The 127,012-nt window shown below is 41.0% G+C and overlaps 11 protein-coding genes across 17 annotated transcripts; 5 read left to right on the top strand and 6 right to left on the bottom strand.

Annotated features, from left to right (window-relative positions):
• Positions 1 to 1,884: 1,884 nt before the first annotated feature.
• LOC105935904 (interleukin-12 subunit alpha-like) lies at positions 1,885 to 5,023 on the top strand. 2 transcript variants are annotated; one of them, XM_012876510.3, is made up of 7 exons: positions 1,885 to 3,361; positions 3,456 to 3,607; positions 3,684 to 3,770; positions 3,914 to 3,955; positions 4,047 to 4,169; positions 4,406 to 4,450; positions 4,577 to 5,023. In XM_012876510.3, the coding sequence occupies exons 1-7, from the start codon at positions 3,343 to 3,345 to the stop codon at positions 4,706 to 4,708; spliced, it is 600 nt and encodes a 199-aa protein (XP_012731964.2). In that variant the 5' UTR covers positions 1,885 to 3,342; the 3' UTR covers positions 4,709 to 5,023. The 2 variants fall into 2 exon arrangements, with proteins under 2 accessions (XP_012731964.2, XP_035993641.1); XM_036137748.1 differs by having other exon boundaries at positions 1,885 to 3,607.
• Positions 5,024 to 10,978: 5,955 nt separating this feature from the next.
• Positions 10,979 to 14,738, top strand: LOC105935934 (zona pellucida sperm-binding protein 3). The gene is made up of 8 exons (XM_012876558.3): positions 10,979 to 11,428; positions 11,850 to 11,965; positions 12,076 to 12,179; positions 12,270 to 12,447; positions 12,547 to 12,664; positions 13,867 to 13,952; positions 14,140 to 14,369; positions 14,502 to 14,738. Exons 1-8 carry the CDS (start codon positions 11,012 to 11,014, stop codon positions 14,594 to 14,596), a joined length of 1,344 nt encoding a protein of 447 aa, XP_012732012.2. The 5' UTR covers positions 10,979 to 11,011; the 3' UTR covers positions 14,597 to 14,738.
• A 4,987-nt stretch (positions 14,739 to 19,725) lies between these two features.
• On the bottom strand, positions 19,726 to 23,416 carry arl14 (ADP-ribosylation factor-like 14). Its single transcript, XM_012876504.3, has one exon. The coding sequence runs from the start codon at positions 21,036 to 21,038 to the stop codon at positions 20,433 to 20,435; it is 606 nt and encodes a 201-aa protein (XP_012731958.2). The 5' UTR covers positions 21,039 to 23,416; the 3' UTR covers positions 19,726 to 20,432.
• Positions 23,417 to 25,489: 2,073 nt separating this feature from the next.
• LOC105935930 (protein phosphatase 1L) lies at positions 25,490 to 35,918 on the bottom strand. The gene is made up of 4 exons (XM_012876555.3): positions 35,043 to 35,918; positions 31,095 to 31,269; positions 29,057 to 29,218; positions 25,490 to 28,539 (listed from the first exon to the last, which is right to left on the bottom strand). The coding sequence occupies exons 1-4, from the start codon at positions 35,439 to 35,441 to the stop codon at positions 28,184 to 28,186; spliced, it is 1,092 nt and encodes a 363-aa protein (XP_012732009.1). The 5' UTR covers positions 35,442 to 35,918; the 3' UTR covers positions 25,490 to 28,183.
• Positions 35,919 to 36,082: 164 nt separating this feature from the next.
• On the top strand, positions 36,083 to 46,042 carry otol1a (otolin 1a). Its single transcript, XM_036138135.1, has 6 exons — positions 36,083 to 38,796; positions 39,099 to 39,203; positions 40,374 to 40,828; positions 40,908 to 40,997; positions 41,125 to 41,196; positions 44,393 to 46,042. The coding sequence occupies exons 3-6, from the start codon at positions 40,375 to 40,377 to the stop codon at positions 45,259 to 45,261; spliced, it is 1,485 nt and encodes a 494-aa protein (XP_035994028.1). The 5' UTR covers positions 36,083 to 38,796; positions 39,099 to 39,203; position 40,374; the 3' UTR covers positions 45,262 to 46,042.
• A 3,632-nt stretch (positions 46,043 to 49,674) lies between these two features.
• On the bottom strand, positions 49,675 to 55,867 carry tal1 (T-cell acute lymphocytic leukemia 1). Of its 2 annotated transcripts, none has more exons than XM_012876521.3 (4): positions 55,729 to 55,867; positions 53,879 to 54,484; positions 53,450 to 53,568; positions 49,675 to 51,633 (listed from the first exon to the last, which is right to left on the bottom strand). In XM_012876521.3, exons 1-4 carry the CDS (start codon positions 55,785 to 55,787, stop codon positions 51,104 to 51,106), a joined length of 1,314 nt encoding a protein of 437 aa, XP_012731975.2. In that variant the 5' UTR covers positions 55,788 to 55,867; the 3' UTR covers positions 49,675 to 51,103. The 2 variants fall into 2 exon arrangements, with proteins under 2 accessions (XP_012731975.2, XP_012731976.2); XM_012876522.3 differs by having other exon boundaries at positions 53,480 to 53,568; positions 55,729 to 55,865.
• Positions 55,868 to 58,059: 2,192 nt separating this feature from the next.
• On the bottom strand, positions 58,060 to 78,679 carry si:ch211-13f8.1. 2 transcript variants are annotated; one of them, XM_012876514.3, is made up of 11 exons: positions 78,501 to 78,577; positions 74,176 to 74,247; positions 72,150 to 73,365; positions 69,825 to 69,897; positions 66,947 to 67,096; positions 64,105 to 65,273; positions 63,651 to 63,798; positions 61,601 to 61,820; positions 61,143 to 61,255; positions 60,858 to 61,048; positions 58,060 to 60,556 (listed from the first exon to the last, which is right to left on the bottom strand). In XM_012876514.3, exons 3-11 carry the CDS (start codon positions 73,321 to 73,323, stop codon positions 60,375 to 60,377), a joined length of 3,420 nt encoding a protein of 1,139 aa, XP_012731968.2. In that variant the 5' UTR covers positions 73,324 to 73,365; positions 74,176 to 74,247; positions 78,501 to 78,577; the 3' UTR covers positions 58,060 to 60,374. The 2 variants fall into 2 exon arrangements, with proteins under 2 accessions (XP_012731968.2, XP_035994025.1); XM_036138132.1 differs by lacking the exon at positions 74,176 to 74,247 and having other exon boundaries at positions 78,501 to 78,679.
• Positions 78,680 to 79,564: 885 nt separating this feature from the next.
• rc3h1b (ring finger and CCCH-type domains 1b) lies at positions 79,565 to 97,367 on the top strand. Of its 3 annotated transcripts, XM_021323572.2 has the most exons (20): positions 79,565 to 79,725; positions 81,659 to 82,086; positions 85,665 to 85,785; positions 86,618 to 86,857; positions 86,945 to 87,120; positions 87,297 to 87,497; positions 87,609 to 87,741; positions 88,255 to 88,373; positions 89,473 to 89,585; positions 89,663 to 89,905; positions 90,030 to 90,238; positions 90,625 to 91,034; positions 91,138 to 91,296; positions 91,395 to 91,556; positions 91,727 to 91,949; positions 92,682 to 92,772; positions 92,904 to 93,000; positions 93,274 to 93,492; positions 93,608 to 93,711; positions 94,026 to 97,367. In XM_021323572.2, exons 2-20 carry the CDS (start codon positions 81,856 to 81,858, stop codon positions 94,180 to 94,182), a joined length of 3,408 nt encoding a protein of 1,135 aa, XP_021179247.2. In that variant the 5' UTR covers positions 79,565 to 79,725; positions 81,659 to 81,855; the 3' UTR covers positions 94,183 to 97,367. The 3 variants fall into 3 exon arrangements, with proteins under 3 accessions (XP_021179247.2, XP_021179248.2, XP_035994026.1); XM_021323573.2 differs by lacking the exon at positions 79,565 to 79,725 and having other exon boundaries at positions 81,856 to 82,086; positions 91,138 to 91,224; XM_036138133.1 differs by lacking the exon at positions 79,565 to 79,725 and having other exon boundaries at positions 81,856 to 82,086; positions 93,608 to 93,715; positions 94,026 to 94,150.
• Positions 97,368 to 97,835: 468 nt separating this feature from the next.
• On the bottom strand, positions 97,836 to 101,344 carry zgc:110366 (aldo/keto reductase). 2 transcript variants are annotated; one of them, XM_036138137.1, is made up of 8 exons: positions 101,309 to 101,344; positions 101,066 to 101,170; positions 100,262 to 100,510; positions 99,979 to 100,101; positions 99,278 to 99,369; positions 98,662 to 98,844; positions 98,514 to 98,573; positions 97,836 to 98,167 (listed from the first exon to the last, which is right to left on the bottom strand). In XM_036138137.1, the coding sequence occupies exons 2-8, from the start codon at positions 101,139 to 101,141 to the stop codon at positions 98,072 to 98,074; spliced, it is 879 nt and encodes a 292-aa protein (XP_035994030.1). In that variant the 5' UTR covers positions 101,142 to 101,170; positions 101,309 to 101,344; the 3' UTR covers positions 97,836 to 98,071. The 2 variants fall into 2 exon arrangements, with proteins under 2 accessions (XP_035994030.1, XP_035994031.1); XM_036138138.1 differs by having other exon boundaries at positions 100,000 to 100,101.
• Positions 101,345 to 101,417: 73 nt separating this feature from the next.
• extl2 (exostosin-like glycosyltransferase 2) lies at positions 101,418 to 104,487 on the top strand. The gene is made up of 5 exons (XM_012876523.3): positions 101,418 to 101,542; positions 102,305 to 102,753; positions 103,334 to 103,404; positions 103,522 to 103,637; positions 103,714 to 104,487. Exons 1-5 carry the CDS (start codon positions 101,538 to 101,540, stop codon positions 104,114 to 104,116), a joined length of 1,044 nt encoding a protein of 347 aa, XP_012731977.2. The 5' UTR covers positions 101,418 to 101,537; the 3' UTR covers positions 104,117 to 104,487.
• Positions 104,488 to 106,209: 1,722 nt separating this feature from the next.
• parla (presenilin associated, rhomboid-like a) lies at positions 106,210 to 113,810 on the bottom strand. The gene is made up of 10 exons (XM_036138136.1): positions 113,680 to 113,810; positions 111,961 to 112,147; positions 111,634 to 111,738; positions 111,397 to 111,529; positions 111,204 to 111,299; positions 110,912 to 111,061; positions 107,385 to 107,455; positions 107,190 to 107,291; positions 106,828 to 106,925; positions 106,210 to 106,685 (listed from the first exon to the last, which is right to left on the bottom strand). The coding sequence occupies exons 1-10, from the start codon at positions 113,757 to 113,759 to the stop codon at positions 106,556 to 106,558; spliced, it is 1,152 nt and encodes a 383-aa protein (XP_035994029.1). The 5' UTR covers positions 113,760 to 113,810; the 3' UTR covers positions 106,210 to 106,555.
• Positions 113,811 to 127,012: the final 13,202 nt, after the last annotated feature.

Below are 127,012 nucleotides of genomic sequence, written 5' to 3'. Positions count from 1 at the left end.
AAAATAATAATAATAATAATGATTTAAAAAAGTTATTTTACAATTAATATAACTGACAATTTTGCCCTCATGCCAGCAGGGGGCCCCCAAGAATACTTGACCTCTCACAAAGAATATCCAGCTTGCCTCTTCACAAAAGGCCTCTTACACGTGAGAACATCAGCAGATCTCTTCATCGGTTCCTCCATGTTCCAAAGACTGGTGGGGAAAAATATTTAATGCAGCCGCTGCTTTTATACTTGATGTAGTAATCAGTGTTAGAGCAGGCCTGCAGGGAATAAAGTGGATGGATCTAAAACGTTTATATTAGGAAAAGTCTAAGAATACAATTTACCTTGAAGGTTTAAAACTTATTTATTTAGGATTTCAAAGAACTGCCAAATGCAGTTGCAGTAATCACACAGGAGAGAGTATTCACAGTTGGATAGCTATGCTAACAGTGATGCCAATACAAATTTCTGGTCAAGGTGAAATCTGACTCAAAACGTGCTATCCAGTCAGTGTACTTTATCTGGTAAAATAAGTGTAAACTATTATTGTGAGTCCCATATATGGAGATCTATGCTTTAGGCGTAAGGCAAGGCAGGTTTATCTATATAGTACGTTTCAGTAACAAGATGATTCAAAGTGCTGTAACACATGTATTTTGAAGTAATTATTGAATTGTGTTGACAGTCGTCTAATGAAGGCGGCTGATAGCACTTGGGTTCATAGCCGTCAAATACAGTCCTCGTCACCTTTAAGTCCGCTGCGGCAGCATTTCGAAAGGATGTTAGGAGAAAGAAAGTGTGACAGAGAGATAAACGTACAATCATGTTCAGTCAATTACAATGCACCCCCACAGTGTGATGCTGCCACCACCATGACACACAATGGAGATGATGTGTTTAGGGTGAAGTGTTCCAATCATGGGAATCCTTAACAGCCTCCCTAAATGAGCACCGTGACCTGTAAATGTTTGGTTTCTTTGTGGCTGCCCAGGCTGAGAAAGACCTATGATGTTATAACCTCAGAGAAGGCGGCAGACACTGCACTCCTGTAGAGAGATATCTGACCATGTTCATGAATGAAACTGAGGCAGCCTCTCTGTTTAGAAACCATTTAAACACAGCACAGAAACTCAGAGGTTTCTAATTTGTTAAAGTCTGCTTGGGTTTTTATTATTTGTGAAGCTGTGAGAAGAAATCAGCTTAAAAATTAATACATTAATTGATACAAAAGCATGTTTTTCACTAGTAGACTGCTGGACACAGGCAGCAGACTCCAACCCCCTGCATCTTGGACAGGATGAAATGGTTCTAACTTTATTTTTTTTCTATTAATTGTTTCTATTTAAAGCTTCACCGATCAGTCATTAGTGAAGCTGTTTTTGAAGGCTACATAGATAGAAAGATAGATAGTTAGATAGATATATTCATGTGCATATAGAATCATGTGTGCGTGTGAATGTTGCTCTATATGCCAGAACTGAAAACACTACTTTGTTTTTAACACACCAATATTTATTTTAAATTAATTTATAATGCAACTTCGCCTTCTAAGTTGTAATTTTTAAACTATTTCTTGTGGAAGTATTATATAATTATACTTATATTAATATGATTATAGTAATTATAATTTCAATTTTTGATTGGTTGGTTTATTGAACGGGGACTACATATAAGTGCATTAATCTCAAAGGGAAATTTCCTAGAAGATTAAAGCTCTCAGAGCCGATGTCCATATGCATTCACTGACACACAAACAGCATGCAGTTTATTACACAAAGGACAGTACAGAAAGAAAGAATTAATATACAGCAAATATCAGCTTTTTAAATGTAATAAAGGTTTTCCTATACCTCAGGATATATGCTTAATGTCACACAATGTAACTTAACTGTTTTCCTAATCAAAGGGATCCCTTTTAAATGATCAGAGTAGTGCTAGTGTTGTCGAATGAGGCTTGTTTGTCCGATTAAAAGTGCCATTTGAAAATAACTTTCAAGCAGGTATTAAACATACTTTTCATCAACCCCCCATTTCTGTGTTAACTTTGGTTGTTTTCCCTTTTGTAATGAATTTAAGTGCTTTCTTTAACCGTGAGCTTAAAATAAGCTGTATTTAATCAGAATGATAGTAAACAAGAGCTTGATAACAGTCTGTGTGTAATTTATTTACATCATGCATTTCACTTAGTTAATGAAGTTACTGAGATTGCTTTTTTTTTTTTGATATATTTTTATGTATTGACTACAGCTATAATACAACCAATGCATAGGCACTATGTGCGAAAATGTGGTGACAGGCAAACAATTAACCACTGAAGATGCTAAATTTGGCATCTGCTTTGTAGCTTCTTATTGGGTCCATTTCACAATTTTATTGGCTCTGGTTCAAAATCTAAAAGATTTTTGACATTTTAATTCTGTTAACACACAAAGAGGGAGCATTATTTTTCTCACATGAAAATTAGAGGAGCATAAAAACTGCAATTTATGGACCGATTCCCCTTGGGCTGGAATATTCTACATTGACTAGAATATTGTGTGTATAACCAAAATGTACAACAGTAATAAATAAACAGGTGGTAGTTGGCTCTTCCTTAAAACTCATGTGAGTCAGCACAAAAGTATTGTAATCAGGACATTATTGCCTTATCAAATAAGTCAGATATCTTCAAAGTTTATTTTATTGCTTTTTTATTGACTAAAATGACCATGAAATTGGGTCCTAAATTACATTTCGATTGGATCCTCATATTAATTTTTGGGAAGGTCTGCTCAGATGACTTCATTGAAAATACAAATGACCCCCCATCCTACAACAAATGTTCTCTTGTAAACAAGTAAAATAGAAATACTGAAAATGTATTTGAATGTAAAAAAAAAAAAAAAAAAAAAAAAATACAAAAGGAGTTTCACACATCTTTGTACTCTTTTTTTCAGAACTTTATTTTTCATTCTTAAAGAAAATAAAGTACATTCATTTTTTTCTCTTAAGAATATTGGAAGGAGTCGGTATTTGACAAGCAACATGACGCTGCAAGGTGAAAATAGCGTAGAAAATAATACTTTCACTCTACCTTGCATAGAAATGTCAGCAATTAATAGTCATTACCACAAAGTAACCACAACACAGGCGTTTTGTTCACTGCCAGTGTTATTTCCAGTTTCATTCAATAAAACGGGCTAGAGGAAATTACGCAGCCTTCATACAGACCACATCCAGTTTACAGGATGTCAACAAATGAGAAGCAAAAAAAAAAAAAAAAAAAAAAACCCCTTCATCACTTAGAGTATAAAACACTTGAGGATGCCTGAGTTGAGACAGATCCACTCAGAGAACTTGACTCAACTACAGAATGACACTCGTGAAGCTCTGTGAGTATCCTGTAACTTCACTGCGCATCTTAGCAAGAAAAATAGAAGATGAGAGTTTTTAAACATTGTTCTGCTTTACTCCTTTCATTGCCAGACTTCACTCCTGCACTGCTGCTCCTGGCCCTCAGCTGTCCCTTCTGGGAGGTCAGCCACTCAAAGCCGGTTACCAGCAAAGGACGGATGGACGACTCCTGTGTTTTCTATGCGCGGGCGCTTCTAGAAAACATCACAGATGCTCTTACGCAGGTAGGCGACCCGGTGAAGGTGGGGTTCTGCGTTGTCGCCGCTGTGTTTGGGTGTTAAATGTCTCTCCTCTCCACAGGCGAGGTTGTTCAGTGGGATCAACTGCACAAGGCAGAACATGGAGCTGAACTTGGAGAGCAGAACGCCGACTGTGTGTTCGCCTCAGGTACAGGCAAAAAATATTCCCGTTTCATCGCAGTATTTTGAAATTCAAAGTTTTTATTCAAAGTGAGGGGAAAAACTTTTTTAATACATACAATAGTGGTATTATTGTTATTTAAAAAAAAACAATCAAACTTTGTTCCACAGGGCTCAACATGTTCTGGGATAACTACATCAGCTTTTGATCAGGTAGGCAGCTTTATGTTATCTACACGACAAAGACTGTCTCTCGTCACTTATCCTGTGCCTGATGATTATGCTCACGGTTTTTCCTGTGCAGGACTCATGTCTTACGGACATCGGAAAGGACCTGAGCCACTACTACAAGTTTCTCTCCGCTCAGCCGGATCCGGACAACTTAATTGGTTCTTCCGTTCTCTACAGCCTCAGAGAGCTCATGGAGGTCAGTCTTTCTCAGCGGGTGCCTGCTGCTTTGACTGTGTCACGCAATAAAAAGTGGAACCTAAAATTGTTTTTTTTTTTTTGTATTGTTTACTACACACAAAAAATAAAGGGAACACTTAAACAACACAATGTAACTCCAACTGTTCCCTTTGTTTTTCTTTTGAGCAGTATAAATTATATAAAATGTTACCAAAAGACTAAAGTGATGTATTTATTTGTTTTGGTGATCAACAGAACTGCTTTAGGTCGTCTCTGCCAGCAGATTTCATCTCAAAAGAGGTAAGATGCCTTGGCTTTTCCCTCAAAAAAAATAATAAGGAAATATATCTCTGATAAATCCAAGCACAAATTTACCAGATGGGCTGTTTCCATAAAACCTTGACGATGCCTCTGTGTTTCTTCAAGGCTCTGGTGGAGCGTTCGGTTACCTTCAACGAAAGACTGAGCCTTTGCAAAGTCATGAAAGGCTTCCACGTCCGCACCGTCACAATAAACCGAGCCATCGGCTACATGAACCTCGGTGAACACGCTAGCTAAATCCTCGCCGACCTCCAAGAAACAGCCAACGAGGAACCAGTCTCAAACAAAAATAGTGCACCATGTACATTTAAAACGAGTCGAGCTCTAAGAGAAACACTCAGTTCTATGTTTCATGATGGAACATATTTATTATCTTTGTAAGACTGTGATGCTTTTATTTAACATCCAGATTACATGTGAACATGTACTTTTATAAAGTATACATATTTATGGAACGTGATATTTATGGAACGTGATATTTACACGACGTTTGTTTATTCTGGACTATTTATTTTTAACTATTTATGGCGATGTGTTCTACTTGGTGCTAAAACTGACAAAAATAAAAAAAAAATCCTGCATGATACCTGCTGTTTTGTCTTTCTTTCTATCATTCATTCTCACCTTTTTCTACTTAAGGTTAAAAAGACAGGATGATTTAAATAGGTAGCAAGACTGGCAGTCACAGTTAAACCCTAGTGATTGATTTAAGTTACTGGATTTTAGAAACTCTGTGGCACCTTGCAAAAGTGTTCATAACCCTTGAAGGTTTTCACATTTTGTTATATTTGGTCCCATTCCAAGCACAAGCCTAAATGCAGAGCGGAGTTGTGATGTGAAAGGTAATTGCCACATGATTTTCAGGCATTTTTTTAACAAATAAAAATCTGAATAGTTTGTAATTACTGCTGCAAGATTTTGCACACGGACTAAAATGTGTACCTATTGTTCTTTGCTAAGTAGCGCAAGCTCAGTAGGATTGAATGGAAAGCACATGTAAACAGAATTTTTTTTTTTTTTTAAGTCTTTGCCAGAAATCTTAAATAGTATATAGGTCTGGACTTTAACTGGGCCATTCCAACACATCAACACTTTCTGATCTGGGCAATTCCACCACGGTTCTGGTCGTTAAGTTTTAGGGTCGTTGTCCTGCTGGAAGGAGAACCTCCGCTCCCGTGTCAAGCCTTTCACAGCCTCCAACAGGTTCTCTTCCAGGATTGTCCTGGATTTAGCTCCATGCATCGTCCCCCTCTTCCCTGTCCCTGCTGAAGAAAAGCACCCCCACTGTGTGATGCTGCCACCACCACGACGCACAATGGAGATGATGTGTTTAGGGTGAAGTGTTTTGGATGGAGGTACACACCAGGTATCAGTTTCTCAGAACAGAGCGACATCCTCCCACAAGCCCAATCATGGGAATCCTTAACAGCCTCCCTAAATGAACACCGTGACCTGTCAGCCACGGCTGTAGCTTAGTTGAGTGGAACATGTTACGAAAGAGCAGGTAAGCCATTGCCTGTTGCTGAAAAAAAAGGTACCGAAAGTAAATGTTTGGCTTCTTTGTGGCTACCCAGGCTGAGAAAGACCTATGATGTTATAACATCAGAGAAGGCGGCAGACACTGCACTCCTGTAGAGAGATATCTGACCATGTTCATGAATGAAACTGAGGCAGGCTCTCTGTTTAGAAACCATTTAAACACACTACACAAACTTAAAGGTTTCTAATTTGTTAAAGCCTGCTTGGGTTTTTATTATTTGTGACTCAACAGGCTGTGAAACTGTGAGAAGAAATCAGCTTAAAAATTCTATTGGATTAAATAACATTAATACAAAAGCATATTTTTCACTAGTAGACTGCTGGACACAGGCAGCAGACTCCAACCCCCTGCATCTTGGACAGGATGAAATGGTTCTCACTTTTTTTTTCTATTAATTGTTCCTATTTAAAGCTTCACCGATCAATCATTGGTGAAACTTCTTATAACAATTGTCACAAATGATAGCCTACCCAAGGTGAGAATAATTAATACAAAAATACTCTTACGGGTCTGATGTTTCAAGGAATACATATATGTATATATATATATATATATATATATATATATATATATATATATATATATATATATATATATATATATAGACAGAGAGAGAGATAGATAGATAGATAGATAGATAGATAGATAGATAGATAGATAGAGAGAGAGAGAGAGAGAGAGAGAGAGAGAGAGATTTATGTGTGTATAGAATCATGTGTGTGTGTGAATGTTGCTCTATGCGTCAGAAATGAAAACACTACTTTGTTTTTAACACATCAATATTTATTTTAAATTAATTTATAATATAATTTGGCCTTCTAAATTGTAATTTTTAAACTATTTCTTGTGGAAGTATTATATATTTATACTTATATTAATATGATTATAGTAATTGTAATTTAAATTTTTGATTGGTTGGTTTGTTGAACAGGGACTACATGTAAGTGCATTAATCTCAAAGGGAAATTTACTAGCAGATTAAAGCTCTCAGAGCCGATGTCCATATGCATTCACTCACACACAAACAGCATGCAGTTTATTACACAAAGGACAGTACAGAAAGAAAGAATTAATATACAGCAAATATCAGCTCTTTAAATGTAGTAAAGGTTTTCCTATACCTCAGGATATATGCTTAATGTCACACAACACAATGTAACTTAACTGTTTTCCTGATCAAAGGGATCCCTTCTAAATGATCAGAGTAGTGCTAGTGTTGTCTAGAAATAAGAAGTTAAAGCAATCACAACTTCTTCAAGTTAACGTAATGTTTTAACATTTAAAACGTTACATTTGATTGTATTTTATTGTCTTGCATTTTTTGTTACCAATAAAAGATGTTTTGTAAAGATTTTGGTTTTACAAAACATTTACATCAGTATTTCTCTTGCAAAAATTATGTTTGTTACTGAGATTCCTTGTGGAAGGTTTGTTTTTGTGTCAAAAAATATGACTCTAAATACTGTAGTTACCGATACTGTTTCTTGAATAAATGTAACCAAAGTTGTCTCTTAAAGTCTCTTAAAGCTCAACATCAGAAAACTGCTAATATTATTTCTTTAATGTCCTTTAAACATTTTCTAATACTATCAGTGGCCTGTAAATTAATTTCCTTCTTAAAGAATTAGGTCATCATGTTTTATTATTATTTAATGATTACTTTTAGATTTAGGGCTAAAATAAAAAGACTAATCTGCCAATTATGAAATGGTCTCTTTTTATTAACTTTACAAGAGGATACATTTTATATTCCATACCCAAATGATCTTTAGAAATCTACTTTTACATTAAATGTAAATGTATACAATTCCCACAAAGTTAATTTTCTGAGAAGTATTTAGATGTTAGTCATCTGAATCTAAAGCTAACATTTTTCCTGCATGTTACATTTTTTTTTCTTTTATCCCACTCATCGTATTAAATAAGATGATTAAACTATCAATAAAAACAGGCAGTTACAACAACAATTTACCAGTTCATTTCGGATTTTAAAATTGCTTTTCACAAACACGGCCCAGGTACTACCAGAAGACCTTTATTTGTTTGAGATGCTGGTCAGTTCCAACTCAGTTGCAGATTTGGTTGCCAGAAAAAGACAAGATTGCAGATTAGTAAAAGTATTTTCCTGATTGTTTAAGTCAAACTTGTGCTTTTGTACGTCACTTTTGGAAAGTCCAGTGTCTTACAGACAGATAGACCTAACCATAACTGAACAAGGCGTTGCGGTTTTAATAGCACTACTATAATAAAACAAACAAACAAAAAAAAAAACTCTTTTGGTTCCTCTTATCCTGTATTCTTACTTTATATTGCTAGTCTCCATTGTATACCAGCTGGCAACTTTCTTCTTTACTGGAAATTAATAAGTGTGGCACCATGACGTTCCAAAATCCCATTCATGTGAATCTTTCACACGCATCCCATGATGTTCAAGCCCTGGAAGTGACTAAGATTAGTTATGTAAGGTGATGTTTCAAATGTGCAGGTAATCTGCAACCTGTTAGTCAATAAAAGGGTAGTGAAAGTAAATAGTTGGTTTTGAACTAAGTTTCAGTTTGTATTGTTTCCTTGTCGGGTACTGATATTTGTGGTTTCTGAGGTTGAGAGAGACCTATGATGTAATCTCAAAGAACACGACAAAAGGAAAAATACAAACCAAGAGCAGAAAAACAAAAAGAATTTATTATTATTAATGTGAATGAACTCATCCCATTACATATTATAAAGTACTTATTTAGGATATTTCTAGGGCAGAACCCAAAAATATTTAAGCTAAATAAAGTTATATCTGAATGATATAGACAAATTATAATAACAATAGAAAAACTTTTTTTTATCTGTTCCTCTAATAAAATATGTTAAACCATTAATATATAAATGTGGGGAATATATTTTAATTCTCTTGTAATTTAATTGTTAAACAGGAATGTGTTTTTTTTAACCTACTCAAGTGTTTGCCATTTTCACTTGCTATAATGAAACATATAAAGATGGTATTTTATAAATCTGTATCAGCATGACATTATGTTTTTCTAAAATATGCAACATATTTGTAATAAATTGCCTACACTTTAATTTTGTTGAGGTAAAAAGGACATTTCTACAATCTGCTTATTGAAGAGTATTTTTTCCATCTCACTGTCATAATGTGATGAAACATCTTTTATAAAACCACCAAAAGAAAGAGGGAAAGGAAATGGTTTACCTTAATAATTCCAATATTAAATGACAAAGAAATATTGTAATATTGCAATTAACAATAATACTTTCCTTCACTGAAGTTACTAGTTTACAAAATTATTTTAAACTTTTTATGGGCAAAATGAAAACATTTATTTATCAGGGTCTGTATCAGTTCTGTTTTGCTTGAGAAATTAACAAAACTAACAAAGAAGTGACTCTTTGACAAAGGTGGATTTTTCACTTTTCAGTCTAAATGTTTGAATCCAAGCTCATACCACAGAGGACCTGCAACTCGACCAGGACTGTAACGCAAATTAATGACAATTCAGACTTGATTCACTTGACAAACAAGAAACAAGAAGTTGGATTTTATCATGTCAATCACAATGCTCCTGTTCTTACACAAATTCCTTCTGGGAATAGAGAAAAAAAAATCTATCAAAGTTTCTCAGATCCAAAGTGGCTTCTTCACTAGATTTGCTTGCCCAACAATTCAAACCTCAGAATGCCAAAAAAATAAATAAAAATAAATTCAATTCATAACGCTACTAAAAATAGAGAATAAATTGATTAATCAGAATCAGAAATACTTTAATAATCCCAGGGGAAATTATTTTCATTACATGCTCCAGATATACAAACAATATATATATACAAACTATATATATATATATATATATATATATATATATATATATATATATATATATATATATAGATAGATAGATATATATATAGATATAGATAGAATAGATAGATAGATAGATATATAGATAGATAGATAGATAGATATATAGATAGATAGATAGATAGATAGATAGATAGATAGATAGATAGATAGATAGATAGATAGATAGATAGATAGATAGATAGATCTAAAAATAGTGATAATGATAATGTGCAAAAGAGTGCAAAATAATGAATAAATGTCAATAATTTTGAGTCAAAATTACAGAGGGGGTGACACTGAGGGAGGCGTTGTAGAGATTAATGACCACAGACAGGAATAATTTCCTGTGGCAGCCAATCTTTGCATTGGTGAGGCTTTTTTGCCCACAGCAGTGCTTTTAAATACAGTATTGTGGCTGTGTCCAGTTCCCCCATGCTCTACTGGGGCCCTGCAGTTTTTATATGTGAATCATTTGTTAAATTACCGCCAGTTCCTGGTTTCTCCATACTTTAACCGTTCAATCTGAATGACGACAACAAACAAGAATCAATAGTCAAATAAGCTGTTAGAGATGGTTTGGTGTCCCTGCACACTCAACTTAAAAAGGGCATTTTCCTTACAAAGGTGGCCCCATGTAGGAGGAAAGCAGACCAGCTTTCCAACAGAAGATTGATTGCAAAGAAACTTTAGCAAACAAAGATCCAATCAACCACGCACGCATTTGCATTACTTTTTCTGCTGAATAAACGTCAAAGTCAGCAGCTAAATAATGTTGGTTACAAACGTTTTTGTTAGCTTCAATGAGTATTTACTGCCATAGTAAAGCTTATTGTAGCAGATCAAGAAATGAAGTTGCGTAGCTTTGTTTCCATCTAGTGGCCGATTAGACACACAGCATTTATGACTAGTAATAAGGGTGCCTACATCCCAACAAAAATAAGAATTACATGCAAAAGAAGCAAAGAAAATAATAAAATAAATATAAAATAAATAAATTATAAAAACAAAATCCACCAAAAACTTTAACTCGGCGCAGAGCGGTGATTAAGGCTCCTCGCCAGGTGTGTCTGAGGAGCCTTAATGACCCGCAGCTGCGGCCATATCTTCAGGGGCTTCGGGCCACAGTCTCTTCCAAACGTGTCTGAGAATGGACCGCAACCTGCGACGAGTCGTGTCCTGGTGGCTCATCGTCTTTTACTGGCTTCCCGCTGCCGCAGAAGGTCGGCTAGACTACGGCCGGGGCCCAGGAGCAACAAGCCCACACGCTTCGGTCAGAAGGTACGGAGGAGCCCAGCCTCAGCTGTCGGCCATGACGCAGCAGCAGCAGCAGCCGCAAAGCGCGGCGCTCAGTGTTCGGCCTCGGCCGGTAGTGGTGAAGTGCCACCCGGGTTCCATGGAGGTTGTGGTGCAGGCAGACATGTTCGACATGGGCGTGAAGGTGGACGGCGCACATCTTCAGCTGGGCCCAAACTCTCCAAGCGAAGGGACCGAATGCGGGGCGGTCCAGTCAGGAGAGGAGTTCACTATTGTGGCCCGGCTGACTGACTGCGGGACCAAACTCTCTGTAAGCACCGCCGTAGCTTTACACTTTACACAGGATTTCCTATTGAAAACGAGGACCTTGAAGCAGTGCTGTTCACTTTATTTTTTCTGTTTTGGGGGGAGAGTGGTAATAAGAAATATTCTAAATGACTTTCAAAAACATCAAAAAAGTGTTCAATGTAAGGCACTTATGTCCAAATTTGATCTATGTATTTTAATGTAAAAAGTAAATGTTTTTGTATAAGTTTTTTTTTATATAAAATTAGTGAATTAAAGATGAAACAAAGCTAACCTTCATTTTTTTTTTCTTTTAAGTGAGAATGATGCCCATTCTCACTTAAAAGAGTGAGAATGGGCGTCATTAATTTTGCACAGAATGTCGCCCATGTCAAAAACCACCACTGCTTCTTGCACCAAATGCTCATTTTATTGTCATTCCTCAGTCTACAGAAGAGAAGATCATCTATTCCAACGTCCTGACCTACTCGCCCACACCTTCAGTAGATGGATTGCTCAGACTGGATGGAGCAGCTGTACCAGTTGAATGTCATTATGGACGGTGAGCCCTGCATATTCAATGTGCTTGGCACATGTGTTTCAGAAACCATAAAGATTGCTTTAAGCCCATTTTATTTGTTTTAGAGCTTTCTTTTTTATTTCTTGTTTCAGGAGATATTCTGTGGATGGCATCTCCATGATTCCCACCTGGGTTCCTTTCGTCTCCATAGATTCTGTAGATGACCAGATACACTTCAACCTGCAGATTATGTCTGGTATTGATTAGATTTTTATATTATGGACTGCTGTTAAACACTTGTAGAGAACATGTTGGCGACGCGATTTGACTTTTACCGTCTTTGCAGATGACTGGCAGATTGAGAGAGGGTCTCACACATTTTTTGTGGGCGATCCCATTCACTTTGAAGTGTCTGTTGTGATGGGTCATCACATGCCTCTTCGAGTTTATGTAGACCACTGTGTTGCCACGGCAACTCCTGACGCGGAAGCAGCTTTGAGATATGACTTCATTGACCATTACGGGTGAGCGGTGGCACAAAATCTGACGCTTCAGCACAAAAAGAGAAAAAAAGTTATATTTTTATTTTTTTTTGTATTTGATTTCCATTTCTGGCTCTACAGATGTCTTGTTGATGCTTACCTGACAAAATCCAACTCACATTTCTTGCCAAGAGTTGAGGAGCATAAGCTGAGGTTCCAGCTGTTGGCCTTCAGGTTCTACCAGGAACCCAGTAACCAGGTTGGTGGTTGCTTGGTTTGCTACACCCACAAATTTGTGATAAATATATGTAAAGATCTGCAAAACTAAAGGTACTTAATCTTATAAATTCATAACTTGTATAAGATGTCTTATGGCCTGCATAATCATAGGGGATGATTGAGTAGTACAGCAGATGCTCATTGACAAACCTCCACAAGGGGGTAAGCAACAAAACGGTCATTGTAAAAGAAGCAGACTGTTCATATTGCTGTCAAAATGCTTTATTGAAAGTTGAGTGGAAGGCAAACATTTGTCAGATATGCCATTGAGCACACCCCATTCAAGAGTTTGAAAAAATGGGAGGAAGTGCTTCATGCACCACCATAGATGTAGCCAGGAAAGAAATTGAACTGTTGCATCACTGGCCTAATTGGTAAGCACTCTTTGGCCAAAGTGGTGTCTAAATAGGACAGTCAGTAAGTAATGAGGTGGGAAAAGGAGCTTGTATGCTTCCCCACACTTTTTTTTTTTTTTTTCTTCCCAGAACTTTCCCCACGTCCCTTTTTAAATAACTGCGCATGCACAAGACCGGCTTACCTTGCTCTTCAGGGGTTTCGTCTTAAATCTCCCAAATCCACTCTGGTCTTCCTTCCTCTTCTCAAAGACATGAAGGCAGTTCACTTCTTGTGACTCTCAGCCATGTTCAAAGTCTACAGTGAGAGCAGCGTAGCTACATTGAATGGCTAACCTAACCGGATAGATGGATATACACACATACACTAGAAGTGTGCAGCCAGCAAGCGAAAACTATGATTGAACGACAGACATTGGCATTACATGAGCGAATCAGAATGGTTGGCATACGGGACAACCAATAGATGGGCCGATACCCCTGGAACCTGAGGGACAGAGGAATGAAAGCAGGAACAAAACTGTCAAATCCCTGCTCTTTGGACCGAGGGGCAGAGATTGGTTGGTTTTTAAAAGCCTGCAGCTCCCACATTTTTTTGTGCCTTTTTGTGTATACATTATGGATTTACTACTTTCAAGATGAAAGGACAATTTTACCCAGTAGTTTCTGAACAGGATTACCAAGTATAGCTTTAACGAAATTCTCTGGAAAGAGCACTTTATACTTTTTTGGAAGGCTGTAGGCTAGCAGAGTTTACCAATTTGCATTATCAGTTTTTAACAGGGTTGATTTCTAATATTTTTGTCATGCTACAACTTCTCTTCCACAGATTTACATAACCTGCTCTGTGAAAGCTGTTCCTGTTGCACTGGCTGTTAACGGTCAAAACCGGGCATGCTCTTTAGTCGGAAACCGGTAATTTAACAGCTTTTCTTTTTCTACAATACACAATTACTGTTAAATGGAAGGGGGGTGCAGTTGATATTTGGAGTCTTTTCTTCCCCTTTAGTAAGAAATACTTGAAGTAAATTACCAGTGTTTAATCTCCATTTCATACATTAGTTGCATTTATAAATACTTCAGAGAAATCTTTGTTCTCCAGATGGAAGTCAGTGGATGGAACTGACCAGGCATGTAGAAGCTGTGATGTGTCTACACGTTTTGAGGAACCTCGAACCACAGTACCGCCCAAAACCAGCACCAAATCAAGACCCACCATGACTTCATCGGAAAGTTTATTCCAGAATAAAGCTGAATATCATCCAGGCAATTTCTTCAGTTTCCGTCCAAAAACGTACAAGAGGCTAACGAGAAATGTGGATTATGAAGGATGTAAGTACAGTAAACATCTGTGACAAAGACAGCCATATGAATATCCTTACTTGGCAAATGTTCATTTACTGCTTTAAATCTATTGGTAATTCCAACAGGAATCACTTTAATAACAACCCTATTTGATTTCAGACAAATCTGCCCATCTGGGACCTCTGTTTGTTCTGCCATCCAGGGAATCATTAGATTCTGAAGAAGTACATCAACAATCTGACAGGAACAGATGAGACTGGTGGTACCTTACTGGAGTGTGAGGAAGTGTGAATGAAATGACTTTTTGAACTAAGATAAATGTACAAATGAGATGTATCGTCCCTTAAATGACTTATAAAATGTAATAAAGTTCTCCTTTTGAGCTTTGTCCATCAACTCTAAACATTTGTTCAACGCGTTCATACTGTTTTGACAATTGACAGAACCACATATCTAAAATGTCATTCTTGGAACCTGACCAAGAACCTGACCAAGAAGGTAAAGACCGCCAAGTTTATTGTACAAAAGGCTTTGGATTTAATCTGCAGAGGCGTGGAAGCAGGACGCAACTTTGGCTCAATCTAAACACCCTTATGGCAACCGTTGCAAGGATTCTTTGGCTAAAGAATCCTTGCTCCATAAGTGATGTCCCAATAGTGTAGTCAGTAGAAAAGGCAGTGTTTCCTGAAATTCATCAGGGTCCCGTTTCAGAAAGAATGGCTGACCTACCCTGAGTAAAAAGCTATTTGTAAGTCTTAAGGGCATTTGGACCTACCTGCACATTAATGCTATAAAACTTCTTATTCACATAATTTCATTTTGGGAAGTAGCAGTGAATGTAATTGCCATCTATTCAGCCAATTATTCCTAGTAAACCCAACATCCATAAATAGAAAACTATTGCTTGGATCGAAAATTTACTGAATAAATTGCTTTCACTGATGTCTGCAATTGTATGTAGTTAATTTATTATTCTGGCTAGGATGCCATAAACTGTACAGTAACTGAATGTAACAGTCCTGACAACGCAACATACAGTTGCTTCTGAAAGACTATCTGCATCACCTAAATTGTATAAAAAGCTGCTGTTGGCATTAAACGAAGTGCAGCATAAATATTAGTTCAGAGTTTAGAGCAACCCTCATTGAGTGATATGCAAGCTGAGAACATAAATTACTGACTGCAGTGGAAAAAATAGTGGTTGAACTATATTAATCTGGAAATAAGATGTGGTGTGATCAGCCTTTAAACAGGGATTTGCACTGCAGCATCTGCAGGCTAGGACATTTCTTTTCCTACACTTGTGCAGATCTCAGCTTAAATACAAGGGAACTTCGAGGGTTAGTCCTAACAACGCTGCTATCGAGCAGGGAGTTTCACGGAGTAATTAGTCCTAATTTTACTTGCTTTCTCAAATGAAGAACCTAGTGCATTCAGGAACTTACCCCAGAACTTACTCTGGATGTCCACTGACCCTGCTTTTTTGGGATGGAGCCCAGGTCATAGACTTTGCAGGAAGTTCAGAGGACTTTTAAAAAGCCAGACCTCAACAACAAAAAGGCAAAGAAGTGGCATAAGCAACATCTCTAAAGATTGTTCTCAAAGAGAAGTTGAAGTTTGTTAGCCTGTGACTGATATTCCTAGGTGTTAACATTGTCATTCTTTTAGACTGTTCTCGAGCCGTCTTAGTTTTTATACAGTCCTTTCAGGAACTGTACAGCTTCCAGCTAGACTGTGTACCCGTCCCTTATCTGGGACCCTACTGTGATCACAATGGGGTAAGTAACCTTTTGTCAGCCATTATGCTGAGATGGGGTCCTATCCTGAAGAGCCATTCCATCTGAACTTCTTGATCTGTGGGACAGACTATCGCCTAATCTCCAAACCCCCTATGCTAGAGAGGAAATGTTTTGACAGCCATCCATCTGCTAGATGCAAGCATGAGACCTGTGAGGTCATAGATGTTTCCATTAACCTATTGTGGGATTAATCTGTTGCTCTCTTCCTCCGGATAAAAATGGCTGTAAAACAGCAAGAATTAATGTACCTTCTTTCCTTTACCCCTTTTTCTTACAGATTGCCATCAAAAGTAAGAATATGTTCTATGGTTTGTAGAATTTCTATAAAATCTTAAATTATCAGTTTTATAGTTATGCTCTGTAAATTAAACAATTTACACTTTGATTCATTAGATATCATCTCTCATTGAAAATAAGTTCCTGAGAAAGAATAGAATCTGGGCATTTTTCAGTGTTCAATGGGAAAGAGAGAAAAAAAAAGTTGAGATTAACAGTAAAAAATGAGACTGGTGTACTAATCAGTTATACTATCATATAATTTAAGAGCACTAATATGTGCTATAACACTGAACAAAATCCAAATATCAGCATATGTAGGTCCAACATTTGTCACTTTTTTGTTTTCTCATCCCCTTGTACAAATCTAGAATGTAACACTAACCTGCTGACAGTTTATGGTCATTTATCTAAATGGTTATAGCAATTTATTTAGCATTAAATTTCATCTTGAGACTGTCAAACCACAGAAGTGGATATCAAAAGAATGCTTTGTTTGCATCTGTAATGCAAACAAACTATACATCCCTCAGACAAGAGCAAAGATTCATCTGCAGTAACACGATACTGGCTCTTGTCAATTTAGGAGACATTCAGGCATGCTTTTAAGGGCCACTTCCTGCCATTACAACCCACAAACTAATCATGCAGTCACTTTATCGATTATCTTTGCTAAGACTATGATGTAACACAAAATGTTGGCTTCAAGTCTGCCAGTAAAACGATCCCTTACAGCTCCAGCTCTTTTTGTGCTCATTGCTGGTCATAATCACAAAAGCAAAAGTACGGTGTTGTTGTTCCCCAGTAGCCTACACAAACTTTCCATTGAGTGTTGACGATTACTCCTTTTTGCTGTTGTTGACACTGTGCTTTGTATCGATGGAGCAGTCTAAATGGACCAACACATTGTGCTGACTCAGCTTGAGTCGTGAGTAAACACGAAGCCGAACTGCAAATGGATCCTCCTTGTGCTCTTGCCAGAGAAGAGTTTTAAGCTGTTTGGAGTTAAGTGCGTCAGCACCTCGGACAGCGCCGACGCTGTCCGCACCCCGTTACTTTTCTTCTGGGAGGGCGTGTTTAAAACCCGCCCCGTGGTCCAGAAACAACCCCACAGCTACACTGGGATTTACTGAATTATCATCTCCACTGTTTTGGATTCGGAGACCACTTCTTTTTCCTACGAGTCAACACGATTTTTTTTTCTTTTTCTTTCTTTTTTTTTTTTTTTGCGCGCCTGCTTACTTCTGTGAGAAATAAGATAGGTTTGCGTACGATCGGGTTTACGGCTTGCTGACGCACTCAAAGGCCAATTAATAAGGCGGACTTTCCAGAATAAGCTAATTACCCTCCACTTGCTGGGAATTTATAATTGCAAACTTGGGAACTAGTCTCTTTTCCACGCTTTTATTCCCCCTCGGGACATATGGTTACTCTGTAATGGCTCTAACCACCCACCCTTGCATACATTTTTGAAGCTTGATTTCTTACTACTTTGCGGTCCCTATCCCAACGGGTATGTTTTCCAGCAGATGCGGAACGCTGATTGTTTTCAGCGTTTGCCTCCTCACTCGCACACTTGTTTCCTCGTTCCGAAGATGTGGCCCCGACTTCTGCAGGGACGACGAGATCTGCTGTGAAAACACCCGGTCCGCCCCCTGTTGCAGCCCCTCTATGGACCAGACTTATTACAACATCGCCATGGTCACCCGGAAACTTTCCGGGGTGCTCATCCTGCTCCTGCTCTTTGCGCTGGGCTACTTTATCCAGAGGATGCTGTGCTCCCGGTCCAGGCAGCACAGCCCGCCGCCAAATGGACCGCCGCGGGTCACCACGTCACAGGAGATGCTCATGGAGAGCTGTTCGCGGGACACCCTGGCCGACCTACCTCCACCTTGTGCTCCTGTTGCCAAACTGCCCACATATGATGAATGCAGAGATCTCCCGACCTATGAGGAGACGATGGCCGATGGAAGCCGAGGGCGAGCGGGTCCCTCCGCCAAGAATGGCGAGACCGTCATTTAAAGAGACTGAAGTTTAAGACGTCAGTATTTAGGGTGTGTATTTCAATCGACGTTTCTATCTCACCGCTGAAGCAAATGTTTTCATTTTTACATTGTTGCATATCTTTCCTTCATGTGGCTTTTGTTGAAAAATTACGTGAAACCCTCATTTGTTGCTCAAGTTTCAGAGACAATCCCGTGGATAAAAAAAATAAAAAATTCACCGGTCTAAACCAGGAGAATAGTATAAAGCAGTGAATTTCAGTATTCTTATGTAGCTATGGCTAACTCTTAACTATGAACTTTACATAAGTTCCACACACTTATAAAACAAGCTGTTGGAAATTCAACAAAACTGGTTAGGTTATATTTGCTTTGGGTGGATTTTACTCTATTTCAATACTGCGTTTGGACAATTAGGAAACTTACTGTAAATTAATTATTAAAAATCTAACTGATTTTCCAACCATTTGCTGTACTAAATTATTCCAGTTTAAACTGTTATCAGGTGGACCACGTGGTCTGCCCTCCATGTTAAAAAGAAGCAAACAAAAATGGGTTTCTCATTACAGTAAAACAATGCTGATCTAGTAATACATGTTGTGTATTCTAATAAGGTGGTAAATAAGTAGCCTATCTGTACTGGCTTGATTTGTAAAACAAAAGTTAGATTTTTAGCATCAGCCCTTTCATTGAACCAATCAAAGCTTTATACAAACTTACATTCTTCCTCCAAAGCAGAGATCTTCTCAACCACAAATCTGGGAGTTTTTAACTAACATACCGGCTTTATTATAGTATAGTACTACATCTACAGGACCAAAGTGCTGTACACACAAGAAATAAAAGAGCAGCCACATTAATGAACCAATAATAAAATGAATATGACCTAAAATTAATACAACAGCCCTATATTAATATAACAAAACAATCATACGTCAGCTCAGAATGAAATAAATTAATATATATATATAAAATATATGATAAAGTTTAAAATGTAATACAAGAAAATTAGAAGTCAATATTTGATTTTGTTAAAAGCCAGGGAGAAGAGATGGGATTTAAAAGCAAACAGGGGAGAGGCCTTTTTGATGTCCAAGGGAAGGTCGTTCCATAATTTAGGAGGTGATGCTGCAAAAGCACTCCTCAGAGCTTATGCTTGGTGTTCAGCACACACAGGGTTGTGCCACTGCTTCACCCCACCCCCTCTTCTTACCCCCAAGCTCCAAAACAGGGAAAGTAAAATACTGTGAACCACCGTTTCAAAATCTATCGATAACCTGAACAACACAGTACCAGAGTCAGTTGCTAAAAACATCTCATTTATTTTATTACAAACAAAAATATCAGCATGACTGTTCTCTGATGGACATACAAATAAGAATAACATTATTTTATCCACGTTTTATCCCATTGAGATCTCGTTTACACACCTGTTAAAGATAGCAGTAGTATATTGTTCAATAAGATCTTACAAAAAAGTAGTACATTTCATGCAGGTTTACCTGGATGCACTTTAGCTTGGACTCTAGAGCTTTTAACTTAATTCAGGGACGAAATGTTTTTGCAGATGCAGTGCAGGTTGAAGGTTCTTCTAGGAATCAGGTGTCGTAAACCCAAACGCTAACTTTGTACTCAAGTTCATACTTTAGGAACAACTGGCTTAAAAAACTGTTTATGAAACAATGATTATTTATTCTCATAATTGTTTTAGGCAACAGAGAACCAATGGTTTCCGCTTCTGTGGAGCTGACAATGACGTTGGTTCACATTATTCTGTTGAATACAATCAAAAAGTTCAGGATAACATTTGTACCCAATCCAAAGTGGTTTATGTAATTAGATTGGACAACTGTACAACATGTAATATGCTTATTTAAATAATGTATTTAACTCTTTTTTTTTCCAGTGTATACCCAATGAAATGCTCTGAACAATGATTTGCAGGCTATTTGACAGCTGAGTTTGCTGTTGGCGCAAATAAGTTAAAAACGACAGCTGGCAGATCACGAAACCTATTGTTTGCTATTAGATCGCAGGTAGTGCACCGTGTCTTTGATATTTTCCTTGACAGCTCCAGGCTCAGAGGGGAGTTTGACCATCTGGACCACTCGACTAAAAGCCTCCGCCACTCCAAACCCCGTCGAGCCGGAGCAGGGCTGAACGAACCAGTCCCGACCCGCGCACACCTTCCTCATGTCGAACTTGTCCTTCATCTCCGTGACGGTCAGCGCGCCGCTCACGTCCTGCTTGTTGGCCAGCAGAATGAGCGGACAGCCCCGCAGGTGCTCGCTCCGCAGCGCCTTCTCCAGCTCGCTGCGCGCCTCCTCTAAGCGCGCCACGTCGGACGCGTCCACCACGAACACGACGGCCGCCGCGCTTTGGTAATACTCCTTCCAGTGATCGCGCATCTTCCCCTGACCGCCGACGTCCCACATGGTCACGGCGATGTTCTTCCTGTTCTTCCTGGCGTCCAGCGTCTCCACGTTGAAGCCGATGGTCGGGACGGTGGACACGCTCACGTTGTGCTTCAGTTTGTAGAGGAGGGTGGATTTGCCGGCGTTGTCCAGACCGAGGAGAAGGACCTGAACTTGTGGTTGTCTGGACATCAGGTGGCCCATGGCGCCGTGGATTCACGCAGACGCTGTATTCGTGTGAGGGATGCAACGTGTTTGCACAGTGTGTTGCCCGGAGTTTAATAGATAAGCCATTATATCCATGCTGACTATGATTCACTGTACACTGATAAGGCGCGATGAGACGGGGGCAAAGTTTCATCTCACCTTTATTCAGAGTCCTACAATGTTTCCACCAACCAGAAAGAAACATCACTCTTGACAATCCTTCCACATGTAATCCTTTATCTCACATACAGCCTACTGATGAAGATATGATTCAATACAATATAAACAGCACATTTTCATGGGAACCTTCCAGGTGGTATTTACCTAACAGGCAGTGACGGGTGTTGAATAAATGGCACTCTGTGTAAGACTCCCTTTTCTTGTTCCTTTGTGATTCCACAGAATAATATTGAACTTCACAAATCGAAAATAATTTTAACAATCAGCAATCATTTCAGGTTTGAGTGTTTTCCAACTTGTCTCTATCCAATGTGGTCCTAATACTAATATAAACAACTGAACACGCTCCTTTTGGGTGTTCATTTTGTACAAAATCGGGTTAAGGTTTCATAAATCTCAAACTATGTTTTAAATCGTGTAGTGGAGAATAATCCACTTATAGTATGATCAATTTAAATATTGCATATGTTTAACAGCTGTTGTTTAAAAACCTAGTCCAAATTCCTTTAAAAATATTAAAACAGTCCTTTAATTTAGCTCCAAAATGAGAACCTGTATATTGGACACCAACTTCAGCAATTCTAACCACTATTGGTGTGCAGTCAGATTAAACAGCCCTATAGTCTTTTTTCCAAGTACATGAGCTGCCCTTTGATGGACAGGCTCCCTGGGCAGTAAGCCATAACTCCCATGTCAGAAAACATGTGACCATGGAGAGATAAGACAACAATAAACTAAAGAAATCCACTCTCAACACTGGTTCAGTCAAATATCCATTTGATGATGACATATTTTCCATGTAGACAGTAGGTCACCATCACAATACAAGAATGCAGATGTTTACGCCTTTCCCTGCTGAAGTAATAAATCAAGTTAGGCAGTTGAAACATTATAAATTAAGTAAGAAACGCTGACTCGTTTTAGTGCAAACAATTGGGGACAAATGTTGGATGTAAACACTGGTGTCTGGCAGTCCACATCTTTTTGCAAAAAATTTGAAATATACACAATGATAACAATTAAATAAAAAAAAAAAACACATGGACTGAGTTTAATAAGTGTGAATCAGTACCAATTCTCACGTTAATACATTCAGACTTAAATATAAAACTGTAATGAATAGAAAATGGTATCAACGTTTTTTTCTTTTCAATGTTCTAGCAAAGAATATCAATAAATAAACAAATAGAGAGGAAAAATAAATAAAGCTCAAGTCAGATTCAAAGTGGATCCAGCACTTTAACTGACTTGATTCAGACTTCTCTAACTGTTTTAAAGTATTTTTTTTAGATATATAAAACATTGAATATTTTAATCAAATTGTTGCATGTAATCCATTGCTAAATCTAGTGGATCACTGCATTACAGATAAACAACACATTGCTGTATCAACACGTGTGGCACAGAGTTTCTAAATTAAAGTCTCTCAATGTCCAGTGTTTGGCTTTCGAGTGACCATCTTCTCCATAACCTGGTATTATAAACGATAAACACACAGGTTTACTTCAAGAACCGCAATGATCGGTGCACAACCTGCTCCCCAGAGTCAAGCAGGCCTTCACGCTCGCCCCAAGCTCCACGCGGTGCTGTGTAGCTGCACATCAGCTTTAGGGAACCCGAATTAAAGGCACCTGAATAGAAAGGTATTATTCAGTCAAAGCTCGACTGATTCTTCCGGTAAAATCCTCTGCATTCCAAAGGGAAGATTTCTCTTCTCATCAGGATCTGGTCCATTTTTCTCTCTGTTTCACCCACACGCCGCCAGTTGGGTTATCCATAACGTACACCAGTCCCTCTGGGTCACGGCGACTCAGGGGCCAGGAGTGGGGTGAGGATTTCTCTGCGGTCCGGGCAGAACGGTGAATACAGGTTGCCGGAGAGGGCACCTTCCTCTGAATGCGCACAACGGAGGACGGAGTCGAGGACGGGGTGGAGAATGGTTGCGCTTTTAGGCTCATGTCCTCTGGACAAGAAGGCTGGAAAATAACGCGGGCTTCAACTGAGGATTTGGAGCCGTGGTGTCCCATGTCGGTTGAAAACTCAAGTGACTTCTTGACTGCACTCAAAATGAAGCAAACGTTAGCTGGCACTATTCCTCTGTGGTCACTATTCTCCTGTTATTTCACTTATATATGCCAAGTACACAGCAGAGTAAACTGTTCCCGTAAGAATGAAGTGTGACGCATTTGGTTTTAGGGTCATTAGGCACCAATGTGGAGGGGAGGGGGGAGGGGGGGCAGGGGGCGTGGACATTGCAATCAGCTCATGTTGGACCTATATTAAGCCTGTCCACCTGCTGCACACCGTCTCTGACCTTGGCTCAGGGGTGCCAGTTTGGCCACAAAGTCTTATACATGTTATATTTTGAATTTAGGAGATTAAAAAAATACTATTTTTAAATATCTTTCACCTACTTTAGTCCACCGCCACTTTATCGTATCCCAACTCCCTAATATTATAATATAATATATGACAGCGGCATAGTACTGTGCAAGCAAACTTTAAAAAAGGGGGAGCCATCCAAAAGCATGCATATCTCTTAACGTTTTTTCAAAGTTTGTCCATTAAAATAAAATACAAATCTGATGCCCTAAATAAAATCCAGCACCTTCGGCAGTCACCCGTCAGCAAACAAAGTCCGCCTGCTTGTAATTTGATCCCAGTATGACTCCAGCTGCTCTGTGAAGCCTCAGAAGTTTGTTATGAGAACATTAGTGAACAAGCCAGATCACGAAGAACACGAAACACACCCGACAACTGAGGGATAAAGTTGTGGAGGTGTTTAAAGTACAGATGGGTTTAAAAATACATCCGAAGCTTTGAATACCTCACAGATATCGTTAAAGAGAAATTACGCTGCATGACCTTAAACCCATGAAGACATGGCCATCTCCAAGGGGAGCATTAATCAGGGCTTCTGGTCAGATGAGACCAGAACTGAACTTTTTGGCTTTCATACTCGATGTTAGGTGCAATTCAACACGGCACCTCAGACTGAACACTCCATCCTCTCGGTGAGTCTTGGTGGTGGTAGTATCATGTTTTTGGGATGATTTACTCGGCCCAAAACTCACAGCGACTTCGAGAAGGGTATACTTGGGGACTTCTGGGTGTGAACTTCTGGCAATGGTTGTAAAAATGGCAGCACCCTGCGACTGCATTGTACAATTTTCTACAAAAGAATCCCATTAATGATAGAAGGTAGTATTCTTTTTTTGTTTAGTTCTTTCTTCATTCTCCATAGCTCTGAACCATTTTCCTCAAGAAAATTGTTTTACTATCTTTTCATGAAAGTTCGAAATTTTACATTGTTCTGAAACCTAAAATTGTTCTTAGCTCTTTAATTAAACTATAAAACATAAACTATTTATACAAAAGCTGTTCATAAAACTCGTCACGCTTGCTTCTTTCAAATGGACAGATTTTTACAGCTCTGTTTACTAAGAAGAATTACAAAGGATTGCAAAGTTTGCTGATCCCTGGTTTAAAAGCATGCTCATGTGTTACGTTTTATCTGCCCCTGTCAAAGTCAAAAAACAAGTGCAGCTGAAAATCTGTGGCAAGACTTGAATATAAAAAATGGGCAGAATTTGCATGTGCTAACTTTAAATTAAAAGAAATCTGCTTATTTGTGGTATATACATACCTGTAACATACTGACGTAATGCATCCCAGAAATTCTGTGACGGCTTTTGTTTTTTGATGCCTCACACAAATGAATTAGCGCTGCCCACCATCTGTTTAAGGAGTTGTGTGCTCTCCTTTCAGGGCGCCACAGCAGGGTGTGTTGCCTTGCAGGCACGGCACGGCACGGACAAGGAGCTATTTCAGGCCTGACAGGAGCATACCGGGCGCAGTCCGACAAGATCGCGTGTTTCCCAATTTTAGCACACAATTAGTGACTCATGGAGTAGCCACAGTAAACTGGCCGATTTACAACAACATGTTTATTTAGACCCAGCGGCCCTGCAATGAGAACACAGCTGATTCAAATTCCAGAACAGGTGACGAAAATGGGACAGCTTTATCTCATAACAACTGCCTATATTTCCATATTTGACGTGCTATTGTGCAAATTATTCAAAACAAATAGGCTCTGGGGAGGGTGTCGAACTTAGCTACGTGCAAGATAAAAAATATAAATATATATATAAGCACATATGATAGAGCTGTTATAAAGGATTTGTCAGGCTTCTGGTATGACACAAATGCTAAAACAATGTGCATTTTATATCAAAGAGTGTGGTTTTAATACTCAGAGTCCCAACTTTTCAGAGTAAAATGTTTTTATTGTAAACTTCTGCTGAAGTACAGAAGGACAGAGATTAAACATACAGTATGCTGATCTGGGCGATCTGTCAGAGACATCCCAAAACTCAATAAATAAGGCATCAGGTAAACTGGTAAATAATCGTTTTTGAAAAAAAAAAAAAAAAACAAGTTCTCATTGTTGCCCCCAGCTGATGACGTGGTCATAGTACACAGTGGTAACAGCTGAACTGAAATCAGTAGTAAATCAAGCGTGCTTTACTGGAACATTCTCCGACGTGTGCCTGCTGCCCATGAAGTATTGCTTCGAGATCATCTCGGACTTATTACCAGCAGCATTCCCTTCTGAGGCAAAGAGTTCACGATGAGTCATCTTCTCATTTGTTTTAAAGTCTCGTGCGCTTATCCGCTCAAAACCAGCGCCCTGTGATAAACATCTAAAGTACAGTACTTTGTTCATTAACAAGCCAAAGCACATGCCCTGCTGCAGATGATGACAAAAAAAGTCCACTTTCATTAGCGCCATAACCTTGAAAAGATGTAAATTTCAGGTACTAAAACAGATTTTACAAACATCAAAACCATTTAATACTATTAAGGATAGTTTTACTATTGACCGATATGTCAGAATTACTGGTTTGATATCATGAGCACTTTGAAATAGCGCTTTGTTTCCCCAGCTTTTGTGTGCATATCTGTTTCGTAAATTAACTTGCCATTTCATCCATAATTTATCTTTGAGTACCACCCACCTTCTGCAGACTTGAAAGATAGCTTTAAGATAAAAAAAAGCTAAAACCAGCCATTTTGTAAAAGCAAATGTTATTTTCATGTAGGGGTCATTGTTGAAAGGAAAATAACAGAGAGAACAATCTACGGTAACCTTTAAAAGCGTGTTCACAGAAAAACCCATTTACAATGATGATCTCAGCTCCGCTTCTAATGCAATTTAGTGGTCGCTTCCAGGAAAATCAGCAACATCAACATTAGCTAGAAGCAACAGCCCAAACGTGCATGTACTGGCACAAAACAACCAACATTTTCATGTTTGAACATTGTGTCAAGACTTAATGTTGGACATTCAGATTAATCTAAAGTTTATGTAATGTTTTTTCCTATTCTGCCGCATACTGTATGTATATGCATCTAAAGATGCATTTTACGTGGCTCTGAACATGTAGTAATTCAGTGTATCTTAGAAAAAAGTCAAGTCTTGTCACATGTATGTAGTATGCATGTTCCTTGATTCACCCTCATTTTGTTAAATGGCACCCTCACTTTTTTTTATGTTTTTCTTGTCCATCTAAGAATAAAAAGCACAATCATGTATAAATGTTCCACAAGTGCCATCAAGTGGTAGAATATGTTTTAGTCGAATGAATTAGATTGCCCTTGAAGGATTCATTCGAGGTGAGCAAATCTTCATCAGCACAGACAGAGCGTCTGCATGTTGTAACTTGAGACGTTATCATCGGGTCATTCCTGCGGCATTTTAGCAGCACTTGCATTGACTCTATAGCATTTCAAGGCTGCGAGGCTAGTACCAGTTTTTTTTTTTTTTTTTTTTTTTTTTACATCTACATAAAACCTGTGGCTGCCTGGTTTAATTGGAGATCAGAATGTATCTTTTCCACTCAGCTGTATAGCACAAGAGGATGCCAGAGGATTATTTCTCTGTCTATGTATGCCTTTGAAACAAATTCGACACACAATAGCAGAACTGTTGTACAAGTTTGGTCAAAGTTTGCATTACATAACAGGAGGAAAGACTTAAGATTATTAAAATAACCAATTACAAATTATCTTTTAAAAAAATACAATGAACCACAATTCTCAACCAAGAGGCTTCAGTTTCCTCAGTTACACTTTTTTTTTTGACTCTACGTTTTGGAAGACAGCTTACAGATGTAGAAACATGTGCTTCTTAAGAGTTCAATAAGTGAAGACGGGCCCACACAGCCAGTGCATTGTGTAGTCCAACACCCTATTAGATGTGTTTATAGCTTACTTATAGAATCCATGCAGTTCAGAATGCATTAATGCTGAATGCATGCTAGGGCTGAGAGTTTCAACACTAAACAGGAACCATTCAAGTATGCAGGGGGCAAGTTAGGTATACTCAAAGGTTAGATCCGTGTAGAGCATTGCTTCAAGTTAATTAAAAATATTGGATCCACTGCAGCCTTGTTGTATGTGACAAAAGACTTCTGTTCAAGGAAAAAAAGAAATACATACAAACAACAATACAGAGCATCATCATATTGTCAGAAGCTAGATGGTGTTGTTTTTTTTTTTTTTTTGCGTTGCATTTTTAGCACCTTCCCATAGTAACACAGATTTTCCTTAAAACTTCCAGTGGAACTGTACCATCCATGTGCAAGTTAAAGTAAACAGGAGTAAAGCAGTCACAATCTGGTATGTGCTGGTTAATACCCCCCCCCCCCAATCTGTAGTAGTTCTGCAATTGTTTTTTTTTTTTTTTTTTTTTTTTTTAAAGAAGTGATCATTCATATACAGGTTAGTTATAGTAAGTTTAAACGTCCTTTTCTGAATCAACTGACACAAAAAAAATAGCTTTATTTTTACATGTGAGGAAATGTGTGATACTCCTCAGCTTTCCTGTTTCTTCCTGCTGCATCCACATAAGGGGGAAAACAGTTCACTCTGTGTGAGCCCTAAACCCCTCCGCCGACCTACTCACCGGCCTTGCTACTCCCCCCAGCTCCGCTTTTAAACTTCACCACCATGACTGTGATGTTGTCGGGGCAGCCGCGATAGAACGACTGGAGGACGATGCTCTTGGCACCGAAGTGAGGCTCGTCCAGGCGCTCGCGGACGAAGCGCACCGCCTCCTCGTTACTAAAGGCGTCCCAGAGACCGTCAGATGCTAGGATCATGAACTCCGGCTGCAGTTTGTCCAGGTCAAAGGTCATTATGTCTGGATCAGGGATGACCACGTTGAGGTTCTTGAGGGGGTAGTCCCCCAGGGAACGAGACATAGCCAGGATTCCCTGAACTCTCCAGGATCCGTTAAAACTGATGAAACCTCCTGCAAGCAAACGTTTATGCAAGGTTATCCAAAGAATCTGTAAATCTGTATTGTGAGATGGCTGTTAAAAGGGATCTGGATCTTGTGATTATGTTTTGAAAAACATTACAATAAAATAACAAGATGATTTGACAAAGTTGAGGGGTAAAAAAAAGTCACCAAAAAGCTTAGGTGCTACAGCACCACTGAAATAGACAACTTAAACTGGGTTAAACTGGAAAAAGGTTATTCAAGAAATATGAGAGATCTTATTTCATACATGAACTGACCATCTAGGAGATATTAGCTCAGAAATATTAGGATCAACCGGAAAAGACTGGAATGCAAGCAACTAAAGTGTTATCACAAAATGACAATACTGTGCTATCACTGTGGGGTTTTTCTTAATGCAGTGTATTTTGACAGCATGCTATTTTGGACTGGGCCTACGGGTGGCAGCAAAGAACCCTAAAATCAGAGGGAAGGTTTGGTGCAGCTGATTATCTTGGATGCATTGCGGTACTGTCTCAGCATGTACCTGCCCTCTTGATCCTCTTGCGCTCTTTAAGTTGATATGGCTTGTGATCGTGCGACAGCGCCACAGCATTCCCATCTTTGTCACACAACACCCCGCGAGAGTCTCCGACGTTGGCCACTGTGAGCTCTCTGTCTGTCAGCAGCGCCATCAGGCATGTTGTACCTGGATGGAAGAGCGGAAAGCAGTCTGTTGAAAAACTTCATCAGTCAAACATCTGTCCTAACCTGTTCACATTTTTCAAATGTACTTATTTTTATCTACCAAAAAGTAGAAGTTTTGGTGTTTGTTTGTTTTTTAATTGCCATGAGTGAAAAGATTATTGTCACTGAGGGTAAATGTTATGTAATGTAAATAGCTTTCACTAATATACCTAAGGTTTAATAATCAGAGTCTTTAGTTGAAATCTTGTTTTTTTCTCTAGACAAATACAGTGCCTTAAAAAAAATCAGTCGTACCCTGTATAACTTTTGTTATATTTTTCATGTATCAACCGCAAACTGGAGTAGACCGACACAACGTAGTGCATATAACTGTGAAGTAGAAGGAAAAGAATGCAAGGTTTTCCCTTTTTTAACAAATCAAAATCTGAATAGTGACCTGAATTTGTTTTTTCTTTGTCTAAACTTGCTCCGTATGGTGTGTTTCAGATGATGTGAGAGCTGGTTTTCCTACACACACAGTGTTTTGCATGTAAGCCACAAAAGATCCATTCTGGTCTCACCTTCTTCCACGTTTGCCGTGACACACACATGGCATGTGGAAAGCTGAGACTTCTTATGGTCTTTCATTTAGAAATTAGTCCACTGTGTCACTCACAGATGTCTACGGATTCTTCCAGCTGCGCTGTGGATCTCTGCAGCTCCTCCAGAGATACAATAAGCCTCCTGACAGTTTCTCCTATTAATGTTCTTCTTGCCCAGCCAGTCAGTTTAATTGGAAGGACATGTCTGCGTAAGTTTTCACTTGTGACGTTCCCTTCCCCGTTTACCAATTCCAAACGGAGCAGTGCTCGGTGTGATGTTGAAAGCTCGGGATATTATTGGATTTCCTAAACCTGCTTTATACGTCTCCACAAACGTATCCCTGACCGTTCATGAAATGTAATATGCTTTAATAAACCTCTGAGGTCTCACAGAGCAGCCCGACGTTTTAAATTACAAAACATTTAGAAATACTTTGCTCCTCCACTTCATACCTATGCATTACTTTGTGTTGCACTATCGCATACAATCCCACTAAAATCCATTGTGGCTTCGAGGAGAAAACTCGGGAAATGGTTTTAAGGACACGAATACTTTGGCAGGGTACCATAAAGCCTCAAACTAACAGATAATATTGGAATTGTAATAGAAAATAATACTTTGATAAGAGCTATAGGGCTTGTAGTGAGTAACCTCGCCCGTTCTGCCATCACTTATACTATTTTAACCTAGTATTTTTGAAGCGGAAGAAGTTAAGGTATATTAACCTGATCTATCTAAACTATTTCTCTGAATCATAAATAAGTGAACGTGCAGCAGCATAATGTTACACAGTAGTGCCATTTGGTGATCTCATGTTTCTCAGTTGGCTTTCAGGCGAACTACATAAAAGCTGCAAATAAGCTCAGTAATTCTTATCTTAAAGTGTGTTTAAGGTAAAAAAAACAAAAACAAAAAAACGAGAAGGTTTAATAAATAAATTAAACTAAAATGAATGAATCTGCCTATTTGAAGGCATTATACAACTGGACGGAAGAAATCTTGTTGCTGGAGCACAACTCCTGCTCCAAGAACACCATGTCATACGTAAGAAAGCAACACAGAAGTGTTTGCATATTTAGGATTTCAGTTAGAGATGAAGAAAGCTTAAATTACCATTAAATAACCTCTGCAAAGCACTTTATGTTACCCCTGACAGTATAAGGCGTGTCCAATAAATAACGTTGGGTGGAATAAGATCTCGATCATTATTAATGCTACATGTTTTCAGTGGGCTCCTTTCTCGCGCCACTGGCCTGATGCGGTTCATGTTCATTTGTTCCTCTGCCCCTCCCGACCTGCTTCATCGTGGTTGGTGGAGAGCTTGTCCAGCATCTCCCGATCCACAGCCAGGATGCGCTGCTCCAGAATGCTGGCGTAAGAGACAGCGCTCTCCCTCTTCTCCCTCTCAAAGGTCTGCAGCTGCTGCCTCAGAGACTCGGGCAGGTGGGCCTTCACATAGTCAGCTGCAGCCTGGGGCAGACAGGAAGCCAGAGGGACAAAAACAGACCCACAGTGGCGATTAGACGGATAAAATAAGGAAGCGGAGTCATACTTTGCATGGATGCTTTCAGTGAGCTCAGGAATGCCACATGTCTGAAATATACACAAAGAGGAACAAGGTTTGCTTAACTTCAACACTGTTTTGTCAGATTTTATTTTAACCATCCTCGTCCTCCACAAACATCTACTTACCTCCTTCTTTCTTCATTTGCTCCGCTAGACTTTCTTTTAGACCATAATTGATACCTATCTGTTTACACAGTAAACATGTTTCTTACACTTCAAAAAATGTATCATTAAAATAAGTTCCCATTATCCACAGTGCTCCTTTCTAGCGTTGTACTTAAGCTAGATCCAGCAAGAATGGCCCACTAAAGAAATGTTTATTTTGTCTTAATTCCCACTTTCAGAGTTAAAGCCTCTCTTGGCAGGGACTTGACTGTGCACAGCACAGCAGCAAAGCAGTCACAATGATGCAGCAAAGTTACAACGTTAAGTTAACCATCAATGCACCCTGTCTGCATTTATTTTATTAGCCAGACAGCATACTTTCCTCCACGCAACGTGTTTATTTCTGAAAATAGATCCCCTTACTGCACAAAAACGGCAATTATACACAAACACTGTTTAGCGTGAAGAATGCGGGGTTTGGATCCACTGCAGCAAAGTTGGTGAACCGTGGGGGGAGGTATTTGCCAAAGATGATAAAAATTGTAGATAAAACTAATCCTACTTAACATGGGAGAAAAGTCATCACTCTGCCGTCCCTCTACTTGCCTCCCTCGCTGCTGGAAGAGAACTTGCGCATTATTTAATTGGATAGAGTGGTGTGCTTTGAGACTGGATGAGGAAAAGAGCTTTGAGTGCAGGTTTCCATTTGCAGCAAACAGCGGAGAAAAAAACAACAAGAAAACGGCAGGATTAATGCAGCTGCGGGCCTCTACAGTAGCCAAAAGATTTTTACTGCAGGGCGTATTTAATTAGCGAATGTAAAATATGGGAGCCGTGGTATTAAAGGTGGGCTGATGTGTGGGCAGGGTTTCTTGCTGACATCACCGTTATACCAAAACGTCTTTGGCCCTCGCTCAGCAGATGGCCATAAATCTGAACTGGATAGAGCAAAGTTGTAAATGGGTGAGTCTGTTTCCACAGCATTGGCCTGCGTAAATCAAGTTCTGAGAGCAGCAGCGGCTTATATATTGCATACGCATATGCATATTTTTAGGACTGGGACAAAACGCACTGGGCTGTTTGTCCATATATGGCTCGGCGGCAGCATCGCTTCATTTATTGCGGTCTCTGTGGATTCACAACTGTAAATCCAGAGCAGAATAATGCGTCCATGTTGAAGAGAAGGTAAGTGGAAAGAATACATGGAACAATAAAGGAACAAACAACTAAAACATATGGGGATAGGCATTAAAAAATGCTACTTAAACAACAGAGAGCAGCAAGACATAAAACAGCTGGGGTGGTGGAATATGGCCATTGGGCAAGGGGTGGCAACGGTGATCGGCCTGATAAGAGCAACAAATATCAATTTTAAAACAGTCCACATGGGTACGCACCAACTACCCTTGGTCTGTTGCCGCATAGTGTGTAGGGCTGGTGCTTCTAATCTGACATTTCAATTTCCTGTAAGCCAAAACAAAAGACTGTGAAAGTCTTGCATTCTAAATATTACTAAAATCGAAGCTCTAATAAAGCTGTTAAAAGTGAGGGAACCATAAATATACGTAACTTTTTTTAAGTTGCACAAAAAGTCTGCAACCTGTGGCTCAGGAGCTGCAGGTGGCTGTCTGGACCCTCCACAGTGGCTCTAATAACTTTGGCTAAAAATGACAAAGGAGTAATACATTTTATATCTATCTATCTATCTATCTATCTATCTATCTATCTATCTATCTATCTATCTATCTATCTATCTATATATATATATATATATATATATATATATATATATATATAATTTATTTTTCCTAATAAAGGCAAGTTTTAGTTGTTTTTCTTCTGTGTTTTCATAGAATAATTGCATTGAATTCAAACAACATAGGACCAGTAATATTTTTTTTTAGATCTATTCTTGTCATTAGCTTGGAAACTATGTGCCTGTTTTACATACTTTTCCACAGATATCAACACACCAAAGAAAAACTTTTATCCATCTTTTTTTTTTTTTTGGGTCGTCTTATTTCAACGGGTCAGGCAACATTTGCACCTCTAAATTAGTTTTATTTAGCTGGACTGAAGGCAAAAATGTCTCTGTGGATTGTAAAGGTTGCAGACCCCTGGTCTAGTGGGAAACTCGACCCAACCTTGCTTTTAAATTGGTTGATGCGTCATATCGACGCAGTAAAAGGTTGTGCTAACCTACAACGCTCTTCAGTGGGGAAGTTGTCGCTGAGAGAAGACTCAACGTGCGCTATTTTCTGTATCAGGTGTTTAAAGGTGAAACCAGAAGAAGTATAAACGCTCTAGGAAGCCATAAGTAGTACAGAGGAACACACACAGGAGAATGTGTAACACTAACTATGCTAATTGCTAATATAAATCAGCTAGTAATCATTTTGCCTTTGTTTTAAAGTAGCTCCTCTTCTCCTGTTATGAATATTGGTCAAAAAACAGCATAAAATCAAGAAAAAATACAATTTGAATGGCAATTATTAAAAGACTTTAAAAAAATGCTGAAGCGTTTAAAAAAAACAGCAGATCAGAAATCAGCCACAAAACTCTGATTGATGCATCTCTAGACTCTAAAATACACTTATAGAATTTCCGCCACCACTTTTAATATAATAAATCTTAATAAATAGATCATATTATCATTTCCTGTAGACAAAGGAATGCAAATATTTTTCTTGTAGTCCACCTGTCAGACAAACAGTTCTGGCCAGACACCTTTGATCGTCGTGTGGTTGCATGCATGACCACTAAATGGCGATAACAACAACATGGAACCAACCACTGTACAAGCTTAACTTTGTACTATTTTGATTCGACGAAAGTGGCCATGGAGGAGTTTTTGTCCAGATAGGGTTCTGGGACATTTGTTTGATTCGCTGCAAAGCCTGGCGGTGCTTAGAGCTATCTGATCTAAGTCAATTCAGTTTATTGAACTGAACCGTCGCCAGTTCCCCGGCAAATCTGGTCTCAGGACAGGATGGGCAGAGAAGTCTCAAGCTGCAGCGTCTCGGTGACCGATGGTGCCTGCAACAAGAGGTCTTCAGGCACACCATGAGAAAACACTGACCCCTGGTAGAGGAGGGAGGGAATGAGGGACGAAATGCACACACTCACATGTGCACCCTGAAACACACACTACCACACACAAAGCTCATTGTTATTAGCCTCAAGTCAACCCCATCTGGGCGCCAGGGGGGTTGTGAGGGTGTTAATACAAAAGAATACCACAACGAATAAAAAAAAAAAAGGGAGGAACAAATGTTTCGCTTGAAAACAATATGACAAACGGAATCAGCCTGTTCTAGTCAAAGAAAATGAGGTCTTGTTAGAATGAAGGTTTGAAATTCAGAAGTATCTCCCTTACACGCACAAAAATGTTAAATGTGTAATAATATGATGAAATAAGGAGATTTGCTTTCCTTTAGAAAAAAAAACGACCCGTCTCACCCAACTGTTCCTGATCCGTTTGCAACTGGCAACTAACGCAATAAGAGGACTAACCACATGTGAGCTCAATGCAGCAGCTGTTAGAAAACGGGCCCGGGCCACGCAGTACCAACCTCCCCGCCGTGACCGTCGAATATCCCGAATATGGACGGGTGGCTCTTGTTGGCGATGTCGGTGAGCACCTCGAAGCGGTCCTCCATGTGATCCCTCCTGCCCTGGATGGAGTACACGGCCACGTTGTTGTTCTTGAACTCCCACGTCTTGGAGAACTCCGCATCCAGGACGCTGAGGCCTCCCAGGCGGTCGTTCTGCATCATCTCCGCCACTTTCCCCTTCACCATCTTCACGGCATCCCGGCTCGACTTGACGATGGTTTTCACCTCGTCGGTGTGAAAGAAGTAGCTCCACAGCGCCAGACTGATGCACAACAGGAACAACGTCTCCGGCCTGAGGAGAAAATAGCGCATGATCCGACCCAGAAGAGACAGGAGCGTCATTGTGTCTCCTATCATCACACGCAACCGAGCTGCAGTCTTGACTACCCCCTCCTCTTTTGGCACGGTTTCACTCCATCCGCTTCGCGGAGCTGTAAGAAGATCGATCTGCTACCGCGACGACGGACAAAAGCGGACTTTGGGCCTTAAAGACGCTCCTCCGTGGGCTGCCGTCTCCAGCGTCTCCGAGCGCATTCGCGCACTGATCGCTTGGCAGCCAGACGCCGGGCGGAAAACCAACGAATCTGCCCGATGTCCTGGTCCTATCCTAGGCCCCCTGAACAGCTGCAAGGGGGCTGAGCCGATCTCCCACATCCCATCGCTGAATGGCCGAGCTCTGGAGTTAAACCGGCAACGGAGAGCGACATTTATTAGTCTCCACGCAGCGACCTGGAGGTGTCCTCCTTTTCCCCGCTCGTGATCCCTTTCTTAAATGTGTATTCAATGTCTACATTAATATATATATATTTATTTTTTGTCACACACACACGCCTCCATTCTTGAGAATTGTCACACAAACAGACGGCAATGGGCGCAAGACCGGAAGTGGCTTGTCTATCCCAATAAAGCAAAAACGCGACAGAGAAGCAATGGGTGCAGGCAAAGCTTTGAGGGAGAAACCTTTATTCTGAAAGTCGACAGAGGAAATGCTTTCTGCAAAGGGCGAAGTGACCCTAAAAGTCCACATAGCGCGGCCTCGCAAGTGTGCGCAGCCGCAAACCCAAGAGAAACACTGCGGATTTAAAACACACAGTAACGTCATCCAGCAGGTTAGGAATGGGAAGCAGCCACAGATCAGCTGGACTATTTTTTCTAAAACAGATGACATGAATTCACCGTTACAACCTTTCTTCATGAGTAACAAAGCATTTATTACTGAGACACAGCTGTTATAAAGGTGTTGGAGGAAGAAGAAATGCTATATTTCAGAAATTGACTGAATTAAATAAAGACAAAGTCAAATAAAGTAATAAATTAAGCAACATGTCAAAATAAAAATCCAACAAAGATGTACTTTTATTTACAAGCGGTCAACAAACACCATGTAGGCCTACACTTGTTTACGTTGCTCATTTTAGTTACACATGTGAATGGAGTGGAATAAAATAGATAGCCTTTATTTACCTTTTTTAACAAAAAGAAAATGCACCAAGAACTACATAGCACGAATGTCACACAAAGCTTTCCTATCATTTTGCCCAAGGAAGCAAAAGTCAATATTTAGAGCTCATTGCAGGGGGCCTAACATACAAATAATTTGGGCATGAATGCATAGAGAAGCAAACTGGATCAGGCAGCGCCAGATTTAGGATTATTTGAGTTCCAGGGCTAAAGTTGTTTTTGGTACCCTATTCCCACACAAAGTTTGTTTCATGCATGCAAATTGAAACCAATTACCACAACATGTAAGGAACTTCATCGGTCATATGTTTATTTCCTGTATATGTAGTTCCGCCCATGGAAAACAATCCAAATCCAATTTTTTTTCTGCCAATGGTGAACGGCCTTTGGTGGATCACGTCCACCGATCCATTTTCCTAACAGGTGTGACACCATTAAATGGGAAATAAACAGGCTTTCAAACATCATTATAAGGTTTGTTGCATTGTTACAAAGAAATAATCTTCAATAATAACACCAATTTGATTGCTTTGCAAATCAAAAGTAATAATTTTAGGCCTTTTGCAAAAAGGCATTCTAATTAAGCCATGCCTATATGCGGCAGACAGTAAAAGGCACCAAAAAACAAACATGGCGGCTTGTAGCAAACTAAAAGCTAGAACTGGTTACATGCTTGGGGTTCAGAATGAGGTTTATGTCTCTGATAACGTTTTTTTTTAAAAAGTGAATTGGACATCTTTACAAAATTCCAACAAATCCACATACCTCACAGTGAACTTGCCTGATCAGTTTTCTTTAGAAACGTAAGAAATACAATGTTTACAAAACATCCATGCCTTAAAGAAAATTATAAATTGACTTTAAAACATGTAGCATACAAATAAAGTGTCTATTGAATTGTCCATTTTCATTTCTCCCCCGGTTTTTGACAGTAAGGCGAATTGTGCCCTTGCAAGACTTTAATTATGACTTTTAGTTAATTGCGCAAAATATGATTCAGTATACATTTGGGCTTACATTTTGGGCCATAAAAATTAAATTTGTTCCCGTGTAGTTTTGAAACGCATTTAAATAAAGGTAGGAACCATCCCTGCTTACCAGAATATCTTTTTGCAAGTATGAAATACAGGACTACACCGGGGATCTCAACGTCTAAATTGTTTGCATTACAGCATTTAGCGATGGCTTTCAAAGCGTGATAATGTTATCTCACGTTCTGAAGAATGAAGGTTGTTCATGCAGTGCTCTTTCAGCAATCTGAAATCCCAGAATCACAGCATTCAAGCATAGGCTTGCCCTTAACATAGCTCTAAGATTCCTGCAGATTACTGGAAAGACTAAACCTATGAGCATAGAGACAAAGATAAGCAAAAGCCCCCTGAGTGTATTTTTTTAAAGGATAGCTAAAAGATTTTGTCGTGTATTTCTGCAAAACCAGGAACCCACATAGTCACAATTGCAATCAGTTGCTGGCATCTCCTTTTTAAAGTCGGGTCATTTCTCTCTAGACGACCCCTGTCAGAGGAGCTGCAGAGAGTCGAAGCTCAGGTTCTAGATTTTGTGCCCAGGACAACTACTAGTGGTGCACTCTAGAAAAATATTGCTTATATGAAAGAGTGGCCAAAAGTCATTGTTGAAAGAAAGATAAAAGTCTCGTTTGTGGCACCATCACGCGGTGAGAGTTCTTTAGTTCAACCAAATCATTGAAGAAGCTGCTCAGTGTTTTCCAGAAGATGGATTGAGCTAAATACAGGGGCAATCCTGAAAAAAAACTGTTAGTAGCTATGAAATCCTTCAGATTGAGGCATAGGTTGAATACAGATAGGATCGAAGCGTATTCTTGTGTTGAAATAGCTCAGTAAAAGTCCAGACTTAAATAAGCCTGAGTATACCTAGTACTGGGAGGCCAAGCTTGTGCTTGGAACTCTGTTTTAACCGTTTTAAACAGAAGCTGAATAGCCCGTCGACGCAAAGAGCAAACCCCAGAGGGCATTTCAAAGGTTTGCCTGTGGAAGCCCGAAGTTAATGTCAGACATTCTGACGCACAGATCGGTTCATCGGTTTCCATTAAGCTTCTCGGGTTTTCTGGGCAGATCCTTGCTTGTGCTAGATCAAGGAGGTAAATGGTTGGCTCGGTGTTGCCTTGCCTCCTCTTTCAAGACGCTGGTCCTCTTCCCGTGGGGCGTACAGTGATCCATCGATCTGCTTTGAGGCACCGCCAGACGACGTGATCTCTACCATTTACACTTAGGTACTTTGTTATGAGATGCTTTTCACTTCAGACCGTGTTTGAGCCTGCATGTCTAAACAAAACGCCTAATGCTCACAGAACCTTTTGTAAAATTGTAGTGTGTGAATGTTTGTAGATAAGTCTTGAATAGTATGTATACTCTTGGGGCACTGTATTCATATCCTATTTGCAAAGAAGAAAGTCCTTCTTTGTACACAACCCGCTTTGTTACGTATCCATAGAGAGTCACATAATCTGTTCAGTCCAGCCTTCCTACCTCCTGAGAATCCCCTGTGTTTTTTTTTTTTTTTATTGGTTTAAAGGTGATGAAGCTGGGCAACATGGGCAATAAAAAGGGGGGCTGTAAACACCGTCAGTCCCTGCTTGGTTGGGATGGAGTGAGGAATCATCATAGTCTACATCACCAGGTAAAATATATTTTGCTTTTTGATGCTTTTTTTTTTGTTTTGCTGCAGACATTATTTCCTGAAAGAATCTTGAAATCAAACTTTCAAATAAATCCAGATCCACCATTTTTAAAATCACGTTGAATAAACACAGATGTTGACGGAGGAAGATGGGCTGGTTATTCAGGGTATTAACTGAAAAGCATTGGGGAAGGAAAATATTAAGAATACACATGTGAGCTAGAATTACGCACCGCATTTCCCTTTATTTACACTTTTGAGTTATTTGGTCACATGAATATGTTTTTTGCTGGTATGTTTCTTGTGAAATTTGAACGTGGCGATGGTATCTCATTCATACCTAAGTCTTCCACTTTTCATTAAAGGCAGGCAGCCTCCTAGACTTCTCCTATGACAGTCCATGTATCTAACATTTTTTATTTTAAACTGAGATGACTTCGGCACAGAGAATTATGGAGTTTCTGCTCGGTGTATGACTTCCTCTTCTACTTCAGTTTCAGACGACATTTTTTTAGAAGCGGCTGCAGACTGTGTTTTCCAAAACTCCACTGCGGCCAAGAAAGAGAACTGAGATTGAAATGGCGTTACAATTTCTTGTGTGTGTGTGTTCACTGCTTGTGAGCTTTGAGTTTCACTGCGGTGTCTGGCCTTATGGCTTCTACCACAGACATCCTCCATTGTTTAAGTCATTAAGCTCTGCCTACTGACTGTACTTTGCTTTGCAGAAGTACTCATATCTCCAAAGTGCAGGGCACACGGAGAACACGTGGAAGATGGTGCAAACACCCTGAAAACAACATGGCTTCTTTAGCTGGGAAACGGGAAACCGATTAGAGTTGATTGAAAGATGGATGGAGATCAATTCAGGGAGAAGACAATTGAGACTTTACTCTAGGTTCACTTTCTAGCACAAAATATACAGTTGGAGCTACAGCAGAATGGTTAGATCAAAAGAGATTGTGGCGCTCCAATGGTCCAGTTAAAGTCCAGATCTGAGATCTGTTCAGCAGCTGACTATTTTCTATCAAAGAGGCAGAAATCTGGTAAAGAGATGACTTTAGAAAACATTACTGCTTTTTTTTTTTTTTTAAACGGGAGTTTTATATTTTAAATCCATAAAATAAATGACCAGTAAGTAACGCACCTTCTACCTTCCACCCGATCGTTTAGAATGCCATCCGCTGATCTCATCCTGGTGACCACCATCTCTCTGGCCTTCATTATTTCACTGGCTTCTGGTGCCACATATTGGCCCAAACCTCAAAACGCCAACAAGCCTCCTAAAACTGGGACCAGTGGCCTGGGCGGGGGAGGGCGGTATGGACAGATCCCTACGAAAACGCCCTCTCCTTCCAACAGCCTCTACACAGAAGACACTACAGGGATTATGACGGACGCATACTCCCTGCCCCCAACAGACAGCAGCCCCTTCAACAGTGACACCTACGTGACCGACTACCACATTGATGCAATCGCCCCCCCTGGAAAAACCCATGGCAATTACACTTTTGACTACAATGAATGCTTCTTCAACGTTTGTGAGTGCTGCCCTCCAGAAAAAGGTCCCAAAGGACCAGCTGGCGAGAGAGGGCCTCCAGGGCCACCAGGGGAACGGGGCCCTCCGGGTAAGACTGAATGTTCATTTTAAGAAAATCAATTTCTGGAGGCCAACATAATCCTTCTTGTTTTTTTGGGTTTTTTTAGGGTTGCCAGGAGAAAAGGGAGAGACTGGACCCCAGGGGTCTCCTGGACGAGCCGGGCTACCTGGACTCAGTGGATTAAACGGCGAGAAAGGTACAACAGGAATAAACGGAGACTTACTGATGGTCTCTTAGTTATTTATGTTGTTCACTTGTCACAAAATCTTGGTCGGCGCATAAAATGTGTTCTTGCGTTTTTCTTTTCACCCAAACCTTCACAGGTGTAAAAGGCGACCAAGGACCAGCGGGTCAACCGGGTTCATCTGGAATCCCAGGGAAAGCTGGAGAGAAAGGTGTGTGACTTCTTTCAAGAGCCAGAGTCGGAACACCTTTCCAAACAAGTTGTATTTCTCAATTAAAACATTTCTAGTGAGGCCGTTGCCATGCAGTTGACCCCCATGTTATTAAAATCCCAAGAACCCCCATCATACAAAGAAATCAATGAAATGTGGTCCATAAATGATGTATAGAAGAGGAGAATAACACAGGTAGTAAGCATTAAACATGCTTAAGGAATTCTAAGAAGTGCTCAGAAAGCCCGTTGTTGACAATGATATCTTGAAGATTTCTTCTTTATGAAGAAATGGTGGATATGCATCGCTTGGGTGCATTTCTGACCCATTCTTTCACAAAATCAGACTTCTGATCTTAAAGGTTGTGGGGGTCTCTCCTATGCTCTCTCTGAATTTCAGTCATTTACATTTTGTTAATTGTATTTGAGTCAAGTGAATGACTGCACTATTTATTTTTCTTTTTTCAGATTCTTATTAAGGATGTCTGGCTAAAATTCTCCATTCATCCTGCCTCTAGTTGCATTATGTCTGCCAGTAGGGTTTGCTTTAAAAAAAAAAAAAACTTATGCAAACCATTGGCAATGAAAAGCCTTATTACAGACCATCAGTTATGACTGTATCAGTTGATGACTTCCAATAAAATGTGCTAGGATTGGTTTTTGAAAACCGAAACACGTCAACTATTTTCTTGGCTGTCTACAGCATTTTGTATTACCTCATGTTAAATTGTTTTCTGTCAAAACACACCACAAAAAAACTGGTGCCTGCTTTTGTTTTTATTAAGTTGGATAACTACAATGTTGGCTATACAGACTAAACTCATCAAACATGCAGCTGCCTGAACAATACCAGGAAAATGGGTCATATTACACCAGTTCTTAAAACCCAGCACTGTCTGCCTGTTTGTAAAAGAATAAATTTATAATGTTGCCATTGTACCAGAAATCACTGAATGATCTTTGGTGGAAGCATTATTTCTAAATTGCTTGTCAAGTATGAACCATGTAGACGCCTCAGGTCATCACAGTCGGGTTTACTCCATGTTCCTGGGACCAGAAGAAAACCAGGCAAGGCAACATTTAGTGTCTGTGCCCCTCAATTCTGGAACAAACTCCCTGTTAACCTGAGACGTGCAGGAACTGCTTGGCTGCTTTAAAATCATCACCAAAAACATTGTTGTTCACTGTAGCTTTCAGTCAAATAGTCTAATTAATGAGCTATTTGCCACATTCCTCAAGTGAGAGATTAAAGATTAAATTTTACATTTTGAAATCATCTCTTTTTATGCACTGATTAAAATAAAAATAAATTAAAGGAACGCTTTTTAATTTAAGTATAACATCAAGTCAGTTAAACTCCTGGAACATTGATCCGGTCGGCTCATTAATGGAAATATCTGCTGTTTTGGTGTTAATGAAATGAACAACAGGTGGTCTGAAAACAACCACAAAAACCGGAATGGTTTTACAGGTGGAGTCCATTCCTGTTTTTTCACTACTGGTAGCATGAGCCGATGCCTGGAGCCCACAGAGATTGCACAGGCAGTCCCAGTCAAGGGCGTGTTGGAGATTCCAGGAGACACACAGTTGCTGTAGGAGAGCTGGACAGAGCTGTTGCAGTTCCTTAACCCGTCAGCAGAACAGGTATCTGCTCATTTTTGCAAGGAGGAACAGGATTGGTACTGCCAAAGCCCTTCAAAGTGACCTTATGCATGCCACCGGTGCAAACGTTTCTGACCAAACAGTTAAAACCAGGCGTCCATACATCCTCTTGTAGGCTCTGTCCTCACTACCCGACCCCATGGAGCTCGGCTGGCATTAGCCAGGGAACACTAGAATTGCCAGGGTCAGTCCTGGCGCCTAGTTTTTTTCACAGATGAGAGCAGCTTCACTCTGAGCTCATGTGACAGACGTGAAAGGGTCCGGAGAAGCTGCAGTTATACGCTGCCTGCTATTTTGCTCAGCGACGGTTTGGTGGTGGGTCAGTGTTGGTCTGGTGAGGCATATCCATGGTGAGAGGCACAGACCTGCTCAACAATGTCACCCTGACTGCCATCAGGTATCAGGATGAAAGCCTTAGATCCCTGACATTGTCATTACGCTCCCCTGACCTGAATCCAACAGAATATCTCTGGGACATCATGTTTAGATCCATCTGACACCACTAGGTTGCACCTTAGACTGTCTAGGAGCTCAGTGATGCTCTGGTCAGAACCTTAGCGGGTGTCCAGGACATCATCTCATATCTCACAATGAGCATGCCCTGACATTGTCAGACATGCATACAAGCACATAACCTGTGGTTAAACTCAGAGTTTAGTTCTGCATATTGTCAATGTTGGTCTACACCCATCAAACCCATTCTAGGAAAGGAGGAACAATCACCAGAACTTTCCAAGCTGATTGGGTGAAGCGACACCCAGTGCCCGCCTACCAAAAGTTGGTTTTAGTCAATCAAGGTATCAAATGAAAATGTTGAGCCAGCAGACATTATGAGAAACCACAAGAAGGTAAGCTAGTCAAGGCACTTCTGGCTATTCTTCTTTCAAAGAAGAAGTAGTAGACTCTGAAAAAAAGGACGTGTTAGCAGCAGCCACGTGTGTGTCAATTAAGTTTATTGATCCTTTTCATTACCTGAAGGGGGCATCCTTTTGTTTGTAACATGTTATTCATTCCATATCAGTATGAGTATCAAGCAGGATTTCTTTTTCAAATGAGATCTAATGTGCTTTTTTAATCGTTCCTTTAATTTTTGAGCAGTATGTATATAAAGCTATTAAGAATTTGACACGTTGAGCTTTATTTTAAGCCAACTGTAAAGGTCTTTGTTATTTTAATGCATTTTATTGATTTCCCGTAAAGCTGTTTGGATCACCTTGTGTGTGAAGGGCACTGTACATCTACATGAGCTTGCCTTGGCTTTCTTCTCATCTTCAGCGAAAACCGGTGTTTCTTTGCATTCATTACACACAATTTATGATCTGAATATTTTAATCCTTTGTATGAATGGGTACCTTGGGTTGTTTTCTACATGGTGTGAATTTCATGTTAATAGCTCCACGAGAAATGCACGTATAAAAACAGTGACACTACTTGTTTTCAAATTAAAATGGACAAACATGCCTGTAAACAGTAAAACTGCATCTTATCTGATAATTTCTCTCACTTTTTTAACATAAACTCTTCACACGCTGTAGGTGATTTGGGCCCCAAAGGAGAGAAAGGTGAAAAAGGGATCAATGGACTGAAAGGAGACCCAGGAGTAAAAGGCGAGCCTGGCCACAACGGGACTAAGGGCACCATTGGTCCCGTGGGTCCCCCGGGGACAGCTGGGACAAAGGGTCAGAAAGGTGAACAGGGACGTTTGGGAGAATGTTTAGTTGGGGAGACAGGACAGAAAGGTGATCTCGGTGATCCTGGCCCCCCTGGTCCGAAGGGTGAGATGGGCCCTCCGGGAGCAAACGGGACCGATGGTTCCAAAGGAGAAGCGGGGCCACCGGGAGAGAAGGGGGACCCTGGCACAAGAGGTCCCCCGGGTGCAAGAGGAGTGGCGGGAGTGAGGGGGGAAAGGGGAGCTAAAGGCATACGTGGTCCTCGGGGGCCAAAAGGAGATCCAGGTGAGAGTTTGCAGCCGGTTCGCTCTGCTTTTAGCGTGGGCTTGTTCCCAAGCCGGTCATTTCCTCCACCTGGGCTGCCTGTGAAGTTTGATAAGGTCTTTTACAATGGGGACGGGCACTGGGACACAGCGCTCCACAAGTTCAACGTCACGCACTCAGGAGTCTACTTACTCACATATCACATCACTGTGCGCAACCGGCCCCTGCGGGTTGCCCTGGTGGTCAACGGGGTGCGTAAAGTGAGGACCCGGGACTCCCTTTACGGCCAGGACATCGATCAGGCTTCCAACCTGGTGCTGATGCAGCTCAGCGAGGGCGACCAGGTGTGGCTGGAGACCCTGAGAGACTGGAATGGGGTTTACTCCAGCAGCGAGGATGACAGCACCTTCTCCGGCTACCTGATTTACCCAGACTTACCTATGAAAGCAAACTCTATGAGAAACATTTGAATACAACTTCTAGTTTGTTTTTGTTTATTTTGTTTTTTTATTTTTTTGCTTGCTTCCTTTCCAACTACTGTGCTTGTAGATGCTAAACCCTCACATTATTTCATGTGTCTGTAAAAATGTCGCTGCTTAGAATTCCTCTTTTTTTTTTAGTTGTGCTGATCGAACCAAGCACTTTGCATGCTTTTTTTGCATTAGGACATTGAGAGAGCAATGTTTTTATCTTCTTGGTAGAAATGCATTAAAATTACACTACTTGAAAAACATCTTGCGTTTGGATTTTCATTTTTCTGAGAGAGTCAGCATTAAATTCCTAACAGATTTAAAATTTCAGTAGGAAAATCTCATAATTTCTTGAGAGGATTAAGATGAAACAAAAAACCTGATTACCACTAGAGGGCATACTATGCTCAAATTTTGCAGAAGAATTACTGGAGACGAAAAGGTTGCATGGCGCTTGTATTTTTTTTTTTTTTTTAAAGAGCAAAATAGGTTGCAGGCAGAGGCTAGAAACACGTTATGCCTATCTTTGACAGCAGACTGCTGTCTAGCTACTCAAAACAATGGAAATTGATGTAAAAAAATTAGGTCACCGACTGTCTGCAAATAGGAGGTCAATACTCCAGTCGTAATGCTATTCAAAGAAATCGATGAGACACTGGACATGTCATTTGTGTTTCCTGGGTTCTCACAGACCTGCTCTCCCCACACTCTCACGCTAGTTCAGTCTAATTACCTTCGCCTGAATTAATTGGAAATATACGTTTTAATAATATACAGCTTGCTATTTCTCCTCGTAACTATCAGTGTTTTAAAAAAAACTGATTAAAAAAAGAAGCTACATTGCACACAATTACTGTCAAGCCAGCTGATTGTATAGGAAGAACAGCGTCCTGCAGCTCCGGAAGGACACAGTGTTGCACTGAATACTTCTGAAGTGCACTGCAGAAATTAATTGAAAAAAGTACATATTTTCAAATTATATATATATATATATATATATATATATATATATATATATATATATATATATATATATATATATGCAAACACAATCTCCTTTTAACACACTCAGTTAAGAAATTAAAACGTATTTAGTGTGGGTGTGGGTGTTATAGGGTTTAATCTTGTAAGCACTGACAGTGGTTTTTCTGGCTTTCAGAGGCTTTTCCACAGGATAGTGTTACAGTTGGGGATCAAACCCAAAACATGGTATTAAAGGACTTGCCTGCATGCACCTTCACTCAAAATTATAGGTTACCAAAGGAGAATTATTTGGCAATTATGAATCTGTATCTTATTGGAACAAAATGATAAAGAACAAGAGAGAGATACTCGCAGATTATAGTAGCTAATTAAACATTTGGCAAAAAAAAAGATTTTGTAGTTTTTTTTTTTTTTTCTTTTTAGTTTGCATGTTTGCTTGTTTTTTCCTTAGCTGTCTTTTTGATTATAAAACATTGACATATTCCACTGGTTGATGAGTGAAATACAAAATATGAGCGCAAGTGTCTCTACTGGCCCGAAGGGAGTGCCTCGGAAATAAAACTGAATGCACACAGACAATGCAAACAGAACCTTGTCTTTTATCGACTCTTTTAAAAATATAACTTCTTTTGTAAAATATTGTTCTTAAATAATTTCACAAATTTACCATTCTGAATTATCAGCAAGCTGCAACATTGATATTTTCCTGCCTCTGCTGAACCAATATTGTTGACAGCAGTGCTGCACTTTGGGGAGATTCATAAATGACCTGAATAAAAGCTTAATTTTCTTCATGTTTCCTCTGTTTTTCAGATGGCATCTATTTTTTAAGGGTGTAACTATGATTGTGGAGAGCAGCACATGTATACACAATTAGAAAATGACTGTAAGATGACATGTTAGGAAGAAGAGGATGCTGTTTAAAATTGAGTCTGTATGAACACCGTAAATGTTAACTTCATATGCTTCATACATATATATATATATATATATATATATATATATATATATATATATATATATATATATATATATATATATATATGTATGTATAAATAAGATGTAAAGGAGGACACCAATGCCCACGCTCTGCGGATCGACAGGAATAAAGATCAGTGAGGAGAAATTAATTGATAATCTTAATGCAAATTCGTTTTGTACAGTTAGATAAATTTCAATCAAACGGTAGCTAAATAAGTTAATTTTGACACAAAGATTCATCTAACTTACCAAGACAGAATTTACACAAAAAAATATTGCTTTTGTGTTTCCAGGTAATCTTATGAGGAGCATTCTGAATTAATTAGGAGGTCTCCACAATTAAGGTTATTGTAGACCTGTACGGGGAAAAAAGACAGAAACAACAATGATACCTTTTAAAGAGGAAGGCCCCGTGACATCTCCATCCGCTGCCGAAGGACCCAAAGTGTTTGTCAAATTTCCATCTTATTCTTGCTGCTGCTAGTGGTGATGGCGATGTGTTTGTGCCAGCTTTTTTTTTTGGAACGTTATTTTGCTTGTTTGTTTATGCACACACACACACACATACACACAGAGGCACAAAATGTGTGCAAGTGTCTAAGTGTGTTTGTACATTTATGTATTTCCAACTCCTCGATGTGAAAATATAAATACCTACCTTGGCGGTGTGTGTGTGTGTGTGTGTGTGTGCAGTGTAATCTGTTCCCGGCAGGCTGGATTCCCACTGTGAGAAAGACAGTATATTGTTCCTGCAGCACCGCAGATAACAACTCATTAGCATACTGAATCATTTGGCTGCAAGAGCCACTCTGCCACCCATCTGCACAGAGCTGATAAACGTACACACATACACACTGATGTACACACCTCGCACCAACAGATCCATGAAATGCAGGCCCCCGCACACACACACCAGCCAGCCAGCTCTCGCAGACACATGAAAACACATAAACATGCACTCACACACATACACATCCTTTGACTCCCTGGCTTTCAATCCCTCATATACTCCCTCTATCCTTCCCTTTTGTGAGCCTGCGTCTTTTCTGAGAGTCGGGAAAACTGAAGCAGGTGAACGTTTGGCAGGCATTAACCTGGAGAGCCCCTCGGTGGAGCTGCGGCTAAGCCAGAGCGGAGCACAGGAGAGGTCTCCAAACACCTGGATGTCTCTGATGCTCTCTGGAAGCAATTACAGCCTTTGGAAATGTCTGAGTGCTCAGTGTTGGGGTAATGGAACTTGTGGCATAGCCTGTCGCACAAAGTTAAAGTAAACTTCCCAATAATTATATATATATATTTTTTTTCGGATTATGAAATTTTCTTAATGAAGCACAAGTTAGTGAACCCACAGTTACTATTCCAAGGCTCTAAAGACTTATTTACGACCAGTGAATACATGATTGGAACGCCTGTTTCGAACAAAATGCACAGACACAACAATGGGCAAACGAGTGCAGTGGAGGCTGTAAAAACCACTTTCACAATGGCAGGATATCCTGCAGGTCAGCAAGCCATGGTAACCTCCACAGGAAGTTGTCACTGGTTGGGGGTGGAAGTGAGGATTGTAGCGGCCACTAAGGGAGTTTCTCCGAGGAGGTTGTGGTTTTGAACTTTGCACTGCGTCCAGAAAAAGTGGGAAATACTTACATGGCATCACATCGTCGTGCCTGTTTAGATAAACTATTTATGTTTCACAGCCGTGAAATAACTAAAGGAAAGAAGAACAAAAAAAAAACAGACACATCTTGCTCGCATGAAAAAACAAACCTAATAGATTTTGAACAGATGATCTGAACTGATGTGACCAGAGTTGAACTGAACTGAACTGATTACAATTTAAATGAGTTTAATTCAACCGAACGGAACTAAGATAAGTTAAGTTACAATTAATCAAACTAATTTAGTTAAGACTGAATTGAATTAAGTTGGATTTAACTGTAAAATAAAGTGAAAGTAATTGCGGTTACAGGAATGGAGTTAAATTGAATAGTATTGAACCAGTTCAAATTGAACTGAGTATAATGAACTGAAATGAATGTAATACATTTGAGTTTAATATGGAAAAAATACAGTCTTATTAGAATCAGCCTTTTTTCCCTACAGTTCTAATGACTGAACTAAGTAGAGAACTGAACTGAGTTGAACTTAACTGAACTGAACTGACCTTACCTGGCATGAGCTCAGCTAAGTTAAACTAAACTGAATTTTACTCACTGGAATGTACTGAACTGGACTGAATTAACCCAAAATGAATGCAATCACACTGAATTGCACTGAATCGCATTGAATCAAATTAAAATATTAATTAATTGAGTTGAAGCCGCCTGAAAAGAACTGAGTTCGTCTGAACTCAAAAGAATGGAAATGAACCAAACTGAACCGATGTCAAATCGAGCAGAATAAAACAGTAACAGGAATGAAAAATGGCTAAGATAAACCACAGAGAAATCAACTTTTCTGCTGCATATTTTATTCTGTTTTTTTTGTATAAAATCCATCCCTTTAACATTGTATATATTTATAGATACAGCTATCATACAACAAATATGTCATTACCAAACGTACAACGTCCCTTTACTGTAATTCATAAAATACCAAAGGTACCAAGATAAGCTACCAGGCTCTGCTACAAAAGCAGAATAACCAACAAGAGTGATTAATACTTAACTTCCAGAAAACTGCTGGTGTTCTTATAACATCCATACTGCAAAGAGATGGTGGTGGTGGTGGGGTAGCTGTGGTGCGAGTGTGCATTTACACGCCTAATGCGGAAACAAAGGGACTTATTTGTGTACCTTGCTAAACTACATTTGCATTATAGTTTAAAAAAAAAAAAACATCAAAACATTCATATCAAAAGGACTTCATGAGTCGTCTCAAGACTTCATCTGACTCATGTTTTGTACACTTTAAGAGCACTGTCCATATTGTACCTCCACAACAATTTCAAACACATGTGCTTTGCATCACACACAGTGTAATTGTTTGAGCGCCCAGTGAAATATTTGGCAGAATTTTCGAATCACCGAGTGTGACTGAAGTGGTACCACATTTAATGCACTTTCATCCACATGTTCACTTGGTATAGTGTTACACTTAAGAGTTGAATTCCTTTTATTCCCTCTTCTCAAATCCTGTCTCTTTACGGAGAGGTTTTGATGGTAAACCCACGGACAAGCACGCTATGGTACATCTGAAACCTCAGGACTTGGAAAGTCCCTGTTATTAAGCTGTGCAGTGGAAATATAATACTATTTACAATACATACGTAACTGCGTCAGAGTCCCGTCCGTTCACTGTGTTTAACAGCCTCCAGCAAGCGTTTGCTTTATTATTATTATTATTCTATCCCATTAAAACCCCTTCCGTTTTGAATCTTATGGTTTATTTCTTGGCATTCTAGATCAGGTCCCCTGCAGAACTGTTAAAGCCAAGCGGATCCATACTATCTGCACCACTGTGTAATCAATGGTGATTGTAGGTTTAGCACTAAATGGACTCCTGACACTGAAAATCCTCTAAGTGATGAGCGTTTGATTTGAGATGCTTTCGTATCCCCTCCCCACCCCTCACCCTCTGGTTTGATTTCACAGAGCGTCTTTGGAGCTTTCAACATGTAGAAACGTATGGTCTGCAGGTTGTTCAGGAAACGGGGCGCATGCAGAATTTACAAGTCTTTCGCTGGATCAAATTCAACCACAATATTTAGGTGTATTGTCTCAGGTTGCAGGGTCGCCCTCTCCCTACGTGTGAGATCATTCTTCCTAAAATGAGAACTCCAAGATGAAGGGTTTTGAAGACATCCACTTTTCAAATGATCTGTGTTTGCTTTTGCTTAGTCTACTGACGCCACATCGGTGTTCCCCTGGTGCCAGCATCATCGTCGAGTGGAACCATCTAATGGACGTCCGTTGCGCCTCAGATCCCTGGCCGCTAGGTGCAGTGAGGGTCCGCGGGAGGCTGTTAGAGTCCTCGTAGCTGGAGGTGAGTCCTGGTCCTCCATGAAGCTCTCGGGACTCCCCTCAGCATCGCCGTCGGGGAGGCTGCCACAGCTGGAGCCTGGTGACATTGTCTCCAGAAGATCATCCCTTGCCAGGCCCACTACAGTCTCCTGGTGCGGCGCGCCCTGAGGGCCTCCCTCGTGGGTCGGAACGCCAACCAGCAGCCCGGTGTCCCCGTCCGTCGCGCCGCCAACGTTCCGCCCGCCGTCCTGGTCCTCCAGGAGGTTGGAGAGGAAGCTGATGTACTTCATAGCGAGTCTGAGGATCTCGTTTTTGCTCAGCTTCTTGTCCGGCGGGTGAGTGGGGATGAGTTTGCGGAGCTCGGCGAATGCACCGTTTACATTCTGCTGCCGCCAACGCTCGCGGCTGTTGGTGAAGATGCGACGCACAATCTTCGGCTGGCCAGCTGTCGGCGGAGAGGGGGGAAAAGAGAGACAAAGACTGACATGAAGGGTGTAAGGTACCACGGCAGCGAAACAAAGAGCAGCCGATCGTTACCAAAAAGCTATGGGTTTTTAAAAGATCCGAAAAGAATTGCAGCAGCAGAGAAAGATATACAACATTTAGAAGAAGAAAAAAACAAAACCAAAAACAAACCGTAACACCCAACGCTTGCAAATCTGTCCCCAGTACCGCCATGGATTTTTGAATATACAAGACATAAATGATTTAGCTCAACAAACTCAAGAATAAATGGCATTCGGTAGGGTGCACTCACCCTCTAATGAAATCAATGACTATTTGTGTATTTAGACATAGTGTTGCAGATAGGTTTAAAAAGAATCACATAATCTGAAACATTCGCGTTGAAGTCGGGCAACTGTCCCTCTTTTAGGAATACAATAAATTCTGAATTTTGTGTGCCAAAAACTCGAGAATAAAGGGAATTTGTGAGGATGGGGTGGAGTTAACGCCGCAATCTAAAGAGTTGGTATTTGTTTAGACTCGCTGAAAGGCTTCTCTAGGAACGGGTAAATAAAACATGATCTAAAACATCCGATTTGACCGATTGCGTAGCAGTTCCAACACTATCCTCAGTTCAACTGCGGAGTTTCCAGAATACGAGAAATCACAGATGATGCGTGCGCAAATGTCAAGAGCAAAATATGTCTGGGTTGTTGAGTTATCTCTCTTCTGCAATCTGTTATTGTTTATTTATTCAGAAACACTGAAAGGCTTCTTCGAAGATGGGTGTTAAAAAATAAAATAATCCGAAAACCCCCACTTCAAATATCACTTAGAAGTTGCAAAAATGTCCTCATGGCAGCTATGATTGATTAGGATATAAAACACGCTTTATTATTGTAGCCACACCTCAAAAGTGTGTATGGGAGGATGTGTTAACCCTCTACTGAAATATTTTTTTTCTTCCCTTTTATTTTACACGCTAAAAAGCTTCTCTGTAGGTAAAGATGAAACCTAAAACATCCAACTTCAGTTATCATATAGGGAATATAACACTGCTCTCTGTACTGAAGAGTTTAGGGATAAAATGACCCACTTCTTCTGACTGCAGGTATAAATTGTTGTATGTTTTTTTTTTTAGATTAACTTGAAAGCTTCGCACTTCAACCATCAAGTTGCCAAACTGTCATTAGTGTAAACGTGGATTTTTCTTTTAGAATACAAGGAAAGATTTTTCTTGCCAAATGTCAAGAAAGGGTGTTTGGGATGGTGCGTTCACCCTATTCTGTAGTACATCTATATATAGATAGATATTTTGTGCTTTCCTTAACACAACTAAATGCTTCTCTGCAGGTAGCCGTATTATTCCACCCCCAACAGAAGTGTCTTTTTGGTTATTGTTGCTCTTGGAACACACCCAGCCTATCTTAATCCTTCAGCCCACTCTGCAGTAAAACCTTGGCATGGAGGCAGCAGCACCCCCCCAATTCTCCTCCCTTGTATGACAGTGAGTGGGCAGCAATGGAGAGGATGTCTCAAATCAAATGTACTCCATATTTGCCTAAGAATGGGTTATTTTAATGATATGCAGGTACATGTAGAGTAATTTGCACTGTGAATTAAGTATTTCTCACTGGTTGAACTGCTCTTTTCCCCCTTCCTCTTTGCAACGCATTGTCTGCAACACTCAGATACATCCATGTCAGTGGATGAATGGCAATGGAGATGAGGGAGGGACACTGGGGGGGAGGGGGGGAGGGGGGGGGGAGTTGGACACTGTACTGGCAGAAGAAGCACACAGCAGAAGTGCATCTTACCATACTTATAAAGATCTAAAATGCGCCTACCCTCGTCGAGTTCAACCTCATAAGGCGCCGGGCGGCGCTTTACCCTGTTGCTGGGGTACATGCTGTACTGCTCTGACTCTCCTCCAAGACTACAGAGACAAGAAAACAGGCAGAAAACGATGCACAGGTCAATGTAGCGAGGTAAAAAACAAAAAAAAAATGGAATTGCATTGTGAAAAACACCGTAGCATCACTTCAAAAGTTGTATTACCTTGATGCAAGGATACAAAAAAGCCTCAACAATATACACGAAATATGAACTCAATTACATCTCAAGATTTTTGTTATATATCTGGTAAAAAATAAAAACAACAACCGTCTGTCTTACCAACTTTCCATCCTAAACTCAAAGATTGTGCGTGCAGATAAAACACTTGCTCTTTCTGACTTTACTCGTACCTGTTGATGGCGGCGAGAGGCTGCGCCAGGTTGTAGAGCATCGCCCGGGCCGGGACAGGGAACGCGTTTGGGCTCAGCTGGACCATTCGAGCGTTGTCTCGGTGCGGCGGCGGAAGCGGCAGCGGTGGGGGTCTGCGAAGTTCCGTGATCGGCACCAAATGGCTCTCCGTCCTCTGCTCCAGCGCTTTTATAGCGTCCCTCCTGGAGAGCTCGATCACCGGCACTTCCCTTTTCAGGTCAAGGGCGTTAAGAGAGGCAGTTTCCCTGGCAACGCCGTTGATGATGATGCTGATGCTGGTCCCGTTGCTCGAGTTCTGCAGCGGAACGTCATCCGTCTCCTCAGCCCCTTTGAAGCTCCCTCCCCTCTCCTTCTCATCTGCCTCCTCCTCCTCCTCATCCTCCTCCTCCTTCACCCCCTCGTTGCCATCCTCCCCCCTTTCCCTCCGCGGCTCCTCGTCCTCCTCGTATCCGTTGTGTCTGGAGATGATGGCCGAGTCTTCTTGCTTTCCAGGACCGGATCCTGCGTCGGGACTTCCAGGGCAAAGCTCCTGCTCCCGTTTTTCCATCATTTTCGAACCGTGACCCGTTTTACAGCCCCACAATGTCCTAGATGAAAACGTCCTCCGTTAATCTATTATCACAGCAACATTTCTCACACTCTAAGCAATTGCCGTCCTTGAAAAATCTTAAATAAAAGTGAATTGGAATGGTTCAGAATTCGTCTTTAATAATTAACCAGCAATTATTATCAATTGCAAATTTCAATAGGTTGAGGTACATGTGAAATAAGAATCGAACGTTTTTTAAAAAAATGTTAGAATTAAATACATACATATGTATTTGTTTTATTTTTAGCTTATACATGTTTTCCCTCTCTTTAAAAAAAACAGTTGAAAACCTTGGACGGGCTTTCTCAACAGGAAAATGTATATTAATGTAACATGTGTTTTTTTTATTTAAATAGTGTCATCGAATAATCACGTTGTGGCAAATAAAAATAAATTGTCTTCAGGTTTAACATCGTTCACCTTGATGGTAAAATTCCTCACTGTCATTTCCTCTTTTTTTTTTTTACAGACTCGAGTATTTCGGCTAAAGGCTGAGGCTTCAGTCATGCTTTCTAATTTAATGCCCGATTCGCGGCAATGCAGTCCTTAATAGCAAACGTTTTGTTTTCGTTTTTTAAGCGATGAAAATACGTTTAAGTGTCATTCGAGTTTTGTAAATTAAATAGTGTTTTTACTACTGATTTTTTTTTGTGTGTGTGGAAGAAGCGATCACATTTCCTACGTAACGCAGACACCAGGCTCTCCACGGGAGATTGTTGGCTATTTCTGCGTCGAAAAATAAAATATTTAGATCCTTTTTTTCCCTCTCCTAATTAGTTCTGACATAAAGCGACGCTGCTCGGATCGGATCGTTTTTCTAGAAGTGAGAAATTATTTGCACATAGATTTGTCTCTATTCGCTGGGAAGGCCACGATGCTATTATTGCTAGGGATCGTTATGGGTTGGTCTTATAATATGTCCACTTCATAAACGGCGTAAGGTGCTTTTAGGTGTAATCTAACGCAGCAAAGCCCCGCAAATATGAAAATCCAACAGCAGACTGTAGATATAACAAACGCGCTTTTTCTTTCCTTCTTATTTTTGGGAATTATCCCACAGGCCTCGCATCCGTTTTTTCCCACCTCACAGTCTCAGCCCGGTCGGACAAGTCCAGAAAACATAGACTAAATATGCCGCGCGTTACCACGGAATAAACCCGACGGCATCCCTCCGTGGCGCAGCAAGAGGAGCGACGCGTACGACGGTGGAAACATGGGAGACGGATTTTTTGTCGCACTTACCGTTGCAGCCGTGTTGTTGATGTTACTGTGTAAGTGGAGCCATTTTGTGAGTGGGTCATCCATGTCTGAGCTTTTTCTTTTTTTTTTTTTCCTCTGCCAGTTGTGAAGCTGTGTGTGTGTGTGTGTGTGTGTGTGTGTGTGTGTGTGTGTGTGTGTGTGTGTGTGTGTGTGTGTGTGTGTGTGTGTGTGTGTGTGAGTTATTCCCCGCCGCATCCAGCGCGCTCCCCTTCTCTGTATGGGGAGCGGAACACAGGCCGCAATGTGGCCGGGCGAGATAAGCGCACGGCAGCGGCCTCTTCATTCCCGATAAGCCCCTAAACCCATTATTTATGAAATGATTCATTATTATTTGGCTGTCGTTGGGGCTATATAGTCTTGTGGAGGGCAAGGCATAAAAAAAAAAGAAAAAAAAAAAAGCAAACAGGCACAGCGCAACGGTCTGTAACAACGTGAGGCATATGGCAGACTGTACCGGCTGCGCTCCTTAGGTGCTTTATTTTATTTAAAAATAATAATAATAATAATAATAATAATAGGGAAAGAAACAAAAGCTCAGGTTAAGCCTTGGGCAACTTTGTATTCTTAGCAAAAAAAATCTTCTATAAGCTCATTTATCTAGCAATAAAAACTGTTTATTAGATCTTAGGAATATCTCGATTCATCTACATTTCGTGCCTCGAGGATGCTCATCTGAAAGACCAACAGCTTTAACTAGGCCCATGGTTGGGCATTTACTCAAATAAATAAACACATAAATAAATAAATAAATAAATAAATAAATAAATAAATAAATAAATAAAATATTCAATAAATATACGTTTGTGCCTGTGTTTTTGTCCCGTCCCAGAAGAGACGGGGTTGGTTCTCCGTGGCCGGCGGTTCCCCGAGGTCCACGCACGGGGGTGGGGAGTGGTGCTGCTGGTGATGATGGCGGTGGCGGTGGTGGCAGTCATGGCTGGGGGGAGATAAAAGCGGATCGGTCTCTGGAGGCATCAGATAAAAGAGCAGAGCATCAACTGCTGACATGCTATCAGCGCACATTCAGGACAAGCCTTAATGGTAGAAGGTACATCATAATAACAGATTTTTCCGCACGCTTCTGTCCTCACAACTCCGATTATTAATTACGAACATAGATAGATAGATAGATAGATAGATAGATAGATAGATAGATAGATAGATAGATAGATAGATAGATAGATAGATAGATAGATAGATAGATAGATAGATAGATAGATAGATAGATAGATAGATAGATAGATAGATAGATAGATAGATAGATAGATAGATAGATAGATAGATAGATAGAACCTGTTGGAAGAGCAGTCACGACCATCATCCTGCTTCCTGATCACAGCAGCTTTCTGTGGAATGATTCCTGCGAGTCCGGCACATAACAAAACTGGTCAAATTCATAATAAGAATAAATTAAATAAAAATGATCTCCACTACTCAATAAATCACATCTTTGCATCTCAATTTTGTGCTTATTTTATTTACTGTTTATTTCCTTTTTTTATTCTAACCTAAAGTCCAAAATCTTGTTTGTCTATATATTTCTTTCATTTTATTTTTCTACCTTTATTTATTTATTCAATTATTTTTGTGGATTGGTTTTGTTAACAAATATGCAAAGGTAAGAGATGCATGCCACTCAAACATAATCTTTGACCAAAGATTTTATTTTACAAGCAATAAACAACAACAAAAAAAACCCATTAAATGACAGTTCATCCATTAAAAGGGACAATGGAGATCAAGTGCTCCACACATGGACGATAGTGTATTTAAGAATAAAAAAACGAGATCAACATGTTTATATGCTTGTTTGTTTTTTGGCTTTTAACAGGTTTTAGTCTTGTCTTTGGACTTAGCAACATTGAACAATACCAACAGATAGTCACTGTCCTGAAAGAAAGAAAAAAAAACAGAAATCTATCTGACAGCTTCAAATGTGACAAATATTTAAGCTTTGTTATACAACATGTAAAACATTACATTGGATTCCCCAGGAGTCAAGCTGAACCCATTTTACAACCAAGTGTGTTTTATTAGGATTTGGTTGAAGGAAAACTCTTGCATGGTTTTGAAGATATTTTCCAAATAAAAACCTGGAATACATGATGTGCATCTGTTGTCAGCCACCTTTAGTCTGACATCCATCCATCCATCCATTTTCTGACCCGCTTAATCCCTCATGGGGTCACATGGGTTGCTGGTGCCTATCTCCAGCGTTCACTGGGTGAGAGGCGGGGTACACCCTGGACAGGTCGCCAGTCTGTCGCAGGGCAACACAGAGACAAACAGGACAAACAACCATTCTCGCACACACTCACACCTAAGGACAATTTAGAGAAGCCAATTAACCTAACAGTCATGTTTTTGGACTGTGGGAGGAAGCCAGAGTCTTCTGATATCCATAAGTAAAGTTTGGTGACATCAAGTGTCTCCAAAGTCACCCAAATCTGGTATGATTACAGCTGCTGGGTGAAGGCTTGAGAGGTTCTTTTGAAGAACTTTAGAGCTATAGGTCAGGGCCAAAGCTGCAGAAAGGTTTAAAGCTGCTGGGTTGGGTTATGATTAATATCCCAAGCCTTGAATATCTCCTGGAACACTTCAGTCTATCATCTGAAAAGGAGTATATGGCACAGCTAAGTTACCACGGGGACAAAGACTTTCACTACGGTAAGGAGAGCGTAAATCAGAAAGACAGCCAGGAGGCACAGGGTAACTCTGGAGGGGCAGCAAAGATCCACAGCTCAGGTGGGAAACTCTGTCTGGAGGAAAACTAGGAATCCTGCTCTTCACAAATCTTGCCTTTACAGAAGAGTGAAAGAAAGCTGGAAGGAGCCCCATTTAAACTTGCTGCAATGCAAGGAAGAGAGCAAACTTTTGGAGAAATGTGGTCTGATCAGGTGAGATCAAAATTGAACTTTTAGCTTATGGAAAATGTCACAAAGAGACCAAAGTTGCAAATCGCCCTGAACCCTCTAACTCATTGACAAACGTTAAAACGGGGAGGGGTGGACATCGTGCTTTTTGTAAGCAGGTACTGAAAAATTGGCTGGATCTATATAGCGGATGGAAGAAAATCTGTCAGAGGCTCAAGCATATTAGTGTGTTATGGCCCAATAAATGTCCAGGACTAAATACAATGTGTGGCAAGACTTGAAAAATCGATGTTTACAAAACCTTTCCATCCAAGCTTGAGTTATTTTGCAAAAACAAACGGGCGAAGGTTCGAGTCAAAGCTGGCAGAAATGCACCCCAAAAGATTTGCAGCTGAGCTTAAAGGGAAACAGGGTTCTACAAACATTTGACTCGGTGGAGACTGGAAACAAATGCACAGCACAACTTTCAGATTTTTATTTGGAAAACAAAAAATCAAAACCATCTCCTTTTGTTTCTCTTTCTACAGCTTTTCTATCACATATAATCCCAATCCGTCCATCCATCCATTCACTGACTATACCCACTTCTCTGTGCAATACATTGTTCTTAGTAGTTTTACTGTAACAAAATGTGAAAATGGTCAAGAGGTATGAATAGGTTTGAAAGAGAATGTGTGGATTTTTTTTTAGTCCAGTCTAGTGAATGTCGGTGTATTTCCGTTTCAGTCTGTTTTGTGCACATCCATCACTGTGCACTTGGCTCATCTACAAAACAAGACGGGTCCAAACCAAGAAAAAAAACACAATCAGGCCTGCAGAGAGGATAATCGTGGCTGACCTTCCCTCCATCCAGGACTTGTACAGGTCCAGGGTCAGGAAAAGGGCAGCTAACATCTCTGCAGACCTCACGCGCCCTGCACACAAACTGTTTAAACTTTTGCCTTCAGGTCGGCGCTACAGATCGCTATTTACCCAAAACCAGCTGCCATAGAGACAGCTTCTTCCCCCTTTCTTTCTCCCTGATGAATGTCTAACAGTCAGAGTACCCGGATCAACACCGTGCACATTCTCACCAATCCAATCATGTCTTCCTCTTTGTAAAAACACAGGACATGTACATGGTAACAAATAAAAATGTTCCCCTTATTTAAACATTTAAACTTAAAATGTCTTCACTGAGAGCAAAGTTTGTGCACAAACACAGCTTTTTAAAGCTGACCTGGACTTTGATTTAATTATGCCATCACGTGCTTGCTCTGGAGGGAGGATTGCAGCAAAGTGAATGACTCTAGACAATCGGCTCGACTTCCTGAGATGGAAAAGTGTTTTCCAGTGGGCCTTATAAACTACTTTTGATTGTGTTGTGTCATAAATAGGTTCAAACTGGAATGCCTGCACTTAAATTTAAATCTACCCGTGAGATTGGGTTGATGTGATTAGATATTTCTGTAAATGACTTGCAGTGCTTGTCCTTGCCAAGCAGATGACACTTGATGTTAGGTCATAAAAAGGTGTTAGGTTTAAGATCCTACCCTATATCACAATACACAATAATCTCCATCTTTAATTTTTCTGTGCAACTGGATTTGTGCGCTCTAAAGGGAACAAACTCTACCTTGTCCATTCATATAGAGTAAGGTCTAACTGCATTGTGGTCACGTCTGCGAGGTGTTCCAGCCATTTGGCAGTGCCCGGGTTGGCGGTTAATCCAAAGGGAACAGGCCGTGGGCCGCGTGCCGTGCCTCTCCCGCCCAGTCAGCGCAGATTGCGTCGGGCAGGCAAGATCCGGAGCGTGGCGGTGCTCTCCCGAGTCATGAGGCGTGTGACCTGGTCCAAACTGAGTCCTGCCACCGCCTCCCCGTTAACCTGTAGAATTTCATCGCCAACGCCCAGCAGGCCCTCCACACCGCCGTCGCCGACCTTCTCCACGTATACACCTGTCAGTAACAGACAATGAAGGATGGGAGCTTTGATTAATGCTATGTCTCTTCTGTTCTCGCTCCCTTCTAGAGCTGCTTATCGATGGAGGTGGTCCGCAAACTGATTTAATTGCCTCCACAGCGTGTCATCAGCTATTGCATAATCCTGTGAACGGGTCTCTCGAGGCGGTCAAAGCCCTAACATGCAGGAGAGTTGACACTGGGGACCAGGGTAAGGGGGGGGGGGGTACTACAGTAATCTGAGGCATTCAATTGACCATGAAACTTTAAAATAATTACAAAAGTAAAGAGGTGTTACCTGTATCTGGTCGACCTTTCCCCCTTGAAATAACAAAACCAAAGGGGCCGCTTGGGGGTTTGATGAGCTCCAGCAGGATAGTCCCATCAGGCAAAGCTTGGGTGACCCGGCCCATAGGATGAACCATTCTGGCAGCAACTATGTCTTCAACGCTTATGGCCCTGTGGATCTCAATCTGGGGGGTGTCAGGGCTGAATACAAAAAAATAATAATTATTTATACACAGTTCCTTCTCTTTCTGATTTTTCTGTGGTTGTTGTTTTTTTTTTTTTTTTTATGGCCTACCTGGGTGCCAAGCCTAACGGTATCTGGACCTCTCCCAGTATTGTTGAGCGCTCGGTTCTTCTCTCTAAACTCTGCACAGAGGAGGCTTTACGCAGCTGGGCCAATGGGAGCACCTAGTGGCAAGCGAGTGGAATTGTAACAAGTGTTTGCATTTACAGTGGCACAACTCAACAGAACAGCCTATGAAAGAGTTTAGCCTTTATGACAAAATGTAAAATACACATATGTCCCAAAAGACACTGTGATTGGTCGGAGCAGAAGTTTGCTCGATTCCGTTCAATGCATCATGAGGTTTGAAAGAGCTGGTCAGGACTAATATACAATTAACGTTCTTCCAAAATCGGTTTGCAGCTCATGATCTCACAGGAGGTCGGGTAGACTCGTGCGACAAATCGAGTACATTTCTTATTGGGGATCAATAAAACGTCATAAAAAAAAGGCTTGCTGTTCTTGCTCACTGTGTGCAGGGTCTGCAGCGAGGGCGTCCTCTGGATGCGAATGGCAGGCTGCGGTCTCCGTGTGGGGCTCGGCGAGGCCGAGCTCGCCCGTTGGACGGTGGGGAGACTGAGATGTTCCATGCTGCTGGAGCGACCCCCTTTCACAAGCCTGCCGACGCTGTTCAGTCCGATAGAGGAGAAGAAGCGACGCAGGAAAAGCTTTGGCCTTCCATCAAATTTTCTGCAAAAAGAGAAATGAATGGTAATAGTAAAAACAGATTCAGTCAGTAACAAATCTTCTCACCAATACACAACTGGTCTTACTTACACGGGCAAATTCACCCAGCTAGTTGTGGGTCTTAAATGTGTGTAAATCTGAGTTTTAGCATTTTTCTAATTCTATAAACCAGAGGCGAAGCCAGACCGGCTCCAAAAGTTGCCTCCCTAAGCAAACACATCTCATCGCACTGATAGTTTGCTCAATTTTAAAAGAGGACTTCTAAATGCATTTAGAGGAAAGGACATCCGTGTTTATGTGTGCTGATGTACCACAACAGTGTGCACTATGCAAGCGGTATAAAATAAGAATCACCACCTGCTGAAAGCTGGTGGTAGTTTTAGCTCGGAACAATAAAAATGGAAACAGTGACCTGCTGCGTTGCCGGCTTCGCAGAAAGTTGATTTCATCCCATTTTTAAGTTAGATATGTTTTTTTTTCAGTGAAATAAACAGTTTAAATTGTTATTAAAAGCATTCTGTCCAGCCTGTAAAGGTTGACAAAGAGTTAAATGAACACAGCATTAACCCTTTAAGGAAGAGCCGTCATTATCAAAGATAAATCAAAGATGTTGCAGCGGAGGTGAGATGAGGTTTGCATGGTTGAAGGGATTGCAACTCAACATGAACTATACCTCCTTTTATTATCCGTTAAGTGGCATTAACAAGATGTTTATTTTTTATTGTGAGATAATAAAGGTGTTTGCATTGGATGCATGTTGTAATTTTAAAATCTTTTACATTTAGAACTTCAATTATTACTATTTTTAATACACATTTTTACCTCTGAATGAATCATTTAAGCGGATGTATCACTCCACTGCCTTTCACCATTTCAAGAATAAAGAATCTTTATTGTCATTATGCGTTACCATAATGAAATTCTGATGAGACAGCCAGCGGCTCAGGATGCCCACAGACTACATAAACACACAGACACAACAAGACATAATGTTTCCACTGATTAATTCTTTTTTTTTTTTTATGAATTTTGCAGTGTCACTCAGCAGAATCTCATACTTAGGGGTCCTAACACTCAATTTCAGATCTTTGCTGAGATACAGTTATTTTGGTTTGGTCAATATTTTAATGCGATTGCCATCAGACTTCAGTGGGAATAGTTTATGGCCCCTTTAGTGACCTGCCTGTGCAGAAGAAGATATCACATCAACCGTGGCACGCTGTGATTACAGAGGTATATGGATGCTGTAAATGCCAGCTTGTGTTTCAGCTCCAAAGCTACACACTCAGAGCCAACAAAACTGTGATCAGCTCCATCATCAGTGTCTGCTATCCTTGTGTACTCAGTTGTTTCCAATTAATCTCACCACTTTCTGCTTCCTCTGCTGCAAAACCCCCATTCTATCACCCTTCAGATAAAATATGACATGACCGTTCAGAATGAGGTTGCTTTAAACAAACATCATATATACAGAGGTGGGCAATAACCTTTGAGTAACTTTTTTGAGGATTATGTACTTTTAGGAGCGCTTTAGTCAACTTTCACTTGAGTACCGTATGTTGGAGACTGCTTTACGAATTACCCCCTTTAGCTTTGTATTTTACTTTCCAAACATTTTTATGTAACATCCCAAAGAGTAGTTGCATTTCCTGTCCAATAGAGGGCAGTGTTGTTGCAGTATTCACGCAGTGTTTCCAGCAGTCACATCAAAGGCACTGTTATTGTTGGAGTTTTAGTTTTAATCTCCCTACTGGACCAGCTGCAGGCACAGTTGCTGCGGGCATAAGTTGCAGGGTGGGAGGATTTCTGTGGGTAAGGTTATGAAATGCGAACCTGGAACCGTCAGAGCTTTCTTCCCACAAAGCCTCAGCTTTCAGATGTTCCGCTCTCAGCAGCTCCGCTCTAAGGTCCTCAGCCCGAGACATACCCATGCCTCGCAGAGCTCGGAAATCCGAACCCGAACCACTCTCTCCGTTTAGACCTGATCAAACACAGCAGCAACAGTTACACCAATCAGAATACAGATGAATACCTATGTCAATCTGCAACGAAATAAATAAATAGCTCCATCTAATTGAAACGAGATTTCAATGAAATCATCCTTATAGACAGAGTAGAATTTTAAGCCCAGGTTTCATTTATTATACAATACATCGTAAATTTACAAGAGGATAGGAGGATTAATCCGTTTTATCTACTTACATAAGAGTTGGATTTACTGCTTGAAATTAACAGCGGGAACTATAGGTGTTAACATCTCCACAGTGGTAAGCTTGTCCTCCCTTACCTGCTCCATCTGAAGTGGCATCCCAGATCTCAGCAGAAGGCAGATCCGTGGGGATTCTGGCTGGGGAGTAGCGAAGAGTGGAAGGCCTGATACAGGGTACTGGGCTGCTTGCTGCCGGCGACCCTTGGTTTGAAGACACAGGAGACTCCCTTCTTGTCTCTGGGGTATCCGGGGATTGGGATCCGCTGTCTCCTCCCTGACTTGAGGACCCCTGGAACTGAACTGTGGACTGACCAGCAGCCGAGCGATTTCTTGAGCTCGACTTCAGGGCGGACTTTATGGGCAGCGACGGGGCAGGCGACTCTCTAAGACCTCCAGATGCCTCCAGTAAATGTGGCTCTAAAGTGACGGGGCTGCCGGGGGCAAACGTTACAGCTCTGGTCAAGTTGACCCTATTGCGCGGATTGGAGTTTCGTCGCTGAGCCCAAGATGGTCCGTAAGGACCGTGGCCGGACTCCAAACGATTTTCTCCCTTTCTGCTGCGTCTCCTGAGTTTTCCGAAGCCGGATGACTTCCACCCGGTGCTGCTTTCTTTATTTTCTCCCAGCACATAAGCTCCAGCAAATGTGACAGTGAGTGGAGCCTTGGGGCGAGTGCTCGTATCTGGTTTGTTTGGAAGCACCGGGACAGAAGTCGGTTTCCCCCGTGGGTCCTCGGGGACAGCAGTCTGCTGTGGCTCGCTGTTCTGCAGGTCAGATGGTGAGGAGGCCGGCTGAGGTTCCCTGACCACAGAGCCACAAGCTTCGCATTTCTTCACCAGTACTATTATCTCCTTAATAACAGTTGTTTCATCATTTGTCACAAGATCTTCTTGCTTCTGGGAAGGTGGCAAAGAGATACTCCTGTGGCCTCTGCTCTTCTCTGAGCCACTACTGCTGGAGTCTGTGTTACATTCCTTCGACCTGGACTTGGGCATTCCAGGTCTGCCGCGCTGTCTCATTCGGTCCAAATAGCGGGACTCGGCTTCTTTCTCGGATTCATCCTCAAAGCGCACACGTGTGGGGGAACAGCCATAGCGTTTGGGTCGACCTGGTTGCTCACTCGGAGAAGTGTCCCTTTGTGAGGGAACCAGAAGAGGACCGGACGAGGCTTGAGATGGAGGATCTTCTTTGGTTTGAGCAGCTTTCGGCACTGGTTTGTGATTGGGAGATTCAACTTGCTGATTTTTCCTGCATAAAACAGAAAGTGTGTAATTATCAATGGCATTTTACAGCGTTAGATATATAAATGTGTGCAACACTTTTCTTTATAGTAAAACAAAATGAAAGCAGAAGGTGACAATAGAGAGAACATAATTTAGAGGCATTTGTCAGTATCAAATGCCAGTCGTTTGTGATTATGAAATGACACCAGAAAGATACTTTCACACTTTTTTCAAGCCTGCCAAAAATCAAGCTTGTATGTAAAATTCTAAAAAATGTGTCGATCAGAGATACAAATTAAAGCAGCACTGTGTACGTTTTGACCTAAGACCTAGCTTGATTTGAATTGTATTAAATTATTTTTTAGGTACAGTTATACAGCACTTGCCGTGTATCCACGCCCCATGCAGGCTGCCCTTTTCAAAAACCCACCAATGTAACTTGAAAGGGTCAGATCCGTCGCTGAATAGGTCATGTGACCTAAAGCCCTAAACCTAAAGTTCTAGGTCACATGACCCATTCTAAGTTACGTAACAACAAAACAGATATGACACTTACCTGATCAGACATATTCTTGGTTCTTGATGTAGGATTAAATCAAGAGGGGTGAATGTGGCCTTGTCTTTACAAGTACCATATTTTTCGGACTATTTAGTCACACTTTCTTTCATAGTTTGGCTAATCCTGCGATTTATAGACAGGTGCGACGTATATCAAATATGTAACATGTTTTTAAATGATAATTTATATTGACCAACATGAACCGACAAGTAAACATTACCATCTATAGCAGCAAGAGGGTGCTCTAGGCTTGTGAAAACTATATGCTGCTCCTGTACCACTTAAATGGTAAATGGATTGTACTTGTATAGCGCTTTAACTAGTCTTGAAAACTAATTGAAACATAAACTTAAAGACAACAAAGGCTCAATACGTTTGTATGTTGTTTTGCTACTTCATTATGCATTCACGCAGCTCGGTGTTGCATGGTGCAACTCAAAGTGGGAGCCCAGGCCGCAACAGAACCCCGACATTGGGCTGTCCGTGAAGCTAATAAAAACTACCATTAGCTTATCTTGTCCGGGCAGTTTACAAACTCTCAAGATTTTTAAAATTCATTGCAGTCATATGTTGCGTCATAAGTTCACCCTGAAAAAGTGTAGTTTAAATGCATTAAAATCCCACTTAAATATGACAAATCCATACCATTCATGAGTTGACGTGCACTTCTAATGTTAAGCCGCACAAAAATATGGAGAAAGTTATTTATAGTTGTCGCCGTCTAGAGGCAACACAGAACCATAACTAATTCATCAACAGCGACGTCCCATCTCAGATTACACGATGAGCACAGATTTTTCAACAGTGTAGAAGTAGTGATCCCCAATCCCTGCTGCTTGTTGTTGTCATGTCATGAACTCAAAATCCCACATTAACCAAATGCTTCCTGGTTACATTAAAGTATTTTAGAAACAACTGTGTCTCAGTGGTGCTCAGAGGGTTACATAAACAGAAAAAAAGAAAAGATTTTCACGGCATTGTCAGTTTTAGCCTTGTAATTAGAAAGTGTGGTCAGGTTTCAAAGCTTTCTGTTATGTAACCCGCTAAACCAGACAAAGAGCAGTTTGGTGGATAATAAAGAGATATGCATAAATGAAAATCAGAAGGGAAATAAATAAAATAAGCTAACACCAACTTACACTGTGGACCTCTGATCAGACTGAGAGCGTCTGGGGCGGGCGTCTTTGAAGTGGTTGGACCGAGCCTTGAGCCTGGCTCGCTCCAGAAGACGCTTGGCTTGCTCGTGCCTTGGGCTTAAAGGTAGCTCATCGCTTATTACGAGAAGTGATCTGATGATCAAAACACAAATGGAGATTAGCTGCAAAACATATCATGTTGGTGATTAACACAGCAGGGGAATGATAAATTTAAGCGTTATTAGACTAAAATAGACCTGCATTTGTTTAAGTACCTCTAATACCTGCTGAAGTGTTGTGGCATGCACAGCTCGGCTTGCGCTGATACATTTCCAGCATTATACTTTACAAAGATTAACTTAACATTCAGTGAATCGAGCTGAATCTTCCTAAGTTGTCTTATGCAATGTAAGATAAAAAGACTGGGGCGTGGCCCCAACGGTAAGCAGCACAAGGAAACGTCATCCATCCATCTATCCTCACACCCAGCAGCTAAGCTGCTCTGCATTGTGCTTCATCGTCTGTACTTGTTTATCCCTTTGCCCAGTGATAAAGATAGCCTGATACACCAGCCACGTGGATTATCATTAGAATGGACCGGGTGTGATTCATTCTCTCCTGAGTGTCAAGATGAGATCTCATTGGGCTTTAGTAGATTACAGTTTGTCACCTTGGTTCATCTAATCAGTTGCAACTACCAGGAAAATAGCAGCCTGCTGTCTGTTTTCTGATTAGAGGTTATTGTAGTATCATGAAAGAGTTAGTTGATTTTAGTAATTCAGTCCCAAAAGTGAAACTCTCCGATTATATTAATTAATTGCACAAAGAGTGACATATTTCTCTTTTACTTCCAGTAGGCAAGGCAAAATAAGTTTGGTTGTGTAGCAAATTTCAGCAACAAGACTATTTAAAGTGTTTTACAGTATAAATGTTTACCATTATACTTTACAGCTAAAGAAACCCAAAATGTTATTCCTTGGACAATTAGAATATTACGTACATAGAACCAATTAAAAATAAAAATAAAAGATTAGTACTGAAAAGTTTGCCCATGTCCCGAGCTACTTTTGCATACGTTATGGTACCAATGCGGTGTGGTATGGAGGTGATCACCCAGTGGCTGAAGTGACCCAAATCGCTTTGATTGCTGTCTTCACCTTGTCGGCATTGCTCGGTCTAGTGACTCTCATCTTCCTCTTGTCAATACCCCATAAATTCTCTGTGGGGTTCAGGTCAGGTGAGATGGCTGCTCAGTCAAGCACATCAATGCCATGGTCATTAAACAAGGTACCTTTGGTAGTTTTGGCGTAAATCAGCAGCTCCATAAAGCTTGTCAGCAGAAGGAAGCATTAAGTGCTCTAATATTTCCTGGTAAACATCTGGACTGACTTTGTACTTGACCAAACAAAAGTACACCGACACCTGCAGATGATCATCACTGACTCTGGAAACTTCACACTGGACCGTAAGAAACTTTAAATCTGATCTTCAGTCTCATTCTCCAGACTCTGGGCCCTGAATTTCCAAATGAAAAAATTACATTTACTTTCATGTGAAAAGAGGATTTATTCTGCCTAACTCAGATAAGGCACTTCTGAGATGTCCTCTGGCACAAGAGAGGCTTAATACAAGGAATGCAACTGTTGTAACCCTGTGCATCGAGGCTCAATGAGGCTCAGACTACAGTCTGCGTCTTTTGAATCCCACTCAAAGGACTTTGTTTTGCAATCTTCTCATGGTTCCAGTTATCCCTACTGCTTTTTCTGACACACCTTTTCCTTCTATTGACCTTTCCAGAATGCTTGAATACAATCCCCCTGTAAGGAGCTAGCTTCTTTGGCCATGACTTTTGATGGGTTTCTTTTCTTGTAAAAGGTGTCATTGACCACCTAGGTTTTCTACACATGGATGTAAATGGACTGAAATCATACAGTGCTGTTCTAGTCAAGCTGACCACTCAAAGCGCTTTACACCATAGCCACAATCACCCAATTGCACTCACTAAACTGCACAATTTCACACACAGACAGGTGTCTGTAGGCACTTGGTAGGTAACTTGGCGTTAAGTGCCTTGCCCATTGACATGTGACAGGAGGAAGCTGGAATTGAACCCATCAACGAGTAGTTTAATGGCAAGACGCTTCTCATTGAAGGGGCCTAGTCACACACTAGTTCTATGCCAGTAACTCTGGTTGCATACAAAGGTTTTCCGGTTAAATTAGTGCACCCTGTTGGCTGGTTATATTTTGTTTACACTTCGTTTTTTGCTCTGTTTGTGATAACAGGGTGCACAAGTACAATATTACGCATACACGCATTAAGTAAACTAGGAGACGCGACGGAGACGAGAGATTCAGCGACGTCCAGCGGAGGTGCGAAAAGAAAAAGGTTATGTAACCCTAACCCTGTTGATCTGGTTGGTCATCGCGGGGTTGATGACCAACCAGATCAACAGGGTTAGGGTTACATAACCTTTTTCTTTTCGCACCTCCGAGCTGTGACATTACTGCGAGGGCGGTCTACTGGCTCTTATAGTAGCTACATCAATCGTCGCCATCTTGCTTTCTGATAGTTCTATGGTACTACCGGCAGATGGCAACACAATGTTCATGTCTGCTGATGGCGCCCGGTACAAAGTTCTTTCCAGGATCAAAAGGGACTAAGTAAACATCAGGAGGATGAACGCTTGCCGTAGGTCGTTTTCTATTAAGATGACTATATGCTTTTTTTAAGGTCAAAATACATGACAATGCCCCTCTATGTCACAGTCAAAATGTGTAAAGGCGCAATTTATAAGTTGATATTAAGATGAATATTGTATTTAGGTTATATTTCGCCACACACACAATAGAGATCACATACAATCATTTTTAAAGCTTACCTTAAATATGGTTCAAGTTCCTTTGCAAGAAGTGCAGTGTCTGTGCTTTCTATAACATCCTGGTCCCCTGTTACTGGCATTAACCGGGAAGAAAGAGAACAAATCTGAGTAGATGTGGAAAATGGGAAATAAGCTGTAATTCAAATTCAACTTTTTGGAAAAAGCGATTTTAAAACTTTGGGTTTCTAAAACAAGAACAGCTCGTCTTTGGTACCCTTTTCTTTCCTGGAACATGGTACAGCATAGGGTACTTAACTAAGGTTCAGTTCTCATGTAGATCTTACTTGGGGCCACACACAACAGCCAACAAAGTAGTCATGCATGTTAAAACCTGGGGACCTGGGAACTGAATTTATCTGATTTTTGTTTATTTATTATGTTGTTTTTAATACTGGATGGCACACATTTCAACAAAGATATGAACACAATCGGTAATATCACCTAAAATAGAAAACCTAAACTATGTTGCCACTGAAGGAAATAAACAAGTATAATATATTTATGAAAACAAGTATGTTTTCATAAATATTACATCTACATGTTTTTAATCGACTTTCTTACATCACCAGTCAGAGAGCAGATGTACAATTTTACATATAAACATCGTGGGATGATACATAATCTCTCATCCTCAAGCATACAAAGACATCCAGCATGGCTCAAACTGAGATACCAACACAGGGACACTTCCCCCACTGCGCTGGCTGCTAATAATAGCAACAGCCTCATGCACATCTGCACATCTGACATCTGTTCAGAGCTGGGAACCAGCCAGGTTACATACTGCATTTTAACATAGCATCCTAAGCACACACTGCAGCTGCTCTTGAATGGCACTGACTGAAACAGTTGAATGGAAAACAAAGCGGACTAACAGATGAAGTCTGTAAGGTTTTAGATGGTAGGATGCAAAACAAAGGCATCTGTCTACTTGTGAAATGATTCAATACCAACTGGTATCCTTGGTAAAATGGGTAGAAAAACTTAAAATAAGTAATTATTTTTTAAATGTAGCAACGTAATTGAAACGTGTAAAATTTGAGGGGAAAAAACAACAACCTTTGCATTGATTCCATGTATTCATTGGGGAGTAAGATTTCATGTGTTGTTTTTGTTTTCATTAAAGCAGTGCCACAGTTATTAGTATCCCTACAGATATTTATTTGCCATACCCCCTTCTACTAGGACACCTATATAGTTTCACAAGGTTGGAGCATACAGAAAGATGGATTTGTGGTCAGACTACTGACCCGCAGATTTTCAATAGAGTTGAGATCTGGTAACTGACAGGGCCATGGAGGACTTCATGATGCCATCATTCGAACAAGGTTTCCAGGGCCTTTGAAAGCGAAGCAGAGCCCCAGCCTCACAGATCCTCCACCATCCTTACAAGTGAAAGTGAAAAGCTTCCCCTAATATTCATGCTTTACTTTGCAGACCCACTGAGAACATTTGTTGTTCTAAAAGCTAAGGTTTTATTCTCATATTACACATTTTAGGTAACGCTCCAGTTGTGTTTACCCAACTGGTCGACTGGTAGGACTTGCTGGTCCCAAGATCCCACTCCGTTTGGAGAAGTGCCACTGCGCATTGTAACAGGAAAAGCTTAGGTCCTCATCTAGCCATGTTTACCACAGCTCAAGTTGTTTTAAACATTTCAAATACTGCAACCTGGCCAGCCTGACTGATAATGTGTAGCACTCCCCATTCTGCACATCGTCAGTCTGGGGCTGCTCCCATCAAAATTGTTTGGGGAAAGGAGGGACATTCAGCAGAACATTGCAAGCTGATTGGTTGAAGCGACACCTAGTGCCCACCCACCAAAGGCTGGTTTTAGCAAATAATGCTATTCAAATAAAACATAAGCAGCAGACCTAATGAGAAACCACAAGAAGGTAAGCTAGTCAAGGCACATTCCCATTTTGAACAGCTGCTAAAACAAATAGGACTCTGCTGTCATATTTATACCCAAAGGAAACATGAAGTTACTGATAATAATAGTCTGTATAAACTCTTATCAAGTTTAAAAACTAAACTACGTAAATTTAAAAAAAGCAATACTTTTAATTATTTAAATTATTTAATTATTACTTTTATTTAGAAAAATCTTAGAGATTTAGTTTAATTTAATGCCATGGTCAGAGGATTTCTAACTCTCTTATGCATAATCTATGTAACACAATCCACTTGATTCCATCTTGAAGAAAGGAAGCACATTCTTTAAATTGAATCCGAGCACCTTCATGTAGATTCAGTGCTTGAAGCATTGATTACACATTTCTCCATCTGACTTGAAGTAAAACTGCTTCCCGTCACGACGCTTACCTTTATAATCTACTCTGTATGTTATGTCCCCATAATAGTCGACGCTTTCTCCTCCACGGCGATCTCGGACGTCTTTGCAGTTTTGTTGTCTTTCCCTCAGCTTTGCGTAGGCCCTCTCCTTCACCCGTAGCTTCAGGTCGGCACGCAGCACTCCGCTTTCAGCAGGCATGCTTTCCCAGCTGTCCGAACTGCACAGGCCTTTGGCCGGATCAACCTCATCTGCCTCCCTTTGCTCACACCTGTCCAGGTAAAATTCGACACTATCCGAATGTTTGAGAGCCGATGCTGCTTCGGCGTCCTCGACCACACTTTCTGCCTCACTCCTGTTGTTGACTGCTTCAGAAGGTTTGGACTTGCACTGAGGTTCCACCGGCGTCTCTATCTGAGTGTAGTCCTTTAAAGGTAATGTTGGGGGCATGTTGTGAGGGCCAACCCCGTTGAGAAGCAAGGTTTCTGGCCGTGCTACTCTCCAGAAGCCCTTTGGAGGTGCCCAGTGTCTTGCTGAACAAGAGGATGAGGTGGAAGCAGACGTGGTAGAGCTAGCGGAGGAGAGAACAGGCAGAGGAGGAGGAGGAGGAGGCGACGGGTCATCCTTGCTACTACTGGAGTTATCTGAGAGAAGACTTTCCAGACTCGTGCCCTCCCCGAGCCCCCCGGGGCTGGCCTGCTCCTCGTTTTGTTCCGACTTCTTCTCTTCACTTTCTTCTGTCGGCTCTGTTTGTAGGTCTACAGGAGGACTGTGAATCTCCAGTCTAACCTGAACTTCTACTTCCTCATCTTCATCGCTGCTGCTCAAGTCCTTTGCGGCGCCTGACCGCCAGGAGGTGGACGGCACGAACAGCTGGCCTTTGGCTCTCGGCCTCGGCCTGAGAAGCACTTCAGATGAGATCTGCCCGGGCGGGCCACTCGTGCGCACCTCACCTACGTCCAACTTCTCTCGGTCCTTCTCCCTCTCTCTGCCTCTCATTCGTCTCTGAGTCAACGACTTCACTTTGGTCTGAAGTGCATGCGAGGCTAAACCGTGCGGAGGAGGCAGCTGGGTCTTCAAAGAGGACGGTGGGAGAACAGGCTCTGGAACTGGGCCCGTGATGAGTCCCCAGTTGATGGGTATGCCAGCGGGTACAGGGCAAGTGGATTTAGGAAGAGCATCGCCTTCCGATTTCTCCTTCTCCATGGTGTGGGTGACGCACAAACAGGGTTTATGCTCTGAAATGTCCTGAAGGGGAGGGAAAAATCAAAGATTCGGAAACTGTCAGAAGAAAAAATGGAGACATTTCTCTTACATTCTACATGGCTGGTTCCTCGTTCTCTCGTGGGAGGAGATCTTTATTGTGGATTCAGTCACGTTGCATTATCCAGTGATTACTTTGCAGGGCACAGGATAATCCTTTAGAATGAGAATAAGCAACTGCTGTCTGCTACTGAGACCTGACAAGCCTAAGCAGCATAAGATGTTTTATTTTCTTTTGTTGAAGCGGGGCGGCATTAAACACTGAATAACTTCTCTGTTTGTGTCATTCAGTCAAAACAAGGAAAAGGTAAATGCTGCTTAATCTTTCCAGACTTGAAGCTTTATATGCTTTAAAGACGAAGTATTTTAGAGCCATGATTTATGTCAACGTTATTTAATCTAAATTAAAAAAAACGGGTCCTTGTAAGTTAAATATAATGTAAAACATTAACACAAATGAGCATACCTGGACATTTAGTTAAAAGATGATGTCTTAAAACCTAAATTCGGTCCCGTCATCTAAAATCACCCCGAGGAAGTTCTCCTAATTTATTGCGCAACATCACAAATTAAAGCGCATCTCAACAAAACTTGCGCCGAAACAATTGCGGCGAAAACGTCAGCGCACCTGAACCAGGTATTAACCCAAGAAAATAAAGGCTTAAGCGACAGCAATGTATCCGCGGCGGATCCAAAAAAAAAAAAAAAAAAAGATTCTATATATAAAAAAAAGGGGAAAGGATACCAAAAAGATTTCTCGGCGCATCTCTGGATCCAAGGTTTTGTTGCACTTACCGTCTGCAGCTGCCGATCCGAGCGGTGCCATGCGAGCCGGCGGTGCCTCTATCATGCTCGGTCCGCTAATCTCTTCAGAAAACCAGTGGGATTAACAAAAATGGAATTCAAAAATGCTCGCTTTAATTTCGCCCTTGCCCCGCAAACCCTCTGCCGAGTGACGCTCTCTGTTGCGTAAGCGCGTTGCACATATTATTCCCACGATGCAATAATACCCCAATGAATAAGGGGAAAGTTTAAAGAAAATCCTTATATTGTCAGTTTCCCGACTCCGGATTGGAGCTGAGATTGAGGCAGAATGCAAGTCAGATATTGGTTTCTGTAAACAACCCTCAGATGATTCTTACTGGTTATTAAATACAGCTGATCCATCCTTCTGTCTAATTTTATCCCACCCCTCTGCCTGGCGAGCAAGTCAGCCTGAATTACGCTTGACTACAAGACAATAGACCTGAGCTCAGACATGGAAAACAACAAAATAAACTCTTTAAGAGCAATTCAGGGTTTCCTTTTTTCCACGATTTTGAATTACTTTTCTCAAATATGGGTATTTCTTGTTATATTTCGTTCATAAAACATCTCTATGCTGTCTTTCAATGGGTAGTCTTTCCTTTTCTTGTATTATGATGGTATGAGTATTTATTTGCTTCCACATAATCTTGTTTCAGAAAAAAAAGTAAGGTTGAATTTTGCATCTGATTTCTTTGTCTTCTGGGATTTAACTATTTCGAGAGCAACTTCAAGGACGAAACAAGAAAGTTCTGAAACAGAGGAGCCAGAAGGGGCCCACTGATTACCCTGTGAATGTGTGTGTGTGTGTGTGTGTGTGTGTGTGTGTGTGTGTGTGTGTGTGTGTGTGTGTGTGTGTGTGTGTGTGTGTGTGACTCTCAAACTCTCCCTTTGTGCTTTTCATGTCTTTGTACTTGCTTTTACTTTTTTTTTTACTATTTGCAATTTATTCACCTTTCCAGCATTTTAATTGCAATTATATCGTCTTATCCTTTCATTCTTGTTATTTCGATTGGTCCCCCCAGGAGTTGCATCATTTGACTCCATCTCACTCAGTCCCCGCTGTTTCCCTCTGTGCTATGCCGACCCTCTGCCTATCCTCCTCCTCTACATCTATAAACCTTCGCTGCATTCTTTCTCCCTTCATTCTCGCTAGCAGCTCCTGATTGAACATTATTTGGGCAAAAGAGCGTCTAAGCCATCTCCTCGCCTCTCTAACTTTGTCTCCAAACCTTTCAACTTAAGCTGTCCCTCTGACGTGCTCACATCTAATCCTGTCTTTTTTGGGTTACTCCTAATAAAAAATTTACCATCTCCAGCTCTGTCACTTCCAACTCTGCCTTGTGACTTTTTTTCATTTGTGTCATGCTCCTTCAAATTATACATCATAGTGGATCTCACTGCCATCTTGTAAGCCTAACCTTTAACTCTTGCAGCCATCCTTCTGTCACAAATCACCCCTGACACCTGTGTCTGCCCTCTTCGCCTCGCCAGCACTCTCCTCCATCTCCACCTCCGTCCATTCCTTTGGGTGGTCGATTCTGCCGGCTTCAACTCATCCATGTTTAATAGCACTATCCTTGGAGCCTCGCTGCTCTTCACGTGTCTCCCTCTCATTCATCCACATGTATTCTTTCTTGCTTCTACTAACTTTCATTCCTCTTCTCTCCAGTGTACATCTCTACCTCTTTGGGCGCTCTTCTGCCTGTCCCCGACTCTAACTGCAGATGACAGGGTGATCTGAAAAGATGGAAGTCCATGGGGCCTCCTTTCTGACCCCATCTGTCAACATGTCCGTCACCACCGCAAACTGAAATGGGGCTCAGAGCTGATCCCTGATGTAATCCCACCTCTACATGGAACCCATCTGTAAGTCCCACCACACACCTCGCCAATGTCTTGCCTATATGGAAGTAGCCTGATTATTAAACAGAGTCAGTATATCTAATTCAGTTTGAGTAGAGATATAGATGTGAATGCCTCAGGGGTTCAAAAGCAAACTGTGAACAAACAGTATTGTGACAACCAAGAAACCCAACAGACAGGTCAGATATAAACTTGTAGAGAAGTTAAAGCCTTGCTGAAGTTACAAAATGTCTCCCAAGCTTTGAAAATCTTATAGATCACTGTTTAATGTTTCATCCGAAAATGGGAAGCTCATGGAATAACTGCACACCATTAAAGGGGACATATGTTATTAATGCCTTCCTTTTCACATTGAAATCATGCATTTGTGGTCTATATAAAGTGGAACTGCAGTGCTTCGGTCTGAATTCCTTGTTATCGTTGCCCCACAGCTCCTCTTTTGCTCCTGCCTTGAGCTGTGTCTGAGAACAACTAGTTTTGGGACTGTTTCTTTAAATGGAACTGGAAACTTCCCATAAAGCCCTCCCTCCAGGTCGCAGAATGTTCCGCTCCACCCGTTCGGCCATTTCTTGTAGGATGCTTGGGGGGGTTGTAATGAATTGTGTGGGTTGATGCTGCGTTCCTTTTGCAGCATCCTTTTTAGGTTGGCATAAGCGAGTCGCAAATGACATCATCTTTGCCTTTTCCTACTGTCCCTTGTCGGACAGTAAGAAAAAAAAAAACTTGGACACTTGCACTGTTGTTAAAACAATAACGATGACAATCACGCTGTTCTAGGCGGTATTTTGTTCAAATAAACAGAGCTGAAACATCCTGTCTGAGGAACACTAAGAAGTAGCACCTGTACGACTGATTAAATGTAACATAAATAATGGAGAGCTGCTGCAAACAGGCAAATTATGAGGTTTTACTCAATGCTGCTGCGAGTAGCGGCCATCCTGAATACAGAAGTTGGATATCATCCTGTTCCACCGAGTTTCCGACTCGTAATTCCGACTTTAGGGGGTGTTCCAGTTAAATTTTCTAGGTCAAGAGTTCCGACCACCGAGGACAAATAGAACGCACTATAATACAACCAGCAACTGAATATTTGTATTCATCCACTTGTAGCTTCAGCTTCCTTAAGCTTGGACTACAAAACTGTGGCGGAAGAAAAATGGCAGATTTGGTAAGACAGAAGTCCATTGGCTTGTTTAGCAGTTCTGCAGCAAATACTGTGACGTAGTTGATCAAAAACGTAAAGAACAGAAAAAACACTGAACAGGTTGAAAAATATGACCCAAAGAGATTATAAAGATATCTATGCAGCTCCTGTAGAGACTAAATTTAACTTTCTCCATAGAGACTCCAGGTACACTACAAAATGTATTTAAGGGCTAAAAAAATGGATTTTGTATGATATCTCCCCTTTAACAAAATGGTTATCTACCTAAACTGGCAAGGAGAGCGTTAAATTGGAGAAGCAGCCAAAAGGTCAAATGTATTTCTGGAGGGAGGGTTGGAGGTCGACAGCTCAGGTAGGGGAACATGTTTACAGGACAACTTTTAACCATGCACTCCACAAATAGGAGAAAACTATTGCTGAAAAAAAGCACGGCGATCTCCTGTTTTGGGTTCGCCACAATCTCTGTTAGACACAACAGTCACGTGAAAGAGGTTGCTTTGGTCAGATATGACCAAAATTCTACATCCTGGGTTTCGTATATAACTCAACGTTTAAAAAAAAATAAAATAAAAAATAGCACCGCCCATCACCCCAATAATACCATTCCCATCATTAGACATGGTGGTGGTAGTGCCATGCTGTGGGTATGTTTTAGTTTTTAGCAGGAGCGATGTAGACATTGGCAGTATTGAGCAGAGGGGCGAAGCTAAACACAGGGCAATGCTGGAGGAAAATCTGTTAGTGGTTGCAAAAGACTCTGCAGAGGTTTACCAGCAGGACACAATCACACGCATACAGCCAATGGAATGGTTCGGATCAAAGGACACACACACACACAATTGTTATAATGTTCAGATCTAAATTCAGTTTAGAATCTATATCAAGACTTGACCATTGCTGTTTTACTTGCTTTTACGTTTTGCATGAATGAGGACAAAAAAACTCAGTCTAAAGATTTGTAGTTGTAATTACAGTGAATACAGATTTTACAAAATGTTGACACAGGGTTGCTGAATATAAATAACACTTCTCAGATTTCTATTTGTAATAAAACAGCAAAACAGAACAAACATCCCAAAAGGTTAAAAGCCACGAATCAGCTGCCCTCTATCAGTAACGGTGATACGTGATGTGTCGGCCATATGGAATCCAAAGAAAATATGCTGGTCTTTGCAGTTGGAAAAATGTATATAAAATGTCTTACTTGTGTTTTGATCTTTTACTCTACCTTCCTCAGTGCCCCGCTTAGATTCCTCTGTAGCTGCTTTGCATTGATTGCACTCACCTGGTTTCCATGTAGTTCATCACATCTCCTGTGGTATTTGACTTCCTGGCTTCTGTTTGATTCCCTTTGGATTTCACTGTTCTCCCTGGCTTGTATGTATTTCCTCGTGTCCTGTGAGTTTCTTAGTTTCATCACTACGATATTTCTTCATCATGCTTCTGCCTCGGTCCAGCTGCAACCTGGGTCTGCTACCACCTCTTTTCACTACAACAATTAATTCGCAAATTCCATGGCAAAACAACTTTATTCTTCTACAAATCGCCTTTGTTCTTTAAAACTAGCCCCAATGCACTTATTCGTCCTCCTTCCCCGGCATTTTATCGCTCATAATGATTGTGTTAATAATCTGGTTAAAAATGTCCCTGCTCAATAGCTATATACCTCCAGCATCCAGAGGTACTCTCAGGGCTGAATTTCAAAGGATACTGGCCCCTGGTAAAATGGCAAAAATAACAACTCTGACAATACTGTCTGTTTTTGCTGCTGTATTCAGGCATTATTAATTGGAACATATCACTGTCAAGATAAATCCTAAATCCTTACCATCATAATACATTTATTCACTAAAACGATACAATAAATACCCATCCCTAGGTTGCATACTGGTTACACAGCCCACATGAAAATCCAACACACAAAATTAACAAAAGTGATATTGTCCTCTTAGCTCCCCTCTCTCCTTTCTCACAAAATCCTCTACACTTCCTTAGCCTGTCTATTTGTCTTCAGTGGGTCCGAACACGGCAAGTGCTGCAAAGGCCTGTTGTAATTTCCAATATTTTTTTTGTTTATCACTTCCTTAAAGCACTTCAGATGAGTTTCAGCTAAACACTTCGGATTTTAGTATATTTTCTTTCATTAAATATTTCTTATTTTACACTGTACTACTGTATATTCTATTGCATACGTTTTTCCCGTCATAACAGCATCAATCTGTGCGCGTCTGTTGCCACAAACCCAGATGACACCAAGCTCTGGCAGGCACCTGTGCTGGCCATACCGTCCAACGTCAACAGATGGCGCTATCCGACACGAGGTTGCGCGCGCACAAGCACGCGCACGTAAACACGTCCGGCCGGGCCCAGCTAGCTCTAACCGGCTAGCAGGACTGTTGACACCTCCCCGAAAACCTCGGCAGCAGCGAAGCTGCAGAGTCGACATGGCTGGAAAATATCGCAACAGTTTTGTAAAGAGGGATGAAATACTTCCAAATCATTTGGAATAAGTGAGTAGGAACGATACACACATTTTTACTATCACGAGGGAAAGTAATATTAGTAGCTCTATTATTAGTTTGTGTCACGTTAATGACCCGTAGCGATGGTTAGTAGCTGACATAAAGATATTCAGCACCAACTGAAGGGAGTAGTTGCTAACATTTGTTCGTTAGCCTGTTAGCTCCTCGGTGTTTCTTCTAACCTTTCAGGAAGCCGCTCCCGGACCATACTAACGCATTTTAACAGCGCCAACTTTAGATGTCTAACTATTATAGCATCGAAAACGCGCTCCCAATCAACCCAGACACATATACGAAGTATTTGTTTGTTAGCACTAGCAGATGCTAGCGTTACATAATATCACTGCAAGTCAAACGGCATTCAGTGGCTCGTCTGCCACTTACCGTTTTCTTGACCAAATTTATACATTGCAGCTACAGCTCTAAACAGATTGTGGGCTTGAAATCCACGACGGCGCCGAGATTAATAACTACGTTATAGCCGAATAAACAAGTGCGCAAAAAAAATGTTAGATCGATTGTTGTGAGCCAACGACGTTTACTTTTTCAGCTAAGCTAGCCAACTAGCCTCCCATAGCCTACTTTGCTAACAGTTAGCTAACCCCTCGCTTAATGTGTCACATACGCGGATTCGTTTAGAGCTAAACGCCAGAACTCAGCGGGTCACATTCGTCGACGGAACCAAGCGACCCCATCGACGTTTAAGCCTCTATAATGTCGCTAGTTTGTAAAAGAGAGGTTTGCCTTCGCCGGGGTTGGCTAGCTCGGCATCCTTTGTCCATAGTCATAGTAGTTACAGGCTCCTGTTTGCAGGCCCCGCAGCTGTTGTTTTTCCTCGATCACTTCAGTGGTGCGTTTAAAACATGATCTCTTCGTATTTGACATTTTTTATTTGTCACGATTGAGTTGTGCAGGCCAGAGAAAATGTTTTTTTTTTTTTTTTTTTTCTTGTAACCACAACATACAAGCTGCGAACTTTATCACCCACTTGTCCAGATTGGGGTTGTTAGGATCCGGTATAGCAAATTGTTCAGAAGCATTTTTGTTCAAATAAGTGACTTCACCTGTAAGAGCAATAACATGAGATTAAAAGGATCCCTTTCTGATTTGCCCCTCGACGTTTACTCTCGCGCTAAGAGATTGTGGCCCACAGTCTGAAACAGAAGTGTTTTAAGACATCCCATGAAACAAGTACTCTTTGTTGGATGTCTAGACATTTAAATGGTCAGAATAAACACGACACACACAAACAGCACCAGACAATAATCTTCTGTAGAATAAAAAAAAAAAAAGTTTTCGGTTTACAAGATGAATCAATTCTCAGTTTTTGAAAATATCTTTATTTATTTTTGGTACAAATTGGATTTGGTGTGCTCATTAAACATTTGGATTGTTGTTGTTCTTTTGAATAAGTTACAGTTACTGAACATTAATTATTACGTTATTTGGTTGGTTAAAAAAAATCCTACACACAGACCAAATTTTCAGCAATAAGCCTTGACTATGTGATGAATGGGGATTTTAAAAAAAGAGGGAGAAACATGCTGTGAGTATAAAAATGGGGATTCTGGAAACTGCAACCCACGACATCAATTAAAAAAACAGTTTCTTAAGTTATCTGCATAGACTTTAGTGTGATTACCAGCCTGGACTACAGACAGCAGCTGCAGACTCAGTAATAGTTAACAGACTTACTATAATCTTCATTTTATTGTCATTTTACCAGGTAAGGGAATTGAGAACTAGTTCTCATTTAGAGCGTAAACCTGGGCATGGGGCAGCAGTAAAATACACACCATAGCAGTGTTTTTATTTCGACACCTGGAAACGGTTGCAACAGCGTTTTTGACATGTTTTTGTAAAAGAGTTTGATTCGCCAATGATCCTTACGGTTTTCCCTCTGTTTCTTTCCCTTTCGCAGAATTCATCACGAGATGTGATCCACCATCCACAATGTGTGAGGACATTTAAGAACGATTTAGTTCGGAAAAAAACCCCAAATCTTGATTCCAGTGGAATCTTCCATATATCTATATATATATAATTATTATATTTTTCCCCCCTTGTGTTAATTCTTACATTTATATCTATATACACCAATCGCACCAACATATAACCATGCCTGTGCAAGCGCCACAATGGACAGAGTTTCTGCTGTGCCCGATCTGCACGCAGACGTTCGAAGAGACTGTTCGCCGGCCCATCAGCTTGGGCTGTGGACACACTGTGTGCAAGATGTGCCTGAACAAGTTGCACCGCAAGGCCTGTCCCTTCGACCAGACGGCCATCAGCACGGACATCGAGCAGTTGCCCGTCAACACAGCCCTGCTGCAGCTGGTGGGAGGCCAGGTAAGACGTCGGGTCTGTGTGGATTTGTCGCCGGTCGCCAAACAAGTGTAGCAGTTCGCTTTGCGCCTGCAAATATCCTGCTAATGTGTGCAGCTGAGGGCTATGTCGGGGTCGCGGAACGTCTTAAGATACGATTTTACACACGGTTCACAGCATGGGGTTTCCTTTAATGCATCACACAGCAGTCATTAGGCTATGAAATAGATTTTTATTGGTTCGCTGAGTGCTGGAACAATGGGTGAAGCCGTGTTTCTATGTGGCAATGTTTGACCAGGGTGAGGCACAGCTGATGTTGGTAGAGCGTGCCGTAATGGAAACCCTCAGCGCGTCGTCCATCAAACCAAGATTTGTAGTCATGGCTGTGCATTCTCCTCGGTTATGCTTTGTGCTAATACTGCGCCGTATATGATACCAGACTGACTGAGTAATATCCCCTGGTACATATGTAGAGGAGTTCCTGGTACATTTCCTTTGCCTTTCCCATCAAGTTAATGAATATGTAATAACATGAATTCATTTGAAACCTGCAGTACTTCTATTTTAATAATAGGAGCCGGTGTTTTGTATTTCCGCATTATGAAACAATCGATTCTATAGCCTTGTTGATTATTGCGGAAATAGATTCCAAATTAATAATGGTAGCATGTCTGGACATGAAGTTCATGTGAATGTCTGGAACTCTCTGCTTAGACCATGTACGTTCTGCAAAGAAAAAGGCCAAGTGATGATTCTGTTTTCTAAAACAAAATACAAACCTCATTTGGCTTAATTTTCTCTATTGTTTGTATACAGATATGCAATATTTGTGTACGACATTGCTCAAAAGTATAATAGATTCATAAAAGAGACCAAGTTCCCATAGTGAAATATATTATCGTATGCTCTATTAGACACAGATGTTGTCCATTAGGAACGCACAGATAATGAAACAGCAGTCTCAGTCACCGTTTTGTCTTTTTACAACTATATAAACATAATGGATTGATTAAAAATAATCTGATTACGCCCACCTGAACCAACAACAAAAACCAAATTAAGATGAATCAACTTGAGAGCCAGAAATTGTGCCAGACTTTCTTGTTGTCTGGTTTGAAATGTCTTTCTCTTTTTTGACCTACTTTCATTTTAATTGCATATTACCTCATGAGATAGAACAGCTACTCATTTACACACCATTTACAAAGCAATTACAATTTAACAGTACTAATATATATATATATATATATATATATATATATATATATATATATATATATAATATATATATATATATATATATATATATATATATATATATATACACTTAATCAAGTGATAAAGGTATGGGGAGGGGGGGGTAGAAAGTCAAACACAGTCTGTACTCTCACATTTAAGCAGTTGTCACACAACACAGATGGATTAAACCTACCTCCTCCTCCCCCGCAGTATCAGTGCTGGCCTTAAAAACACAAAAGTATTTATCCAAACAGGAGCAATTATTCCATGGTTGAATTCAACCGAGGCTTTCCAGTTAAGCTGCAGTTCCTTTGTTTAAAACCAGAACATTTTCCTTAACTGTGACCTATGAAGCCAGTTCAACAAACCTGCGTTTCTTCCTTCACTGGACATGTAACCTGAACTGATAAAACCGACAAACTAAATTTGGCTTTGCTAGCTTTCATTCCCCTCGAGCTTCCTCGATCTTGTGTTGCAACATAAGAGATGTTTAACCAGGGTAATTAAAGGTTTTTTTTAATATATTTTTACCTGTTTTGCTTCTTTCACTTAAAAACAACCACCTTGACCATCACCAGATGCACTTGTTGATAAGGCAGTATTTTATTAAGTGATTATAACTAAACTATATTAATACCTCAGCCATGCTCAACTTTGTACTGTAGCCAAAGTAAAAAGAAATGCCATTGGATATTTTGTGAATAGATTATTATTTTTTATTTATTTATGTCTAAATGCAGTACAGAGTCCCAGCATCGAATGCCCGTCTGTCTGATGACGATTAAATGTTGTTTCAGTCTGACTGTTCTGTCTGGAGTTTGCAGGAGAGGGTTTTTTTTTTTTTATGTGGTCTGCTTATTACAACCTGCACTAAACAATCTCATAACCTCCTCTGGGGATGACCACAACTTTATCTTGATGTCATGTTAATAATTAAAAAGGAAGTTCTGGGCTTTTATCTTTTTATTATTTATATTTTCTGGTCTCCACCAGCTATAAAATAATTTTAATCCAACCCCAAATGTACAACACCACACCTCTCCGTGTAGTTATTTATCAAACAAGGATATCGTAGAAATAGAATTTGTTCAGAAAAGCAACAAAAACATTACAAACCCCTTACTGGATATGTTGTATTTAAAGGGTGGTGCTTTGGTTCTCCTTTCTCAGATAAACGGGGCATCAGCATAGACCACTAAGCCGTTAATCTCACGTTATAATACAGTCCAGGGTCTGTACAGTCTTCATGTAAAGACGGTGCTGGTTTGTCACTGTATGAGGCACAATGCCCCGCCGCCCTCACCATCTCCCTGGTCCTCTGTCATACCGGAAGCTGGAATTACCCACGCTGCTTCGGTGCCATGCGGGATTTCTCAGCAGTTCAAGAAGTCGCTTCATCGGGCGGGAAGTCCCCAAGACACATGCTGGGTGCCCTACGTTTGCCTCTGGACTCTCCTGTGATCCTCGCTGGTTACAAGCCTTTCATCTTGCACTTGTTGACTTACCAGAGAGGGAGGGGGGGGTAGACATGTTTGTGAAGCCAGCTTTATTCTGCTTTGGTTGTTCAGGCATGGCAAACAAAGACATTTGAGGTCTTTGCTGGTGTAGCACAGTGACGACGACTTCACATCTACCCATCAGCTTAACTCTGGCTCTGCCTCTGTTGCTGGACACGGCAGCAGAGGCTCAACTTCTGACCACCTCGCTGCTTTTTTCTCGTCACATATGACACCAGTATGGGGGGAAAAAGGCTTGGTTTGAAAGTGTTTGACGACCTGGGCTACAGACGAGTGTTATGACCTTTAGTAAGTCGCTCCTCAATCCACGGCCTTTAAGATCCCGGCCCTAGGGTAGGGGGTTGTATTACGGTGGCTAAATAATAGCATGGTTCCAAAACTGGACTGTGGTTTATAGAGATGGTGAGTTAAAGTCACACATTTCTATATTAGTCTTTAGTCATGAGTACACCTGATTGGGCTGTGTCCGTCAAGCTAATCGCGGCTAGCGTTAGCTCGTGGTGTCCAGGAGGTTTACAACGAAACAGTCGCAGATACAGGAGCTGTGATGACCTTTTTATGTTGCTCAAAAAACATCAAGGCATCGATTATTTTAACAACAGTACTGTACACTGTCTTTGGTTTTACTGTTACTGCTGTATAAAGGAAAACATCATATTTAAAATAAATGGACGGCGCTTAGCTTGGCGACTCGCCAGCCTTATGATACAGTGGGGAAACGCTGCTCAGCGTAGTTTCTGGACCAGAATGTGGGAAACCCACAGATCCGCTGTTTTGTGGCCAAATAAGTTCTGGGCGGTTCTGGACGATGCGCTAAAACGTGCCTCTTTTGTGTCCCCTCACCAGGTTCCCAAGGCTCAGCCGGTGGCCTTGATTACAAGTCCAGAGGACACTCAGAACTATGAGGTGGCTAGACAGTGTGTGGAGGAGCTGGCCCTCTACCTCAAACCCCTCAGCAACACCCGAGGTACTTCACCTGTCACCGGATGCCTACGTTCAACAGAAGTGGTTTTGGGTCAAGATTGTGAATGTTTGGCTAGTTAATCAGCTACCATAGCCTTAATTTGAATTTTGAGGTGTTTTCTGTTTAAAATAACAGGTTATTCAAAATGCGAACTTAAATTAGCAGGGAATTGTATAAAGAGCCATCAAAAAGTAAAATCTTGTTTTTCTGTAAAACAATGTGCATATATTTATGGTAGCTGTACACTTTAAGACTCATTTTGCCTTTTAATTGTAGATGTGAGTATATCTCAAGATTTAATGGTTACCAACAGTTTGGATAAATAACATCTTTAGCGGGTTCTATAAAGGTTTAATTGGCGTTTTTACGTACGCCTCAAGATATTGTTTTTATCCCAAAACTGACGGCTCATTCTGAGACAGTAGCTCAGTTAATGTGTGATAGATGGTCGCATATTGGGCGAATGGACACACTTGCAACAAAAAAACGCCGCTCTCTGGACCAAAATGGGCATCATAACTTGATATTATTGTTTGCATAAAGAAAATGAGTCAAAGCAACATGTATAATTGAATTATTCATCTGCTTTTTGTATGACAGCAGTTATAAAGCTTGAGAACGTACAGGCGACGTCATTACTCAGCAGAAATTGTCAAAGATGCACAAATTAAGGGAACGTTGTGAAAGAGGCAACATCTAAAACAGCTTTTTTTTCTAGCCTATTGAGAGAAATTTACAGTATAGCATATATGTTGTCCTGTGGGAGAGTTTGCCTGGCGTGAAGTAACCGTGATGCAGGTGCTAGTAAGGAATGTCCCTTTAAACATCTGTCCAGGTGTGGGTCTGAGCAGCACAGCCCAAAGCATGCTGAGTCGACCCATGCAGAGGAAGTTGGTAACTTTGGTCCACTGCCAGCTGGTGGAGGAGGAGGGGCGTGTCAGAGCCATGAGAGCCGCCCGCTCCCTCGGCGAGCGAACCGTCACCGAACTCATCCTGCAGCACCAGAACCCGCAGCAGCTCTCCTCCAATCTGTGGGCTGCTGTTCGTGCGCGGGGTTGTCAGTTTCTGGGCCCAGGTAGGTGTCCTGTCACGCGGGCAGGAAACTGTTCTCGTTCGGTCTACCGTTGCTCAAAACGGTAACCGCTGTCTTCTCCTACACCAGCGATGCAGGAGGAAGCCCTGAAGCTGGTCCTTCTGGCTTTGGAAGATGGTTCCGCTTTGTCCAGGAAAGTGCTGGTTCTCTTTGTTGTCCAACGGCTTGAACCACGCTTCCCCCAGGCCTCCAAAACCAGCATTGGCCACGTGGTGCAGCTCCTTTATCGGGCTTCCTGCTTCAAGGTACGTCTCTGCCCATCAGCCTTTGATGTTTTAAACCGGATTAAGTCAGCAGGACTCAATCTGGTGCTGCTCCACAAACCTGTAACATTGTCTGTGCAGAAATGGGAGTTTTTACTAATCAATGACGTGTTGAATTGGGCATTAAGACACCCCCTCTCCCTCTTCTGCGCCTTTAGGTCACCAAGCGGGACGAAGACTCCTCCCTCATGCAGCTGAAAGAGGAGTTTCGTACGTACGAGGCTCTGCGGCGGGAGCACGACTCTCAGATTGTCCAGATTGCCATGGAAGGGGGCTTACGCATTGCACCTGACCAGTGGTCCTCTCTCTTGTATGGGGATCAGTCTCACAAGTCACATATGCAGTCTATCATAGATAAGGTACGTGGAGGAACAACGTTTTTCCTCCTGATGGAGGATGGCTCATCTGCATGATGCCTGAGAAGCCCCTTATGGTTTGTATGAATCTCCCCTTTTCCCCTTCCAATCTAGCTGCAGACCCCAGCATCCTTTGCTCAAAGTGTGCAGGAGCTGACCATTGCGCTGCAAAGGACCGGAGACCCGGCCAACCTCAACATCCTGCGACCCCACTTAGAGCTGCTGGCAAACATCGATCCCAGTCCCGGTGAGGAGCAAGCGAACCCCCAGCAGCCCGGCTGTTGTAACGATGCAAGCGTTTTGCGTGTCGCACGTTGCCATGGCAACCTTTTAAAGGCTGCAGTCCTTCCCAAACTCAGCAGGGTCGACGACAGACCCGTTTGCAGCTCAGAGGGGTAAAGCGGAGTAACCGTGCAGTACTCCGTTAGCCATGTTACCTCCTAAAACGCTCTATTTTAGCGTCATTGGACTTAATTGTTAAATCCGTCAATTATCTTAAAAACGGCTAACTTTGACCCGTCAGTAACAGCAACCACACTGAAGAGCATTGTTGTTGTTCCAGCGCTCTGACAGGTTTTAGTCGTTGTGGGTTTCCTGGTCGGGTCAAACAAAGTTTTAAGTTCTGATTTTCCACCTGACGGATCATAACCCAGGGCCCATCAAGCTGAAAACTCGGCCGAATCCTTTGAGTCTCTTCACAAACGCGCAATGATGAGCCTTGATCTAAATGATCATTATTTGGGTCCCCCCTTGTTTTTAGATGCTCCTCCTCCGACGTGGGAGCAGCTTGAGAAGGGGCTGGTGGCGGTGAAAACGGTGGTGCACGGCCTGGTTGACTTCATTCAACACCACAGCAAGAAAGGAGCTGATCCTCAACAGGTGAGTGCTTTTAAAAAAAAACGTTTAAAGCCTTTAATAAACAGGAAAAGAAAACAATGTTGATCTCTGTTAAATCTAAGTCCTTCAGTAAATATTGTGATAAATTATTCTCTGTGGTCTGTCTTAATTCGTTGGTTAGTGGTCTTATGTTGCGCTGTTGGTATTAATGCCCGATGGGCAACTGTTGTGCACACGGCGCGATCATCTAACAGCGTTGTTCAGACCGACGTGACCAAAAAACTGAATGTTGTTTCTTGTGCATTGAACGTTTCACCTTAGAGGCGGGCGATATGGCCTTAAAATTTTATCACGCCGTATTGTGGCACTATCATGATAAAAGACGATAATAGACTCTTACCAGCTTCTTGTGGTCCTTTTAGGTAACATTGTGGCTGTGACTTCTGTATTTCCCTGAAATACAAATACTGGCCTTAAAAACACACTTAATAATGTAACATATATTTTAAAAGCATTCTAAGCATGTTTCATCAGGACACAAGTTGCATAAAGAAATGTGATTTTATTTTTTTTTATCATCACACTGCACACAATAACAAGATTTACCAGTAATTATGTTTTTGATTTTTATTGACATTTATTGATGCTCTGAAGAAACCAATAGTGGAAAAATGACTAAAATAACAAACCTGACAACGCCCGACACTTTTCAGGCACCACTAATTAGAATTTCTCGTTGTCACACTGCAAAAACGGAACTAGAAATAAGTAAAATGTTCTTAAAATCTGTGTATTTTTCCTTGATTTGAGCAGGTAATTAAGATAATTTGCCAATAGAATAAGAATTTTGCACTTAAAATAGGAACAATTCATCTCAATCATCTTATTTCAAGTGCAGTATGTCTAATTATCTTATTTTAGGGGTCAAAATACTCATTCCATTGGCAGATAATCTTATTTACCCGCTCAAATCAAGGTTAAATACACTAATTTTAAGAACATTTTACTTATTTTTAGATCCGTTTTTGCAGTGAAGCTAAACCCAAATTCTTATAAGAAATTTTTCACGATACGATAAAGGTCCAGCGCTATTGTCATGTGTTAAAAGGGCTCTAAGGTAATTTTCTCCGTTTCTCTTCAGCCTCCCCAGCACAGCAAATACAAAACATACATGTGCCGCGACATGAAGCAGAAAGGAGGCTGTCCCCGTGGAGCCAGCTGTACCTTTGCCCACTCTCAGGAAGAGCTAGAGAAGTGAGTTTGAAAGGTCGACGCTTAATTTTCTTCGTCTCCGGATCTTTCGTAAAACACCCTTTTTTTCTGCTCGCCAGGTACCGTAAGATGAACAAGCGTCTGGCCGCTCGCTCGGGAGTCGGGGTGGTTTTTTCCGAAGATGGCCTGGCGCCTGACGTAGCGATGACCCGGAAGCTTTCGCCGATCACCAACGGCAGCGGCGGGCCGAGCCTGCCCCAGTTAGTCGCCCGCGGCACCGACGCGGTCCCGTATGAGCTGCTGCCTAAACCCGTCAAGATGGATGGAGGGAACCCAAGCGTCCCGGGTTCACCACCCGACGTGTGAGTGCACTTTTCCCCCCCAAGAACTTACATACTAATAGAAACCATTTGATTACACAATAGGTAGTATTTACTGGGTGAGGACGTGACATTTCATGTATTTAAAACGCCTCGTTGTTTTTAGCATGGATTCCATGCCCAAAGCCGGTATAGCACTGCCGCCACATGCGATGGGCCATCCCAGGATGCCAGCAGATCACCTCTCAGGGGTTAACAAGCATATGCCCGGGGTCGCCAGAGGTTCGCCGGTTTATTCTCAACCTCAGCCCCGCGATGTGTATGACATTCGTCCCCCACCCGCCTCTCAGTATGAGCCGCCACAGTACCCGGCAGGTAAGGATAGAGTCGTTCAAATAATGTTATCAAAGGAAAATGTTGTTGTTTTTTTTTCTCCTTGAAAAGACCATCTGGAAATTTAGAGCGGCATTGAAATATTCTTGGAGTAAAGAGCAGGATTATATTCTCATTTATCGCTTTGAAATGAGTATTTCAGCTAATAATGCTATAAAGTTATCTGCCTTATTCTGGTATATTCTAAAAACACAAACCAATTGAAAGATTTCTTTAAATCTGCAAGCTGAAATAAATTTCTCTGCATGATGTTTTTTCTTTTTGTGTGTGTGCCTAAAACGGGGCCTCACAGAGCTGCATGTTGTCCAACTGTCTTATTTCTATTTAGTTATTGACCTATTTTGTTTTAACGTTTGTGTGTTTCCCAGGTTATCCCTACCAACAGCCAACACAGTATGTTCCCCGCGAATACCTGCGTAACCCCCCTCCGCCCAGCGAGTCGGGGCCCCCGTACCACGACCCTTACATAGGCTACAGCGCTCCGGAGCGCCCCTACCCCTCCCAGCACTCCGGCCCGCCTTTCACCTACACCCACCCGTCTCACTATGACCGGGGTCACCACGGCGCCTACGGGGCCCAGCCTCCTCCCCCTCAGCCTTATCCATCTCAAAGGGATCCGCTTGTCAAAATGAATGCGGCTCCCCTGGACGTGCCGCCGCCCTCAGCGGGGCAGGCCAACTCGCTCTACCATCAGGAGCAAAGTTCCCGGGACCGGTACGCTCCCGATGGTTACTATCCACAGGGTTCCCAGCCGCCACCCATGAGGACGTATGTCAGGGTAGGTCTGCTTTCTTCGTTTGTTGTTAGGGGGGTTTGATTAGAGGCAGATGAGACTGTTTAGAGTTCAGCAGTGATGTTTCTGAACCTGTTTGGTTTGTCAGGGGTCACCATACAGCGGTTCCCAGCCCAGCCTGGACTATCTCCATCGACGACGGCAGGAGCTGTTATCTCAGCTGGCGGAAAGGAAGGTGATCTCCCCTCCGCCGTTTGCCGCCTCCCCCACTCTTTCACATCCCTTCCCCAGCGACTACCCCCCCGAGGTTAGCACAACGCGCGTTTTTATACGCGTTATAACGCTGGAGAGAGTCCGTCGGCGGCCAGCGCAGATTCTGTTTAACGGCTTTCCTTTTTTCCCCAGGTGCAGTATGGCGACGAGAGCTCCAAAACGATGGCGAAGTGCAGAGACTCCGACTACGCTGGGCAGTACTCCCCCTGGTCCTGCGAAACCATCGGCTCCTATATTAACTCCAAGGATGCCAAGCCCAAAAATGTTATGGTCCCTGGTACCATGGAGATGATGGTAAGTCTGCTGTAGGTGATTCAGAGCACAGGAATGAACTCTTAAGTTAACGCACGCTCTCGTGTTAATAGACTTAGTTTGGCCCCGTGGCTTTTCACTTCCTTTGCCTCATCTGTCTACCTTTATCTCACGATCTCTCTTCCTGTGTTCTCCCCGTTTGTCTCTGCCAGAATGTGGAGGATAAAGGGCCGAGGGAACCGTCTTTGGAGGCTCCTCGTAGGGGAGCGGAAGTGAAAGACGACGACCCCATTATACCTTTCGGCCCCCAGCCCACTGTGTCGCGCTTTGGTGCCATCTCCCGCACTTCAAAGACCGGCTACCAGACCACTGGCCCAGTGCAGGCCATGGCCTCCTCTTCCCAGAACCCCAACGCTAAACACATGAGCATGCCAGGTAAGAACCCGTGACTGAAGGGCGCTCGTGGTTGGGACTTGTAGCCCTTCCTTTCTTTGAAATAGGGCATTAAAAAGAGGATTTACTCATTACCCATTACTGATTATTTTTTATTTGAGGAAATTTTGAAGTAATTGCACTATCAGCATCTGTTGCTCAGTAAATCTCAGCTTCATAGAATTGAGATCCAGTCTGGGAAGCTGACTCCACGTCTCTGACGCGGTGTCGTCCCCACGTCTGAACCAACCTTTTCATCTTGGAATTGGACGTTATTCTCATTCCGGATGTATGATATGTCGCCATTAGCATCGTTACTGGCTGACGTTAGAATTGTTTTTGTCTTTTTTATATATCCGTATGGGTCCCAGAAGTAAAAGTAGCCTCGTGTCATCGGTTTGGTCATGTGGCAATGATGCCGATGCAGCGCAGAATTAAACTGAAGCAGAGAAACTGGGTGGGGAAATGTATATAAGATGGGTAAATACTGTCCATAACAGCAATTATTAACATCAGCTATCTCACTGTTTTCTCGTTAGAGCTGCGCTCTACAGCAAAACGCCACCCAGCCCCAAAGTTTCTTAGAGCCTTGAGTCTTTTTATTTCAAACAGATAAACTGCTTGCTGCCTGGTTCATGTCACATATGTGCATCATCCAGCTGGATGCTGTTATGCTGTCTCGGTTTCTCGTGAAAATCAATATATTTTTTTACTCTACCATCATTGCTGCTGCAGATTACTCTTATGGAAATCATGGAGGATGGGGTGGGGCTTCATACCCCACCCACCACACTCCCTCCTCCTCCTCTCAGGGACACTTTGAGCGGTGAGTCCTTATTTTTCGGTTTCTGTAGATTATTTTTTTTTTTGTATATTACTGTAATTTATATTAGTTAGTAAACGAATGCAACTGTGAAGCGAGTTTGAGACCAGTCTCACTTCACCTTATTTTCCCAGCCTTCCCATGACAACCCCAGACAGAGAGCAGTTAAAGATCGAGCTGCAGCAAGTCAATCAGCAGATCACCCAACAGACCCAGATGCACAACATAGAGGTATGCAAGGATGTATCTGAAGCTGAGACACCAAAGGAATCGTTTATTTAAGCATTTCATAAACGAAGAAGTTTTAGTTTTTGAAAAGTAAAAGATAATTTTAAGCTCTTTGGCACTACATTTTCACTTTTATTCAAAGTGATGTTGAATTAAAAGCTTATGAATTCTTAAGAAGTCAAGTTATCAGAATATTCACATGTATATATTGTTTTAAGTTTTTTTTTTTCATATTTGCCCTGTTTTCATGTGGTTGACTTTGTCTCTATGCCGCAGGCTGCCAGTAACTCTTTGCTACTGCAGAGGGATGCTGGCGCATTGGTCGGCCACCCTGTGCAGCCCAGCCAGGGCCAGGCAGCAGCGGTTCCTCAGCAGCCTCAGGCCAAGTGGCCAGCAGGGGGTGCAAGCGTGTCAGCCGTCTCCAATGAGCAGTTAAGCTTGGAGCTCCACCAGGTGGAGAGGGAGATTGGCAAGAGGACCCGAGAGATGGCTTTGGTAGGGGGCTCTCTCTTTCTGTGTGTGAACAGTCAAAGCGGTCTAATATACTTAGGAGTTGTGAAACAACGAACCTGATTTCTTTGTGTTTATTTTTTTTTTCCTCCCGCTGCAGGAAAACCAGGTAACTCATGATGTTCAGCAGTATAAAATGCAGCCTGCAGAGAACGGACAGCCAGAGCACGACACCCAGCTTGAAGACATCTCTCTGGCTCTCGGGTAGGTATAAACATCCTTAAACTTTTATAAAACAAATTTAAAAGCCTTATTTTTATTATGTGGCCCAATTCTAGACGGTTTTGTTAAGTCACTGCAGTTTCCTTCTATTAAATGGGCCCAGTCAGTTTTTGGAAAAATAAAGGGACCCCTGCAAATACACGAGTAGCTTAAAACCCACTTCAAAAAAGGTGTATTTTATAACCTCACTGATTCAAATGCGTTCATTAAATGTGATTTATTGCATTTTTTTTAAAAAAAAAAAAAAATTATTCTAAATGCGCTTATACGGTTCTCTTTCTCCACTTCTGCTGCAGCGAGGTGTCCAACGGCTCGAGCGGGCTGCAGGAGAATGCAGTGGGCGGGTCCATGCTGTCGCTGAGCAGTAAGACGGCGGCAATGAGCCTGTGTTCAGACCCAGTCGTCACCGGTTCAGAGATGCAGAAAAATGGCGTGGTCCATTCCTGCTCATAGGAAGTACACGCTTACGTACACGCACGCACGCACGCACACACCCCGACACACGAACCAGATGCTCATTTTGAAAAGCATGCACAGGCACACATAAAACCATTCTATTTAGAAGATGAGCAGTATCTGCCGTGACGAATTTTCTTTCTTTTTGTTCTGTGAATGAGCTTTTTTATGACTTTCCTTGCCTGGAAACCAGAGCATATAATAACATTTCTTGTGTGTTCTTTCTGTTTTTTTTTTTTGTTTTTTTTTTTTTTGTACTGGTATTTGATTAACAAGGCTCAAAATTCATACGTCAACAAGAACAAATGGTGGTGACGATGACCGCATTTGCATATTTATTTGAAATGGATGCGACGCATTAGAAATCAAAATTGGAAGCTGATTGCTTGCCCCGCCCCAGAAACAATTTTTTTTTTTTTTTACCCGAGGTTTGTCCTTAAAGTCGTAACGGTTAAATTCAGAGGCGCACGAGTTAGGACGCACTTCCACATGGCGCGCATTCTGAGGAGCTTTTGCCTTGACGTCTTGAAGCGTGACAGCAATATAGGAAAGAGCTAACGCGCGGCTCAGTGCTCGCCCCGCCCCCAAAATCGTAACGAGAGGTTGGCCAGATGTGGATCTCTGAGGAGGGAAACGCAGAATCAAGTCTCGCGTGTATTCAGCCAAAACGCGCACATCAGGTGCTTTTTAGAAATGCATTTCTTCAGGAAGTAGGATCGGCTTCTTTTTTTATTATTATTATTATTGTATTTTATGAACAACGTCATTTCTGTTTCATACTTGAAAGCAGCATCTATTAAATGAAAGCATTCTGTTTTAAGGATTGCAGTTCTGTTGATAATGAGATTCATTTTTCGATAAGGGAGTGTGAGGCGCTGCAGGCCGTTGAACTTGCCCGCTTCTCGCCCTGGCTTTTCTGAGCACAATCAGGGAATACGATGCTGTCCTCAGAAGTATTTTTGAGTAAGAGCACGTTACTTGGCCTGGAGAACATCCTTCTACTTCAGAAGATACAAACTATAAGTGTAAGTTAATTTTCCTGATCTTAAGGTTAAAGTATTTCCCTCACCAGAGCTTCTCCTCTGGCCACACAGAGGCCTCCCCATTGGGATCATCTTGTCATTTGTTCTCATAACTTCTATGAAGTTGCCTTCCCTTGTGTCTGTTGTTTTGTTTTTTGTTTTTTTTAGGTTAATTTTGACTGTTTGCTTTACATTGTTACAATTTTGGGTGGCGCAGCGGGCCCGCTGAACGCGTCTTTAGACTAGTTGCATTTTCTGCTAATCCTCGGCAGAGCTTGCCGTCGTCGCTGCAGAATGCAGAACACGTTTACGGCTGGAAGAGCAGCAGCGTCGGTCGCTGAGAGAGAAGCCTGCTTCTCCCAGACTTGTCTGTCCTCAGGTGCATTTCTGACAACTGACCAAAAAAAAAGGCGCTTTGATGTTTTTGTTTTTTCACCGCCGCGTGCCGTCCTCGTCACCACCATTACCGCTATAGCTCTTCCTTCAACAGACGGACTGTTTTACCGCTGATTCTCAACACGGAGCTCTCTGCCTTCTGTAAACAAACTTAGCATGAGTTCATGTGCTTGAACGGTTAAAAAAAAGAAAAGAGGATAAGAGACGGTCTATTCCGGGCCCTCGTTTTGCTTAAAAACCGACACTTTGACAAACCCCGGATTGCTGATGAGCCCAAGACATCAACACGTCTCATGTCTTCATCAGGCATCGTAGGTCGAAGCCTTCAGTTTGTCAGCGCCAGGTTAGCGATTTTCTCTGTTTCCATCCACACTTAAAGCCTAAGGCTGCTCCTTGCTCCATTTATTGTTTAGGTACACAGCTCACTTATACATATGAGTATGTATACATACATTAATATACTAAAGCACTATTAATGTGCCACCTCTTACTCTACTTGCTCAGCATTTATATTAAATGATCTCTACTTAGAATCAGCTAAATGTTTTTGTTTCGGGTTTTTTTTGTTTTTGTTTTATTTTGTTGTTTTTCTGTCCACTGGTTGCCAACACAGACTTTATCCTTTCCCAGACGAAGGACCTCTGTGTGCATTGATGTGTGTTCACTTAATCTTTTGTGTTCAAACAAAGTTGTTCTTTATAGAATATGCTTCCGAAGAAGACAAAAATCTGTAACTTTCGAAAATTTATATGGAGATGTTTTCTGTGTGTGCTAGATCGTATTGTAGGAAACGTACCCTCATTTTTCTGTTTGTTTTGGGTTGCTCCCCTTTAATTGTGCTGTACCTGGTAGTCGTGTTGAGATCTTAGAACAGGGTTTGGGTCCCCCGCCCCTCCCCCTCCTCCTCCTCCTCCTCCCGCCCCACACCACTGCTCCAGTCAGAAGCCCCAGGAAGTTTCTTCTGGCAGTTTAGCTTTTTCATTTCCTCTGTAACGCTCTTTTTACATTATTTGTTTAAGGAGCGTTAGATCTGAAAAAATGAACACGTCGGGATTTAGAGTCATACCAATGAGCTCTAAATTAAGAGTCAGCCAAAACTACCAAAAAGCTCGTTCTGCTGGATGGGCCACTTCAGGTCTGAATGAGCCTAAAAGCATCTAGCTTAGCAGCGCGACTGTGCAGTGATTGTATGGGGGAGTTTACTTTATAGTAAATGGCAAAGATGATTATTTCAATCTTGTGTGTTTTTTTGTTTTGAGTGAAACTGCTGCCTACAGATGGTGAAACAACCACCCACACCCTCGACCCTCTGTTACTGCTGTTCAAGGCTCACATTTTATTCTCAGACTTTCTGAGGAAATTCACAAAATTGATTTTTTTTTTTTTAAATATTATTCCCTTGTAAAATATCTCTTAAATTAAGGTACAAGTTTGATTTCAGCAAGAAAAAAAAGGTTTTTATATGTATATTATACTCCATTAAGGAATGTCTAGAATTATCTTCCTCCAATGTGGATGTAGCCATTAATACGCCATTTTATGACTTTGTAAGAGAATTCACTGTGTGAAAATTGGTTTGCATTTTTGTATAATACAATCTGCTTTCTTTTTTTTTTTTGTTGTTTATTTGATACGAGAGGGAGCTCAAACTGGAAGTTTGAAGAAAGGAAAAAGAACCTGTGAAATTGAGAAAACAAAATGTAACTTATGTGCAACAGTGATTCTAAGCCCAGGGGGAAAGATTAAATGATATTGCTAACTGAGGGTTTTTCTCGTTTTTTTTATTGTCCACTTAAAACGTGAAGTTTCTGTTTAAGAGCTACGTTGGAGAATCTCTGACTGCCAATGACCATAGTTCTGGTTTTCTGGACCATGCAGCTTGGAGTTGGCCATCAATCCTTGCATACTGACAATTTCTGTGCATTTCTGATATTGGTGTTATTTCTGTGTTTAATACTTATGTTGGGTTTAAAACCTTTTACAGCATACACCTGATTCTAGATCATTAAACTAGTCACATACCATGAAGGTGAATTTTTCCTGCATTTCTGCAGAACTTTACTGTTGGACTTAATATTTATGTGTTTTTATTCAATTGCTTCATGGCCACTTCAAAGTCACATCAATTGAAACGCAGCCATTTGCAGAACGATCATATTCCAAACATTAATGCAGAGAAAATAAGCGTTTTCTCCCTGCTAAGTTATCATTGTCTTGATTTTTGGGCTAGTTTATTAATCCTTTCAGCCAAAAAGATCTGGTACATTGTTCATAATGTCAAATCAAATTATTTAATTTATGCACATGATTGGAAAATTAAGCATCACATCCTAACATTATATTTTAGCACAGTAAGATTTATTCTAAAGTTTTGCTAATGTATACTGGTAAAAAAAAAAAAAAAAAAGCCAATCACTTGCAATTCCATTTTCCAGGATTTAGTTTTTCCTTTTGATTCTCTTGAAATATTAATCCACATTCGTGGGATCCCAAGTTACGTGGCGTCCATCATGCAAGTTTCCTAAAGCGGCCATGTCTTCCTCGTCTAACTGGAACCCAAACACCTGTGTGAGAGATGGCAGAGAGTAAAAACACGACAACAGTCGTTTCAACAGTAGGTATCTTCAACTGAGATACCTCCAGCTGAAATCACACAGAGAAGAAAGGTGTATGGAAAACGACCCATAAAGCTGGCTCGGCTCACAGAATGTATTTGTCACTATTCTGAAAATTTAAATGATTTTGACAATCCTAAACGGCCTAAAATAGGAAATATCTAGTATTATTTTGGTGTCAGATAAAAGGTTTTGTGTGAAATCTGTGTTGCCTACCTATGTGCTGTGCAGATTGAATCATTTTAAAGCATCGCTTAGAAGATAAAAGCCTAGAATTAACGAGCTCATAACTCACTTGACAGTTTTCCTGTATCCTGCTCTTTGTGACAGACTTTGGTATAGTGACAACTCCGTTCTGAGAAGGGAAAAAAAAAAAGACAAAATAAAAAAACTGGCTAATACCATGCAGATACCCACCAACCATAGCAGCCGTGCGCGCCTACCTGAATACTCCAGCGGATGCAGATCTGAGCTGACGTTCGGCCGTGCTTTTTTGAAATTTGTTGCACAACGGGACTGCTGAGGACTTGACCCTTCGCCAAGGGACTGTAGCCTTCAAACACGATCCAGTGCTTCCGGCAGTACTCCAGCAGGCGGTTGGGCTGTTGGAAAGGATGATACTCCACCTGACAAAGTCAAACGAGCACAGCAATGGTTTAAAGCAAAAAAAAAAAAAAAAAACATAAAAAAATTATTGGTGGTGGGGGAGCATTTTTTTTTTTACCTTTCACTAATCCTGAATGATAAGCAATAATTGTTGATTACTGTTTGTGCCACTAAATTGTATATCAGGCAGGTAAAGACGATAAAAAGATCCTCTATTATTATTGCAATTAAAAAAAAATATCAATGCACCTCATAAATAGCCATTTTTAAAACAATGTTTCAAACATTTGAGGAAAACTAGTTGGTAGAAGGGCATTTTAGACATCCAGAATGATTTTCCTATTTTACAACGTAACTAGATCATCTCTGGGATGAACTTTGCTTTCCTTCCTTGGCCTAAACTTCTTCAAGAATAAAAGGCATTTAAATGAACTGACAGCTCAGAGAAATGACCTGGTTGACATGTGGCACCACACTGCAGTCCTCCTTCAGCTGCTCCAGGTGGCGGACCAGAAAATTGCTCACCCCAATAGCTCGACAAATCCCTGCAACGATAGCATACCATGCCGACTTTATTTATAAAACGCTTTAAAATGGCTGAAACAACGCTCAGATTTCAGTTGTTGATGTTGGGAGAAATCTGAGTCGGGTTCCAGCTCGACAGATACAACTTCCGAAAGATAAAAGAAAGCATTAAAGTCTGTTGCGGTATATGATTGCTTTGCAACCACAACCAGTCATTTAATTTCATTCTAAACTAAAACTGAAAAACAAAACAAACATAAGTTACAAAAACGCTGTCAGACATCCAGATGGAGATTGAAGAGCCGGCTGAGGAGGAAGCGGGGTCGTAATCTCCACAACTCATTAAGTTTGCCGTGTCAGCAGCTACTCTTCAACTAGGCTGGGATTTGGACACTAACTTGAATTCGGGCTTGAGAAAACAAAGTCGGTGGTCCTCCATGTAAACAGCCCGTTGAGGTAGTCACTCATTGCGGCACTCGTTAAAAAGTGCCTTAAATAACGATCACTGCAGCGGCACACCGTTCAAGCCTGAGTTGGAAAAGGTTCCACATTTTAAAGTGATGGGGAATCTCAGGAAGGTCCAAAGAGAAACAATACAAGCATGGTTCCTGCAACATGATATTTTTTACCTTTGCATTGAAGCCTTTTACCTTCTTTATAAAGATCCTCCAGAGCTCTCCACGTCTCAGCTCTGATGGCTCTATTAGAACAACCGGGTTTTAATGCCTCGGGCCAGTGCATCAGGTACAGATCTGAGAAAGGACGCGAAACAGAAGATTTATTCAAAGTTAAAAGATGAAGATTATAAAGGAAGCAACCTTTCAATGTTGGTTTTCAGAGAGGCGCTGTGAGATTGTAACATTTTGACCCTGTGAGATTTGTTCCACGCAGCTTTAATATTTCACCTCATACCAAAATATTCAACCCCCATTGCCATGCAGGAATCCAGGCAGGCCTTTTTCGCAGCTTTGTATCCATAGTCTCCAGGCCAGAGTTTGTTGGTGAGCCACAGATCACCTCGTAGGAGCCCGCTCTCTTTGATGGCTTCTCCCAGCTTCTCCTCGCAGCCGTAGCGCTTTGCTGTGTCCAGGTGGCGAATGCCACACTCAGTGAGCGCATACACAATGGCATCATGGGAATATCCGCCCATATGAGATGTACCTGACAGACAAAAGCAAATATTACATTAAAAAGAATTTTATCTCACATTAAAAAAAAAAACAAAAAAAAAACAAGTCCGTATTTATGAAGAATCCTAAAATTAATAGTAGCTCTCAGTTACGTCATTTTAGGAAAAACTTTAGAATTTCCAGAATTCGTAGATTGTTCTTATAATTGTACTACAGGCCTTAAGAGAGCTCCTAAAAGGATAAAAGGAAAAAGATAAAATAAAATAGGGAGTAGTGAAGAGGACCTTTAGCAGGCCTAAAAGTGTCTTAAGCAGGGAAGATGGAAACAGAAAGAGCTGATTGGCTGATCCTCCTCTGTTTAGGTAGACACCCTCAGTTCTGTCTCCAAACATCAGTAACATAATCTGAATGTAAAAGCTTAAAAATAACAATTCTTTTGGAGTACGAAGCCTGATGAATTGTTTTGCGCTAAGCTTTATTGTTATTGTTATCCCCCCCCACACACACACACACACACACACAGCATATATTTTACTTTAAACGGTATAATTAAACCCATTTAGACGTTTTCCAACGTAATACAGACCTAATCCAAGTATAGGGATTTCCAGACCGTTGGAGAGTTGGACTGTGGGACCGCTCAGGGCTGGCAGTAAAGGCATGCTTCTCTGCTAGACACTGGTAAACAGCCCTGCATATAAAAAAAAAAACAAAAAAACAACATCAGTTAACATTAGTTAATCTTTACATTTCTTATGTTAAAAAGACAAATGTGTTCCGTGCCATTGAATATCTTCACTGTTATTTTAAATACAGGATCCTAACTCACCCAAAACTTCAAATCTCAGCTGCAGATTCACGTCAGGAGTTCTCTGCAAAAAAAAAAAAAGAAAAAACTCAGACGGCACTTATTCTGTCCAATCAGGTTCGCGCTCCAACCGGTAGCCCAGCCCTCTTTTCCACATGTCTGGCCCCAAGACTCGGGCTGCTGACGTCATAGCTGCGCAACCAACATGGCGACAAAGTAACGCGAAAGAGATGATTGCTGTGCAAACACAATGAGGTGAGTTGTAAGCGTGGAAGCAAAACCCGAGTGAGAGCGACTCTGTGGTAAAGTGTGAAGCAACTGAGCTGATCGGTAAGAAGCAAAGTCTGCAGCAGAGATACCCCCCCCCCCTCTCATAAACAAACTGCGAGAAGAAGTTGTTGTTATTATTATTGTAGCGATAAAGTCCGCGTCTTTGAAGCAGGGGCCCGGTTCGAATCCCAGTTGCGTCAGGAAGAGCATCCAAGTTGTAATTATTGCTGTGGCGACCCCTGAACAAGGGACACACATACAAACATTGTAAACAACACACGGTATTCGCCAAGGCTCATTTTATTATTGATTTGACTCGTTCATAATATAAACCATCACTCCCCTATGCTAAAAAAATGTCTGGAGTGTGTTTTTTTCCTAAAGTACAACAAATAAACATATTCTAAATACATTATCTAAGGTGGGCTATTGCTTTCCTTCACTTTGAGACTAATGTTTCTGTAAATTTTTGTGTGTCTGCACTGTCTTCTCCAATATTTGGAGGATGGCAAGGCACACAGAGCCAGCTTCTGCTAAGGGGATAATGCCTTTGTTGCCAAATGCATGCATGCTCAGTATGAGGGATTGCTGCAAAGCAGTGCAATTGACTGCCCGCCGTTGCTGCATGCTCATCAAGGAGCGAACGAATGCTGCAAAGTCAGTGACTCAGTGCCATCGGCCAGGTTTCCTTCAACATAAAACCTTTGTACCAATTGGAATATCGCGCTTAACCTGGCTGCTTTGCAGGGTCCTGCGTTGCTGCTTTGGGATTCGTCGAAAGTGCATCATCTTTCCCCTCCTGCTGATCCTCTTGGTCGGAGCCGCCTTGACAGCTCTGTTGCCCCCTGCCGAAGAGCATGGAGGCGTGGTTGGGGTCCTGGGAGTGCTGCGCAGGGCGGCGCCGCAAAAGGGGATCCCTGCTCAGGGTCAACTTGCAGACATCTCAGAGGAGAAGAAGTTTACCGTCATCATCCAAACGTACAACCGCACAGACATTTTGCTCAAACTCCTGAACCATTACCAGGCGGTGCCTCATCTGCAGATGATCGTCATAGTTTGGAACAACGTCAGGGAGCAGACGCCGGCGAAGCTCTGGGAATCCTTGGGTCCTCATCCGGTGCAGGTGATCTTCAAAGAACAGACGAGCAACCAGATGCGAAACAGACTGCAACCCTTCCCCGAGATTGCCACCGATGGTTGGTGCATTTTTATTTTGCTCTGCTCTCATTGTGTCAAATAGTCACAGATCTTTTTGCTAGAGATGTACCAATCAATAGGCCGGAGAATGTAGTCGGGCAATTTTTGCTGGATCGGCTCCTAATAGGTGAACGACAGGACACGTACTGTAAATCAGATACTTTATTAAATGCTTCAAAAGTCCCACCACTTTTGCAATATAAATGCAACAACCAACAGCGCGTACTTTGATGCATGTTTTTTTCTTCAGATGAAGAGTTAGGGTCATACACTTTCATGCATCAATGGGTGTATTCTTATGATTTCTGACTTTTAGGTTGGTTCGTAAACTACTGCTTCTATCTAAGTAGTAGTACTTACGATCCAACCAAAAACTGTGCATTGTTTTCTTTTTATGTTGAAGTCCTTTAAGAAGAAATCCGTGAGAATCTGTGAGAAAAAGCCTGGTTGTTGCATCTCTATTCTGAAATGTTTTATGTCAACAACGTTTACTGGTATTTCTGTGACTTTTCTTGCTCTTTGGATCACCTCTGATTGGTTTTCGTTTTTTTTTTTTTTTTTCTCAACCATTTACTGTAGCGGTCCTGATGCTGGATGATGACACTCTTGTCAGTGTTCCTGACATCACTTTTGCCTTTTCTGTCTGGAAGGTAAAGCATTTCATAGTCAATTACATATTCAAATGGTATTTTCACCTTTGTCACTGTGGCGTTGCATGGCGTCTAAACTGCACCATGTTGGTCATATAATCAACATTTATTTTATAGCAATTTCCAGACCAAATAGTTGGATATGTCCCACGGAAACACGTCTCGACCGCTGGAGGAGTTTACAGTTACGGCAGCTTTGAGCTGCAGAATCCAGAAGTGGCCGGAGGCGACATGTAATTCGACCTCACATTTGTCCCGTTGTTGCCTCTTTGTTTAGCCTGCTCTCATTTCTTTCAATTCTCTCTGCAGGTACTCCATGGTTCTAATCGGTGCTGCCTTCTTCCATCGCCGCTACCTCCAGCTGTTCCAGGATCAGCCAAAAGAAGTTCACGCCTTAGTCGACGAAACCCAGAACTGTGACGATATAGCCGTGAACTTTGCTGTTGCTCTGTATTTAAGAAAACACTCGAAGCCGAGCACAGCCCACAGACCTTCTGGGATTTTCGTCAAGCCCGTGGACCTTCGCAACCTCGAGAAAGATGCCAGCAGTGGGTATCAGGGAATGTGGCATCGTCCTGAGCACCTTCTCCAGAGATCGTACTGTCTGAACCGGCTGACGCAGATTTACGGCTTCATGCCGCTCTGCTTCTCCAACCTCATGGTCTCCCAGTTTGGTTTCCCAAGCTATGCCAATCACAAGAGTAGGGGATGAAGAAGTTACACGTCGCTGTTTAGGGTTAAAATAAGAGACTCATGAGGAGTTTGGTTGGATTGTTAAACTGGAAACACTTAAGATGCCAATCAGCTGATGATGACCTTAAGGCAGTTTCCATCATAGGGCAATGATGGGACCGCAGCATAGTTGGATGTCAAAATCCATCTTTGATAAGGTCTTCTAGTGGATTGCAATGCACTGGGAACAACACAGTCTAAAAATCTAACAGAATTATTTATGGTATTTTTTTATGTACTTTTTTCCCTAAGGAATCCAATGCATGCTTAGACAATCATTTATATAGTAATTTTTGTAATCAGATGTAAATTGGTTAAATTAAAAATGGTCTTTTCCTTAACACAAATAGTGACTGATTTCTAAATTATGCCTATACAAATGAAATCTGAAAATAGAAATGAAAGTTGAGATTCTAAGAAACCCAGATCTTAAGAGCTCATTACGGGCTTAAAGAACGTGGTTCAAAGTTGGCTTGTATTAATTTTGCTTAATTAATTCAAAATTTTCCTCATTTTGCCAATTTAAGGACTCAGTCCAGTCCTCTGGGTAATTTAATTTCGTGTAAGACAGTTACAGAAAGTGTGAAGCAATCCGTGCAGCAATCTAACGCCAGAGAGGAGAAAGCACCACACAAGCAAACTTCAAATGACCATTTAGCCTACGGACGTCATCGTGTATTATACAGAAAATACTTTCTTACCTTTTATATTGTCTAGAGTGTATTTATATGTATATTTTTCTGCAACTTTTCCCTTTTCTTCTAAACTGTTTATTATTGAGAGCAGTTCTGTAATATATACGCCCCTCTGTATCATATTCTTTGTACAACTCTCCAATTTTTACTACTGATTATTCAATATTTTTCCCTATTATTTATTGATCCTATTTATTTATTGAATAAAATAAAACCCGACAGGTTAAAGAGCCGCACCTTAAACCTGCCGGCTGCTGAAACTAATTAATTTCTCCCCAAGTCGATGATAAAGTTAATATCTAAATATTAATAATTACATGAGTGTTAAAGATGTTTGTGCTCATTTCCTCCACTGTTTAGGTGGTGGATCACCCAATCAGCTCTTTGTTTCCTCCATCTTCCCTGCTTGAGATACTCTTAGGCTCGCTAAAAGTCCTCCTCACTACTAAAATGTGTTCACATAGGAGCTCTCTTAAGATCTAAGATGCTTTATGAATAACCTTTTATCTAATTGACGTAAAATTCAAAGAAAAATCGTATTTGGGAAATTATAAGATTTGTTCTTAAGTGACGTCACTAAGAGCTACTTTTAGTCTGAGGATTCTTTGTGAATAAGGGCACAGGTTTTTGATGTGGGAAGGCTTCCTTTCTAATCTTGAGCTCCGTCCACAGATTGTCTCAAAGACTAAGGTGGGGACTTGGAAGATGCCACTCTCATCCACAAACATGCATATTACCTCCAGTCAGGAGAAACATGTTGGCAGAATAAAAATATATATTATCTGCATTTAGCAAATAGTTTTTATGTAAAAAATGTTTAAAACCTTCCTATGTCAAAAAGACACACATTAGGAAGATATGGCTTGTATGTTGTGGCGATGGAGATAAAGGGTTAAAATAATTGCAAAAGAGAAGATTTTGGTTTATTCTTCTAGATGTTTTCTAATATGAAAGAAAATGTCTACATGGAGTGATGGTTAAGTCCATCCTCTTCATATTATTAGGTTTTACCTGCCAAAATATTGCAACGTATGTGGTGTCCCAACTAGGGCTTAGATTTGGGCAGACACCACCTCTGACAAATGATCCAAGATATATAATCACTTTATAGCAAGAGAAAATACAACAGTAGGTGGAAAAAGGTTAAATCATCTAGTTCTTACTAGACAGTAGTTTACCTAAAATCAACCCTTTTGTTCTGTTTGCATGATGGTTAATGATGGTTTAATTAGAAAAACCAGGAACAAATACAGCCTCCAATAGTAAACATGGCAGAACAGATCCAAAGACGCTCATATGTGCAAGCAGATCTAAATCACAGATGTTTCCTGGTACTGAGCATCACCATGTTTGGTAGTTTAGAAACAAATCAAACTGATTAAAAAAAATGGTCTCTTTATTTGCTATTGTTCATCTGAGATCAAATGTATTCACCTTTTTATGCTGCGATATGAAAGCCTTAGAAGGAAACAAGTGGTACCACACCGTAGGAGGGAAGCGCCCCAAAATGCCAATATGGCCTCATTAAATCTTAAGTCTCTAAATATCATTAGGTGAGCTAACTCACTGTTTCGTTCACATTGAATACAACATTTTATTTTAATATACTTCTATATTTATTCAGGAAAACTGACAGCCCCTTCAACAGATTAGAAAAAATCCAGGTCTTTTCAGAGATGAGAGGAATCCCGTTGGCGTCGGATTTCAGGGATCTTTAGGTGGGATTACTGGGTTCCAGGTCCTCCACCACCGGGCCTTGATCCTCTGCCACCGAGAGAGCGAAAATCGTGCCACAGCTTCACGAGAGGCTCCCTCCTTCTCCAGATTAGCTTGTTGCCGTATGCCACGTACCAGCTGTAAGACAAAACATAGTTTAAATGAGACTGCTGGGGTGCATGGCCCTTTAAAAAGGAATTTGCATTCAATGAGCTCATTTAATCCTTTCCAGCCACCGAAGTTGTATCCCCAGTCTAAAAGTTAGGGATTGGAGACTCACACTCCAAAGAGAGCACCGCCAAGGTGAGCAGCATGATCAAACAGCCGCCATCCCAGCATGAGCCCCGCCGCATCTATGGCCACAATTGCTTTGAGAGCCTGAAGACACATGAACACTGGGAAGTTGAAATCATGACCGATGCACCGGAGTGCAACGACATCTCTGCCGTGCATTGAGTCAGGCACACTTACACATTCATACACTTGTTTGCTTTGTTCATGCACACATTTATATCTTTTGCCTGCAGCAAAAACACAATATAGGAATGAGAACACATTTCACGTGTAAGAGATGGCAAACATGCCCAGCATCTCAGTGACATGCACTGGCTTGGATACCCATGGAAAGTGTCAAACACGTACATTTCCGGCAGTGAAAGTGAGCACAGGGAGGAAGATGATGCCTAGCTTGGCCTCTGGTACTTTTGTACAGACTGCAGCAAGTACCGCCATGACAGCACCTGACTGGGAACAAACCAGAGTCGTAGATCACAATCTTTTTTTTATTATTCACATTCAAATATTGATAGTTCCAAAAAAAAAAAAAAAAAGACTTACCGCCCCTAGTGATGGATAGAAACGCCCGGTGGCTGTTTTACAAACGTAACTGACCATTGTGGATATCACACCTTAAATCGCAAACAAATAAAAGATTACTCTTCTCCCCCCCCCATCACCAGAGATGCTCTTCCAGTCAGGAATTTACTTGCAGTCCCATTTGGATATGAGTGCTCTTTTAGTTTGTGGACTTTAATAGTGCGTTTGAGGTGGAATGACTACACATGACTACTAACATTTTTTAAAAACAACTATTTATTAGGGTCAAATTCAAACCTACACCTCAACTCATATTTAACTAGATAACCCTTAATAAGTTGTAGAGAAGTCGTCTGCTTTGTGAGGACAAAAAAAAGCCCCCCAAACAAAACCTTCTGACACAATGCCAGCTGGATATTTGACCACTCTCTTTTTTTTTTTAAATCAGGAAAGGTAGAGTTTATGTCAACAGGCTGCTTTTCTGACTAAGCATTTTAGCACACTCAGCTAATTTAACACAATGGTGTTTGTGTGTTGGGGGAGGTCATTCTAGAAGCCTAATATTAGCGTCCTTCACCCATTCAAGAACCAGCTTTGAAATGTGTAATTGTTGGAAAACCCAACAGGGCCCAAGTTTTGACCCTGTGACACAAACTGTCCCCCTCAGGAAAATAAATGGGAGAAGGTCGCTGAAGAGCAATCCGGTTACCGCCAAGGCTCCGACCTGTGATAAACCGCAAGATGCTGAGAGTTTAACATTACCAAAAACTGAGAGGGTGCAGACAAAGAAAGAAGCCTCCGTTCAAAAATTTAAACTATCAAGTTTGACTAAAATTTGCTGCTTGCCACATGGACAAGATGAGAAACAGATTGAGCTATTTGGTCACAGAGACGAGAAAAATGTCTTAAGAAGTGGGGAAAAGTGAACGATTGGAGCCTAAGAGGAATGTACCAAGTGTAAAGCATGATAGTGGTAGCATTATGCTAAGGGTCTAATGTGATGGGAAATGGTGGATGTTGATGGGATAACAAAAATGTAGGTCTACCTTAAATCAACAGCTAGGGTTTTAAAACAGGACAACGACCCAAAACTCAGCTTAAAGATGTTTTTTAAGTTTATAGACCAGGCTAACAATAGGCTTCTGGAATGGCCCAAACCTAAACATGTATGTTAAAAGCCAGTGCCCGTATTCACACAGATTGTCAGAGTCCTCCCAGGGAGCTCCTATCTTAGCCTAACAATTTCTATGTAGGAGTCTTCATTTAAGAGTGATTGAGATCGCTGCTGAGAGCGACTGAGTAAGAAAACAACATAAATTTTAATCTTAGTGAGGTGATGTGGTTGACCCTGTTGCTATGTGTGACACTTCTTTTCAGAGCTGTGATTAGTTGATAGTAAAAGAAGAAAAAAACAACACAAATGCGCTTCTAGTAATGCAGGGAGAGAAATTAGACCGCATTAAGAAATGTTTGCCATGATGATGAAAACAAGTAAAACTTTTTTTTTTTTTTACACAGCATCAAAATGTTTTAGAGCACCTTATTTAGGTCCTAATTATTTTGATTTGCTTGTTATCACTCGCCAGTCATTACCTCATCTATCTGATGTTAATGTGCACTCACCTGTCAGCATTTTACTAGGATTGCCTGCTTGTATAAAGTGGTTGTATTTTCACGCATCGACGTGAAATGGAGAAAAAAAAGGATTACCGAACAGCAGCGCACCTGTCCATTTCTGGGAGGAAAAGGAGTGCTGAAAGGTAAATTGGTCACCTGATCACGACACAAATACACAGAGTTTAAACCGTAGTACCACAAAACAATGCGCCTTTTTCTCTGTACATCTTGGTGCTTTACGCACCAGCCTAGAAAGTGAGCGCTCCGTGCAGAGATCAAAGCGAGTAGATGACATCACAAAAGCAAACCTAGAGGACCATTCATACTTATTCTTTGTAAATTTCTCCACTTTTTATTCACGATCATCCAACAGGTTTTTTTATGGTTTATTTATCCTCCATAAAATGACGATATACAAACTAATTTCCCACTATGAGCATGATAAAGTTTATCTTATCTACATCTTAATAATTGTATGATTTTGTATGAAGTTCCTCCATGTTTAGGCGGTGGAATCAGCCGAGCAGCTCTCTTTGCAGCTCCCCCCCCCCCCCCATCTTCTCTCATTAAGACGCTTTTAGGCTCGCTAAAAGTCCTCCTAACCGCTTTTTTTTCACTTTAGGAGCTCTCCTAAAGGGGTGGTTTGTGAATAACTTATATCTTACCAAGGTAAAATTCTAAGAATAATCTTAGAACTCGGGAAACTATGAGATTTTTCCTAAAATGACCTCACAAAGAGCTACTTTTAGTCTCAGGAATCTTTGTGAACACGGGCACGGGTCCTTGCCAGGAAAACCAGCTAGTTTAAATGAGCTCCACATGGTCTGATAAAAAGAGTGGTCAAATATCCCCCTATGACCATACTGCTTAAATATGCTTTTACATCCTAATGTTTGGGTTCTACCTGTAATTGTACTTTTACTCAAAATAAAGATTAAATTATATAAGACGCTTGTTGATGCCCACAAAAAGTGTGGATTTTCCCCTCAACTGGCTATGGGACATTTCGCTAGTTAAAAATTGGGTGAAGGGTTGGGTGTACATAACTGAATGCATAGTTATAACTTTATCCATATGTTGTTTAGAGAACATCCATAATAAATTAAAACTATTGCACACTGTTTTTCTTTCCACCCAGGAACAAAAACCCCACATTGTTCAAATGCATCACCAGGACTAAAACAATGAGAGCAAGTATGTAAACTTCTGACTGGAACTGCAGATTAAATCCTGCACTGCATGCGTATAAACATTTCAACTCAAATGATTACAACTTTCTCAAAAATGATTACAGGAAACATTTCGAATGCCGACAAGAGTTGAAAACAGATGCACTACGGGCCCTTAAAAGCGAAAGTTGATGAAAAGTAATCTAAAGGCAAATTCCGCAAATGGATTCGTACAAATTACCATTTTTGTCCCTCCACATTGTCCCATTTTAAACGCTGGATATTAAAAGGCAACATTTACACTTTTGTGGCATCTAGTGGCTAGACAGCAGATTGCTGCTGTCTGAATGCAGCACACGGTGGCTGGAATAGAAAAAAAAAAAAAAAAAGATGAAAAATGTAAAAGGCCAGCTCCAGACGCGTGTTTGGTTTGTCAAGTCTTAAAACTACAGAAACACAAAGGGCCTAATCTAAATCAACCGTACTTATAAAGACCTCTGACTTCAGTTTAATCACCAACCGGTTAAAACATAATCATTTTCTTCTTTCTTTTCGTTTCTGTAAAATAAAATACTAAACTCCCCTTTTAAAAAATACAAGTGGATAACAATTTGTGGTGCTCAAGATTTTTGTAACGCTATAAAAATAATAATGTCACTTGAAATAAGAAAGAAAAATAAATCTGCTCCACTGTTTCAACACTTGAGCAATTTCAGACAGTATTTATGCAGTCTGAACCCCTCATTGCTTTCCTCCACTTACCAGCAGAGAGGTAGACTGCAAGAAACTGCTCTTTGCCTAAGAGGGAGACGATACCGGAGGAAAACGTCCATAGGACGTACATGTTGGCCACCATGTGGATAATGGAGTAGTGGCTAAAGGAAGACAGAACCATGGGAAGGCACCGTGTTTCTAGGTGGGAAGAGAGGAAGAAAAAAAGAACAAGAAGAAGAAAATAACGTAGACGCTTACACAACAGAGAAAGGAAATCAGCTTCATCCAGCGGTTATTATGTTGCGTCTTTTGATTTCCCACAACAAACAGCCGTACTCACTGGAGGCAGGGTTGGCTGTGAAGTACTTTATCATAGTTCTTTGCATCGAAGGGATCCTCCAGCAACACAGAACCGCAACGTTTATTGCTATAATACCTGGGAGATGTTAAGAAGAAATTGCAGGATTAATGAACATTTGCAAACATGTGTCACAATTTGTGAGACCCAAAAATAGGCCGGCTGTTCAAACTACCGGTAGCAGTCCTCTGTCCCTCTGTGAGGCTGCTCCAGAAGTCGTCCACTATGGACACGAGGAGGAGCAGCTGCCGCTGGAAGCCGGACAGTTGGTTCCACCAGTCGTGCCAGTACGCCATATCCTGGGAGCCCTTGTTGACACAACGGCGGAGAACGGACTCACTGTGAGTTGACCGTGAACTAAGCAGGTGGTAGGAATAAAACAGTGGCGGTGACAATTTAGTAAAATCCTTACCATCATGAGTTTCTCTAATTCCTCCCCATCTTTTGCAGTCTGAACTCTGGCTTTCAGGGTCTCATACTGCAGAATGGCCGCGCCGCCAAAGGAGCACCCTGCAAACTGCCATGGAGTCAGACAACCAGCTACGATCTACAGCTGCCCTTAAAAGTCACAATCATCTGATTTCCTTCACTAAATTCTCCCTGCCCACTTTAGGGAATGACCACAGGTAATCTGTAGCCCCATGTGTCGTTAATAGGGACAAGGTCTGTTGAGTTTTAAGAGAAAAACATATTTTTATCTGCTTTCTCAGATTCTGTCATAATGCGGAAATCAGCATACCCCTACTGTGAACATCAGTGGTCTGAAGAGCGTTGGCCGTCGGACTTTAGGAGGAGGCGGGGGTCCTGGCGTGCCCGCCTCAGGCGGTGATGCTTTGGTTTGTTGCTGTGTGACATTTCCCGTTTTGGTATCTGTCCTCTTAGCTTCCCGGCGGAAACCGCACCTCTGTTGCTGGTACTGGTTGAGTCTGTCGAAAAAAAAGAAGAAGAAAAAAATTGCACTTAATGTATAGGCATGGGCTGATTAGGGCTGGGCGATATGGACCAAAAAATAACACCTCAATAATTTTAGGCTGACTACCGATACACAATATTTATCTCAATATGTTTTTCTTTTCATAAAGTAATTATATAAAGACATCTCTGAATCAAAGCTTTATCCCAAATGTCTCACAGACACATTTCTTAACAGCTGTAAATAAATGTGAGAAACAGCTGGAAAAACAACTTACTTGGATCCATGGGTAATATAATTATAAAGCAACGCAGATCATCTCAATATAAACTATATCGTCTCATCTTATCTCTCTCTTTCTTAAAAACAAAATCTCATTATTTTTAAAATCTCTCTATATCGCCCAGCTCTAGTGCTGATACCAATATTATGCAATACCGAAGGTAAGTTTTCAAAGCTGCTACAGGTTCTTCCTCCCTAACATTCCTGCAGTATGAAATCCCGTTGATAAGATGCAATAGAAACTGCTGGGTGACCATGATTTTTCTGCGATTTGTGGAACAGGACCGTCCCTATCACCTTTATATGGCCAGAGGAAGTTTTACACAGCAAAAGTTTCAATTATGGAAAATTAAGGAGCTTGAAATGTGCAGATCTTTCAAGCGGATAATTGCTGATTACACTTTTTACTGTATAATCAATGAGATAGGTATGAAAAAAAAAAAAAAAAAAAAATAAAATATATATATATATATATATATATTTACATTTCTATATATTTTTCACACACACACACACACATATATATATATATATATAGAGAGAGAGAGAGATTTTTTTTACATATTGTTTACACACACACACACACATATATATATATATATATATATATATATATATATATATATATATATATATATATATATTATTTATTATTCATTATTTTATATGGGTGAAATCACATAAAAACAACCCAAAATAAAATATTAGGTGTTGGTGTCGATAAATATTTTCATTTTGGCAACAAGACTGTCACCAAAGCATTATTTCTAAAAGAAAAAAAAATAATAATAATTTTTTATTTGTTTGTCCAGTTAAGGGACATTTGTTGACGGTCCCTAAGCACAGCTAGCGTTACGTCGACTTGTTTCCATCCGCGGACTTTTCACAACATCATCATTGTTTATGTGGAGAAACAAACAGAAGCAGCAACCAAACGGCAGACATTTCACCCTCCGTGTGTTATAACAACCGCGTAAAGACGACTAATTGAAAGTGGCTTATGGAAAATGCAGCGTGTGTGACCGTCGTTCGTTCAGCACATTCAACACGAGCGTATAAAGGCGACCGTGAAGGAATCCCACTGACAGCACAGGTTTTCCTCCCTCACTGAACAAAGTTATCCATCTACAGTGGCGGAACGGTTAGGTAACTTCACATTACGAGCCGAGAGGAAAACCTGGACGCGCGGACCAACGCGCCTCCTGCCAGGCTCGTTGTCGTTTAGACGCACACAGAAAACTGAGCGCCGCTTTTACTGCTCACCTTGAGCACCGCGACACAGCGTTTGGCGATCTAACGAACTCTGCTTTGCTCCATTTCATAATAAATCCTCTGCACGCCATGACTGTTGTGACCTCCTGCTCGAAGCCCCTCCCACTGTCAGACTCAAGCTGGTGTTGCGTTCACGGGCGGTCGTAAAAACAAACACATCCTCCGATACGTCCCGCCTCGGATTTGAATGGGTTGACTACCGTATAGTTAGATCATTTTAAACCTATTGCCAGCAGGCTGAATATTGGTTCCATCTGCAGTGTAGCGACAAATAGTACAGTTATATAGCTCTATTGAGCCATTCATTCCCTCAACTCTCAGCAGTATGACCAGTTCTTTATATAAAAATAAACTGATTCTATTAAAAATAAGATCGTTGGCATCCTCCATCCAACATGACTACTGCAACCTCAGCAAGTGAGGCAGCATTGGAGGTATCTGTAGAACATGATCTCTGCTTGGACTTTTTTGATCCGGTTAAGTTATAAGAGTTAACAAACTTATTGACTTCATCTAAACCTTAAACTTGTATGTTAGACCCAATTAGACTCAAGTAGCTATTCTTCCTATTTTAGATATGATCAATCTGTTATTACTAAATGGATGTGACACTGGCTTTCAAAATAGTTGTAATTAAACCTTAACTTAAGACACCTTCTCTTGATCAAAATTACTTAATAAATTACAAAACTAGATCTAATTTCCTTTCGTGTCTAAACTTATTGAGAAAATAGTTGCTAATCAAGTGTGTGAGCATTTACACAGAAATGCCTGAAGGGTTTCAGTCAGGGTTCAGAGATCATCATGGCACTGAAACAGCACTGGTGAAAATCACTAATGATATTCTCATGGCCTCATATAATTGACTTGTGTCTATACTTGTCCTGTTAGATCGCTGTGTTGCATTTTATACAGTTGATCACAATATTCTCCTAGAAAGACTTTAATGTGCTGTAAGGATTAAACGATCAATAAGTAAGATATTTACTGTAAAATCAACCTAATTCATTCTCATTTGTCACCTGGGATGGAAGTAACATTCCCTATAAACAATCACTCCTCTCCATGAATGATGTAGTAGCCACATTTTTCAAACACATTCGTCAGCCCCATTTGAAGGATTTGTCGCTTTGTCGATGTGCTGTGACATAATCTATGTACAAATATGTACTTCGAAGGATGCAGTCCCTGAATTGGGACACACCCTTAGTCAAGTTTCTCTACCAAGAGGTACGGTCCTGGGCTACTTCGGTTCAGAGTGTATTTCAGAGTATATACAGCAAATTTGAAGAAGCCTCTGATTGAAGACGCTCTGTTTTCCCAAGGCAAACTCATGGACAGGAAACTGGGGGTAAATTAATGAGGATTTCAGACCAAAGTATTAGTAGTTCCACTTTATATAGACCACAACTGGATGATTTCCGTGTGAAAAGTAAGATTTGAAAAGCGTGACATGTTCCCTTTAATAAACTATTGTATAATAAGTTTTAGGATGATTAACCCTAACCCTTGACAGCTTTTAATTAATTCTCCGGTAAGTAAATCAACCTTTGACGAACTTTAAACATTTGTTAGTGTTTTTTGCAATCTTTGAAATAGTGATAAGATAACTAACTGATAATGATCATTTATCTTTCAGCCACACTTTTCAGCAGATAACAGACTGAATAACATGACTAGTTGTTCATATTGTTTAGCGTTGCCAAACAAATTCTAAGTGATTTCACGTTTTTCCTTTCATGCAAATGCAACCTAGTTGCTACATTCAAATCTTACCTATGCTGAATGCAACAACAACAAAACGATAAACACCCCAATCTGACACGCATTAGCAGCAAAAAAAAATAACTAATAGTCATTTATCGTTTCTCTTCTACAGAGCTGTCCTTGCACCTTTCAGAATGGTAGCCGTTGTGAGAAGTAAGTGTACAGTATTGATGGCACTGGGTGTTGCTATTGACATTTGGACAACTTCCACAAACTTCTTGCTTACTTGCCCACTGACTCCAGAAATAGGTAAGAAAGGGGTAGAATTTGCAGGGAGCAGGCTGCACTGCAGTGTCTGCAGAGCAGGGCTTTCCTCCAATGCAAATTCTGCATAGCTGTATTGCTTTTGCTCCCCACAGTATTGTTTCGAGAACTGCGGTGACAGCGGTGGAGAAGAGCAATTCATCTTAACTGAATTAGACAACACATCCTGCACACGCGTTTGAATGCAATCTAATTTTCATAGCTAAACGGCAGATTATACAGTGAAAAAAATAAATAAATATATAAATAAAAAAAAGGTGGGGGCGTTGCAGTTTCAGGGCAAAGATCCAGAGTACAAAGAAAGGAGAGCAATATGCCTTTGCCACTGTATGGACCAAGGACATACAGCGAAGTCAGATGATATCCTGTGGGTGCAGGTCTGGGGCAAGGGGAGGACACAGATATGTGGGAGAGGAGAGGCTGGATGGATGAGCAGAGCTGAGGGAGTGAGAGAAGTGAGCACGGGACAGGTCAGGTTGATGTGGGAAGGCCAGCGGTAACAGATAAGAAAGGGTGAAGATGTGGATGACATGGATGGAGGAGGCATATCAAAACGATATTCCCGTCTCAGCTTTGACAAAAAAGACTCATAAATCTCTGGATGAATCTCTGGGACCTTTGAGCATCCTTTTTTTTTTTTTTTTTCAATCAATGAAGTTCACATTTTACCCCGCAGAGGTGTCTTCTTTCAGGTACTGTCATCGATTCACTGTGAACCGACGCCGGCCTGTGCCCAGAACAAGGAAGGAGGAGGCACACCATTGTCCATGTGACAGGAAGTATGATGCCTGCAATGAGAAAAAAAAAAAAAACCTTGTCTGTCGTGTTAGACATCTATATCCATGTGGATTAAATAAAAAAAGCCAGTTCAAACACTCTCTTCTTGCATGTGCTCTAAGATTTAGATCCTCAGACTAATGAGGCTGACGTCCATTTGGCCTTGAGTCTTCTATTTCAGCGCAAGGTCTGGAAACATCTTATACCGGCAGCATGCTCTTTTTATACCATTGGAGGAAACTCTAGCTGTTGTCATAGCGTCCCATTAGTGTGCTGACAATTGCAGTTTCTTAGACGCTGATCAATGGGCCTGTGCGATAATACTAAGCTTCCTTTCTGTTTTACCCTGCATGCATCGCGGTAAGCGGCACATGATTGGGATTTTCTTTGGACAGATGTCGGCGGGAGATTTCACGCCTGATGTTTGCTATGAACGTGAATACAGACAAAAGCGCTTTTCTAATAGATTTGCAGCTTTACAAAGGTGGCGTTGACGTTGTGATTTTTAATTTAAAAAAGGGAAAAAAAAGAGCCATTGTGAAACAAGAGGAGCACTTGAGATGAGTGTGAAAAGAGCACACTCTTATAAACATGCTGTGTGCCTTTGTTGACACGGCTTGATTATGCAACACAAGCAAGGTCCCGAGAGGTTTCTGAACAAACCGATTACACAGGTACAGAACACTTATTTTCAATGTACACCCACTTTGTATACGGCACATAATATGCATCTGAGTTCCACTGCAGCATAATCAAATAACAGGAACAACGCAGCATCAAATGCCCAGAACACACTATTGATCTGATTCACGTATTAAATATTGATGTCCCTCAGCAAAATATTATATTTCTTTGCTAAAAAAGCTTGATAGATCGTGTTGTCAGCGCTTGCAACGTTTTTTCACTGCTCTTGTTGGGGGCGTCTGGTACATCATTGCCTAATAAATGATCAAAAATATTCAAACGTGCTTCTTAAATTTTATAGTGATGAAAGCTTTTCAACTCTCAAGAATACGAGGCCTAATGAGCTTTTTAATATGTACACATAAAGAATTTCTGCTTTTTTCTATACCTTTATTCTTTTGAATCAATGTCTGGAGATGAAGAGAAAAAAACAAACGGTACACATTTAGTGGCACCACTGCATGATGTTTTTTCTAATTGGTGAGTACCATTGCTGTGGAGAGAATGTTTCAGAAGTTGTGATTTCAATGCCCCGACGGCACAACATGGCCCTTCTAGATACGGTCTGCACGGTTGTTTTTATTGCAAGAGGCTGTTCGTTGATCATTTACAATGCAGGGCTGCCCCTCCCCTATCTGTGGCTGCACACTGCTGGTCAGCTCTCTGGCTTGCTGGGAAGACTTATTTGGCCGGTTGAAAATTATTTTGGTTGCAAACAAAATCCCCAAACTTTTGTGGTGTGAAGACCCATCACCCTCGATGAGTTAATTAAGATTTAAAGCCACAGTTGATTAGCTGCATATTTATTTAACAACATTTCAAACAAAATATATAATATTGTGACCAAAAGACTCTTAACATATTAATTTAATGGGTGTTGAGTCTATGGTTTAGCTGAGGACATCTTCTCAAAATCAAAATAACAAAAACAGATGTGTGTGTGTGTGTGTGTGTGTGTGTGTGTGTGTGTATATATATATATATATATATATATATATATATATATATATATATATATATATATATATATATATATATATATACAGGCGAGCGGCCTCGCCTGTCCTGCCTGGAGAAGGAAGAAGATATATATATATATATATATACATATATATATATATATATATATATATATATTACATTCAATGTAAGCAGCTGATTGATTTTGGTGTCAACAAAAGATATAATATTGTGACCAACATACTCTTAAAATATTAAATTAATGGGTGTTAAGTCTTTGTTTTACCTGAGGACATTTTCTCAAAATCAAAGTAAAAAAATCTCTCTCTCTCTCTCTCTCTCCTCTCCTTCTCTCTCTCTCTCTCTCTCTCTCTCTCTCTCTCTCTCTCTCTCTCTCTCTTCTCTCTCTCTCTCTCCTCTCTCTCCTCGGGTCCTCTCTCCTTCTCTCTCTCTCTCCTCTCTCTCTCTCTATATATATATATATATATAAAGCAGCAGAGTGATTTTGGTGACAACAAGGGGCCACAATTCCTGATGTTCTGGTGGCTGCAAAGTTTCCTAAAACCAGGCTTCCAATGCTCCTGCTGGCCCACCCCTTTTGATAACCCGGAGACCCCCCACTGCTTCAACAATGAGTCAAGAGAAGGTAAACTGAGCCTTGGTCAACATAATTCATGCAATCAAGCACACAGCCCACTTTATGACCTCGCGATTAGTTCTGTAACATCATGCACACGTCGCACCCGCTGCCCCCCAAACACACACAGCCCCTCCCCTGCCCTCTACATCTCTACCTGAGCCCTCAGTCCGCCTCAAAAACTCTCCGGAACAGCAGCAGAGAGGGAAGCAGGAGTTCACGCCGAGCTGCTCCGCACCAAGTGACGCTCCAGCGAGACAAGCAGGGGGGTCCCGGAGGAGAGCGATCCGGCCGAACATAGCAGGAAACGAGCCAATAAGCAGCCTCGCCTGTCCTGCCAGGAGAAGGAAGAAGAAGGAGAAGATCGCCTGCGGCGTTTTAACTTTTTTGCGAACGGCGGGACCATGAGTGACAAAAACGCCGGTAGGAGACAAAAACGCTCGTCTTTCTGAACACACTTTTAGTGAATTCGGTGATGCCTCTGGCTGCAGCAAGCAGTCAGCTCTGTGTTTTCGATCTGTTTCACTTTGTTACTTAGTTGACGCAACATCTCAGGGTTGCTCCGACAATAATTAATATCTAAAAAAAGACTTGTGATGTAAACAAATAGAGTAGATCATGCGGTTAGATCAGCAGACCCGTGGATGCTGCAGAGCTGCTGCTGCTGCTGCTGTCCACCTCCAAGCAGGTACCCACACTCACCAGGTCTGTCACATGGACGCCTATAACTGCTGTGTGCATTTCCCCACGCTGGAAATGCACAGCAGTCATTTAAAAAATGACCACTTTATATGCCAATTATGATGGCATAAAGTGGTCATCGCCACCCCAGAGCGTCTGCCTTTGTAAACGATTCAGTATCCATGCTCCCTGCTTTTTTTTTCTTCTGAGTCTCTGTCAGTGCTGTCAGCCGATCTGGTGAAAAGTGCTGCCTCTCCACTTTCGCTGCTGCTGCTGCTGCTGCTGCTCCCAGAGTGGAGCAGCGCGGTGGCTCTAGCAATCAGCATGCGTGTTGTTGACAAAGCTTTTCAACTCTGCCTGTAATGGCTACAGAAGCAGTATTTTGCACCTATCGAAAGTTTGCTGCATTAGAAAAAAACACACACACACACAAAAAAAAAAAAAACCCTAGATGCTGCAGTAGGGAGTCACACAAGAGATAACTAGTAGTAGCAGCGTTTGCCTTGTTGTGTTACAGTTAATGGATGGGGTCCAAACACAGATCAGACACACTGACAGCACTTGTATATTTAGGTAACGGACAAAGTGCCCTTGTTTAAGTAGGCTGACTCTCTTACGTTTGCTCTGTCCTGTTTTTACCCTGGGTTTACAGTAAGGTCATTGGAGATGAAGGGGACTTTGTGCTTTTCACTTTCCATTTTCCCCCTTACATTGCTGTATTATTGGCAATCTGGCTTCTTTAAGCCCACCTTGGGATTCCTGATCTCAATCCCCAAAGGGGTACAAAGCCCTTTCTCCCACTGCAAGTGGATTTTTTTGTTCATTCTTTACATCTTTTACATAGTTTTAAATGTGTGAACTCTTTCATGTTTGACAAAACATGAGTTTTCTTTCCCATTAAGCACTGTGCAGAATTGTCTTTCAGTCACGTGCAAGTTCCTTAATTGCTTTTCAAGGAAGAGGATAGTCAGAGCCTGTGAACCTTTTAAACATTTTGTCCCCCTGCAACTACAAACATCAGTCTAATTCAATTTTATTTTATTTGGTAGACTAACACAAAATATAGTTTAAATGGGAACTGGAGGGAAAAGGACCCACGCTGAAGACTGAAAGGTTTGTGTTGTGCACCTTCATTAAGCCCACCTGAGTCAATTCTTTGTTCAACCACTTTTTGCTTTAGTTACAGCTGTACACTTTTTTTAGCGAATATTTTAGGAAATTAATGGCTGCTGACTAAGGTCAGCTTGATCAGACACCGTCCGTGAAATTCTTTGGTACCCCCTAACTGGTTTTCTTCTATAGTACCCTAAAATTTAGGTCCATCAAGCCTCCCATCAACTTTGAGCAGCCTATATGTCCCTGTTGAGGAAAAACATCCCAAAACCACGATGATCCTCCCATGGGATGGTGTGTTGAGGGTGTTGTGGAGTTTCTATTTTCTGTCACACACAGGTTTTGAATGTAAACAAAACAAAAGAAAAAGAAATCCACCTTGTGTCTCATCTGACATGGGGGACCTTCTTCCTCATGTTTAATACGTTCCCTTGTAGCAAATGTTAAAGTTTATTTTTATTATTTTAAGCTAGGTTCTGTGAAGCAATTATCACTGATAGTTCCCTTTTCTGCAGAAGAAAGATGTCACGTAACCATGTCCTTTTATTTGAATTAACAAAGTCCCTAAAGAGGTGGACGCTAGCCTTTAATTCCTGTTACCACTCTGCCATACGAGAGAGTTGAGGAGTGCACAACTAATATTTGTCTTTTTAACAGATTCTTCCACCTGAACTGTGGATCACGGCAGCTCCTCCAGAGTTACCATTGAAGTCTTGACTGCTTCTCTGATTTATGTTCTCCTTGTTCAGCAAGGAGTCAGTTTAGGTTGACGGCCGTGTCTTGGTAGGTTTGCATTTGCGCCATTTTCAGACGAAGGACTGAACAGGGGTTCAAATCTTGGGACATTGTTTCATAACCTGACCCTGCTTCAAACATCCCCGCAACTTCATCCCAGACCTGTCTGCTGTGTTCCTTGGTCTTCGTCATGTTGTTCGTTAATTGATATTCTTTAAAAAAAAAATAATAAAAAAAAAACCTTCAAGGTCTTCACGAACCACAATATTCATGCCATAATTGTGTTCTTTGTGTTCTGCTGGGTTTGAAGGTTAGGACGTCCTGTTATTGATTCAGAAGGTATGCAAGTCAAGTTTGTTTGAGAGCACAACCGTGTTTAACTCCATTGATTTATATTTTAATCAGTTTGTGGTTGTTTTATTTTTTTGGTACGTGACTGAAGTCCTGAGAGTGTAGGTTAAATGCCCACAAGAACATTTTTCTGCATGTCAAAAGGGTATAGTTACGGACACATGAAAGGTAGCAAGCTGGACCTCAAAGCCTTTCTTTGAAGAAAAATTTAGAACACTGCGCATTTAATCCTGCTGAAATAATTTAGCCGACAGCGTTTTTGATCCAGCTTGAATCTTTGTCAGGTCGAAAGTTTGAACAGTCAGAGAACACGACCATAAATACACATCCCTCTGGAACAGCAAGTATTAGGTGGAGCAATGAGGCAATTAACTTTCAACATCCAGAATGCATCATTAATTAAATAATGCAATTACAGATCTCACATTAACTTGGAAAAACAGCCAGTACTCTCTGTAAGTGGAGTGGCTCTCACAGATGCACACACCTTCTTTCAAAACGGCAGGTTTAGTGTTGCCAAATAGAATAGACTTTCAAAACTTTTATCCATGCGTAATGAAAAGTTTTTCATGGGCAGTTTGATGAAAAAACAAACATATTTACGAGAGGAAATGATATTTAAAGAATAAAAGCTACGACAACAGTTGGACAAACATAATGCCGATCACAGAAAGAACACCTTCCCCTCTGGGAAATCTTGGTGCATCAGCGTCCTTCTAGGATGTTTATTTTATTCATTGATTTATTTGATTAGGACAGCGGACATTGGTTCCCGCAGTATACAGCTATTTAAATATGCCAGAATTAGCACAATAGCTAAAGTGTTGAGTAATCCCACATACTGTCAGCAGTTTGTAGGAATGTTAAATACAAAGAGAGGTTTTATATTCAACACCATAGTGCCTCCAAATATACATCCAAATCCCTAAAACAAGAGTCCAGGACTAAATTCAACAGAAAATCTGTGGGGTGTGAACGAGAGACGTCGGCACATTCTGATAGATGTGGCGAACCTTTGCAAGGTGGCGTGGGCAAAAGTTTTCTGCACAAGAAATGAGAAGTTGATGGACTCCTACCAAAGACGCCTGAATGCTACAACAGAATCAAAAGGAACTTTAACAAAATTTAAGGGCCTGAACACTTTTTGCGACTATTTAAGTGTTTTGTTCTTTTACCAGATTAGTTGTACAGGATAAAAGCTACATGACACGTAGAACAATAATTGAAATGATTCGTCACAGATTCATTCTTACATCACATGAAAGCTGGGTGTGGCCACTTGTACTGTGTGAGTTCTTTAGTTGGATGTTTTAAATATTTTAGAAAACTAAGTCCAATAAGTGCAGCATATTAACTCTTGCTTTGGAAACAATAAAGCTCCTTCCTTAGAGGGATTTAGAGTAAAAAGTGACAGTTTCTGGCCTACTTTTAAAGCGTGGTAAAATGGGCGTTGCTCTCGGTATCAGTACTGATGGCTAGACAGATTAAAACCCTACAGTAAACTCACACTTGGGAAGAAAAGAGATGGGAAAACAAGTATATCTAAAATGTTGTGTTAATCACTATTTGTATATTCTCACTGCAATAAAACTTTATTAAACTGTTCTAATTTCACATCTTATACATCCTTTTGAGACCTTTAGGCATAATGATGTGCAGCGTAACAACGTCAAACCTTTCTCTTTGAAGTAACAACCTGTTTAGACAATATCTCCTCCCCTCCTTTGGGTCTAACCTGTTCTCCATCAACAAAACTAAATATGCCTAAGTGAGGCTGTTGAATGTCATGATGTTAAACAGATCGCCGTTCTGAATTCAACTTCAGCTCTGCTGTCAGTGTTATTCATGTTCTTTCACTGCCGGACACATCGACACGTTATTACGAACGCAATATTTTTTATTTGAGCCACCGATAGCGTTTCAGGACAGAAACGGGTATTGGAAGTCTAGTTGTGCATTTGTAGGTGAAATCACCCTGTCCACTTTAACCACATTCACAATATGCAGGTGACGTATCTAAAAAGATGATTTTTTGTTTTGTTTCAAAAAGACCATCATTATATGAGCTTGTTTTAGCATATTAATAATGTTATTACCGGATTAGCTGCTCTTAATCAATCATGACTGGATTCTTTAAAAGGCTGCTTTGTTTGATACTAATAAGCTGAAGCTGTTAAATAGACCCTTTTGCAGCCCCTTCTTCAAAATTCAGGTGACAGACAGGTCGAGCATGCAGAACACAGTATTAATCAGCTTTCTGGACTGTCATTGCACTCCACCCCAGGGAGAAAAAGTCATTGTGCTCTACAGCTTTATTGATATTTTAAGTGTGCACTGCCTCTATCATCCTCATGCATCTATCCTAACCATTTATTCAGCCCTATTTGCTTTCCCAATAATTATATACAAATGCCTTTTTGTTCATTTTGTTTCACTTGTTTTTTTGCAACATCTACTTCAGAAGGAGCGACGTGACATCAGCCTTATTTTATACAGTAAATACATGCGCATTTACCGTAGAAATGCCACAAAACTAAGCGCTCTAAACCCAGTTGTATACTCTATACTGTGGAAATTAGATGTCAGCTGTGAAGAAATATTAATCTTGGCGTAGTTTCGTTCACAGACCTGTGTTTAATTTACAATCAGCTGTTCTGTGAAGGCTTCAGAGGTTTGGTAGAGAGCGCCGGTAAAGAAACAGCTTAGGGACGCTAATTAACACCAGGAATACCAAAACACCACACAGGACCGGGAGGAAGTTGTGGAGACGTTTAAAGCAGGGTTAGGTACGACAACACTCCATCATCTGAAAACTGAAAGAGGTGTTACAGCTGCAAACCTACCAACACATGCCCGTCCACCTAAACTGACAGGCCGGGCAAAGACAGCGTTATTCAAAGAAGCAGCTGGAGGGCCTGGAGACAGCCACCGCTCAGGTGGGAGGATCTGTCGACAGTACAATCCACAAATCTGGCTTTTATGAAAAAGTGACAAGAAGATAGCCATGGTGGAAGGAAGGCGAGGTCTTGTTTGAATTTACAGACACACATACAGGAAGCGCTTTGTCGGATGAGGCCAAAATGAAACATAGAATTTGGTCGGCATGACCTTATGTGTGGAAGAAAAACAGCACTTCTCATTTCCCTGAACCCACCATCCCCACCGTGACTCACGGTGGCGTCAGGATCATGCCGTGAGGATGCTTTTCGTCAGCAGGGACAGAAAAGGTGAACAGAGGTGAAAGAAAAAAAAGACAAAAAACTTTGAAAAGTCTTTAGACACCAAACCAGATTGTCAAATTTACAGTGAAATGGTTTGGATCAGCAGTTCTCGAAGTCCATGCTCCAATCTCGATCTGGACCAAATGGCAAGGCAACATTGATCCAGTCAATGTCTTCAGGGCACGCTCAGCTTAAACTCAACCAACAGCTGTGTTGGACACACCTGGGCGGAACACAGTGCACACCACACCACTGCTACACCACTAACCATGAATAATTACAATAAAAAAACATTCTTCATTTATGAGGAATCCTTTCTAAAGGTTTTGTACACACATGCTTAATTGGAACTGCAAAGAAAGCATGTTGTGGCTAATTGATCTGTGAGTCTTTTCAAAACAGTTGAAGCAAGCTAACATTAGCAAGCAAATGTGCTCTTGTGCAAAGATCGTCCGCAGAGCAATATACGTGTTTACTGAGGATAAGTTTTCTAAAACCCATTTATGTTCTGGGTTTATTGTTATCTGAAAACGCCCGTGCAGATTCTTAGCCATCCGGGCCATGGCATCTACAACAGGCTTAAATCGAAGGGAACTGGACTTTTCTGAAAACACTACAATTTAAGTCTGTTGTTATTGTGCAATGCGGCATGAATATTCTGTTCTCTGGTACTCTTGTGCACTAGATGATATTAATGGTTGATTTGTTTTTCTCATCCTGCATGCCCCACCGTGGGCAGGTTTGCTCTTAACACTTAGAAACAACTGAGTCATCCATACACTTGAATTTTTCATAGTTAGCGCCACATGCTGTAATTTTAATTTAGGACTACGACTACTTGAGAGAGGGTTTCATTTGATTTCCAAAGCATACATATTGGTTTTTGCCATTTCAGATTGCCTAATAAATAGTTTTATTGTATATATTGACCACCTAGTTTGAAGTGTAAAACCTGATAGGTCCATAATTTCTGGGTGGCCTTTTCTTTAGATGTTTAAGTTGTGTTAAGTTGTATTATTGAAGTAGACTTAAAATATAAAATGCCAGTCTTATGATTAGAGAAAGAGATGAACTGATCAGAATTTTACAGGTTTCCAGTTTCCCTCAAGGTGATCTGTCCATTCTAAACTTGGGTGATCCTAATTTGTTTTTTAAGGACTATAATGCATTGAAACTCATTTATATAAATTTTGATTGATTTAAAATTTTTTTTTTGCAGACTCCTTGATCATAACAAAAAAAAAAAAAAAATGCTGCATGTTCCATTATAGAGGTACGTAAAATGATGAGTCTACAAGGTTATCCCCATTTATGCATCAAAGCATACTATGGCTGCATCCAAAATGTTCTAATTATAGCTCCCAGCTCCTATACCTTGACTTTTAATGAGGTCAACAGTAACAACTCTATCGTGGGGAGGAAAGGAGCTTTGGACTAATGTGCCATTTGCGGACAGCTTTAACTCATACGTCATTACGGGACGGAAATGCACATGGATGATGCGAATCAAATCCGAGCCAACAGCCACAGTAGAAGAACTACCAGAAAACCCCCCCCAAAAAATAATAATAAAAATAGGTTAGACAAATATATATGCAACATAAACAAGTTGCACAACATAAAAAAATAATCGGGTTGATTTTCATTCCTAACATATGTATATTTGGTCACATCACAGCTGCCGATTTCATTTCTTCCTTTGATTTAAAACTTTGCAGATACACTGTTACACTGTTTATCAGATCTCTTCTCTCTGGACATTTTCATTAATATCTGTGAGGTGGGCTGTGCTTCTATGTCATGTCACCAAAATGATTGTGGGATTTCTTATGTCTCCTTAGCACCAGAGAGGGCCATCGCGAGCTCCCTTTGTTAAAGGAACTATGATAGGCAAGGCAAGGCAAATTTATTTGTATAGTACAGTTCAGTACAGAGACAATGCAACGTGCTTTACATGATTAAATTACAGGAAAATAAAACAGAATATAAGCAAGTAGGAATAAAATGTAGAAACAAAATAGAACATCAACAAAACAGTTGGACTAAAAAAGTTGAACTAATGCTGTTTCAGTAGAACAGTTTAACTAGAACAGTCAAAAGCAGTCCTAAACAAATGTGTTTTTAATCTTGATTT

This window comes from Fundulus heteroclitus, chromosome 6 (assembly GCF_011125445.2).
Source record: "Fundulus heteroclitus isolate FHET01 chromosome 6, MU-UCD_Fhet_4.1, whole genome shotgun sequence".
NCBI classification, from domain to species: Eukaryota; Metazoa; Chordata; class Actinopteri; order Cyprinodontiformes; family Fundulidae; genus Fundulus; species Fundulus heteroclitus.
Note: the sequence above shows the minus strand (reverse complement) of the source record. Positions and strands in the feature narration are given on the sequence as shown.

Excerpts from the sequence above, each read along its gene's own strand:
- LOC105935904 (XM_036137748.1), top strand. The coding sequence starts at position 3,410 with ATGAGAGTTTTTAAACATTGTTCTGCTTTACTCCTTTCATTGCCAGAC. Across the intron at positions 3,771-3,913 it reads CGACTGTGTGTTCGCCTCAG|GGCTCAACATGTTCTGGGAT; the intron begins GTACAGGCAAAA and ends TTTGTTCCACAG. Across the intron at positions 4,451-4,576 it reads CAGATTTCATCTCAAAAGAG|GCTCTGGTGGAGCGTTCGGT; the intron begins GTAAGATGCCTT and ends TGTTTCTTCAAG.
- LOC105935934 (XM_012876558.3), top strand. The coding sequence starts at position 11,012 with ATGGACCGCAACCTGCGACGAGTCGTGTCCTGGTGGCTCATCGTCTTT. Across the intron at positions 11,429-11,849 it reads ACTGCGGGACCAAACTCTCT|TCTACAGAAGAGAAGATCAT; the intron begins GTAAGCACCGCC and ends GTCATTCCTCAG. Across the intron at positions 12,180-12,269 it reads CAACCTGCAGATTATGTCTG|ATGACTGGCAGATTGAGAGA; the intron begins GTATTGATTAGA and ends CCGTCTTTGCAG.
- arl14 (XM_012876504.3), bottom strand. The coding sequence starts at position 21,038 with ATGGGCCACCTGATGTCCAGACAACCACAAGTTCAGGTCCTTCTCCTC.
- LOC105935930 (XM_012876555.3), bottom strand. The coding sequence starts at position 35,441 with ATGATAGGAGACACAATGACGCTCCTGTCTCTTCTGGGTCGGATCATG. Across the intron at positions 29,219-31,094 it reads CACCAACCACGATGAAGCAG|GTACAACATGCCTGATGGCG; the intron begins GTCGGGAGGGGC and ends TCTTCCATCCAG. Across the intron at positions 28,540-29,056 it reads CAAGAGGATCAAGAGGGCAG|GAGGTTTCATCAGTTTTAAC; the intron begins GTACATGCTGAG and ends GTTTGCTTGCAG.
- otol1a (XM_036138135.1), top strand. The coding sequence starts at position 40,375 with ATGCCATCCGCTGATCTCATCCTGGTGACCACCATCTCTCTGGCCTTC. Across the intron at positions 40,829-40,907 it reads AGGGGAACGGGGCCCTCCGG|GGTTGCCAGGAGAAAAGGGA; the intron begins GTAAGACTGAAT and ends GGGTTTTTTTAG. Across the intron at positions 41,197-44,392 it reads AGGGAAAGCTGGAGAGAAAG|GTGATTTGGGCCCCAAAGGA; the intron begins GTGTGTGACTTC and ends CACACGCTGTAG.
- tal1 (XM_012876521.3), bottom strand. The coding sequence starts at position 55,787 with ATGACCCACTCACAAAATGGCTCCACTTACACAGTAACATCAACAACA. Across the intron at positions 53,569-53,878 it reads CCTCTCGCCGCCATCAACAG|TCTTGGAGGAGAGTCAGAGC; the intron begins GTACGAGTAAAG and ends TTGTCTCTGTAG. Across the intron at positions 51,634-53,449 it reads TTTAGATCTTTATAAGTATG|CTGGCCAGCCGAAGATTGTG; the intron begins GTAAGATGCACT and ends CTCCGCCGACAG.
- si:ch211-13f8.1 (XM_036138132.1), bottom strand. The coding sequence starts at position 78,632 with ATGAAACTAAGAAACTCACAGGACACGAGGAAATACATACAAGCCAGG. Across the intron at positions 69,898-72,149 it reads ATACAGAGTAGATTATAAAG|TAACAGGGGACCAGGATGTT; the intron begins GTAAGCGTCGTG and ends GGTTAATGCCAG. Across the intron at positions 61,821-63,650 it reads GAAAGCTCTGACGGTTCCAG|AAAATTTGATGGAAGGCCAA; the intron begins GTTCGCATTTCA and ends CTCTTTTTGCAG.
- rc3h1b (XM_021323572.2), top strand. The coding sequence starts at position 81,856 with ATGCCTGTGCAAGCGCCACAATGGACAGAGTTTCTGCTGTGCCCGATC. Across the intron at positions 85,786-86,617 it reads ACCCCTCAGCAACACCCGAG|GTGTGGGTCTGAGCAGCACA; the intron begins GTACTTCACCTG and ends ACATCTGTCCAG. Across the intron at positions 93,712-94,025 it reads GACATCTCTCTGGCTCTCGG|CGAGGTGTCCAACGGCTCGA; the intron begins GTAGGTATAAAC and ends CTTCTGCTGCAG.
- zgc:110366 (XM_036138137.1), bottom strand. The coding sequence starts at position 101,141 with ATGCCTTTACTGCCAGCCCTGAGCGGTCCCACAGTCCAACTCTCCAAC. Across the intron at positions 98,574-98,661 it reads GCATCCGCTGGAGTATTCAG|AACGGAGTTGTCACTATACC; the intron begins GTAGGCGCGCAC and ends TTCCCTTCTCAG. Across the intron at positions 98,168-98,513 it reads GGATACAGGAAAACTGTCAA|GTGTTTGGGTTCCAGTTAGA; the intron begins GTGAGTTATGAG and ends TCTCTCACACAG.
- extl2 (XM_012876523.3), top strand. Across the intron at positions 102,754-103,333 it reads CCCCGAGATTGCCACCGATG|CGGTCCTGATGCTGGATGAT; the intron begins GTTGGTGCATTT and ends CATTTACTGTAG. Across the intron at positions 103,638-103,713 it reads GAAGTGGCCGGAGGCGACAT|GTACTCCATGGTTCTAATCG; the intron begins GTAATTCGACCT and ends TTCTCTCTGCAG.
- parla (XM_036138136.1), bottom strand. The coding sequence starts at position 113,759 with ATGGCGTGCAGAGGATTTATTATGAAATGGAGCAAAGCAGAGTTCGTT. Across the intron at positions 111,739-111,960 it reads CACTGATGTTCACAGTAGGG|TTTGCAGGGTGCTCCTTTGG; the intron begins GTATGCTGATTT and ends ACTCCATGGCAG. Across the intron at positions 106,686-106,827 it reads GGCGGTGCTCTCTTTGGAGT|CTGGTACGTGGCATACGGCA; the intron begins GTGAGTCTCCAA and ends TTTGTCTTACAG.